General features: G+C 39.1%; 1 protein-coding gene across 1 annotated transcript; it reads right to left on the reverse strand.

Annotated features, from left to right (window-relative positions):
* Positions 1 to 19,001: 19,001 nt before the first annotated feature.
* On the reverse strand, positions 19,002 to 75,610 carry LOC126195365 (another transcription unit protein). The gene is made up of 10 exons (XM_049933944.1): positions 75,472 to 75,610; positions 74,109 to 75,305; positions 63,098 to 63,209; positions 46,741 to 46,910; positions 40,406 to 40,608; positions 28,235 to 28,437; positions 27,952 to 28,114; positions 27,453 to 27,668; positions 25,198 to 25,396; positions 19,002 to 19,497 (listed from the first exon to the last, which is right to left on the reverse strand). Exons 1-10 carry the CDS (start codon positions 75,515 to 75,517, stop codon positions 19,268 to 19,270), a joined length of 2,739 nt encoding a protein of 912 aa, XP_049789901.1. The 5' UTR covers positions 75,518 to 75,610; the 3' UTR covers positions 19,002 to 19,267.
* Positions 75,611 to 144,179: the final 68,569 nt, after the last annotated feature.

Genomic DNA, 144,179 nt, shown 5'->3' on the forward strand with positions numbered 1-144,179 from the left:
CACATAACTTGTTGATGAGGTTGGTAAATAATTGCCAAGGTGGTTGATACCTGTTGGGATGTCTTGCTACATATGCCATACAAGAATGAACTGCATTCTTCCTACACTCTCTATACACCATGAGCATGTTGGTTTTTTTCTGCACTGATAAATCCTGTTGTCCACTCAAAACCTATTGCTTGGACTGTCACACAGTAACTGACCAGCAAATCACAATACACTTAAAGAACACACACGTACATTGTCAGCAAACATAATGACTTCGTACCTAGCAAGTATGCAGGTTGAATGGCACAGACTGGTGTTGGTGTGGAAACTTTTCAAACTATGATATCTCACAAAAGACTCACACTAGTCTCCTCCAACGACCACCATTGACATTCAAATCTACCCTAGTTTTAATATGTTAATATCATTAGGCATTGCTTCATTTAAAAAAGTGTATGTTTGGACAAAAAATACACTCCCTAAGGATTATTGCAAACTGTTAATTGGCTAACAATATGAGCCCCTGACTACCAATCCATTTTGTGAAAACTGCACATCAATAGCACTTCCCATTTCCCCAATATTTGCTCAGTATATCTTGTTATTGTAAAGTAATGATGGTAGGGAGGAGTTAGCTTACTCCTTGGAAGATATGGTTATGTAATATAACATTCCTCACAAGAAGACCATCAAGCAGTTTCATAGTTAAAGATGATTAGAGTTTAACATCTCTCTGACGGCATCAGAGATGGAGCACTAACTCGAATTGGGGAAGGAAATTGGTCATGTTTTTTTCAAAGGAGCCATCTCAGCATTTACGTTAGTCTCTGGTACTCACAGTGAAACTAACTAAACATGTAAGACTATTTTTGAAATGTGTGTCCAATGGCTTATCACTGCACCATTTCTCAGGTAGTTTTTATGTATAATTTTCTATTGACAGTTTATGGTGAATCTATCTATGCAGGGATATGAAGTGGAGCAATCACATAGACTTAGTTGTAGATGAAACAAGCAGCAGATTTCAGTTCACTGGTAGAATAGTAAGGAAGTGCAATTAGTCTACAAAGGAGATTGCTTACAAAAAGCTCAAATGATCTATTGTAGAATACAGTTATTGTCAAAGAGATGATGAAAAACTTGAACTGAAGATAAATGCAAACTGCCCCATGAAATCCACTAAGCATTTTCAAGAATCAACTTTGACAAATCTAGGAATGAACAAACCCCCCCAAGTATTGCTCACATAGGAGCCACAAAGACAAGGTTAGACTAAGTATAGTAGGCACTAGTTACTAAAAGTGATTACAGTTGCAGCAAAGACAACTTCAATGTTGTCTGCAAAGCAACAGAATGTTTATTGTAAAAGAAAATATAATACCTGACTATTAGCAAAATATTGATGCATGATAATGGACATAACTCTCAGCCATCATTATGAATGTATTGCATTGTTCACTACCACCACTACTGGTGGTTTAGGAATTTATTAACATATTATTAACACATTATTAATATATCTTGGCAAATTCTAAATTTTTTCTATATTTTTTTTGTCAGCATTCAACATGTGTTACCCATTATAAGAAAAATTTTCTCATTTATTAATTCATGTGAAATCTACTAGACTAAATCTACTAGACTATTTCGTGTGTATGTTTGCGTTTGTTTGTGTGTCTATCGACCTGCCAGCACTTTCGTTCGGTAAGTCACATCATCTTTGTTTTTAGATATATAGACTATTTCTTCTGATACACACATGGTGTCAACCACATTACCCAACTTTCATTACTGATCATCCATATGCTTGTATGTCACATTAGATAAAAGGGCTGAATGTGTTTGCATTTCAGTTGTGGTGAAGGAGGGGATGTAAGAGAGGGAGAGAATTAAGATACCCAAAGCTGTTTGGTTTAATTGATAAGACAAATGAATCAACATGTTCAGTGCTTTCAGCACCACAGAAAGTTAGACCAACAATATTTGTTTATTGGGAATTATATCCATACAGGACGAAAGGCTGAACAATAATGAATATAAAAAAAATAGCCGACAGCATTTCAATTATTTCTATTCCCTCACAGCAGAGCAGGAGAAAAAAAAGGAGGGGAGGGCAGGTTTGCTGAGATTCTTTATTATCTGTATTAAATGGAATACGAATTATGGTGAGAACTGAGAAATGTTCTCTAAAATTGTTGTTGTGATTTTATTGAGCAAGACAAATTTGGCAGACATTGACCACACAGAAAATAGTGCCAGAGTGTAAATAGGATTGTATAAGGCAGCACATCTTGAATTATCTTTATGCTGAACCAACTACAGTAGACAAGTTTTATTTTAATACAAGCTTGAATATTTCAGTAATATACAAATATGTGGTTAACTGTGATGAGGGCAATTGCAAGTCTACAGCTCTTGTAATATACAGGCAAATATCCTGTGAGTACAATTTTGGAATCCTTAGATTCGAAAAGATCAGTCATAAATGTTACGGATTTATTTTCTGACAGGAAGGAAGCTGCTGAGCAAGATCATCATGAGAAATATTTGCAGGGGTGATATATTGCTCAAAAGAAATGTAATGAAGGTAAAATGCAAGCGCATGGTGACTAAAGTCTTTAGAGTGTAAATTTTGATCTACAGGCTGTGTTGAACAGTTCACATAGAACTTACAGCCTATTCAACCCAACTGGCAGTGTACAATTGACACTGTACAATGTACAAAAACAAAATGTCACTTGTTACTTGTGGAATGGGAAGGAAAGTGAAACAGAGTCAATTGTAATAGTCTCATATGTCTACGATTGTGTGATAGCACTAGATTAATATTCAAGTCAGCAGTAGAACTGTGTGTTTATTTGTAACTTACCAAACGAAAGCGTTGGTATGTTGATAGACACACAAATAAACACACACAATTCAAGCTTTCGCAACCCACGGTTGCTTCATCAGGAAAGAGAGGAGGAGAGGGAAAGACGAAAGGATGTGGGTTTTCAGGGAGAGGGTAAGGAGTCATTCCAATCCCGGGAGCGGAAAGACTTACCTTAGGGGGAAAAAAGGACAGGTATACACTCGCGCACACACACACATATCCATCCACACATACAGACACAAGCAGACATATTTAAAGACTTGTGTCTGTATGTGTGGATGGATATGTGTGTGTGTGCGAGTGTATACCTGTCCTTTTTTCCCCCTAAGGTAAGTCTTTCCGCTCCCGGGATTGGAATGACTCCTTACCCTCTCCCTTAAAACCCACATCCTTTCGTCTTTCCCTCTTTCCTGATGAGGCAACAGTTTGTTGCGAAAGCTTGAATTTTGTGTGTATATTTGTGTTTGTTTGTTTGTGTGTCTATCGACCTGCCAGCGCTTTTGTTTGGTAAGTCTCATCATCTTTCTTTCTTTTTATATATATATATATATATATATATATATATATATATATATATATATATATATATATATATATGATGAGACTTACCAAACAAAAGTGCTGGCAGGTCGATAGACACACAAACACGTGCGCGCGCGAGAACCATCCTAACTTACAGTCTATTTATCACACTTTCCCCCCCCCCCCCCCCCCCTTCCAAAACAGCTCAGAAATGGGTAGTATGACTATTCATTCCGAGTTGTAGACTATGTGCCAATGTAACACAGTCAATAAAATCTCTTTAAGTTGCATGAGGAATCCTTGTTCATTCAGAGTCTGAATTGTGCTGCACAACATTTTCCTGAATTTTTACAGAGTCGAGGAGGATATCTACAAAATTTCAGTGCACAATGTTAGCAAACACCATCATGAAAAAAACAAACCTCTTTCAATGTACGCTAAATCAAAATTAAATCGAGTAGCCTTGAAAAGAAAGGGACGACCTTTAGCACATCTTACAGTTCCCAAGGCATCTTCCAATAGCAACAGCAAAACTTAACACCTGCTGACAAGGTGAGAGAAACAGATGATTTGAAGGAATACCACAAATATTATTGCTCTTTGTTGAGTGATAGAATTGTGTGTGATCCACTGACTGAACCAGCCATGGAACAATGCTCTGATGCATATAAAAGGGTTCTGTGATACAGACTGAATTTGTTCACCGACTGAATTTTTGGTCTCTCTCAATTTGTTGCAGTGTAAAAAGTGTTTTGAAGCAATAAAATTGAAAATGACTTCCAGTATGTCTCGATACTTGTAGTAGTATGTGAAAATCATCCTTTCTTCCTTTGTGTGAGTTTTCTACTTCATGGAGCATATCTCGCATCAAAGTTTTCAGCTCCTCCTATTTTGCCAGTCCTCTTCTTGCATGGCTCTGTCCCGCATCACACATCTCACTCCATCTTTCCAATGTAGCACAGTTCTCCTTTTTTTTTTTTCTCTCTACTCTATCCATACAAGAGGCTCTTGTTTTCGACTGTCTCTGCATTGTCCTCGGTAGCTCCCATGTGTTCTCGTAGCACTTCATTTCTTATTTGTTACTTCACCTCACCCCCCCATGAACCATGGACCTTGCCGTTGGTGGGGAGGCTTGCGTGCCTCAGCGATACAGATGGCCGTACCGTAGCTGCAACCACAACGGAGGGGTATCTGTTGAGAGGCCAGACAAACATGTGGTTCCTGAAGAGGGGCAGCAGCCTTTTCAGTAGTTGCAGGGGCAACAGTCTGGATGATTGACTGATCTGGCCTTGTAACATTAACCAAAATGGCCTTGCTGTGCTGGTACTGCGAACGGCTGAAAGCAAGGGGAAACTACAGCCGTAATTTTTCCCGAGGACATGCAGCTTTACTGTATGATTAAATGATGATGGCGTCCTCTTGGGTAAAATATTCCGGAGGTAAAATAGTCCCCCATTCGGATCTCCGGGCGGGGACTACTCAAGAGGACGTCGACAGGAGAAAGAAAACTGGCATTCTACGGATCGGAGCGTGGAATGTCAGATCCCTTAATCGGGCAGGTAGGTTAGAAAATTTGAAAAGGGAAATGGATAGGTTAAAGTTAGATATAGTGGGAATTAGTGAAGTTCGGTGGCAGGAGGAACAAGACTTTTGGTCAGGTGATTACAGGGTTATAAATACAAAATCAAATAGGGGTAATGCAGGAGTAGGTTTAACAATGAATAAAAAAAAATAGGAGTGCGGGTTAGCTAATACAAACAGCATATTGTGGCCAAGATAGACACAAAGCCCATGCCTACTACAGTAGTACAAGTTTATATGCCAACTAGCTCTGCAGATGATGAAGAAATAGATGAAATGTATGACGAGATAAAAGAAATTATTCAGGTAGTGAAGGGAGACGAAAATTTAATAGTCATGGGTGACTGGAATTCGTCAGTAGGAAAAGGGAGAGAAGGAAACATAGTAGGTGACTATGGATTGGGGAGAAGAAATGAAAGAGGAAGCCGCCTTGTAGAATTTTGCACAGAGCATAACTTAATCATAGCTAACACTTGGTTCAAGAATCATAAAAGAAGATTGTATACCTGGAAGAATCCTGGAGATACTAAAAGGTATCAGATAGATTATATAATGGTAAGACAGAGATTTAGGAACCAGGTTTTAAATTGTAAGACATTTCCAGGGGCAGATGTGGATTCTGACCACAATCTATTGGTTATGAACTGCAGATTGAAACTGAAGAAACTGCAAAAAGGTGGGGATTTAAGGAGATGGGACCTAGATAAACTGAAAGAACCAGAGGTTGTAGAGACTTTCAGGGAGAGCATAGGGGAACAATTGACAGGAATGGGGGAAAGAAATACAGTAGAAGAAGAATGGGTAGCTCTGAGGGATGAAGTAGTGAAGGCAGCAGAGGATCAAGTAGGTAAAAAGACGAGGGCTAATAGAAATCCTTGGGTAACAGAAGAAATATTGAATTTAATTGATGAAAGGAGAAAATATAAAAATGCAGTAAATGAAACAGGCAAAAAGGAATACAAACGTCTCAAATATGAGATCGACATGAAGTGCAAAATGGCTAAGCAGGGATGGCTAGAGGAAAAATGTAAGGATGTAGAGGCTTGTCTCACTAGGGGTAAGATAGATACTGCCTACAGGAAAATTAAAGAGACCTTTGGAGAGAAGAGAACCACTTGTATGAATGTCAAGAGCTCAGATGGCAACCCAGTTCTAAGCAAAGAAGGGAAGGCAGAAAGATGGAAGGAGTATATAGAGGGTTTATACAAGGGCGATGTACTTGAGGACAATATTATGGAAATGGAAGAGGATGTAGATGAAGATGAAATGGGAGATAAGATACTGCGTGAAGAGTTTGACAGAGCACTGAAAGACCTGAGTCGAAACAAGGCCCCGGGAGTAGACAACATTCCATTAGAACTACTGATGGCCTTGGGAGAGCCAGTCATGACAAAACTCTACCATCTGGTGAGCAAGATGTATGAGACAGGCGAAATACCCACAGACTTCAAGAAGAATATAATAATTCCAATCCCAAAGAAAGCAGGTGTTGACAGATGTGAAAATTACCGAACTATCAGTTTAATAAGTCACAGCGGCAAAATACTAACGCGAATTCTTTACAGACGAATGGAAAAACTGGTAGAAGTGGACATCGGGGAAGATCAGTTTGGATTCCGTAGAAATGTTGGAAAACGTGAGGCAATACTAACCTTACGACTTATCTTAGAAGAAAGATTAAGAAAAGGCAAACCTACGTTTCTAGCATTTGTAGACTTAGAGAAAGCTTTTGGCAACGTTAACTGGAATACTCTCTTTCAAATTCTGAAGCTGGCAGGGGTAAAATACAGGGAGCGAAAGGCTATTTACAATTTGTACAGAAACCAGATGGCAGTTATAAGAGTCGAGGGGTATGAAAGGGAAGCAGTGGTTGGGAAGGGAATAAGACAGGGTTGTAGCAGCTCCCCGATGTTATTCAATCTGTATATTGAGCAAGCAGTAAAGGAAACAAAAGAAAAATTCGGAGTCGGTATTAAAATCCATGGAGAAGAAATAAAAACTTTGAGGTTCGCCGATGACATTGTAATTCTGTCAGAGACAGCAAAGGACTTGGAAGAGCAGTTGAACGGAATGGACAGTGTCTTGATAGGAGGATATAAGATGAACATCAACAAAAGCAAAACGAGGATAATGGAATGTAGTCAGATTAAATCGGGTGATGCTGAGGGGATTAGATTAGGAAATGAGACACTTAAAGTAGTAAAGGAGTTTTGCTATTTAGGGAGCAAAATAACTGATGATGGTCAAAGTAGAGAGGATATAAAATGTAGACTGGCAATGGCAAGGAAATCGTTTCTGAAGAAGAGAAATTTGTTAACATCGAGTATAGATTTAAGTGTCAGGAAGTCTTTTCTGAAAGTATTTGTATGGAGTGTAGCCATGTATGGAAGTGAAACATGGACGATAACCAGTTTGGACAAGAAGAGAATAGAAGCTTTCGAAATGTGGTGCTACAGAAGAACGCTGAAGATAAGGTGGGTAGATCACGTAACTAATGAGGAGGTATTGAATAGGATTGGGGAGAAGAGAAGTTTGTGGCACAACTTGACTAGAAGAAGGGATCGGTTGGTAGGACATGTTTTGAGGCATCAAGGGATCATAAATTTAGCATTGGAGGGCAGCGTGGAGGGTAAAAATCGTAGAGGGAGACCAAGAGATGAATACACTAAGCAGATTCAGAAGGATGTAGGTTGCAGTAGGTACTGGGAGATGAAGAAGCTTGCACAGGATAGAGTAGCATGGAGAGCATCAAACCAGTCTCAGGACTGAAGACAACAACAACAACAACAACAACAACAACTTCACCTCACCTACAAAATCCATTTACATTGCCTTTAACTTCTTCTCGTTGACCCCACAGTTCAGCACCACACAAAGCAATGCTCTCAGCTATAGTTTTGTATACCCTCCTTTTCAAATTTTTGACGTTTTATATTCCAAATAATGGAGTGTAGCTGCACAACTGCTACCATTCCCTTTCCTGTTCTGTGCGTCATTTCCTCATGGCAACCACCCTTGTCCAAAATGTTTATGTGATCAATTACCTTTGCTACAGATCCATCACCCATAAAAAGATCTCTTCCTATACTTCCAACAACAAAACTATTCAGTCTTTGTAAAGCTTATTTTCATACTTCACTGCTCATATTCTCCCTTAAACTTTCTTAACATATGTGATATACATCCTCCCCCCTCCTCATCGAAAATGATCTGATTGTCATCACCTGTTTAAATTCCCACATTTTTGTACTTCCCTAATCAATTTTTCAGTGCTTTTTTTTTTCAAAAACACTCTACAGAGGGTAGGCATTAAGCGGTATTCTTGTCTCAGTCCTTTGCTAAATTTCTGTGATAGTAGCTTCCCTGCTTCGACAACAGTTTATTACCTAAATACCACTTTCTAATGGCTTGTACCTGACATTTATTTATGTTGTTTTCATTGCTTCCCACATCCAAGAATGTGGTACACTGCCACAGGCTATTTAAACCACATGTGTGTCTAAGTTGACAGAGGGAGGGAGAGGGGGGGGGAGGGAGGGAGGGAGGGAGGGAGGGAGGGAGGGAGGGAGAGAAAGTGAAGCTAGCAATGTTGTGAGTCTTGTTAATGTGTCATCAACCTGGTGCCTCAATTATTTAGTGAGTTCTTGCCTTTACTCCGCTTGCCAGGCACATGTCCAATGCTGCAGATAGGAAACCTGCCTGCCCAGAAGCCACTCAGTTCTTATACTTACTCATTTCTACTTTTAAGTATCTTACTACATAATTTGATATAGAATTGAGAACTGTGATGCCTTTATAATTTGTGCAATCATCCTTGCTTCCCTTAATATGTTTGTGATGAACACGTCTTCAATTTTGGCAGGTGTTCCCCTATACTAAGGCAGAGATAAAATAGCTTTGCAATATTGTTCAAATAATATGTTCTGTTCAGCCTTCAAAAACTCTATACAGACAGCTCCGGGTCCTTGTGCTTTGCTATTTTTCAATTGTTTAACTGCCTCTTGTACCTCTACTACTGTTAGCTCCTGGATTTTTGTGTAATGTTCATTGCCTATAAAGAAGCAAATGTTTTGAAATTCAAATCGATCTTCTTTTAAAAATTCTTAACAGTATGTCTCTCTATGCATATAAACTCTAAGGTTTTACTACATCCATCAATTGTTCACAGCTTTTTTATGACCTTCCATGCTTGTTTGTGAAAATCTAGTAAGACTTTTTAACTCCCGAACAACCAATGTGCAAAACTGTTAGGATATGAGATTCATAACATTTTCATGCACTGTAACAATAAAATAGACATAAAACAATTCCTTCAACTCTCATTGTAGATTTTCAAGGATAAGAATGTACTGTGAAATGATTTTAATTTAGCATGTTAAAAAAACCATGTCCCTGTGGACAAAGTGCCTACCATTCTTAAAAAATATTTCTGTAAATTGTCCAGCAGGAAATGCAAACAGGCATTTAATATTTGTCTGCCCCACATGCAAGCATGTGCCATCTAATTATATACTCAGCAAAAATTATGGACATAATCAATTTCCTACAGACTTCCAACAAAATGGCACGCTTTTCAGCACATCAAGAACTTCATTGATGAGCCAAATTCATAAATGTACTCTTTCTATTGAATATTTTGTTACCAAATCGTTTAGTTTGTATAAGTGTCATAATAAAATAAAATTTTACAGTTACTTTATTGAACAGATATGACATTGTCAGAATATGAGAAAGTGATTGTAAGAAATTAACCAAATATAAAATTTTATATTTGATTATTACTATGCTGGTCAACAGCTGACAATTTCATGACATTTCATCCTGCCTGGCAGTAAAGGAATGGAAATGCAGGGGAGGGGAGTAGGCAAATAACGGGTTATCAGTTAGTAAGCTACAAAATACTATGGTCAAAGAAGTTTCTGTTTGTACATTTTGACAACATCTTGGCTCTACATATCATCACAACAGAGAGACTTCATGGTGTGTCATGACTATGCGCTGACATTACATCGCTGAAACAGCAGGGTGGATGGCCTACCACTTGACCCCTGCAGCAGGCCAGTGGCTGTGCCAGATGGTCCCTTCGGCACAGAGGTCACGTGACGAGGCTTCATGCCACTCTACATTATACTTCCACAAACACATTGAGCTTCAATTGGATCCCTGTATGCATCTGCTGACAGTGTATTAGGGCCACGATTGCATCTCCACAAGCAGCTTCGAGTCAGCTTCCTGATGCTTGCCAACCATACACTTGATCACTGGCTGACATTGCATTGTCCACTCCTCAGCCCACTCCACCAGGGCACGATTTTGCTGGAAGTGTGGTATATCATCGGTGTTTAATTTTGGCCAAACTGACAGGCAGACTTGTCTCAGGCTGCCATGTGTACTTTAAGATTACAAGTGCACTTTAAGACAGACTTTAGTTTTCACCAGTGTAATTAAGATGTCTCATTATACACCAAAGAAGGCAATGCTTTGTTGAACAGACTTAACTTTTTCATTGGATGTCTTTACTAATAGACTACCCACTGGACAGTGATTCATATTCAAAGTACAGATCCAACAACTAATTCATTGCAATATTTTGAAGTGACTATTTTGTCAACTCCATTTTCAACTTGTTTGTTTTTGCTGCAGTGATAAACCTTGACTTGCCAATTTGTGCATCAAACAATCTGAACTGAAACTTATGAATATTGTTGGAGTGTCCCCACTGAGGGAAGTTCACTTTACATCAGCCGTAGATTTGTGTCTGGTGGTTTTCACATCAAAGATTGCCCAGCATTATGTTTATGATCTGTATCACCACTTCATGTTCCTAGTCCATCTTTATGCAACACCTAGTCCCAACTCCTTGCCACACAGGTCATACAACTGTGGAAGGCCCAAGTGCAAGATCTGTCCAATACAGCCACTCAGCACACCCTACTTCAGTGTTATCACAGACTGTACTACCCTACCTCATCAATGAAGACAGTCATGTCATATCAGCTTCAGTGAAATTTTGGCACAGCATATTATGTGAGCATGCTCAGCATCAGCTAAATTGTCGCTTAGTACAGAGCTGACCACCCATTGGTGGAACACGCTACCCAGCAGACCATTCTCCACTTGTACACCTGCTTCACAGTCTGTTCCATTTGGATCCTATTCTCCAACACCTGCTTTATTTAGAAGGAAACTACGTTTGCAACATGTCCTTCGACTCCATAATCCCCCTGGTCTCAATCTTCAATAGCCTATGTCCCACACTTACCTCCGTCCCATGAAACTAACTTTACTCATCCTACGCTCACACCCTCCTCTCTACTCTCTCCTCCCCTCCCCTTTCCAATCCACTTCTTCATTTCACTGTGCATTACACACAACTGCCTCTGCCCAGAGTCACAATGAGCTGCCGACTCTCCTTCCCAGCTGTCAGCCACCCTTCTCCAGCCCTCCCTCGCATCATCGACCTCCTTCCTCCACTCACACACTCCACCTAACATGACCACCTCACCATCCCATTTGAGCTGCAGTGATTGGCACTACGTGCCAGGAGAGGCAGAGGGGGAGGGAGAGAGGGGGGGAGGGAGAGAGGGGGGGAGGGAGAGAGGGGGGAGGGAGAGAGGGGGGGAGGGAGAGAGGGGGGGAGGGAGAGAGGGGGGGAGGGAGAGAGGGGGGAGGGAGGGAGGGGGGAGGGAGAGAGGGGGGAGGGAGAGAGGGGGGAGAGAGGGGAGAGAGAGAGAGTTAGAGAGAGAGGAAGTGAAGCTAGCAATGATCTGAGTCTTGTTAATGTGCCATCAACCCAGTGCCTCAATTACTTAGTGAGTTCTTACCTTTACTCCTTCAATTATTTATAATCAATGAATGACTTTCCTACTATATTTATATCATTACTTCAAGTGTTATATAATGACCAATCACCTGTCACACTGTTCCCACACTAAGAATCTGAAAGTCTTTAACAACAGATGCCACTGATCTTCCTAAAGAATCTACATAGCTCTAGTAGAGCTACAACAATTTTTTACAACTTTACACTTATACATATCTGAATGCTACATTCTTTTGCAGTTCCATTAACTATTTCCTAGGCCCTCCACTGTCAATTCATCAACAAAATATTTCACAATTACTTCCAGCATGATGAGTAGGAAGGTATGACATGTCACTGAAGTTAAACAACAAAATTACACAAAAAGTAGTGTAACGTAAATGGATAGATAAAAAATGTACTCATCAAGCAGCAGCAAGGGAACACACACACAAAAGAATTTAACTTTTACAAGCTTTTGGAGCCAGTGGCTCCTCTGGCTCCTTCTTCTGTCAGGGATACAGTTCAGAAAAGTCACCCAGAACCCCCGGTCATGAGAGACTTACCGGACAGGACGAGAAGGAAAGACTGATTGTTGGGGACTGCACTGGATGGGATTTGAAAATCTAAGAGCTTAAAGGTGGAAGACAGGGTAATATGCAAGACAGAGACTAATACTCAAACATCTTGCACCAGTTAATAAGAATGAAAAGCTAAGCGCATTATTTGTAACCGACAAGGGAGAGGTGACGGCAAAAAATAGACAAGTCAGTAAGTGAAAGATGTAAAAAACTAAAATGGAGTGAAGGAAAGAGTAGTTCTGTGAATAAATGATGAGATGGAAAGAATTAATGTAAATTAAGGCCAGGTGGGTGGTGCAACCAAGGATATGTTGTAGTGCTAGCTCCCACCTGCAGCAGACAGTTCTGAGAAACTGGTGTCGGGGGGAACAATGCAGATGGCGCATGTGGTGAAACAGACACCGAGGTCATGGCTGTCATGTTGTGTAGCATGCTCTGCAACACGATATTGTATATTGCCTGTATTCACCCTCTGCCTATGTCCATTCATCCTCACTGATAACTGGATGGTAGTCATGAACTTCCGTGTTCTGGCTGTAGAGAAGCACTATCACGCGCGCTTGTTTAGAGAAGCTGTAGAAATACAAAAACACGCAAACAGTTTCAACAAGAAAGAGGAAAGCCTTAAGGTAAACGGATCCTGGCTTCCCGTACTGCAGCGAACGACCGTCGCAGGTAGCAAGAGGAGAACCGCACCGGAAATGACCGCGGAGAAGCCCTCGGACGTTGGCGCGCCAGGTACATATAGTCTGCGGCCGCGAGCTCGGCTCCAGTTCACCATCGGCAATGGAGCGTGAAGCTTTGACAATGCCAGCCACTCGTGCTGGCGAAACATCAGAAAAATCATTAGGTGAACATTGGCCGAAGAACCCGAGACAGAAGCCAATACGCAGTTTGTCAACAAGTGGCCACGAAAGCCTTAACAATTTTGTAATCTAAATATTTTGAAAACTTATCTTTTACATATTGACCATAATATCCAACACATTTTCAGTATGTTTGTTTGTGCAAGTCAGAATTTCCCAAACAACAACTGCAAATGGCAGTTGATTTTGCCTTAATATGGCAATGGACTATAATGAACTAATAAACAGCCGATCAGTCACAATAGAGTATTTAAATACAGAGAATCAAGTTAAACGTCTTCAGTACAGTATGGCTAGGAATGCACATTACGCATAAAAAACAACAACAACAACAACAACAACAACAACAGAGCACTAGACTACAGTATTAGTCACCAAAAGATACAAACTACCTTATGCAGGATGGCAAGTACGATATGAAGCAAACATTTTTTACATATACAAAGTGCTAAAAATAATAAAAATATGGCTTGTAATAACAACTTAGTAGCAAGGAATTACTTATTACAGGAGAGGTCCAATATTGGTACATTTGCTTTATAGACCGTATGCACTGTTTCAAAGTAGTGCGCACCGCGCGCGCCCCCCCCCCCCCCCCCCCACACACACACACGGCTCTCGTATCACATTTTAAAAAATCTCCAGTAAGCTAATGCCTGAAACACCTTGTGATGATAAGCTTCATTTATTCATTCAGATGTATGAAACAAGAAATTCATGTCTCTAAACTCAATGGTTTTCCATGGAATACAATATCCTTCTTGGTCAGGTCTAGTGAGGTCGCATCATCAGATGAGTTCTGTGTTTGAGGATGACAAATTAAATACCTTTCAGCCATCAATTTTCAATCTTATTTTATGTGGCAACCACTTTCAGCGTTTTACTATCTTCAGGCCCCTGACCAACGTGTAGGAAAAATCTATCTTGTGTGTTCAAAACAGGGCCCAGCAATAATGGTATTAGTAGATATCTACTTGCTACAGTGGCCACTTGAACCATCACCTGCCGACTGATGAGTACAGGGATAGAGTTGGGCAGCTAGCAGAAACAGGTTTGCTCATTAGGAATGTGGGAGTGAGGAGTGGCAGGTGCATGGGCTACACATATGATGAACAGCTACTGGAGCTGGTGGGGTGTGGTGCACAGTGAAGGTGATATGGAGATGTGGATCAAGATAGGGTGACAGAAAGATGAGGGGGAAATTGTTGGATGGAGGGTGTGAAGACAGTGGGCTAATTAACACTGAGGCCAGGACGGTCAAGGAAGTGAAGGATGTGTTGGAACGGCAACTCTTAAGTGCAGAGCTCAGAAAAGCTGGCAGTAGATGGAAGGATCGAGATGGTCCTGTTTGTGAAGCAGCCACTGGCATCAAGAGTGTTGTACTCTGTTGCATGTTGTGCCACTGAGTGGTCAACTTTATTTTTGGTTGCAGTTTCATGGTGGCCATTTTTTCGGGTGGGCAGCTGGTCAATTGTTACACTGACACAAAAAGCTGTGTGCAGTGATTGCAGCAGAATTCTCCATATGACCTGACTGCTTTCACAGAGGTCCTGCCTCCGATGGTGTAGGATAACCTATGACAGGACTGGGGTAGGAAATACTGGGTGGGTGGATTGAACAGGTTTTACATTTGGGTCTTCCAGAGGGATATAAACCCTGTGGTCTGGTGTTGGGAGTGGGACTGACACAGGCATAATATCCCTGAGGAAGACCTAAGTTCAAGACCTATCCAATACACCCATCCAGCACTTTCCAGTCCTGTCACAGGCTTGTATTATCCCATCAGATGTGGGCCACCCGTGAAAGCATTCATGTCATATATCAACTTCGCTGCAATCACTGCGCAACTTTTTATATCAGTATAACAACCAACTGTCGACCAGAAAGAATGCCAGCCAATAACAAAGTTGACCACTCAGTGGCACAGAATGCAACAGAGCACAACATGCTCAAATTCAGTGGCTGCTTCCCAACCTGGGCCACCTGATTCGTTCCCTCCACCATGAGCTTTGCTGAGCTACGCAGATAGGAATTACCATTTCAACATATTCTTCACTCCTGGAACCCTCTTGGCATCAATCTCTGTTAACGCACTGTCCCCACACCCTCCACCAACAGTTCCGCCTTCCTCTGTCCTGTCTACCCCTCCCAATCTCTGTCTCCACACCACCTTCATAAAGCTTTACACCCCACCTGCTCTGGTTGAGTCCATGCAGAATACCCTGACCATTAGATGTGCAGCTGGTAGAGCTCACATGGGGAGAGCGGTAGTGGTGGGGGTTACGGGCAGACACTGTAGGGGAAATGCTGGGTGGAAGTATCATTCCAAACTGAACCCTACGCTCACATTTTTCGTAAATATTAAGTGGAGCCCCTCCACACCCACATTTACATGGTTACTATTCAAAATGATCTGTTACTTCTGCTTCGAGTAGTATCTAAAAAGAATTCCGCTGAAAATACAGGGATTTCTTTTCCCTTGGCTTGTTAACCATTTGTAACTTTCAGAGTTGTGTGATGAGCCGTGAATTTTGAGTAAAACCTACACATTTCTCTAGTTGCCATATTAAAATTTGCTTCTTTTGCCAAAACACAGTGGAGTTAGCAAGTCACCTCACTAACCTCCTGTGTAGACACAACTGTGACAGAATTCTGAAACACTGGTTTATTAAGCTTATTACGTGAGGAACTGAGGCAAAGTACAGTGAGTAGCTTATGAAAAAGCACATCCTCAGTACAAAATAAATGTCTAATGTCTTCAATTATATTGTTCCTGAACCCATAGCATTTATCATTTCACCAACTAAATCCTTCCATTAAAAAAGTCTGTAGTTAGTGGAATAACATGGTAGATAATGAAGTTTTGCATAATAAACATATGGCAAAATAGTCTTCTCTTTGTATGCTACCAATTGCGAAAATCTCTTTTTAATCTCAAATCATTTATCTAATATGAGGAATGCTGTAGATATTTCACTCTGATTTTATCACTGGTGTGGCGCAATTGCAAATGAGTGTCCTATATCAGATAAATTTTCTCGAGACAGGCCAAGACCTCCACTCAAATCTATAGAAAAATTCAATATGTTAGTTAAAGTTCACATGCAGCAACGTATCATGTAATGTGCACCACATACAAAATCATAGCAACCCCTATTTTTCATTTCCAACTTTTTTGAATTTCATGCAGTATGTTATTCTCATGAAAATATCATAATAATTATGACCATTAACAAAATGATGGGCACATCATCATGAACCTGACATATAAAGCTACAAGTAATGCAAAAATGATTTTTTTTTTTACCAAACACATTCTGTTAAATCCTTTAAGAAAGATTGCGTCTTGTGTGTCTCGATTCTAACATTGACAACCGGCCGAAAGGGAGCAAACACTATTGGCCTCTTCAAACAAACGAATGAACTTGTCCAGTGCTTTGGATAAAAACTGGTCACTGTGCATCAGGCATCGTATCCTGTGCAGACTCTACCCTTCGTCACATGCCTAGGCTGCCTGCCTGCTACCCCTCCCTTCCACATTTCTAGCCTGCAAACTTGCTGCCTCCCTCCAAGTCACTAGCCACCCAACCTCAACCCCTTTTCTCGCCTACCGCTTCTCTCTCCTTCCACCCCACCTGACAACAATGCAATCCCAGCATTGTATCCAGCTGGCATGGTGGAGAGCGCGTGCTTTTTTTTGTGTGTGTGTGTGTGTGTGTGTGTGTGTGTGTGTTCATGCTCTAGCTCAGGCTCATCCAAGAATTGCGCTCGGTGGGCTCAGCCGCACCCCGCGGGCACAAGGCAGTGTAGTTCAGCGCCCTGTATGTGACCACGTGTCGTTAGCGTCGGTATAGGAGCGAGAGAGACAGCCACGGAGCGAGTGAGACCGCACAGCACTGCTCTGCGCTGGACTGTGCCGAAGTCACATCCAATGTAAACACAAAAACGGAGGAAGGTAACAATTACTGTTTGTGTGGCAGAATTACTATGCAAAGCTTCAGAAAACAATATCCAAAATAAGAACTGAAGAACAACTTAATAGTTTTCTGATCCTCTGGTTGATTCTATTAGAACCGCACATGCACACTCGTCATGTGTACAGTAGGCATCTTCTGAAAGATAAATCAATTTCTTATAAGAACTAGTGTCATAAATATTTTATTTTAGAGATAATTTTGGGTAAGGGATATAGAGTCTCATTCTTACTGTTAGTAATTACAAGTAAATATTTTTTGTTGTAGGGCTACTTTGTGCTGCAGATTTTTGTATCCCTTTTCAGAGTTTAGACATTGCATCCCTTGTTTGCTGTTTTGTGCACAATAATTTTAACTGACCAAATTTGAAAACTTATTAAAAATAGAATTAAGGTTATAAAGACCTTTAATCCTTACAGTCAACATTGTTAAAGAAGACCATTAACATTTTACACATTTTTCTTTTGCGAGGAAAAGACTTTGTCCAGGTTTGGTACAGTATTCCGGGAGATTGCTAACCTCCAAGAATTAGTCAAATTTTAATCACTAAGTAGTGAACGATTCTTAGTTTTAACAAGCTTTAAAAGGGAGAAAAAGTGCTCCCAAATATATGTGGAACCAAACATTGAGAGAACTTTGACTGCGTGCAATGTGCAATACTTCTCTCATGGAAAACAACTGTAAAAAACATCCAAAATTTTATACGTAAGAAAGCGGTCCTTCAGGCAGGTATCATACTATAGGTCAATCAGCTCTAGTTGAAACACTTGTGAGACGTTCTCTGCCCGAAGGGAAAACGGGCGAACAAATATATCTAAGGCCAGCTGAAGCTCACTTATCTCCAAAAATCTGTTTTCAAACTCTTCTGGTAATACGCGATGCGATTTAATGCAACCCAAATATATAAAATTAACCAAAAAGAAGTTTTCCTTGTCGCTGACAATCTGATATTCGATAACTGGCACATTGCTAAATGGCACATCAGATTATAAAATATAGTATTATTTATCATCCTTATAAATAATAAAGAGTCATACGATAGGAAATACATCCTTCTCTGCAATGCTGCTTGAAACTTTCTTTCCGTTCTTCAAGCCTTGACTGGTGTTCCTCTTATGGCAAATTTTCGAACTGATCTTTGTGACAGGTATTAAAGTGCCATTTCATAGAGTACTTTTTTTAAATACATGATATTTCAATGGCGTATTAAACAGTTGGCATGATTTTGGACAGCAGTACAAAAGAAATTAACTTCTCACTCGGGTTTAAATAGTGCGGACGTGCTGCTCCTCCATTTTTGTCTGCTGCTGCTGACCATCCATCTCGATCCACTGTAGCCTTACGACTGTTGACTGATGGCTTTGGGTAGTATAAATGCTTTTGACCTCTGCTGGCGCGGCGGTCTGTCTTCCGTACGAAGCGCGCGTACAGTGGCATGGCGGGCAGTCCACACTGTCAGCTAAGCGACATGACTCGGCCACTGCAACAACATACGAATTTGCCCCGGGGTGCTGGCCTCAGGCGATCGCGGGCATTAGAGCCCCAGGGGCACAGTTTGGACGAGCCTGCTCTAGCTTAATAAAGGATTATCATCTTTTCACAAGCTCTACAGTGGGATAAAATATTCTGAATGAAAACAATCAAGTATGGTATGACATTTAGAAACCAATGCAAATCATCAACGGAGACACATAATATGCTTATACAAATTTAGTAAATAAATAAGAACAATAATTATCACATTCCTAGCAATTCAGATTTTACCATAATGTCATTTGTGGACTTTCAGCAAGATACATTCAGATAACTTGGAAATTAAAATACCACAGTCAAAAGTTTATCAAATATAACTTAAGCACTGATCACAGTAATACAGTGTGAAACAACACAAGCACTAAGGTCAAAACGGTTATTAGCATATACCTCACACAAAGGTACCAATCAATAATTCTTATTCTGTGTCTTTTAAAGTCAATGTATTTCACATGGTCCTTTGGCACGTATCTGCTGCCCATCTCAAGTTCACCCTCACTTAAAATTATATACAAAGAGGAGTTTGCACTTGCTTCACTGTTACAGAGTTAATCATCATCAGCGGCACTTCCACCAGACTGGTCTTCATCCTTATTGTTTTGCTGTTCTTCACCTCCAGATCCGGAACTAGATCCAGAGGCTTGTTCAGATCCTGATGCCGACTGCTCCGATTCCTCATCTGAATCTTTAAGTGCTTTAGCCTTATCCAACTTCTTTGCTCGCCTGGCTTCAAAATCTGATCCTTCTTCATCAGATGAATATATTGGTGGTTTATCGGCTGAGAAAAAAGTTTAAGTTATTAGATTTTTTTTTAGAATATCACTCAAGTACATACAGGGTGACAACTATTGAATTACATAAAAAAAAGTAAGTTAGTTACAATCTATGGTATGCACACACTTTATTCGACATGTAAACATCACTACAGATATTCGGATTTAGGTTATCACATGTTCGATAAGCCTGCCATCATTGGTGGTGATGTGGCGCAGCCGAATAGTGAAATTCTGTATGACCTGCTAAAGTATCAGAACATCGATGCTGTGGATGACCTCCTGAAAAGCTGTTTTCAACTTAGCAATGGTTTTGAGGTTATTGCTGTAAACCATGTCTTTAAAATAACCCCGCAAAAAGAGTTACACAAGTTCATATCCACAGAATATGGCAGCCAATCAAGGTCCGTGCCAGTGGCTTCTGGGTACCCCATAGCGAGAATGCGGTCCTCAAAGTGCTCCTCCAGGACATGAAACTCTCTCCTGCTTTGATGGGGTTGCACTCCATCTTGCATGAACCACATCTTGTCGAAATCAGATCACTTTGGACAATGTAGATGAAATCATCTTCCAAAACCTCCACGCTCTTTGGAAAGAAGATCATGTGAAATGCTTTTGTTGCACCCAAGAGTTTAGTTCATTGTTCACGCATGCGGCATGGCCACATGGTGAAGATGGACAACAAGTGATGAACATGTTGCTTCGGAAGAAGACATTATAGTTGATGACAATGACAGTAACTGTGTAGGGTTAAAATGACAATGCAATTCGGAAGGGTGGAAACAAAATATTACTAAGAAGCTTCAAAATTCTGGCAATATGTATAAATCTGTACACACAAGAAAGAAAATATCAGCCAAGTAGTTCAAGCCAGTTGAATCATGTTTGTTGATTTTTCTTTGCCATATCTTCAAGTGGACAAAGTTTAGTATTATACAGTTCTGCTTATTTTTATATCATAGTCTATATTTGTTACAACCTATTCTAGGTGCTGTCAGAGTTTACAAATCGATCAACAGAAGCAACTGTTTGTTGCATTTTGGGATAGTAGTGACACAGTACTTCAGGATGTGATCTTTATGGGATACATATCAAAACAGGAAAATCAAACTACATCTCTCAATCCTGAAGCACAAAAAGGAACTATTATTGGACGTATACAGTAAAACATAATGGATTAGTAAAAACAGTTTGCCATTAATTTTTATGATCCGTGCTGCAGATTTCTGAAATGAGGCCAAGATCAGTACAAAATACAATAAAGATAGGTTGTTGTTGTTGTTGTGGTCTTCAGTCCTCAGACTGGTTTGATGCAGCTCTCCATGCTACTCTATCCTGCGCAAGCTTCGTCATCTCCCAGTACCTACTGCAACCTACATCCTTCTGAATCTGCTTAGTGTATTCATCTCTTGGTCTCCCTCTACGATTTTTATCCTCCACGCTGCCCTGTAATACTAAATTGGTGATCCCTTGATGCCTCAGAACATGTCCTACCAACCGATCCCTTCTTCTGGTCAAGTTGTGCCACAAACTTCTCTTCTCCCCAATCCTATTCAATACTTCCTCATTAGTTATGTGATCTACCCATCTAATCTTCAGCATTCTTCTGTAGCACCACATTCCGAAAGCTTCTATTCTCTTCTTGTCCAAACTGGTTATCGTCCATGTTTCACTTCCATACATGGCTACACTCCATACAAATACTTTCAGAAATGACTTCCTGACACTTAAATCTATACTCGATGTTAACAAATTTCTCTTCTTCAGAAACGCTTTCCTTGCCATTGCCAGTCTACATTTTATATCCTCTCTACTTCGACCATCATCAGTTATTTTGCTCCCCAAATAGCAAAACTCCTTTACTACTTTAAGTGTCTCATTTCCTAATCTAATTCCCTCAGCAACACCCGACTTAATTCGACTACATTCCATTATCCTCGTTTTGCTTTTGTTGATGTTCATCTTAGATCCTCCTTTCAAGACACTGTCCATTCCATTCAACTGCTCTTCTAAGTCCTTTGCTGTCTCTGAGAGAATTAAAATGTCATCGGCGAACCTCAAAGTTTTTATTTCTGCTCCATGGATTTTAATACCTACTCCGAATTTTTCTTTTGTTTCCCTTACTGCTTGCTCAATATACAGATTGAATAACATTGGGGAGATGCTACAACCCTGTCTTACTCCCTTCCCAACCACTGCTTCCCTTTCGTGTCCCTCGACTCTTATAACTGCCATCTGGTTTCTGTACAAATTGTAAATAGCCTTTCGCTCCCTGTATTTTACCCCTGCCACCTTTAGAATTTGAAAGAGAGTATTCCAGTCAACATTGTCAAAAGCTTTCTCTAAGTCTACAAATGCCAGAAACGTAGGTTTGCCTTTCCTTAATCTTTCTTCTAAGATAAGTCGTAAGGTCAGTATTGCCTCACGTGTTCCAGTGTTTCTACGGAATCCAAACTGATCTTCCCCGATGTCCACTTCTACCAGTTTTTCCATTCGTCTGTAAAGAATTCGTGTTAGTATTTTGCAGCTGTGGCTTATTAAACTGATTGTTCGGTAATTTTCACATCTGTCAACACCTGCTTTCTTTGGGATTGGAATTATAATATTCTTCTTGAAGTCTGTGGGTATTTCGCCTGTCTCATACATCTTGCTCACCAGATGGTAGAGTTTTGTCATGACTGGCTCTCCCAAGGCCATCAGTAGTTCTAATGGAATGTTGTCTACTCCTGGGGCCCTGTTTCAACTCAGATCTTTCAGTGCTCTGTCAAACTCTTCACGCAGTATCGTATCTCCCATTTCATCTTCATCTACATCCTCTTCCATTTCCATAATATTGTCCTCAAGTACATTGCCCTTGAATAGACCCTCTATATACTCCTTCCACCTTTCTGCTTTTCCTTCTTTGCTTAGAACTGGGTTTCCATCTGAGCTCTTGATGTTCATACAAGTGGTTCTCTTCTCTCCAAAGGTCTCTTTAATTTTTCTGTAGGCAGTATCTATCTTACCCCTAGTGAGATAAGCCTCTACATCCTTACATTTGTCCTCTAGCCATCCCTGCTTAGCCATTTTGCACTTCCTGTCGATCTTATTTTTGAGACGTTTGTATTCCTTTTTGCCTGTTTCATTTACTGCATTTTTATATTTTCTCCTTTCATCAATTAAATTCAATATTTCTTCTGTTACCCAAGGGTTTCTACTAGCCCTCGTCTTTTTACCTACTTGATCCTCTGCTGCCTTCACTACTACTGCATCTCTCAAAGCTGCCCATTCTTCTTCTACTGTATTTCTTTCCCCCATTCTTGTCAATTGTTCCCTTATGCTCTCCCTGAAACTCTGTACAACCTCTGGTTCTTTCAGTTTATCCAGGTCCCATCTCCTTAAATTCCCACCTTTTTGCAGTTTCTTCAGTTTTAATCTACAGGTCATAACCAATAGATTGTGGTCAGAGTCCACATCTGCCCCTGGAAATGTCTTACAATTTAAAACCTGGTTCCTAAATCTCTGTCTTACCATTATATAATCTATCTGATACCTTTTAGTATCTCCAGGGTTCTTCCATGTATACAATCTTCTCTCATGATTCTTAAACCAAGTGTTAGCTATGATTATGTTGTGCTCTGTGCAAAATTCTACCAGGCGGCTTCCTCTTTCATTTTTTAGCCCCAATCCATATTCACCTACTACGTTTCCTTCTCTCCCTTTTCCTACACTCGAATTCCAGTCACCCATGACTATTAAATTTTCGTCTCCCTTTACTATCTGAATAATTTCTTTTATTTCATCATACATTTCTTCAATTTCTTCGTCATCTGCAGAGCTAAAGATAGGTATATTATGTTAACACTGACTTATCCATGTCACAAATATTGTTTTAAGGTCTGTAATATTTTCTTCAATAATCTGATACAATAAAAATTATTTGGGGTGGTTCTGTTATGTCCCAGGTGCTATTCCTGAAGACAAAAGGGCTAAATACCGTAATTGGCCCAATAAGATAGAAAAAAAAATGTTGGCATCTTGTTGAAGAACATTGGTCCCAGTTCCCTCATAAGGAGTCCCACTACAGCAGTGCCAGAACCAAAAGGATGTATTTTGATAATCCTGAATTAACTGTTCATAAACTTTATATGTGCTTTAGGCAACATTTTTATGAGTTAGAGGGGAAACCACTCAAAATGAAGTACAGCACTTACCACAGGTATTGGAGGGAACACAGTCAATATTCTTTTAGGCAACTGAGGTCAGATGGTGTGATTTTTGTGCTGAGTGTGACGTGATTTTAGCAAAAAATCCTGATGACCAATGTAAGTCATGTGCCAAAGTATATCAATCTTTGAAGGCAGATTTAATGGAAGAAATTAAATCTGTCTCTGACGATATTATTTTTTTTTCTAGAATTTGATTATGCCCAGAACTTGCCTATACCTAAATTAAATGTAACATCCCAGTTTCATATACAACTTCTTTGGTTGTATAATTTTAATATTCATTGCCATAATGATGGTACTAATATTTCTTGGAAATAGAAGAAAGAAAAAACCCACAGTCTGTGTGTCCATGTTAGTGTGATTTTATTCAGAAAATGTTGGCCATATATGTGAACGTGAAGAAAATTGTGTTTTTTTCCAATTGATGTTGTGGACAGAACAAGAATATTACTGTCGTTATGTTTTCATCATGGTTGGACAAACATTTTAAGATTGAAATTGAACATATCTTCCTTGTTAGGAGTCACTCCTACAACCATTGCAACCGAAATTTTGGAAAATGTGGTACGCTGGTAAAGAGGGTTGAAAATACAGAAGTTTCTACTGAATATGTGAAAATGATGGAAGAATGTAGAGTGTACCCCAAACCATTTAATGTAATTAATGCTGCTTCCCTGATAAAAGACTGGTCAAAGGCTCTTGCTCCAATGTTTTTTAAGACAACACGTGCCAACGGTTACAGATTTAGCATTCAGAAATAATGTCGTCTACACTACTCTCCAAGGGGTGTGGTATCAGGGTCACATATACTCCAGTATATCAACCATTTACTATTTTCAATCATAGTTCCCCTTTTGTAAGTTTCACTGACCTTAATTTGAGAAATGAGCCTATACCAGGAGAAAATATTGCTAAAAAAATAAGCTGTATTATCATTATGCAAATTTTTGAAACCACAAAATGCTGAGTGGCTTACTTGTGTCCTAAACACGGAATGTGTGATTAATGATGCCCCAAATAACATGGCAGATGTTGTATCATAATCTGAGGACTAAAGGTTGCGCAGTAACCCTAAAAATATTATAGCTAGAACATTTGTAAAACAAAGAGGCCGAATGATATGTATTCTATGCAATAACAGCATTAATTGAGTTTCTATAAATGTCAATATTTATATTTGTATCATTAAATACGACTGGATGTTTTGCCAAAACACTAGACATTTGCATATTCTTGTCAATAAATCTGTCTCTCAGTGTGTTGGTGTTTTATTAAATGATTCCTATACATTCAAAACTTTGAGGCTATTTATCTCAATACGGCATTTTTCCACTAACACTCTTGTTGCACCCAGGTACTCAACTGTCACCCTGTATATCACAAACATTCTTTGCAGCACTTCTGAATGAATTTTAAAACACTAGGCATTCCACAAATTTCTGTATAAAACAAAGGAATTCAAAGAAATCAGTCACGACTATTGTTGTGGATAGATACCTTTTGCTGATGCACCACCTTTCTTGTACTTGCTTTTAATGGCAGCAAGAGAAATGGCTCCTTCATCTTCAGAGCCTTCTTCTTCACGATTATCTGGCTCCAGGTAACTTGTGCTTAGACCACGAGTGGCTCCTCTTTCTCGTATCCTCTTCTGCTTACTCTCTCTACGCATTGAAGCGCGAAGGCGTTCCTCTTCTTTCTGTTAGAGAAAACAATAATAAAATTCATAATTAATACAAATGTAGAACTACTGTGGGATGCATGGTGCAACAGTATTTAAAAATAACTATAGAGCATAATTAACACAAAAGGAGAAATTTGCTCACTTTCACAAAGCTGGTATTATTATTGTCGTTTTCCCTTCTGCTCCTTTAACAAATAATAAACATCCCACAGAACCAACACAAACACAGAACATCACTATTAACTTATACCCTATCTTACTCACTATTTATTTACATTTTATGTTCTTCATAAAAAAGGTCTTTTCCATTTCCCATCGGGCCAGCCATTCTCCAGTCGCTCAGTTCTCAACTTTCTTTGTCTGACTCACCCTTCCCACTGATTGTCTGCTGATGTTGGTTTGTTTGTCTTTGACTTTCTCGATTTTTGTCTCTTTCATTTTTGAAAGTTTATAATTTATTGTTCACTCATGTTTTCCTTGATTTCTGTAAGTTATTTCTCTTGCTGTTCCATAATTCCTAACTCCTCTACACAAAAATTAAAGAAGCACCCCATTCAGAGTGCACGCTGTGTGTTATAGTGAACATGTCAGATCAGTGGGCTAATACATAACAACAAAAATCTCCACAGGACACTGTTGCAAAAGCAACGAAGAAAGCACACCAGATTTAAAAGAACACAAAACCTCAAAGAACGGCAATGTTTTACAGAAGCTCAAAATTTAGCGCAGACTTCAATACTAGATGTTTTTAATAGTTTCCACACTAAAACTCTGTCTCAAAACATGGCAGAAAATCAAAATGAGTCATATGCAAAGCATGCTGGTGGCAATACACAATCAATACCTCACTGTGCAACAGTAACAGAAATGTTGCTGATGATGGTGCCACTACAGCAGAGTTAATAAACACAGTTTTTGGAGTCTCAGTCTGGCATAAATTTTCAATGTTGTCATTCCATTCTACACTTGCCGATATTTGCAACTGTGAATAATTTCCTGTAACCTCACAAATTTCAAGGCTGTCAGCGCAATTAAACACACAGAGATTACAATTATGAACTTAAATTGCAGCAGTCACTTAGAAAATATTTTGGGATAGGTGAATCAAAGACTGTTTTTGATCAAAAGAACACTTAGAAGGTGCAACAACTCTACTAAAAAAAGCTTGAATGCACTAAGCTTGTCTGTCGTTGACTAGATTACTGCTGAATGATGTGGGATCTTACCAGATACGATTGACAGAGGACATCAAAGAAGCTAAAAAATGGGCACCATGTTTTATGTTGTTGTGAAATAGAGTGTGTCACAGGTACAAACAGCAAACTGGGTTTATAATCAATAAAATCTATCAATAAAATGTTGCGGAGAGATGTTTTCATGAAATTTCAATCGCCAGTGTTCTCCTCTGAATGAAAAAAATATTTTGCTTACTCCCACCTACATACAGAGAAATGAGCATTTTAATAAAATAAGAGAAATCAGATTTATGAAAAGGATAGTTGCTACTCGCCATATAGAGGAGATGATGAGTTGCAGCACCATTGCAATGAGCAATGGTGCTATGCACTTACTGCTGTCACATGGTTTCATTTTTCAATGTTTTCTGTTTGATTAAGCCAGTATTATGGCATGAAGTATCTTTTTTTGATTTTTGCACGTCAGCTACGGCATATTTTCTCATTAAATAGCGTGTATGACTAATGAAGTTATAACATTCTTTTTCCATTGTAAAGATGATCAATGATCGAACCCAGTTGTGAACAAATATATTGTAAGGCAGCACAGTGTTTACCACGAATTTCTCCAAATATATCGATGTTGTTGACAGAAGCCCGAAAAAATTTGTTACATCGGACAAATTAAATTTCATAAGAGATTGGAATTGGTAACCTGCATGGAATACCTAAAGAAGAGTAGTTGTATTTGGTTTTGATGTATAATTTATTGACAAGAAAGTAGACTTAAAGCTGGCTACAGAAAAAAAAAAAAAAAAAAACACAACTCTGTTATAAACAAGAAAATATATTTTTACACTTGGTGATAACTTACTAAAGTTTGCTAGTAACTTTACCTTTATGAGCTGCCCTTTGTTCTGCTCTGGATCCCAGCCTACTTGAGACAACACTTTAATTCCTGATGTCTTCTGTGACCGATCAGCTAGAGACAATGTCATCTTACGATGAGTGAATGACTCTGTTGAGTGAGGTCTAAATGTCAGTTTTGTTCTAAATACCGCCTGGCCCTGAAGACCTGTCCCTTGGCGGATAAAGAGATGATTGTGATCACCCTAAAAATGACACCAAACAAATTTACAACACCACTGAAACAAAAGGAAGAATAAACAAATACTTGCACATTAACGACTCAGCAATGGAATATATGTACAAGTATGTTTCTAATATTACAATGCATTTCTGTTCTTTGCAGAACCCATCTAAAGATATATTATTTGACCAGGTAATGTACGTATGAGTAAATAAAGACAAGCACATTTTTCCTTGCAAAACACAGTGGTCCTTTAAAAGATGGCCTTTTAAAAGGCTATATAAACATTTGTAAATTATTAATACCTGCAATGGTTGCTTGTATACATCAAATATTTCAGATCCCAGATGTAGTGACATACTGCCATCAGACCATCGAATGAATCTTGCATTACTTTCCTTAGTAAGATTACCTTCTTTATCGAAAGTTTGCCTCCAGCGAATGGTGTTCTCCACCTTAAGTTTTAATCTGGTGACAGTAATTACACATGTAGAATCAGTATTAAAGTTTAAAATAGCTTATGTTTTAATAATACTGTCATTTCACAGCCTTGAGCTATTACATGACATTACAATATCAATATCTGACCTTGCTCGCCCTTCTTCATCCAAAGTCTCTTCTTCATCAATTTCATCTTCATAAGTTTCCCTGTCAAATGGCCTAGTCTCTACAGACAAGAAGTTGGGTAATTTAACAAAATGAATTTCTCGGCCCAAGTCACATGAAATTTTTGGTATTTCAACATCTATTCTTGTTTCTGGTGGTGGTTCTTCTTCTTTTTCACCTTCATCCTGTGAACATATCAACTGCTGTTATAAAAAACATACATTAAATTTACAAAAAACAGAAATAATATTGCAGAATTCAGTAGAGAAAAAAGTATGGTATCAGTTTTGTTCCAGAAACAATATTGAAGTTTCAGGGGGAATTCACTGTTACTAATTTTGACTTACACTGAAAACGACATACACAATGGAAAAAAACTTCAGTTTTTCTGGAATGATTGATTAGTAAATCTTGTATCTTCTTTTTCAAATAAGGTAGGTGGTCATAGTTTAGGTGCATCCATTTAAATCTCCACATATTCTCAAGGGAGAAAATGATGTGGCATATCAGACTGAATAAATGTGGAGGGCAAGGTAAAAACGTCCTGTCATCAGGGCTCTTGAGACTAACCTGGTAACTGGAAACAACATTATTTAGGTTCTCGTGCACAAAATTATGCCAGAGAAGAGTTGCACTAACTAGTTGCCAAATTAAGTTCCCTGGTCCATCTTTCAGGCAATAAAGGAATAACAGTGGTAGCATGTCAAGATAAGCAGTTCCAGGCACACTTATTTCTGTAAAGAATAAACATGCCTTTGGGATGTTAGGGAAAAAAAGGGGAGTATCAAACTCACTGCAAAATGTCACCAAGATTTTCTGAAATCTACATGTGGCCATTAACCCTTATAGTAAAATGAAATGTTGTTTCATAAATTGTGATAATTTACTCAAGGAAGTCCTGCTTAAACAGCAATAGCTGATTTGCTACCTTGACATGTGAACTGTGGTCAGTGGATTTTAGAGCTGGTAATGATATGAACACTGTTGCTTATGTGTAACTGGTATCCACACCTGAACACAATCACGTGTGGAAAGAGTAAAGTGTCACAATAACATACATGACTAATGTACTGTGTTCAAAGATTTGGAGATTGATATGCCCATGCAACGTTACACATCCTGACACTATACCACTTGTACCATCGAAATGATCATGTCTGACAATGTTCTTGGGTGCATTACATACCCATATGAGGTGGCAAAACATAATGCAGTCAAGATCATGTTCCATAATTGGAACATGATCACTTTGGGAGTCCAGGTGTTATGGTGTGTGGAGCCAAAATGTTGCATGGGCATACCTACCTCCAAATATCCGAACACTGTTCACTCACCAGTCAGTATTATTGTGACACTGTATCTCTCCCCAAGTACAGCTTTCCAGGGGTGCATTCGGCCTTCATTTCATTCTTATGGATGACAATGTGTGACCGACCGCATTGAATTGCGCAGGGGAGAAACTACTGGAAAGAAAAGATATTTGGTGGATGGACAGTCCTGCCTGTTTCGCAGAATTAAATCATATCGAGCACTTGTGGAACGTGTTGGGAGACATTGTGCACTATGTCCACATGCACCAATGACTGTCCAGCATTTGTCAACCGCATTGATATGTTTGATATGTTGCAGAGGATGAATTCCATCCACGGTGATCCCTGTAAGAACCATGTCCTCCCTTTTGTAATATCCAGAGGACCATCACACATCATGGTCACTTCCTTTTACTCACTGTCTTTGAATAAGTGTAATTTCTGTTCATCTAATCACATATCTCTTTCAGACTGCAGCAGTTCTTTCTACGAATGGACCAAGTTTCATCCAGCTGTGTTATGTGGCAATGACACATCATGTGAAAATTACTTTCGACCTCAAGTTTTGCACACCATGCACACAAACTGCTAGCTTTTCTTTCCACCTACTGCTATACCATTCTTTTTAGAGGCGTAGGGATCATTAAAAATCCGACGATCTTCTTCTTCTTCTTTTCCTCTCATGTGACATATGTAACAAGTTAGAATTGCACGGTAGAGCGGGCACTCCAACATCGGTCTCTGTTTTCTTTTGTGGACAATGCACTATGTATTGCACTTTCCATGCACTCCTTACAAACTGACTCAAAGATTCATGCAATTATTGCCAGCAGTGAAAGTAGTGATTAAATAGAAAAAGTTCTAGGATCACTGGAGGATTGAATGCTGAACCTTTGGATCTGACAATCAGCCACTTAGTCATTAAGCCAAACAGTTGGAAGGTATGGAGGGAAAAGATATGACAAGTTTTCAGCTGGTACGTGAATCACACATCTAAAGAGCAATTGGCAACATACTGACCACAAAAGACTGCTGGATCAACACAGCATGCCTTGGGATTACAAAAAGGCACGGGGTTTTCCGGTCTATGTATAGAGTAAACAAGACTGATGTGCACAGCTCGCTTAATAATGGTCCTTGAAATTTGCCATTTCAGGTTTTTTAATATTTCTGTTTTGTTATCCCGCAAGTTAAACAAACCCACGAGCATTTGTGCTGCCCTTCTTTGCTCTTTTTCAACATGGTATGGGTTGCACAAAGTTGAACAACTATCTATGACAGGTAAAGAATGTTTTGTCAAGCAATTTCTTTATACTGTAATTCTTCATTATCCTACGAATGCACTGATTTCATATCCCTAAAAATTTTTACACTTAGATATTTGTATCAGTTGACTGACTGCAATTGTGAATTTTTGATAAAGAAGTCATAGGATACTACATTTATGGATTTTGGAAGTGCCTTATATTTCTGCACAGTTAAAGAAAGTTGCAAGCCTTTGCAATGGTTTGAAATCTTATCAAGATCTGACTGGATATTGTACTGAAAATTATCACTTTGGATTTGTCTAATTGAAACTGAATAAAATTAATTTGTCATGCCATATACATTTTGCCTTTATTATCCGAAAGGCGTCATCACTGGCATATTTCTTAGATGCTGCTCTAGATGTGTTCTTGTTCTGGTTTTAGAGCTCTTCTTCTTCTGCTTACTGCCATTCGAAATTTCATTCACACAGGACTACCGAGTGAATACTCATATACATTATATTATGTTCTGGATCTGAATGGATATTTTTGCATCTTTTTCACATGGTATTTTATTATAGATAACTGCGTAACATCGAAAAATCTAAGGTTACTATTAATATTGTCTGTCAGGCATAGAAAATACAACATGAATGGCAAGGACCTCAACACATTTTCCTGTGGCACTTCTGTAGTTATGTCTACATCTATGAATGACTCTCTGTCCAAGATAACCTGCTGTACCTTTTCTACCAAGAAATCCTCCATCTGGTTAAAAATTTTATTTGATACATATGATCATACTTTTGGTAGTAAATGTTACTGTGGCACTGAGTCAAATATTTTTCTAAATGCAACCCTCTGACTGCCTCGATTTATTAATTTCAAGATGTCATGTGAAAAAAGAAGAGTTGGGTTTCACACGACTTATGTTAAGGGAGTCCCTGCTGACTGGCATGGAGAAATCAATGTGTTTGAGATGCTCAGCAGTGTCTAAACTATTGATTTAGCTAACCTGAAGAGCATGTCAATAAAGAAGTTCATCCAAATACAACATTGTCAGAATCATCATTTCCTTCCATTAGTATATATTCACAGTAGTACATGCAACTATTTCAGTATCATTTACAACATGGGTGTCAGATCCATGGCACACAATACATATTTTTGTGCTCCAGCCATTGAATTGTTACACAATTTTGTTGTTGGTATACATCCAACGGTCTCAATGTACTGGATGATCAAAAAGTCAGTATAAATTTGAAAACTTAATAAACCAAGGAATAATGTAGATAGAGAGGTAAAAATTGACACACATGCTAGGAATGACATGGGGTTTTATTGGGGGGGGGGGGGTTCACAAAATGACCAACAGATGGTGCTGGACAGCAAAACATCAGTGACTGCGCATGACAATCATGTATAAAAGGAGCTGTAATGAGAGAGAGAATCAGATACGCCAGCAGTCGCAGCATGTTGACGTTACCTGAAAAGATGCTTTTAGTGCAGCTGTACTACCGAAAATCCTAGAACTGTTGTGGAAACTCCATTGCAAGACGAGAAAGTCACGGTATGGGTTAGATTTACCACCTCTACCGTTATCGGGACTTTTTCCTCGAGGAAATGCGTGATTCTGTTTTTGTAATTGCTACTGTGACGGGTGAGAGGTACGCCGATATGTTACAGAATTGCATCATCCCCAGCCAGGCTGATAAACACCTGCTGGAATGTACGATGTTTATGCAGGATGGCGCTCCACCCCATATTGCTAGACGTATGAAAGATCTCTTGCGCGTGTCGTTTGGTGATGATCTTGTGCTCACCGCCACTTTTGTCATGCTTGGCCTCCCAGGTCCCCAGACCTCAGTCCATGCGATTATTGGCTATGGGGTTACCTGAAGTCGCAAGTGTATTGTGATCGACAGACATCTCTAGGGATGCTGAAAGACAACATCCGACGCCAATGCCTCACCATAACTCCGGACATGCTTTACAGTGCTGTTCACAACATTATTCCTCGACTACAGCTATTGTTGAGGAATGATGGTGGAAATACTGAGCATTTCCTGTAAAGAACATCATCTTTGCTTTGTCTTACTTAGTTATGCTAATTATTGCTCTTCTGATCAGATGAAGTGCCATCTGTCAGACATTTTTTGACCTTTTGTATTGTTTTGGCTCTAATAAAACCCCATGTCATTCCAAGCATGTGTGTCAATTTGTACCTCTCTATCTACATTATTTCGTGATTTATTCAGTTTTCAAATTTATACTGACTTTTTGATCACCCGGTACTTTGAAGAACTGGCCCATCAGCATTTGTTGATTAACGAGTAGGTTTAACGAACACTTACTTTCAGCTTCTTCCATCACTGCTTTAGTACACAAAGCAGAAAAAGGCATACTGAAGCTTTCACTTCCAAGTTTATTGTCTGGCACAGCTAATGAACATACAAACAGCTGCCAGAAAACAGTATGTTGTATAAATTGATTTTTTTGATGTGCTTTAATAGAAAACATTTTGCTTTGTACAAACAAGAAAAGTTTCACTGTCTAGCAACCCTAGCAATAATGTGAGGAGCTGCAAAGAAACAACAGTACTTTATTTGAAGTGATATGTCTGATGTGCATTAACATGAAATATTTCACTTTCACTGAAAAACTGAATGAATTTGTTACACTTATTAGTTTGTTAAGTTACTTAGTGTGTGGTAAGTTATTGGAATAGTTTTTTTTTTCATTTAAAGATTCCATTGCTTTATTAGCATATTCCCTGCAGCTTTGCCTGCGTACAAGTTTGCCAAGTATATTGAACACATCTCCTCCTCACCCCTCTAACCCCTCTCATTATCCATTTCCTACACCCCTCTCTCTGGCCATATCCTCCGCCCAATCTCTCTTCCCATCTCCAACTCCGCTTCTTCCTCTTCCACCTGCCCACTACCCCTCTACACCTTCCACCTGGCTCATGCATCCCCCCCCCCCCCCCCCCATTTCCTCCTCTATCCATCTCAATCACCCCCAGCCATGTTTACGAGCACGTGCAGCTCCTACAATACAGTTCAATAAAACACATCGATACTACTACCACAGCACACATCATGCAGGACTGTGGGCTTGAAAATGATTAATCGACCCTGACATACAGGCCGCAATGTAAAGCAGGTTGATACTACTACAAAAACTCAACACACCTGTCATTCAGGGCAGCCTACACGTCGGGGCCCAGAAAAACCATTTCTTGCCACTGACATGTAGACTGTCCAGCAAAGCAGGTCGATTTGGCAAGCTGATACTGTAATGACACAACATGTCTGTCATGCAGGGCAGTACCAGGGTATGGAAAAACATGTTTTGGCCTGTATCTCTGCTCCTATTGGAGCTAGTAGGTTATAAACTCCACAGAGCTGATTGTTCGTAGGGCTGGTGTTTCTGTGTCAAATTTGGCTGATATCAGTTAAGGGGTTTAAGAGGAGATCCAGACATACACATGTACACACTGATTCATATATACAACAGGTGTTAAGTGACCATCTCTGTTTCAAAATACACTTGCAAAAAGAATGGCTAATCTGGCAGAAATTTTCCTATTTAAATCAAAGCAAAACTCATTTAATCTCAAAGCTATTCTGGTGACTGACAAGAGTACGAACATTTTGGGGATATGTAAATTAGCTGTGTTTCTTTCTGCTTGTAGCACAGATTTAAATACTTTTGAGTAATTATTGGAACTACTATCATTGTATAGCATTACTATAGCACAAGATATAATAAACTGTGCTTTTTGAACTTAAAAAAGTCAACCACTATCACAATTAACTTCTATACTTACAGAAGGCACTCCTTTGTATCATTACAGTAAAAGAAGCAAAGAGAAATTTACGATGGGTCAAGGATTCATGCACACTGCATTATACACCAAGAAGTATTACGCGCCAAACTAATAAACATGGAAAATTTTGCAAAAACGATTAATTTCAGCTCCCTGCTTGCTTAAGTGAATATTTCAGTTCGTTCAATTATACTGAGAGATATTGGCTACAATGATTCTTAAATAGCCCTGGAGGACCTCACAATAAATATTTAATTTCTTAATAACTAAAGGCCATGATACATGAACAATTTTTTGACGTGGCTTGGTTGCAAGTTATATTCTGCATGGGTGATGTTAACAGAACACTTACAAAATTTAAACCCAAAACTGTAAGGAAAGATCAGATAATTATTGACATGTGCAACCAAATTAATGCATTCAAGTATATTCTTTGAGAAGAGCAGTTTGAGTTCAACTGAAACTATATTGTATCCAATATGTGCAAAAATTGTAAACCTGAGAAATAAATCTGAACACAGTTTTCAGTTTTGGCACATGAATTTCTTTATCTTCTTCAAATTTTTCCAGTAAACATTGAATCGGTACCTAATAAAATGCCAACAGAGGTCGTTTAAATCCAGTACGATTTTCATTTGAAGGCAAGAGAGGGAATAAAGAACTTGTACTTTCTCCTAGCAATCATCGGTGCAATTAGAAAAAGCCAAGAAAGTACTCTCATAACTTATAACATAAAACATACATTTAGATATCTAAAAAAAGTTGAAAGTGAAGAACACATAACCTTAAGAATAAAGGTTAAATCACAGAATAAATATGCACATTTTAAAGTTTTCCTGGCAAATTGAATGTTTGAAGGAATGCTAGGCTTGCAGTGGATTGTCGTCAACTATACTCCATGATATTTCCACTGGCCACTTGCCACTCACCCGAAGATGATCCATCAAAAACTTACAAAGTCATCCTCTGCTTCGCAATATATAGGGTGAGTCACTAACTACTGCCACCTAGAATAACTCCGAAAGTATGATAGTAGCTGAAAAGTTTGTGGGACAAATGTTGCATGGGACAACAGGGGCCATAATATGACGTTGGTTTTTTGTTGCTAGGTGGGGTTGCTTCAGAGATATGAAGGTCAACTTTGCTTTTTAAATGGGATGCTCTAGTTTGGTACTTATTTTCTGATAGCGGCTATCAAGAGGAATCCAATGATGTGTAACAGTAAGGTCTTTGAAAGTCAACAAAGGTCACAAAGGTGGCATGAACATACATTTACGGAAGGTGTTCGAAGTGATTACCATCGGTAACAATGCGGTGCTACAATCTTCTTATCATGGACTGAGTGGTATTCCTTAGCACTTATCAAAGCGCATTCTCTGACAATTCTCTCTCGTATATCGTGCAAATAGTAAATATTAGCTGAATACCATTTATCCATCTAACGTGCCACTGATATGTAAAGACCATTCGACGGTTTTGCACTACAACACTAGTATCGTTGAATCAAGCAAATGTGAATGATTTATTCCTTCCAAGAATAAGTCGATATGCTTCTCGTTTACTGAAAATGCCAATGAAATTCAGTGAGAGCTAGAGACTTATACGCTGAAAAATATCCTCATCGTACTCACCCTACATGTCATACATTTAAATATGTGTATGATAAATTGACTGAAAATGCCAATGAAATTCAGTGAGAGCTAGAGACTTATACGCTGAAAAATATCCTCATCGTACTCACCCTACATGTCATACATTTAAATATATGTATCATAAATTGAGAACAACTGGATCTTTAATGCATTGGAAACATATCCGGCACATGAAAGTTAGTAATGAGGAAACAGAAACTGGTACTTTTCCCACTGTGGTTCGAGATCCTTGTGCTAGATCGCGTCAAATCGCAAGGGAATCTGGCATGAGCAAGAGTAGTGTTGTTCGCATTCTGCATTGCCATAAATATCATCCTTACCATACAAGTCTCCACCAAGAATTAACTGGTACGGATTGTATGCACAGCACTGAATTTTGCTGATGGGATTAACTTCAGATTCAGATGGATGACACGTTTATTAAATTGATTTCATTTACTAACGCGGCTACATTCATAAACCATGGCAGTGTTAATTTGCATAACATGCATTATTGGGCAACTGAAAATCCATGTTGGCTGCAGCAATGCAGCAAGTTGCACACCAAAAACCATGGGTGGTGAATGTATGGTGTGGGATTCTGGAGGACAGAATTATAGGCCCCTATTTCATCAAAGGAAATCTTAATGGTGTGAAAGACACCACATTCCTGCAAGAAACATTAAGTCTGTTATTGGAAGAAATACCTTTAGGAGAAAGAAACAGAATGTGGTATCAACACGGTGTGTGTCCAGCATATTTTTTGCTGATGGCTAGAAATGAGTTGCAGAGGAAATTCCCAAATCGTTGGACTGGACGTGGAGGAGATGTGTCCTGGCCAGCTCATTCACCAGTGACTCACCCTGTATATTGTGAGTATTCTGCGCACATGTCAAGATCATGGTGTCAGACTGAAAATTATGGAGGAATAAATGCTAGAGATTTTGCTGGCATGCTCAGCTCTTTATCCAATCCTTGTTTCTTGGTTTTAACCAATAGTGCTCTGTTAATCTGACAGGAAGAGCAAGCTCTTTAGGCAAAGTTTCTGCATCTGAAGTTGAAAGAGTTCTGTATACAAGTGTTTCAAGCTCACTCATTATTTGTGACAGTGGGTAACAATATGACAATTGTGGGTAAAAACTGGTGTGAGTGGGTTTATGATAAGCTGAATGCATCAGAGAGCCATCATTTTTCCATCCAACCAAACCATCCAGGCATCCAGGAAAGGCAGATAACCATCTTTCTCTACTTCCATAGTGAACCAGATGTTCTTATGAGTAGAGTTGACATGATGATAAAACCTCTATTAATTTATCTTCTACATGAGGCCACACTATGAAACTACCGTCCACATACCTCCAAAATACAGTTAGCTGAAGGGCTGCTGGTCCTTGCGCTCTCTCCTCAAAGGTTGGCAACCAGAGAAGAAGGACCCAGAGCACTGCCATCAGCTTGCTCAAAATATTCATGGCGGCACATAAAATAGTTTGCGGGTAGAGTACCAAAACAAACCAGTGATGTCACCTCTAGCAAAGAAGTACGATTTTTCACTATGTCATGTATGAGGCTCCTAATCTTGCTTACTATTGTCAATGAAGGTAGACCTTTATGAGTTTTGGGGTTGGGTTGGGTTGTTTTGGGGGAGGAGACCAGACAGCAAGGTCATCGGTCTCATCGGATTAGGGAAGGACGGGGAAGGAAGTCGGCCGTGCCCTTTCAAAGGAACCATCCCGGCATTTGCCTGGAGCAATTTAGGGAAATCACGGAAAACCTAAATCAGGATGGCTGGACGCGGGATTGAACCGTCATCCTCCCGAATGTGAGTCCAGTGTGCTAACCACTGCGCCACTTCGCTCGGTATATGAGTTTTGGGAAAGCCAAAGAGTCTTGGTGATATGCAACTACGTGGTCTTAATCTCTTGATGATCTCTTGAGGTAATGAGGAAGAATTCAGAAATTCAGAGGTCTTCTGTTGCGTGTGTCCTGTACAATCATAAGCAGAGTCACTTAGTAGACCATACAATTACCAACATACAAACTATGAGACAACAGTACTTTTGCACTACCTTTATTCATACTCAGTACCACCATGTTTTGATCCTCTCAGCGATTTTGTAGTGCAATGCTGCACTGAGGAAGAACTTTGGAAAGAGCACAAGTTTTTCTTCTTATTTTTTGTGCAACACCCAAAGGACAACTTGCTGTGCTCTCTTGAAAGCTACGTCTCAATGCAATAACTTAACCTATGTGTAAAAGGCTGCACTATTAATCACTGAGAGGATTCCGAAATTTTGGTGTTGGAAGTCAATAAAGGTAATACAACAGCACTGTTGTGTCATAGTTATTATGGTTATAAGATGTAGGGTCTACTAACGGATTCTGACTGTGGGAAGATTGATTACAATCCTACCGGATGTGTGCAGCAGGAGACTCCTCACTCCTGAATCAATTCTCATTACCTCAAGAGATTATAAAGGGGTTAAGAATACATGTCTGCATATCACCAAGAGTTTTTGGGCTTCCTAAAATATATAAAGAAGGTCTACCATTATGACCAACAGTAATTCCACATATGACTTAGCCAAACATCTTGCTTTGACACCATTGGTGGGCAAATGTTGACATTTTTTACGAACCTTGGCTGATTTTGTCAACATTCTGGGGGCGCTCTGTTTAGTAGTTTGGACCATTTAGTTAGCTTTGATGTCGTGTCTCTTTTTTACATATGTCCTCTCACAGATTCTTTGGCATTAGTTGGTAATCAGTTTCAGGTGGACATCATTGCTTTGTTTTGACAAAATCTTCCCTCAACATAGGTTTTGTTCACCATGAATCTTTTCAGCAGAGTGACGATGTTGTCATGGGTTGCCCTCTTGTCTCCCCTGGTGGCCAACCTTTTTACGGAGGACTTTGATGAGAGAGCACTTCCATCAGTGGCCCTTCAAACCAACTCTATTTTGGAGGTATGTGGGTGTGGTCCCAAGAAGAAGATACATTAATGAGGTTTTCACATCCATTCATAAGAATGTTCACTTCACTATGGAATTAGAGAAAGATGGTAGTTCAACTTTCCTGGGTGTTTTGGTTAGACGAAACAATGATAGCTCTCTGGGACACTTAGCTGCAACTATGAGCACACCAGAAGGACAGGTATACAGAGCTCATACAGTCTCAGATGTAGATAGTTTGCCTACACAGCTCACCCACCTAAATACAGGGTTCTGAGAAACTATACATTCTATATGTCAAATTAAGAGGGTACTACCAGTTAAAACGAAGAACCATGAAGTGGATCAAAAATAGAGCACCTAGAAAAATCTCTAGCTTTTCTTCCACTTGTTGGCAACATTTCCTTTAGAATAGCAAGAATTCTCTGCAATTTTTCAGGAGAAAATGGTTTTCCATCTCCATTGAAGACTGCCAATCTACCAGAATCAATGAAGGACAATTTTTTATTGCAGAAGACAGAAATTTATAGAATACCTTGTCAGTATTGTATGGCTTATATAGGCCAGACCTCTCACACTGTGGAAGAACACTGCACCGAGCATCAATGCTACAACTGTATTTTGGAACAAAGTTAGTCTACAGTTGCCAAACATTGTATCTCCACCAAACATTCAGTGAAATTTCATAAAACAATAATTTTGGACACAATAACATCTTTTTGGGACTCCATTATTAAAGAATCCATGGAAATACACATCACAAAAAATCAGATGCATTGTGACATTGAATACCAGTTGGACAATGCCTTGAAACCCTGTTATTTTCACAACTTGCTGTAACTGAAGGCAACATGCTACGCTTATGGCACACGGAGGATAATCGAGTTCCGCAGTTCCACCGGCGAGGGCACTGCAGCCAGGTAATGTGGTCAGTCTGCAACCATGATCTTGAAGAATGTGTGGATTACTGACAGTGTACTATATATTGCGGAATGGAGGACACCTACGTCAATCTTGGATAGCTCACATAAGGATGACAAGTAGGTGTGCAGTTGAAATATCGTGCAGTACAGTTAACGATGACCCCTGCAAGCCTAAAATTTCTTAAAACATATAGTATGCTTGTCAGCCCCAATGTTTAATCTGTAACTGCTGAATTATTAGACAAAAATGTGAAATAATTACATCTTCTATGACAGGTAAACCTCCTTCTTCAGCAGCTGCTTCATCATCATCATCTACTCTTCGTTCCTGGTCACTTCCTGCATCACGACTTCGTCTTTCTTCCTGCTCCTCTTCGTCCTCATCAGACTTCTTTGCTTTCTCAGCTGCAGCTTCTTCATCTGTGCTAATATCATCAGCATCTCCAAATAGTGCCTCAGCAGTGGCTGAAATACAATAGGACTAGAATTTAGATTTTAAAAGTTTTTCGCATCATATATGGGGGAAGGGGGGTGGGGGGTGGGGAGAAAAGTAGAGGGCGGAAGGGGTGGAGAGGGAGGGGGCAGTGGAGAGGGGTGAGGGGAGAGGGGGATGAGGATGGGGGAGGGGGGATGGACGAGGGGGGAGGGGGAGGGAGCGGGGAGGGGGGAGGGGGAGAGGGGAGGGGGAGAGGGGAGGGTGGGGAGGAGAGAGAGAGAGAGAGAGAGAGAGAGAGAGAGAGAGAGAAGAAGAAGAAGAAGAAGAAGAAGAAGGGATAGTGAGCAAACTCACCATGTAGTTGAGGCACCAAGCAGCCAACAGATACAAAGACAACAGTGAAAAAGTTGTTAGGCCTGTCTGAGACTTACATTACAAGCTACATTTTGTTCATAATATAAACTCTGATATGAACAACACTTAATATTAAGTAACTGCACTGATAGAGAAATCTGTCTTATTTGGGTTGGCTGAAGTAAACACTTCATATGAGCAATATATAAAGAGTGAGGTAACAGCCAAGTTGTGGCGCCCTGAAAATATTCTAAGTTCGGAGTTGGCGTGGCCGCGCTGGGGCCTCTCGGTGGGCCGCGGGTTATCGGCGGCCGCATGGTGCCGAACGTTAGCCGGTGTCCAGGGACCATGTGGCTGAGAATTCTGTGGTGACGCTGTGTCGATGAAGGCGACATGTCAGGAATACCAAAGATGGCGGACTTTGTTAAACCTTAATGGCAGCCATTTCACAGTTCGTATAGAAATTAATAGCAGCCAGATGAATCATGATACCTCAAAAAAGAACATGTACCTTACCATTATTTGCACGACGATTCTGATGGTGTAATCAGATTTTCAATATCCTTATTAGTTTAAATTTTAGTATGTGACAATAAATTATACAAGTAAGACCCGACAATGAATTTCCAAAATCTAAATGGTCTCTTTAGAAAGCTATTGGTATAAATTACAGGCATGTAACTTGAATAGTACAGGAGTTATTGGAGGTCAAAGTGGCCGATTACTATTGATTGCGTCAGGCCATAAGTACCCCATAGTTACACCAAAAAACGGTGGCAGCATGCTTATAAATATATTGATTCGTCTATGTCTTTGTTTATATCTGACATATCCTACTCATGAAGAAATTGGTTAAATATTTACTGTGTTTTAGAAAGCACAGAGACATTAGGCTACTGGCCTACCTTTTGTTTCTGTTCCTTTGATATATGCTTATTTGATTTGTTTATGTATTTAATAATATGTGTTAGAGCATGTTTATGGTCCAGCCACAGGAATATTTATTTAATTTCAATTTACTTACATGTAAATCCAGTATTTCGAATGTGTTTCATTATGTTTGTGAGTGTGCATTGGCTTGAAGACATGGCGGTAGTGCTCTAGCCAATCACAGCACTCGTTACTACAGCAGGCAACTACCGAAGTGGCGGAGGACTGAACAGTATGGGAGAGGACAGAGAGAGTCCTGGACAGAACGATGTGAGTAGGGCACAGGATATGGGAGGTGCTGGACGGAAAGTGCTGGACAACAGTTGCAGGCAAGAGTAGGGAGAGCGGATCAGTTTGCGTGTGGTCGCGGAAGTGCGAAATATTTCATAGTGCCGACTTGTTCAATTGTGAGATTTCTGTGGTTTCTGCAGTGAAGACACAGTATGCGTTTAGAAGTTAATATCTCATGAGCTAAGTTGTTGTTCATAACTAATTACACAAGTAGGAATCTACTGTTTCCCTGTTATTCAACTTATATTTTATTTTATTGCTGGACCATCGACACCAATAAATGTTTTACAGTAACAAAGGGCATTCTTAAAGGTACTTCTGCTGTCGAACTCATCATTTCAAGTCTTTAAAATAGTACCTGAAGAGTTTATGGAGCAATATACATTTTCTTTCAAATCTCACATGGAACTGAGTTTCAGTAAAACTGTGTCAACCTACATATTGAGTATAGCAAAATAAAGTTAATAAAGAAGCTGTGAAGAAATTGTTCTAAGGCATTTTTACTTAGCTCAAAGGTTCCACCTTTTTCTCATCAAAAAATGGGTCAAATGCTTAAAAAAAAGAAATTGTGTTTGTAACAATTCTGTTAAATGTAGTGAATAGGGACAGTCCCTCAGTGAAAGATGTGTAGATAGTGAAGCACTTAAAACTACATCTGTGTTAATCAATGTATAAGGGGCATTCAAAAAGAAATGAGCCGGAGGCATAATTACAGAAAACAGTAGCTGTATATTACAACTATTGACCCTGGCTCTTGAGACACAAAGACAACCAAGACAAGACACCACCTTGTGTCCCACTGTAACATAAGGCGGTGAATGAATGTCTCATAAAATTCCCGGGGCTGTGATAATGTTAACCAGTTCCACACACACAGTTGGACGACGACGTCCACACAAGTACAGGAAAGGATATGCTGACGTTCTTCTTTGACCAAGGTGACCCCTTCTGATTCACTTCCTGCAGCATGGGACAACATTACTCACAAACCTTGACCACCCTTCGCCAAACGATCAAAACAACACGACTACGCAATCTCACCTGTGGGCTCGTTCCGCTCCACAACAATGCAAAGCCTCATACGGCCAACACAGTCACAGCACTCCTGCAGAAACTCAACCTCGGACAACATCCAGCTGTAAGTGCGGAACTGGTTAACATCGCATCCACGGGTATTTTATGAGACAGCCATTCACCGCCTTGTGTCACAGTGGGACAAGTGTCTCAACAGCCAGGATCAATACTTCTAACACACAGGTACTGGTTTCTGTAATTATATCTCCGGCTCGTTTCTTTTTGAACGGCCCTTATAGTTTTCCTGAACCATTATTTCTGATGTAGCAAAATGAGAATTCGCAAGAGAAAACTGTCAAATTACATAGTGACAGGGTGGGTGGTCATTATTTACCTTCAGAAAACAAAATTCCAGTTCGGCTAATACATGCATCTGAAGTCTAATAATAATAATAATAATAATAATAATAATAATAACAACAACAACAACAACAGTAACAACAACCCCCTTTCCCCTTTATTCTAATTAACATTATTTTATTTTTCACTAACAGTACTTCAATTTCACTCTGGTTCTTTTTTATCTCCCATCTTCACCCCGCTTTGGTTTTATCCTTCCGTCTATTGCTTTACTTTCCCCTTAGTTCTTAACTGAACCATTCATTCCACTTTTCTTTTATCTTCTTTTTAATCCATATTTATTTCTCATTCTGTCCTATCATTTCTAGACTGGTTTTACGTGAGGAATCGAGGAATATTTCACAACACTAAAATGCTACCATAGCTATAAGACTGGGCTGATTATAGAGCACAATGAGATATTTAAGCACAACTGCACCATCTGTGAACAGAATGGGAAGCATCTCTATGTCATACAATGGAAAATATTTTCAGCCATACACTTCACAGTTATTTGCCGAGTATAGATGTAGATGTAGATCAAAGCTGGCACAGTACTGACAAAAGTACCATCGCTGACCGCCTTCTCTCTCTCTCTCTCTCTCTCTCTCCCCTGCTCCTCCTCCTCCTCCCCCGAGGTGGTCCCTCTCAACTTGGGGCCTGAGTGACCTAATCTTGCAAAACCTTTCTGTCCTTTCCTGCTTGAGGAAGGAACAGTTCTAAAAGCCAGCTGTAGGGTTCCTCACTTTGAAAGTCTCAGTACTGAATCTCACCTCCTATAGGTAAGAAATCGCCAGGCAGCGTCTCCTGCTAACTTGTGATTTATCATAAAGTGTGTGTAATTAACACATACTTACATACATACATACATACTCACTGTGCAAGGCACTGTATGCTGTATGGCACCAAGTTCACTATCACTCATTTGCTTCCCTATTCCACTTCCAACTGGAGTGAGGGAAAAATGAGTGTCTGCTAGTCATTGTGCTCCTTGCATGAAATGTATGTTGGCAGCAATAGAATCGTTCTGCAATCAGCTGCAAAAGCATCAACAGTGTTCCACGAGGAGAAAAAATTCATCCTCTTTGCCGGTATTCCCATTTCAGTTCATGAAGCATCTGCATACTAGTCTCGTATTGACCGAACCTACTGGTAGCAAATCTAGCAGCTGATTTAATGTCTTCCTTTAATCCAACCTGGTGGGGACCCAAACACTTGAGCAGAACTCAAAAATGGATCAAACAAGTGTTCTATACCAGTCTTCTTTCTACATGATCTACACTTTCCTAAAATTCTCTCAATAAACTTAAGTCGACTGTTCGAGTTTCCAAAACCATATTTAGCATTCGCTCCATTTCATATAGCTTTACTTCAACAGTTGGATCTGCCTTTTAATTTTTCAAAATGCTGTACAATTTTTCTTGTCAATCTGCCGGGACTAATTTGTTGGACATGCCCAAAGAATATGGGCACATTTTCCTAATTTCACCTGTAATTTTTCCTACATGGTTGTACACTTAAACTTTTCTACTGCTGCTGTATTTCTTTTGCAGTTCTTATAATGGGGGTGGTTATACTTATCTAACAATAGCATATTCATTAACTTCTAGGACACAATATATTGGAAGATCATGTAACATACCATATTCATTAACTTCTAGGACACAATATAATGGACGATCATGAACTTCTAGTTTCCAGCCTGCTATCAAACAAATAGTACTTGGCCTTACTGATCATCTCTACAAGGGCTACAATCACCTCCAGTAACAAGAAAAAATTATTTCAATGGCCTTTTGCACAGAACCATGGTGAAAGTTTTTTCTGCTTACAATCTAGTGACAGCTCCCTAGCATAACTTATCCTGCGCATGAAAGGTATATGACACTGGAAATGACATGGTTCACAGATGAGGCATAATTCATTTGTATTGTATGTCAGCTGCCACAACAGTGGCAATTATTTGGATGGGCAAAAGTCTGGAGAAAGTTGCTAAAGATATTTACTAATGAACTTTGAACAAACTCATCAATCAGTTGAAAGATTATGAACTTGAGGAGAATTACATCAAGCAACACGGGGGAATTAGTCAGCATGGTAAATACAGCATCTCTTCCTCAAATCAATTCCTAACCATAAAGTTAGTTTCCTCACTGCTACGTGATCTAACCATATTACTGGTACAACCAACTTCGGTTGCTCTTCTCAGATTTTTATTGGTAAATACTGACTGATATATTTCAATAAATGATGGCATTAGGAGGTGTTAATTTCAAAAATTTTACAAAGTATTATCTACACAGAAACTGAGATACAAGGGTGGAGCGCACATATGAAGAGGAGGTGAGACATGGAGTATTAAGTGGATGAGTACCATGCTTCAAGTTATTCAACACAACATTTAGCCTTGGTTATCTGCAAAGAAACATCTGAAGTGTACCTGGAATATTTATTTAAGGTTTTTATATTAGTGCAGGTTTGGTGAAAGCTATTTGGGTAACAGAAAGGAAACATGCTAAGTACTACAAAAACATGTGAGAAGCAGTGTTTCATATACAGAAATTTTTCAGGGTGGGACCAGAAACATAGGTTTAGCTACATGGAGAGTATTCCCAATATGTCTATTGTGATGGGAGAAAAGATGAACCTTGTCCTGTGGGTTTAAAAGAGTAATAGGGATAGGTAGTAAATTGGCAACATTCTTCAGTATTCCTTTTCTCTCTCTCTCTCTCTCTCTCTCTCTCTCTCTCTCTCTCTCTCACTACAGAACTAATCATGCGGCCATTCAAGCACTCTCATACACTCCACCTCAAACTTTTGAAAATGATATTTAGGTCACCTGAGCAAGAAGAATCTTAGAAGAACAATATTTTCATGCTAGGCATATTAATCAATGATCTCAATCTGTTCCCACACTGCAGTGCTTGGCACCTAGCAACTTGGTACCCCATGTTTCACCACAACAGTTAACACCCGGCCCCCTCCCCTCCATCAAAATATAGGAAGGTTTCTGTGACACTATTGAATGCAATGTCATCTGAGTCTTGTAAGTATGGTTTTGTAGCATTCAAACTACCATATTGATTGACACCATTAACAAGAAGAAGAAGAAGAAGGAAAGAAATCAAGTACAAACATGGCAAATATATTATTTCTGTCATCTTCAGTTATACCTCCTGGTTCTGCATCACTATCATCTCCTTCACTTGCTGCTTTTCTTCTTTCACCTTCTGCATCACTTGCATCACTCCCAGAGGCTACTGCTGCTATTTTCTTTCTTGGTTTTTTCTTTATTTCTGCATCAGAGCCACTTTCATCACTAATGACTGCCCGCTTTCGTTTCCTAGAAAAGAAGATTAACAAAAGACACACTGTTCACATAACATCTGTTTTACTAACATCTGGGTCTGATAATTATCTTTTAACACGAAATCTATGGCTTAAACAAACATGCAACCTCCCTTCCCTACTCCTCACACACACACACACACACACACACACACACACACACACACAAAACATGCAAACTGAATTAATGATCAGCTCCAAAATGGTAAGCCAACGAGGATGAGAACTTATCAAGAGTGTAGACGTTTTTGGCAGAGAGAGAGAGAGAGAGAGAGAGAGAGAGAGAGAGAGAGAGATTACAATATATTATTTTAATTATGAATTTATATTTATAGACTGGTGCGGTTTTCTATAATGCATAAAAATAATTTTCTAGGTGTCTGCTTTATACATACTGGACATTAAATAAAATAATAAAATTGTCTTTTGGTTTCTGTAGCTTCTGCTACATTTCCAAGCACAAAACATATCTTTCTCAGTTAGTACATAATGTAAAATTCTGGCTATATCACTGGATTATCTGTGTCAACATCCCCCCCCACCCCTGGGTAGCTCCTCTTCATCATAATGACTCTGAAGTATTCTGCTCACCACCTTTCTCTTTCCTTCTTATTCTGGGGAGATCACAATCATAGATTAGCACCTTTTTAGGTTCAGTTCCTTGAAATTACTTTCAATCTTTCCTATAACAGTATCTTTCCCCAAAAGTGGATACAACCTATGAATGGCTTTGAAGAATACTAAAACATTTGTTATGTATTGCTGCACTTACAAGCACACAGACCACATGATAATTGGCTGGAATAAGGCAACTGTGAATGTTCATCTCTGTTTTTCAAATCACACCTGAACATTTCTAGCAATCTTATGTGGTATCCTTCTATCTTGCTACATGGTGTATTCAAGAAACTACCAACTACACTTCAAGATGTACTTAGTCACCTCAAATATCTAAATCAATTCTGGACAGTATCTGTAGTTTGTGCAAACTATGATACCGGGTATTCATTTCTTGCAGATCATTCTGACTCATCACTGCATAAACGGCTAATTCAGGACTGATGGTAATTGTGTTACATTAACTTTAATTTATTTTTTAAATACTTTTTCAGTGAGTGGTTACCCTAGTTACTGAAGAGTAATTTTCTCTTGCTGCAATTCTCAACCAATGAGTTTGTGTAATGAGTCATCAAAATGGGCAGTGTTAAGCTCAATATACTAAACACTAGCAGTCTCAGATACATCTGTTCAGTTTCTTCCAAGTGTTAATTTGCAAAGGCAAAAAGATGGTCCACAACTACATGCTATGATTTTGTTGCACAGATATTGGGCATATAATAAACCATCTCATATCTTGTATGTGCAAATGATACAGCTTCAATCTACTTCTGGCCAGCCATCTGCTGGTATGGGGAAGGACTTCAAGCAGCATATGACTATGCTCTTGCAAAGTGTATTTTATACTCAACTTGGGATGGACACCAACTTGTGAAGGACAATTTTTTTCTACAGTCAGCACTCGTACCTGGACTCTGTCATTGTGGGGGTGGGAGATGGTAGGGTGCGGGAAGTCAGACATGTGAAGAATGGTCCAAATGGTCAATACAGTGGCTTTTTTTAAAGCAAGTTTACTCAGTGAACTCAAAGACTGGTGAAATTACTTGTGAATGGACATGGAAATATACAATTATTTATTAAAGCTTGTAACTCCTCACATAATATGGTGTAATACTAAAATGAGAAAAGCAATCTCACCTCATGAGAGGTTGACAATGATGTTATAATTCATGGCAACTGGAAAAAGTTGTAAGGATTTGGAATTTTCCATTGCACTGTCCAAAGCCAGTGATGATGATGATGATGATTGGTTTGTGGGGCGCTCAACTGTGCGGTCATCAGTGTCCGCACAAGGTCCCAATTTTTTACACAGTCCAATCTAGCCTCTCCAAAGCCAGTGCTGAATTAAATACTGATCACTTACAAAGTTACAGATTTAGCTACTTTGCTTAACTCTTTGTAGCAAACAGTCCAAAATGATTTTTTTTTTATATTACTGATGCCTGTTTGCTAAAGAGTCAACTGCTCTCTTTTTCTCTATTGAAGAACTGCCTTCTTACCCTGACAGCTATATTCCTTGCTCTTTACATACATGAACATGTGTGACTCCTTCATATGAAGCATGATCAGAAAATAAGTGTACTGTGACCATAACAGGATGCGTTTTTTTTGTTTTTTGAGTGTTAGCAATACTGAGAGCTAGCATTGCAGGAACACAATGGTATATAAACTCATGTTGTAGTGTCCAGATGCATGAAAGATGTTGGTAAGAAACCCTGCAAAGTGTGAGTTATGTGTTGTGATCAACTTCCTACTTGCAGAAGGAATAACACCTACAGAAATATTTTCTGAACCAAAATGAGTTATAGCATAGGTGTTATGAACAGAACACTTGTATTTAAGTAGTGTCGGGAGTTTAGAGGCAGCAGAACAAATATTAATGATGAACAGAGAAGTTGAAGAACTTCCATGTTGACTGATGAGTTGGTGCAAAACATTGATGAAGGTACTGTGAAGGCTGCTGATGAGTAGGTGCAAAAAACTGAGGAAACTGCTAGTGAAGACTGCTGACTGGCAGTGGATGAAAATTTCTACAACGTTTCCACAACTCTCCAGAACTCTCTTACATGACACACTCACAGAAACACTGGGGTGCTAGTGCAAGATGCATACCAAAACAGCTAACAGAGCAGCATGGGAAAAATAGGGTCAATAGCACCTGCACGTTCTTGAGCAACTTCAATTGGAAGATGAGGACTTTCTGAGCTCTACTGTGGCCGGAGATGAAATATTGGTGACTTATTACATGCCTGAGAAGAAAAGAATCATCACAGTGGTGTACAGCATTTTCCTGCTGGACAAAAAATTCAAAACCACAATTTTGGTTACAAAAATCATAATTTGGTTGAATTTCTGCCTCAGATGAACTATCAATGCTTAACTATATTTTGAGACTCTAAAAATATTCCTAAGGAGCATCCAAAGCAAAAGGAAGAGAATTCTGATGAGAGGGGTGTGCCTGTTATAAGACAACACTCGTCGTGATACAGCCTTGAGCCACTACAATGCTCTTGGACTCATTTGGTTGGGATGTTTTGAACCACCCCCTGTATTCTCCTGACTTGGTGCCTTCAGATTATCTTTCCACCTCCCTGGAGGCACATATGACTAATTCACTTTTCAACTGACAAGCAGGTGCAGAAAGAGGTTTTGAATTGGGGAAGGAGCTCTTGAAGGAGGGCATAAAGAAGCTTGTGCCATGGCTCATTATATGTGTTGAACAGGACGGCGATTATGTGGAAAAATAGTCAACACGTGTATCAAAAATATCCTGTATTTTGTTTTCAAATATACTTTTTCTAAAAAAAAAAGTAAAACTCTAGTACACTTACTTTCTGAATATGCCTTGTGTTTCTATAAATTCGATCAACTCCCTTGAGCAAAGACATGTATCAGCCTTTTAAGAATTAAATGTAGATAGAAAGATGATAAACATTAGATTGAACTAACATACACATTTTTAGGGCCAGATTTGTGGTGATTTCTGGTCCACAAGCTATAATCTGCCTGCACAGATCTGACCTATTCCCAAATATTTGAGCAATTGGTCAAAAATGCAACCCCCAACTTTGCAAACACCTCAGATCTGTGCAAATTTCTGATCCATTTGCTACGATTTGTCTGTGTAGATACAATATACGGAAACAAACTGTAGCTTGTGGACCATCTTGACCCTGCCTTTCTTTTACAATTTTTTAAACAATTTGGAAGGAAAGTGTCTTTCAGCTTAACCTCTTCACTTTCAAGGGCTTTTAATGTATCCTTTTTCTATGTGCCATCATTGAGGATATGTTTACACTGGAAAACAAATGTGACTATTAAGTAGCAAATTAAGACAGTAATTCATTATTTTCCAAGGACAATCAATCTCACCCCCCCCCCCCTCTTTAGATCCCATTTCATAATGGCGCTCTTAAAACAATGACTACTCATAATAGCTGTTACTACAATTTTGGCTTTTGAGAACTTATTATTTTGCATTCTGGTGGCCATACCAATTAAAACAATGACATACCTATATTCACATGGAAAGTTTCATTTCTTTGAGTAGTAGTAGCCAGCCAACTCCTCCTCCCTACCCCATATTACATCAACTGGCTGGCTTGCCACGGCCAATTCTTACATTAATGTACAGCAGAAACATTTACATCAATCTACATCTGTTGTTGTGATTTCCAGTCCATAGACTGGTTTGATGCAGCTCTCCATTCTACTCTAGCCTGTGCAAGCCTCTTCATCTCCAGATAACTACTGCAATCTACATCTTCTGAATCTGCTTACTGTATTTATCTCTTGCTCTCCCTCTACGATTTCTATCCTCCACGCTTCCCTCCAATACTAAATTGGTGATCCTTTGATGCCTCAGCACATGTCCTACCAACAGCTCTCTTCTTCTAGTCATATTGTGCCACGAATTCCTCTTCTCCCCAATTCTATACAGTACTTACTCATTAATTACATGATCTACCCATCTAATCTTCAGCATTCTTCTGTAGAACCACATTTTGAAAGCTTCTATTCTCTTCTCATCTACACTGTTTATCATTCATGTTTCACTTCCATACATTGCTACACTTCATACAAATACTTTTAGAAGAGACTTCCTGACACTTAAATCTATACTCGATGTTTACAAATTTCTCTTCTTCAGAAATTTTTTCCTGGACATAGCCAGTCTACATTTTATATCCTCTCTACTTCAACCATCATCAGTTATTTTGCTCCCCCCAAATAGCAAAACTCATCTACTACTTTAAGTGTCTCATTTCCTAATCAAATTCCCTCAGCTTCACCTGATTTAATTCGACTGCATTCCATTATACTTGTTTTACTCTTGTTCATGATCATCTTATAGCCTCCTTTCAAGACACTGTCCATTCCGTCCAGCTGCTTTGCTGTCTCTGACGGAATTACAGTGTTATCGAAAAAACCTCAAAGTTTTTATTTCTTCTCCATGGATTTTAATTTCTACTCCAAATTCTTCTTTTTTTCCCTTTACTGCTTGCTCAATATACATATTGAATAACATCAGGATAGGCTACAAACCTGTCTCACTCCCTCCTCAATCACTGCTTCCCTTTCATGCCCCTCGACTCTTGTAACTGCCTTCTGGTTTCTGTACAAATTGTAAATAGCCTTTTGCTCCCTGTATTAAACACCTGCCACCTTCAGAATTTGAAATAGAGTATTCCAGTCAACATGGTCAAAAGCTTTTTCTAAGTCTACAAATGCTAGAAACGTAGGTTTGCCTTTCCTTAAGTGAACAATAATCATTAGAAGTGATTGGAATGTGTAACATTACAACTGTGTGAGTTGGCATTGCAGGAAGTGTGTCACATAAAGTGATAAGTTTTGCATAGCGATAAATACATTTTGCATCACTGGAGTAAAAATATTCTGCTAGTGAAGAATAGTGGACGATTGTCAAGAAGAGATCATATCAGAAGAAAGAAGACAGTGATGTCCGACATGGCAAGGCAAGCTGCGTAATCAGAGGAAACAATGGGACGCACAATGAGGCAGCAGAATATTACTGCACCCAGTAAAATATACAATTTTCCAAGTAAGTTAAACTGACAGAACAGTGGTGTATGTAATTAGTGTTACTTAGAAGTGGCATGACAACTAAAAGTAAAATGAGCAAACCAAATATTACCGAGAATATGGCACAGGAGACCTCTGACTTGTCAGAGAAGCATTATGTATTTCCACTTGTAAAATCAAAAGAAGGCCCTGTAGTCAGGATGAATGATATTTTAAGTAACAAGGGGCAGGAAGTTCCATTGAACACTTTAGATACCACAGAAAATGCTGCAGACTCAGACACTCACACAGTGGCTAAGGAAAGAATGACGACTGAAAGTTTTTCAACTAGAGGAAAGTGCAAGGGGAAACTAAATAACAAAACTGAAAATGACTAACAACAAAATAGAAGAAACTTCTATAGTAACTAACAAGAAACTAGAAGAAAATAACCAAAAACTCGAAGCTACTAATAACGGAATATACAGGAAAGTGCTAGAGATGCTACAGAACAGTTGGTAAAAATTATGAAAGAAATTAGCAAGAACTCAGCTGATAGGTTGGATAATAGGAATACTAACCAACATTTCAAAGTGACAGATGAAAAAAAATAAATAAATAAAATGGAGAATGTTATGATGGAACAGTGGGCAGTTGCTCAAAATTTCGAAAAAGAGAGTCACCACTGGGGAAGTAGCCATAGTAAATCGCAGTAAATTTATTACAGAATTAAAACATAATGTTAAAATTTTATATCACAATTTTAGTAAGGACCTTGAAAAATTAAATGCGTCAATCTCCAATGTAAATAAAAAAGTAGATGAAACAGAAACAGCTTTATCTAATACAATATCTTCAGTAGAAACAAATATTAAAGATATATTCACAAATGTAGCTAATATCCAGAAAGAGGTCAGTGATTTTACTAACAGAGGCACTGATATCTTTGCTGGAAGGGTTGAAAAGAAATTAAATTCACAATTAAAAGACATTATTGCTGTAAATAATAATGGAAACAATACAAATGAAGACTACTACTTAAAAGTTCATACTTTACATAATTTTTCGCCAAAAGGGAAACTTCATCCTAAAGCTTTCGAGAAACCAGAAGACTGGGATGAGAGGAGGAAAATAGGATGTATTAAAAGTAGAATGGAAGGAGATGCATTTTTATGGGGAATGGGAGCTGGTGAATCACGTCAAATGTATAAAGAATTTATTTAAAAAATTCTTAAGACACACACTAAGCTAACAGAACTCTATGCAATGTTAGAAACTGCATCTTCCAGGGGAGAAATTTCTTAGGCATCGGGTATGATAGGTATAAAGATTATTTTCAAAACTTCTGCGAGAAGACCTTCTGTTTAAATAAGCCACTTAGTGAGAAGACTTTATTGCTGTAGTTTTGGTCAAACTACCGGTCAGTGTTCAGGAAAAATTAATAGGGATATCAAAAAAGATAACAAGATATTTTACAAACTTTAGACATCTTAGATGCACTTTCAGGGGAGAAAAGATCCAGTAATGGCTGGGGAGGAGTAAATTGGAGATTGAGAGAAAGTGGTAATTGGAGGGAACAAAACAGAAACCATAATGAGCATAGGGAACATAACAGAAATCATAATGGGAGAGACAATGAGAAGCATGGCAATGGCATTAACAGACATGGTAGAGGAGGGTGGAACCAATCACAGTAACAGGCAATAGCAAGAAAAAAATGAGACACAAAGACAACAGGGCACAAAGAAACTAAGAAAGGAGACTCCAGAAAAGGGAAAACTAGAGAGCAGTTTGTGAGAGGTCCGAACACAAGCTCATAAGTAATATGGCACTGACTATGAAGAGGTTCATCAGGGAAAGTTGGGGGTTGAGGTTGGGTTGTTTGGGGGAAGAGACCAAACAGCGAGGTCATCTGTCTCATCAGATTAGGGAAGGATGGGGAAGGAAATCGGGCATGCCCTTTCAAAGGAACCATCCCAGCATTTGCCTGGAGCGATTTAGGGAAATCTCGGAAAACCTAAATCAGGATGGCCGGACGCAGGATTGAACTGTTGTCCTCCTGAATGCGAGTCCAGTGTGCTACCACTGCGCCACCTCGCTCGGTAAGGGGAAAGTCTTGGGGGTAATAGATAAGTTCTTTTTGAAGAAGATGAAATACATAGGAAAGAGGAATACCAACCATTTGTAATCTGGAAATTAATGGAATTAATGCAATTGCTGTTACTGATACAGGAAGCGAATTATGTGCTGTAGCAGAGGGGCTTTACGACCAAATAAGAGGTAGAAGTGAGGTACCAGCATTGCCGTTACAATGAGTTATAGTTATAGGTGCAGGAGGAGGAGAATTTCAGAAAATAAAGAATCAAGTGTTATTAGAGATAAATGTTCAAGGAATTTTATTGGAGGTTAGTGCTATGGTGGTCTCAAATCTTTGTACCGAATCAATAATAGGGACAGATTTGTTGGTGGACCATGAAGCAATTATCAGTTTAGGAAATGGTAGTATGACCCTAATGGTAAACGGTTCTCAAAGGGAAATTAAATTTGACAAAATGGATAGTCTCAAAGGGAAAGTGCATGATAAGCACCACCTTAAAATAATGCACAAGTATTTTTGGTGGGAAGTAGATAAAGAGGAAGTATTTCCCTGAGAAAAGCGAATCAGAATCAGAGTGAGGTTGGTTCAGGGATAGTAGATGAAATAAAGAAATTTTATGAAATGTCTGAAAGACCATTGTAGGATGCCACACCCTAATGTAGTGGAAGTAGCACACCCAGAGTCCCACCATGTGATAAGAAGCATATACAATATAGTCGATGTTTAAGAGATTCTGTGATAACTGAACGGAAGCCTCCACACTCTGAAGTGTCTGAATATCTATTATAAGACAGAATATCTCTCTAGTAAGATAACAATGAATATACGCTGTGAAATACACAGACATGACCATGAAATACATTGTAAATAACAGTTCTATTAAATTGTTGAGAGAGAAAGTAGTTATAAGTATTTTGAAATAACGTATGTTCAGTTTATGTGTCTGTATAAAAAAGGCAGGGACTGACTGAACCTCGAGAGGATGTGGTGTGCTGGTGTATTGTGACGTCAGCAAGGACGTTAAAGGGATCGCATAGGTGGAGAGAGGCTACAATGTGTGCAGAGCACAGACAGATTATGAAACAGCCAAGCCAGATGATTATGTGATGTGGCTGACATGACGTAAACAGATACACGTCACAACTGCAACATTGGTAAACATAGTGACCCGATCCTTTATGAAGTATAGATAAACAAACACTGTAAACCTAAATAATTTAATACCAACAGTTAACAGCTGTTATTAAAGATTCAATTAAGTAAACAATATAGTAATTAAAAAGAGGATAATTCTTCAAGAATTAATCAAATTAATAGACTGTCACATAACTTTTGAATTGTTTATTACATAATAATTATTTGAAAAGAAGTCACTAATTCATAAGGGTGGTAGTAAAATAAATTTTTGAATTTTGGCCACATGGGCAGAACCAGTAGAGTTAATTAGAATAAACAATCTAGTGTTTGGGAAATGTAATTTACTATTATTATTATTATTATTATTATTATTATTATTATTATGTTGGCTCCCTGTGCCTTCATCTCATGTATTCATACTTGATGTCTTGATGATGAGAACATAGGAAATTCTGAGCACATCTCCCTAGATGAAGTGCATTGATAACCAAGCCTGATGACAAGTCAGCAACCAGAGACACTGTTGGCAAATTATGGCTGGAATCATCAAGCAATGCAAATATGTCACCTAGCAGCAACAATTTTGGCTCATGACTAACAGTGCTTCTCGCCAAGTAACTGTGTCGAGCTAATATAAATTTGCCTTTGTGATCATACTTGAAGTATTTTGTATAATATGTTTTGTTGATATACATTAATGTGATATTTTGAAAGATTTTGGTAGTTAAAATTTAGGAGAGCATGGTAGTCAAAACTCAAAGATTATGCAAATGCTAATAATCAGAAGCTAGGAAAACTGTTTCAGTAGGTGCAAATGTACTAAGATTTCATAAACCAGTAGATTTTGCATTGTAAAGATTTCTGTCAAACTACTAAAATCATATTTGAAGAGGCCAAGAATATGTAAAGTAACAGGCATAAAATAAAATGACCTATGGTGTAATGGCGGCTCCTAAGAACTGACATACCGTGTTTCTAATGTTTCCAAAATTCTGATTTTATCTGGAGAGAGAAAAAAAAAATCACAGTTTTGAAAAGTAGTTACCGAACGGGATGTGTAAGGTACCGCTTATTTGCAGGTAAGAGTGCATTTTGCTTTATTTCTAGTTTCGCCATTTACATACGTGAATTGAATGTATCAGCACTGGAGTACGTATGGAATAAGGAACAACTGGTAGGTTCCCATGTTGAGTAGCAGAGGCGGTTGGCCATCTGGAGCATTCAAAGCCAGTGGGATGAGTAGAGGATGTAAAAATCACTCACGCATGATGTCAGCAAGAAAATACGTAGGGGAAGTGCATTTATCTGGCACAAATCATTTAATTGTTATTAATAAATATTTGCTAACAAAAGTTGCCTTTTGCCACTCAGACATTAAGAGGGGTCCACAGGTCATAAATACTATCTTTCAGTAATTTTACAATGCAAAGAAACATTGATATTAATAAATAACTTTGGTATAACCAAAGATGTATGATCTTATATGAATTATATTGGATTGTCAAGTCACGGACTATGTGCCACAGTCGGCAGTTGTTGATAGGATGCCTTTTGGTCTAGTCATGCAGTAGACCACACTCTTGTTCCGTTAATAGTTAGCTTGTAATCTGTGCAAAGAAGTTCATTTTATGGTATTTCTTAAACAAACACACGTTAATAGCATCAAGTGTAAAAATTATTTACACAAAAATCTTCATTACGTAAAACACAAACAGTAGTATTGCACTTTCAGAATCTGATGGCATTGCTACAGCTGTGCAAGGGGACATAAAACTAAGAGCATCTCCACATAACACATAGAAAATATCTCTATGTGGCGGCTCACTGAGTGAGTTCAAGTTTGAACTGGCTTAATTATCACAAAACGTGGGTGGGAAAGCATGGCCAGTTATAATGTATGCGCCTTACACCACTATCTATGGACTCAACTGCTAAACTGAGACATTTCTGAAGGTTTAGTACAAGTGGGGGGGGGGGGGTTCTTGCAACTTTCCCATGGATCAAACAAATCTGTGACCATTCATGCTGCACTTCTCTGTATGTTCAATATCCCCTTTAGTCCTATTCAGTATAGGTCCCACACACTTGAGCAATATTCTAGAACCAGCTGTATGAGAAATTTGTAAGCAATCTCCATTGTAGACTGACTGCACTTCCCCAATATTCTGTCAATAACCCAAAATCTACCACATGCTTTACCCACAACTGAACTTACGTGACCATTCCATTTCATATCCCTACAAACTGTTACACCCTGGTATTTATACAAGTTGGCTGATCCCAACACTGACTCAATGATATTATTGTCATAGGATATTATGTTTTTTCGTTTTGTGACGAGCACAGTTTAACATTTTTGAACATTTAAAAGCAAGCTGCCAGCCTCTGGACCACTTAAAAATCTTATCAAGTTCTGACTGAATATTTATGCAGCTTCTTTCAGACAGTACTTCATTATATATAACTCCATCGTCTGCAGATAGTCTGAGGTTACTATTAATACTGTCTGCAAGGTCATTAATATGAATCATGAACAGCAAGTGTACCAACACATTCCCCTGCTGCACACCCAAAGTTATTTTTACAACTGATGACAACTCTCCATCCGAGATAACATGTTGCATCCTCCATACCAAAATGTCCTCAATCCAGTCACAAATTTCACTTCATATCCCATATGTTCACATTTTTTAAAGTAACTGTAGGTGTGGTACTGAGTCAAATGCTTTTCGGAAATTAAGAAATACTGCATCTACCCGTCTACCTCGATCCAAAACTTTCAATACTTCATGCGAGAAAAGTGCGAGTTGGGTCTTGCCTCAAGATGATTCAGCTCAGAAGGTGTTTTAAGATTTTACAACAAATCAATGTCTAGGATACTAGATGGTAGTTTTGTGGGTCACTTCTCCTACCGTTCCTGTGGACAGGTGTGACCTGTGCTTTTTTCCAAGAACTGAGCACAGTTTTTTGTTAGAGGGATCAATGACAGATTATAGTTAGAAGAGGGGATAACTCAGCCAAAAATTCAGTATAGACTAATAGGGATTCCATCAGGCCCTAGAGCTTTGTTCATTTCTAATGACTTCAGCTGTTTCTCGACACCACTGACACTAATAGTTATCTTGCTCATCTTTTCAGTGGTACGAGGATTAAATTGGGGCAGTTCTCCTGGATTTTCTTTGTAAAAAAAATATCTGAAAATGAAGTTGAGCATTTCAGCTTTTGCTTTGCTACCCTCAATTTCATTTCCTGTCTCATTCACTTGGGACTGGATACTAACGTAGGTGCCACTAACAACCATAACATACAAAAAATTTTTTTGGAACACTGTTCCAGGCAAACAGCTATCTATTAATATAACTTATTTAGTAAAAACAGACAAAGTCTCATTTAAGTTGTTAATTTTTATTTCTAGATGACCTGTTTTGCTCTTCTAAAGAGATCACATCAAATCTACATTCCTTGATGACAGAAAGAATTGCTGGCATCGAGCAGGCCTGTCCATACTGGCGTGGAAAATACTGCATAACTAAAACTTCAATGCGACTACGACTGTATTTACTAAATATGTAGCCTTTATGTATGACCAGAATTTCTGTGGGTTTTGTGAAATACAATTCAACAATGCTCCTCTATCGTATTCACTGAAGGCTACACTTATAATTCTCTTGACAGTCAAATGCGTTTCCTTCAGCATCTCTCTATCTATAGCCCTATACTTTGTTTTATACCTATTATGCAGTACTCTCTGTTTCTTTAGAAATTTGTTTACAGTGACTGTATACCATGGAGGGGTCTCTCCCACAACAAACTGTTCTACTGGGTACGTAGCTATTTAGTGCATGGTAATTAATCTTTTAAATTTGAGTCATAGTTCCTCTACATGCTCTTTCCCTATGCTAAAAGTTTGAAATTCCTCTGTGAGATATGACACTACCAATTCTTTATCTAGTTTACTGAACTTATATATCTTTCTACTTGTTTTAGTTATCTTTTGTACTTTGGTAATCAATGTTACCACAACTGCAACATGGTATGCAACTGCATACCATTTTAGATGGGGACATCCTCAAAGACGTCAGGTTTATTTGTTGCAATTAGATGCAATATATTTCCATAATGAGTGGGTTCTGAATTATCTGTTCTTGGTAGTTTTCAGAAAAGGCATTTAGTAATGTTTCACAAGATGTCTTATCACAACCACCACTACCAACACTGTAATTTTCTTGATGATTCAAGTCTCCACTGATGATTACAGTATGATTGGGGAACTTATGTACAAGTGAACTGAGGTTCTCTCTAAGGTTTCCTGTTACATCAGGAGATGAATCTGGTGGGTGATGGAAGGATCCAATTATCATTTTAAGCACATCCCTGATACTTTGTCTTGTCCAAACAATTTTACAAACAGCTTCAATTTCTGTCTTGGTGGATTTGAGATTCTTGTCTACTGTGACAAATACACCACCTCCATTTCCCACTTGCCTATCCTTTTGATATATACTTAAATTTTCCCCCAAAATCTCACTGCTATCAATTTCAGGTTTTTACCAGCTTCCTGTACCTAGAATTATGCAAGCTTCACTGCTTTTCAGGAGAGCTTCAAATTCTGGCACTTTGTTGCGAATGTTCGACAGTTAACCATTAGGATTTTAATACTCTCATCTGTGGGAGGTGTTTCTTTTGATGTTGCTTCTTCACAGCAAATAAAAGATTTAATTAAGCCAATAACACTGTTGGTTAGTGAAATATACAGGGTTTAACATTTCTCTTGACCACCCCAAATACACTACTGGCCATTAAAATTGCTCAACCACGAAAATGACGTGCTACAGACGCGAAATTTAACCGACAGGAAGAAGATGCTGTGATATGCAAATGATTAGCTTTTCAGAGCATTCACACAAGGTTGTCGCCAGTGGCGATACCTACAACATACTGACATGAGGGAAGTTTCCAACCGATTTCTCATACACAAACAGCAGCTGACCGGCGTTGCCTGGTGAAACATTGTTGTGATGCCTCGTGTAAGGAGGAGAAATGTGTACCATCACGTTTCTGACTCTGATAAAGGTCGGATTGCAGCCTATCGCAATTGCGGTTTATCGTATCGCGACATTGCTGCTCGCGTTGGTAGTGATCCAATGACTGTTAGCAGAATATGGAATTGGTGGGTTCAGGAGGATAATACGGAATGCCGTATTGAATCCCAATGGCCTCTTATCACTAGCAGTCGAGATGACAGGCATCTTAACCGCATGGCTGTAACGGATCGTGCACCCACGTCTCGATGCCTGAGTCAACAGATGGGGACGTTTGCAAGACAACAACCATCTGCACGAACAGTTCCACAATGTTTGCAGCAACATGGACTATCAGCTTGGAGACCGTGGCTGCGGTTACCCTTGACGCTGCATCACAGACAGGAGTGTCTGCGACGGTGTACTCAACGACGAACCTGGGTGCACGAATAGCAAAACATCATTTTTTCGGATGAATCTAGGTTCGATTTACAGTATCATGATGGTCGCATCTGTGTTTGGCGATATCGTTGTGGATGCACACTGGAAGCGTGTATTCATCATCGCCATATTGGCGTATCACCTGGCGTGATGGTATGGGGTGCCATTGGTTACATGTCTCGGTCATCTCTTGTTCGCATTGACGGCACTTTGAACTGCAGACGTTACATTTCAGATGTGTTTCGACCCGTGGCTCTACCCTTCATTCGATCCCTGCGAAACCCTACATTTCAGCAGGATAACGCACGACCGCATGTTGCAGGTCCTGTACGGGCCTTTCTGGATACAGAAAATGTTCGACTGCTGCCCTGGCCAGCAAATTCTCCAGATCTCTCATCAATTGAAAACGTCTGGTCAATGGTGGGCGAGCAACAGGAATGGTACAATACGCCAGTCACTACTCTTGATGAACTGTGGTATCATGTTGAAGCTGCATGGGCAGCTGTACCTGTACACGCCATCCATCCAAGCTCTGTTTGACTCAATGCCCAGGCATATCAAGGCCGTTATTACGGCCAGAAGTGGTTGTTCTGGGTACTAATTTCTCAGGATCTATGCACCCAAATTGCATGAAAATGTAATCACATGTCAGCTCTAGTATAATATATTTGTCCAATGAATACCTGTTTATCATCTGCATTTTTTCTTGGTGTAGGCAATTTTAATGGCCAGTAGTGTAATTTTTGTCCACAAGCAATATAAAAGACAAAGCCAGCAAAAGTTTGGTAGCTACTAGATAGGAATTAACAAACAACATTATTGAATAAAAAAATATAGGGTGCTATTTAAAAAAAGAAAAAAAAAACAATTCTGCTGGCTAATATCCCACTCGTAGTTAAACCCCTTTGTGCGATACAATTTTTATTTTGCTTCTGGATGAGAAGTTATTTCGGATGTCATGCTAAATGAGAGACCCTGTACATATGCAGTGTAATGTGTACTAGCTACTGACCAGATATGCAAAACAATTTAAAAATATCTTGCAAATCTATAATGTTGCCTTGGCCAATTAGTGATCTAAACTCATTCAGATCTGCATGCTGGAGACCTCGCAATAATGTCAAATACATTCCCTGAAGATATTTTTGAAAACCTGTGAGACACATATATAAAACTATGGAAATGTTAATTCATCGACATCTACGCTCCGCAAATCACTGTGAAGAGCATAGTAGCAGATATGTTCCACTGTATTAGTTATTAAGACTTTTTCTTGTTCCATTCAAGTTTGGAGCATAGGAAAAAATAACTGTTTGAATGCCTCTGTGCATGCTGTAATTAGTCTAACCTTATCCTCACAATCCCTATGGGAGTTGTATGTATGTGTTTGCAGCATATTCCTAGAGTTATCATTTAAAGCCGAATCTTTGAACACACACAACACATCAACTGTTCCACCTCTTTTGTTTAAACTCTGATAATCTTGAAAATGGTCCACTTTATCTGTCCCAATATTTAAGCTGTTCATTTAGGTATTCTTTAAAATTGGAATCACATACTTATTTTCAACATAAGTTACGTAAAATCCACATACGGAATCTCTCTGATCACTATCAATCAAAATTTATTTTACTAAGACATGGAATAAAAATTCAATAGAAAAAATAATTGTAAATATAACAATATAACTTGGTATTTTACGCAAATAGCAGACGGACATTTTATACAAAATATTAACCACAGGGGAAAATATCAACATTCTGAGCCATATTTACTTATAACTGAAAGGCCTTCATGAGGGCTCCTTAAAGTTTTGCTGCTAATGATTACAGTGATGGTTGTTACCTGTCTTTTTCCATAGTACTTTCATTCTCACTGTGTGATTTCCTTTCATCATCGCTGCTGTCATCTTTTCTTGATGCCCTTGCAGCATCTTCATCTTCACTTTTGTCTTTAACTGAAAATTATAAAAGAAAAGTAATTTATTTTTCTTTCTAGTAAAAATGTACCTATTATTAGAAAATACTGATACTAAATTGATATACCTCTATTGTACCTTTACACTATCCACACATCCCAGCACACATTTCGGATTTGATGTTTTAAGAACTAGTTGTGACAAATGACTTTACTTGCCAGCACATACTTCTGGACTTTTTTTTAAGTGTACATCTACATCTCCACATCATAGGGCATGTCACTGCATACTTCATACCAATACTAGTTGATTACCCAGCATTGCTCAGTTACTTGTTTTTATGTCTATCTTATATCAAATAGGAAGATGAATGAAATCTGCTTGTAGTGTAAAAACAAATAACTGTATCTCTTGCAAAATACTTTTCATGGATCTTGAGATGCCTACAATTATTTTTCAACACGTTTCTCCTTACCGGTTTTTGTTGCTGATGATAAAAATCAGCTTCAGCTGAATTATGATTTACATAGTCCACAATACAAGACACAAAAATAAATTTCATGTAGACTTCCCCTCCTTGACTAGTGTTCAGAAAGTAGTAATTTACTTGGGTGTAAAGATATTCAACACACTCCCACCTAACATAAAACGTTCAAGAAATAGGGAATCCCTAATAATTTCAAGGAAAATTAAAAACATACTACATTAGCCACTATTTCTACAAATTAGCTGAATGACTAGACCCAGGGATTTAAAAGTTCTGTTGGCTACAAGACAAATAGCAGCATTCATTGTAAAGTAGCTTTAAAAGTAGTCATTTAATGTACATGAGACTTGGTATTTGCAGATGTAGTTGCATCATTCCTTCGAAAAATATCACGGTAATCACGTAAACATCAAGCTAATAATAGCTCTATACTACAACAGAAGAGACAGCAACTTTATTCAAAGCTACAGCCTTCTTTATGTTGTAATGTGCTCATGTGTGAATGCATACACCTTCTTTTAATGTATAATATATATTTCTATATGACTATGCAGGCACAGAACTGTATACATTGATGTGTCATCAATGTTTCAATGAAATGATTGTTATAGCTTGTCATGTGACAATGAATGTTCTATTCTTGCTAATTTCCTCAAATACATTTAGATAGCATACACAAGAACAGCATTACACAGTACAGAGAGAATTTTTTGTTAGTACACTATAAAGATTAAGTTTCTAGGATCCCCCATCTTTAACTTGCACCTTGACTTGTTCCACATCCGTGAAAGATCTCCTTCTTGATGGTTTCTACTTAACATGATGAATGAATGAATAAACACAGTTTACTTACATCCTTTTTTTAGGGAATAATACTGTAAAACATTTTATAAAATCATAGTAATATTAATTTAACAAAACTTCATTCTATCCAATATTTTTTGGTTTCTCCTTCACTGTAAGAATAGTAAATTCTCAAATAAATGCAATTTTGAGCAGGATACATACAGTTGCCTGTTGGAGAAACAGTATTAAATTCACTCCACGGTACTCAACAGACTGCTCCTCTAATTTACTGATTGTAATCGAGAACATAAGTTACACTGGAAACTGCAAACTCTTAAAGCTAAAAGCAGGTATATCTGACTGTGTATACTTTTTGTATCTAATAGTGATTCATTTCCCCACCCAGCCCGAGTAGATAAAGACATTCAGTCAAAGATCCTTAGGCTTTGTAGCCATAGAGAGTCTGCACAGTTCTGTGAGTGCGCAGTAAGCTAGACGTGGCCACTGATGGAGTACTGCTGACAAATACAGCAGCCAGCTGCTTGTCAGTCATTCTCTCATTTATACTCTATCCAACCTTTGCCTATGCATCACACAATTATTCTGAGACTGACCTTGCCTGTTTACATTTATTGATCTGGAAAATCCCTGGATGGATTTATCACACTTTAGGCAACCTGTGCTGTCTTCTGGCTTTTCCTTCTGGTTAGTCATTCACTATAAAACTCTGTTGTTACTAAAAAAAATGGAACTGTCTGGTGTGTTCCAATGCACTTATATTCAGCAATTCCACCAGATAACATGGTAAGTATATGATTATTTATATCATGGACATGTTTATTTTTAAATGCAAGAATGGCCATCCCCTACAACAAGTTCTAATTGTGATGTTTTGGCTACAATGGATCTATTAAGGCATAACGGATGTCACTAGATAACAAAAATAGGGAAGTATTTTTTTTCTCCATAAGATGTGAATTTTAAATTATTTGCTCTGTACTGCTGTCAGTCACATTATGTCTTTTAGTTAAAACCATCGATCTGTACTAAATTAAAAAAAAAGGAAATCAATAATGCAACTGACTGCAGTAAAAAACAAATTGTCTTCATAGTAGTCATGGTACAGAAACTTGGCCACTATGACAACAATTAACTCTTATGATTTGCTTTAGTTATTTCCCATAAATGTCTCTGTGAAAATGAATGTTTAACACATGTATGAATCCAATCCACTTTGGGGTTATGGGTAGGCTATGACCCTACTGAAGAGTACCATAGCTCCTGCCATGAGGTAGTCATTTCCTTTCAGCTTTCTTGAGAGCTTTCACCAAACATCCAAAGAACACCAAAAACTATAAATTTGACAATAAGAATGGTCACTTTCATTAGTTTTACACGACAGCTGCTTTCTACCCACATTGCTGGTAGCACCAAGAGTGTCTCACCCCCAAAGTAAATTTTCCTATGCAGTAAGTTTGATTGCTGTTTCTCTAGGCACTCTCAAATTATTCTTTCATTTCACCCCTTCTGCTCCTCAAAACCAACCCCAATCATCCTATTCTAACCAACATTTGCCATCTACTTTAACATATTAGGTCCCACCAATTAAAAATCTTTGATCAAATTGTATATCTGCAAAGACATGTGTCATTGTGCATTCGGTTGTCAGTTGCCAATTTAGTCCAGTGCAGAACATCTTTTGGAAGCACAGGTAGATGGTTTTTATCTGTTTGTCTACATGTAATATTTATATGATAATGTGGAAAAAAGGGAGCTGTGTTTCATACAAATTGTTTTCACCAAACCCATTTTGCCCTATTGATAGAAGCAGGAAAGTCATAGCATTTGAGCTTACAATATTCCCTAGGATCTGCAAAAGAAGTGGAAAGGGGGTACTGGTCTTACATTCCCTGTAACTATACCTTCCCCTGTCACCTTCAGCCATACTGAAGGACAATGGTTGTGCATGGAGCAGGAATCCCTGAATGGCGATAGTCAACTGCTTCAGGCCTACAACCCTACTCATGGACAATGGCTGAGCATGGATGCTGCTTCAGGCCTACAACCCTACTCATGGACAATTGCTGAGCATGGATGGGGAACTGCTGAATGACAATAGTCATCTGCTTTTGGTTTGAGTAGTTAAAATTTCTTTTCAATACAGAGAGTGACTCTTTCAATGCTATCCATCTGAGAATTTGTGTGATGGTAATACAGTGATATTGTGGGAGGATCCTCATGTGTGAATGGAGAATTTAATGTTTTGGCTTACTGTCTGCTTTACTCAGGTATGTTAAACAGATCTACTGGATGAAGGTTTCTATCTGATCGTTGACTTTACATAGGAGCAGAACATCATAGGATTTTCTGAATGTTTTGAATCTTTTGCCAAGATTTTACTGTGAAATTTGTTGTAAGCTCCACACACAGTGCTTACTGAGGATTTATGACTACATGCCCTTACACACTCTTTCGCAGAGAGAGACTAATAATTTCTGTAACTGTAGCATTCTCTGAATGTTACCTTTAACACAATCTTTTATTACTGTATGTGCTTGTTTATCAGAAGTTTGACTGATGTTGTATTTAACTTTGACCAATGTAGTCTATCTGGGTGTATATGTTGACGAAAATTTGCGGTGGACATACCACGTTAATTTCGTATGCAGAAAAGTCAGTAGTGCCATATATCTCCTCAGACAGCTCGCAAAGATAGTTCCTAGCCAAGCACTGAAATTAGTATATTATGTAACACTTTACCCCTTTCTCAATTACGGAATTGAACTATGGGGCTGTGCAGCTGATGTACATTTAAAAAGAATACTACTACTACATAAAAGAGCAATAAGACTTATACATGGGATGGGACATAGAGATTCATGTCATGAAGTGTTTGTGCAGCACGAATATCTGATAATATATTCTCTGTAAATCTTCAAAATAGTTGTATTTTTTATAAGTCAACCAACAGAAGCTATCAAGGGCAGTGATGTACACAATCACAACACTAAAACAATGTGTAACTATTTCCGTAACAGAACAACATTAAAAATGACTGATAGAAGTCCATATATCAGTGGTTTGATTTGGTATAACAAGCTACCAAACTCTCTAAGAACATACAAGGGAAAAGTTTTTAAAGCAAAATTAAAATATTTTCTAGTAGAAAAATGTTTATATTCTTTCAATGAATTTTAAGATAGTGATTGTAACATGAGGCATTAGCATATCAGTTGTAATGTGATAAATGTAAAAAAAAAATAGACATAAGAAGCAACAGCTACAGAATATAGTGTATTTTATAAGTATAAATATAACCATAGTATTAAGTCTGATGTTTGCAAAAGCCATCATTATGATGGCTCCACGCAAAGAAACTGTAAGTAAATAAATAAATAGATTTAAATAAAATATTCCAATTCATCCCATACTTATTTGAAGTTACCTAAGTCGTTTAATCTTGTTGACATAAGTTTGCAGTCAGATTCATTTTACACCATGCTAAACCTAATATTTGCTTGTTGCTATAAATACTACATCTCATGGGCTGCTTGTCTTTCGATTACATGTTTCATGTGTTGTCGAAAATTTGTGTACTATCTAATTTGCTTTCATGCCAATGGTTAGTTTTTTTTATTTTATATGAAAGAGACTGATTTCATAAAGCAAGTTAAGTTCTGAGTCTCTGGTGTGAATGTTTTGCCTAGAACTCTCACTCTCCTTAGTTGATCTGATATCTGTTTTAGTACATAATAAATAGTTTTTGAGGTGGCTTTTCATCTGGATATATCACAGTTTTGCTTGAACGAGGGAGGGAGATGGGACTCATGTATTTCACAAGTATTCAGACAGTTTAGTGCTCTGGCAACTTTACTAGTCCCCATCCTGTAGTAACATCCTATGGTATATAGCAGCCTGAGAAATCTGCATCTGAACTACTCACAGTCAAGAAATCCTAAGGTTTAGATGCTACATTCCAGTTAATAAGAAGACTTTAATCAGTCTTCAGAAAAAGTGTTGCAAATTGATGGTCAGACATGAAAAGACATGTGAGTGAAGCTAAATGTCCTCCCCACTTTCTATAATCTACAGCAAAAACTGAAAATAATATCAGACCCCAGCCAACACATACTCTTACTACTGAATTAAGTGACAATCAGCAACTGTCTACTAACCATGCTTTTGACTGCTCCTAGTGTGGCAATCCACAATTGTAGGAAGCTTCCTCCTGAGATACAAGCTGTGTATGCGTTTGATTCTCTTCCCTCTTGTGATGCTATTTCCCAAAGAGAGGTGCACAAAAATTGTTCACATAGGTGTTACTGATACGGTAGCAGACATCAGGCAAACCATCAACTTTTTGATCAGTTCGGCAATGGACAACTGACTTTGCGCACGACAACTACCCAAAGTTTAATAAACTGTATCACTAGGTTTGAAATAAACATAGGCTTTCTGAATCTTCAGTCTCTTCTTACACGTTTCCACTATGAAATTATGAACAAGTGTCATACCTGCACATAATGGTGTTACTTCTCAAGATGTTTCTCTCCCATTATTTTGTTAATCTTATTTTTCTGAGTACAGGGAACACACAAAAATACGTAACTGCTTGGAACTTCTGTGAACCCTTGTATGGTGTATCGTAAAATCTCAGAATATTAGAGCTTCATCAATCTCACAAATGGAAAGTCAGTGTTAATTGAAAATGCACTCACACACAGCAGTATGTGTTAGCTGCATTGGATCTCAGCCCTAGGTTCGAAAATAGTGTACTGCAGAATGAAAGTCTCAAGTTTATAACAGCCAGATACACAGTTTTCAATAAATAAATCTCAAAATATTCTTGCTAGACTGCAATATACAGCCACAGTATGAGGACTTGCCGGAAATTCATCACATTGGGCAATAGAGATGTCCATCATCATGCTTCCTAGACAGCAAATTACAAATTCATGATGATACTGAAAAAGACAGGTATGTAGCAAAATACAGCAGCACATCTCACAATTGTATGTGTTGCAACTCCTTCCCAGAAAACTGATACTTTTTGACATTTGTGAATTGAATTAAATGAACTGAAATGAAATTAATGAATTGGTGGGGATGAAATAAGATGCAATAACATGAAATCGTTTAAGTGCAAACCAGTCAAAATTCTACACGTGAAATGTAATGTGTATGTTGGGATGATTTGAAAATTTGTGCCGAACTGGGACTTAAACCCAGATTTCCAGCTTTTTGCAAGCAGTTGCCTTAACCACTATGCTACATATCTGAGCACACCTTGATGCCTTCATAAATATTCACTGTCACTAATTTTTTCCCCATTTTCAATTATCAAAATACAGTTTAACATTTACACCACACCAAAGCCATCAGGTATGGAGCACAAGCTAAGATGAACTAAATCATGGTTTGAAGCGACACATTACTTTGTCATGGGGACCATACCGGGATTCACGTCAAGTGGTTTAGGGTAACCAAAATCTGGATGGCTGGACAGAATTTTGACCTCTGTTCTTTTTTAAACTCATCCAGCACTATGCACTGAAAATCTGTAACTTATGTACAATGTTTCAATGAACACAAATATACAATTCCAATTGCAATGCACGGTAATGTTTAGAAAAGTATGTGTACTAGTGAGTGAAATGAATATGTTGTTTCATATGCAAATTGTTTTCAGCTAGATAAAGTGAGTTGACTGACTGACTTTTGTTAAAGAATTCTTGTTCTGGAGATGTGTGCTCTATTTCCATACCACTGTTTTTTGACATCTTTGTTATAAAAAAATCTTACAAAGGCCTGCAAAAGGGTCTTAACTCCTGAAGATAACTTTGAAAGAAAAAACAATATTCTGACTGTTGCAAATAGAACAGACTAGTTTGGATGAGAGTTGGCAAAGCCTACAAATATTAATGTGAAATATAGGTTGTGGTGGGAGATTGATCTGTTGCATACCCCAATTTTTATATTTGTGACATTTTAATACACCTTTTGTAAAATCAGTTAAAACTGAATACAAATTTCTCAGGTTTCCAGCTACGTCAAGGGAATAAAATCACACAAACTTTTGGCCAAGCATTCCTTGGCCATTGTCAAATGATATGACTGCCAGTGGGTTGCTGGTATGACCCTAATATACACTAACTGCTGGCTGTGACATCACTGGTGCTCGTGGCATTGCCAAACATTGGTGTACGTTGACTTGGCATTTGATGTGCCTGCTTCAACAGCGCAATTGCTGGATGCCATGTCATGCTGAGTTGCAAGCCATCATCTCTACTTGGGGTGCTATTGGTGTTTTTTTTTTATTTCAATGGCTTTTTCATTTATGCTCACATATTACACAAAGGCTCTCAGTAACAACTGATACCACAGTTTTATTACTGTGGTGTCAATTGTCACTCAGTGCCTTTGTTTTCTATTGTTGAGATATCACTCCATTCATCCAAAGCAAATAAATGCCTTTAGCACTATAGAATTTCAATATTGCCATTAGAATTTTATGATCTACATAGTCAGTCTCAAAAATCATTTTGTACTACCATCAGGGATACTGAAGAATGTTCAATAAGAGCAGTTGGCTTTGATCAGAGACATACGAAGCATGCGACAAATGCTGTAAACAATATGGAATACTACGTTTGTTGGCTTCACCAACTCACAATCAAACTGTCATCTTCCAACCTAACCTATACCTTGGGCTAAGCTCCAGATCAATGTGTCACCACAAACAGTTTCTTTTCTTTTTGCTCCCACATTCGTTGACTTTGCCAACAAACAACAAAACTATGATTATATGCACCAAAAAGTGACATGGCATCAGCCATTAACATTTTGTCACTAGCTAAAGCTGTTGACTCTTATCTAACATTCCTCTTGACCCACTATTAGCTGCAATGAATTATTATTGGTACCAGTTTAAACTGTTATTAACCATCATCAGGCACAATAAGTTTTCAATTACACTATTTGTGTGGATACATATGTACATGACATTCCAGCTCATCTGCACAACACCAAATATATGATGTGGACAACAGGATTTAATATATGGAATATATTCACACAAAAAACTGGTAGCACCCGATGGGGGTACGCTACAACACGATTTCAACACATATTTGTACGATGTGGGGCTCTGACAGCGCTGTGCTTGTTCTTGAATCATTCCTGAAATGAATTACACTTAACACAGTATTCTTGAAAGGTGCTCACAACTGCTCTTCTGACATTCATTACGTCCAGGATATCTTGATAAATATAAAGGATGCTTAATCTTTTTCAGGGTGGTATGAGAGCTCTAAATGTATTTATATCATATAGACATGTCTTAATGGTAAAAATTGTCAGCTAGTATCTGTTCTGAAGCTCCTCTTCTGATAAACAAAAATGGAAAATCCAGGTAGGAATAATGATATTATGTAAATGGTATATTGCTAGTCAACACACAGTGCAGATATGTTGCAGACAGGCACAACAGAAAGACTGCTAAACAAGTAAGCTGTGCTTTATATTCTATCTGATCAGAAGCACCTTGCTGCCTTCTGACTCTTGAAGATAGAGATAACAGTCAAGATGTTTTGTTTTATTTCAGCTTTGAGCTAGCTAGAACATCATGATTATTTGTGTATGATGTTGGTTAAGAGACATTTTAAACATACTAAACAAACAAAACAGTTACGGCTCTACATAACTTCTCACAGCCAACAAATTTCTCCATTTTAAAGGTTACGTAAATGCATAGACTATATAGTAAAACCTGCAATAGTCACCACAATACATACTTCTCTTCATAAATGAAATGAACAGACATACCAGTACTATTAGCCTCTCCCATAAACTGCAGAATACGTCCTTAAGAGTAATAACTAAAACAAGTAATCAGGCTCACTGTACAGAATTATTTAACTAGCTTTCATCACTGCAACAAATGGGTACATCTACCAATCTGTTGTGTACATCAAGGAAAACATTTGTACTGAGTATTTCACTAACAGGCCTACACTTAGGCCTAGTCATGAAACAAGAGCAAGTTTGGATTTACATTTACCACGAAAAAACAAGCAACAACTCTAAAACAGCACTTTCTACTTCGGATCATACAATTTTATAATAAACTGTGTAAGAACTAATAGAGCTAGAGATTAATAACAAGAAGGAACAACCACAACACCCTGTCACATTACAATAATCTCACAGAAATGCTTTTACAACAAAATCATGTGCCATGATTAATACTGCATGATATTAATGCCATGTCATTCTTCTGATCTCTAAACATCTCATTCTTTGTGGGGGGATGCTGGCTCAGTTTTCCAGATACATGGAAGGGTGCATGTGGAGATGTGCATGGGGCATAGTAGCATGTTTGTGGCTCTGAAGTTAGTTCTCCTAACAGGCTGAAAACAGTGCAAGCGGCACAGCAATAGTTTAATGGTCCTGGGGTCACCAGCAGGTGTTCATAGCGTGTGTAGTGTTAGCATACAGAGATGCAAAGAACGAGTGTAAAAGCATTTTTTATGCTGTAAGTTGTGTTGTACTAACTGGATGCGATCAAAAGAATGTTGTAAATAGGGACCAAGTAAATAAAGCAGTGCAGTTGTTAAGACACTGACTTCATATTTGAAAGAATGGAGTTTGCTTTGTCTGCACATTCTGATGTATGATTTCTACGTGATTTTTCTACATCATTTCACATAAATGCTGTGATGGTTCCTTTAGCAAGGCTGTAACTGATCATCTGTCCCATTCTCATAAAAACACCTACATATATTCTACATGTAAGTACATCTGAACTAGATGTTTTCATTGTGCTTTGAATACAATTATATTATATTGTGATATGATCCTTACATGAACAAAACAAAAATGAACATAGAAGTGTGAGTGGCAAAAACAAAAATTTTTTTTAATGGTATTGGCCCTAGCTGAGGGCAAATTTGATGAACAGCAAAAAACTTTGCTTTGAAAATCTAACAACCAAGGAAATAATTTAAAGCTGCAGATACGATGTTAACTCCTTCAGTAGCAAAGAGCCACAACTTTTGCATTTAATAATATTTATAATAACACTTAGGCTGTCATCACAGGATACTCAAAATATCATACGCTTCGTCACTATCAGTATAATGTGAAACACTGAATCATAATATTGACCTCTCTGAGATGGGATTGCTTCAAGGTTTATACACTCATGTCAGGGTGTACTACTATGCAGAATATATAAAAATAACCTATCAACTGAAAGAACCTCTTCTGCACATGCCGAAAGCTCTAAGAAAGTCAAAAGAGAAGCAATTACATATCACATCCATAAAAATTTTAAAAAAAAGATTACAGCAGAAGAATATTCTCTGGCAAGTTTTCACTGCAGGCCTACGCTAACTGAATCTGCATTTTTAAATAAAACATAAAAAATGAAGATTAACACTGATAAACCTCCAGAACAGCACCTACTTCAAGCAGATGCACACACATGACAAAATACATCAATTTCTGATATTTCAGTAAATACTGAAGGATGGGATCACAGTCTACAAGCCTACTTTAGGTAAAAGAATAAATAAAACAGCAACATCATACAAGTCTTACACAAGAAGGGAAACAGGAATGACATATGCAGCACGCACTAACTATAAAGTAGCACAAAAAATTACCTGACTTTTCTTCATCTGAGGCAACAGCTCCGCTTCTCACTGATTCCTTGTCATTGTGGTCTACAGCACCTGAATGGTTGGATGCTGAATTGCTTTTCTCATCGTCACTTTTCTCACCATTTTCCACCACACTCTTTGGACGGCTTCTAGATCTGGATCTGTTACTTTGAACAGATTCTGCTTGTGACTTTCGTGAATGGCCACTTACATTTGAACGAGGAGATGCAGCAGGTGACCCACTTCGACTCCTTGAACTTTGGGTATGTTGTGACTGTGCACTTTGTGGTCTTGACTGTGGACTTTCAGAACGATTAGATTGAGCACTTTGTGATCTACGTGACTGAGGAGTCCGAGAACCTTGCGACTGTGGGCTATGGGATCTCTGCGACTGTGGACTTCGTGAGCGTCTTGCAGCAGGTGATCCCTGTGATTGAGGGCTGTGAGATCTCTGGGAAGCTGGACTTTGTGATCGCTGAGATTGAGGGCTTTGTGAGTGCTGAGATTGTGGGCTCTGAGATCGTTGTGACTGTGGGCTTGGAGATCGGTGAGACTGAGGGCTTGGAGAACGGTGAGACTGTGGGCTTGGAGAACGGTGAGACTGTGGGCTTGGAGAACGGTGGGACTGAGGGCTTCGTGACTTTCTGGACTGTGGACTCACTGATCTTCTTGACTCTGGGCTTTGTGATCGTTGTGAATGAGCACTCTGTGATCTCTGAGAACGTGGACTTTGAGACACAGCAGACTGTGGACTTTGTGAACGGCTGTGGTCGCTTGCATAGGGGGAATGCTGACTAGCATTGGAATGTGGAGATTGATTACTGGCATGGGACTGACGTGGAGACTGATTACTAACTGCTGAGCGCTGTGTACGCTGCGAATGTGTTGAGTGTTGGCTTACGGAACCTACAGATCTTCGACTGCTGGCATTCGATTGTGGGCTCTGGGAACCTTCATCAGACCGGGGAGAAGCATCACCTCCCGAAGCCACAGATCGCGGTGAATACTGTCCTGCAGTACCAGTCCTGGATGGTGAAGCAGCGTCAGTGCCCTTCTCACTTTCACTATCACTTCTACCTTCTGCACCTGAACTTCTGCCGGGTGTCGGTGCTGTTCCGTGCTGACTAGCAGGGCTACCACTTCTGCTACTGCTTCGGTTAGATCCTCCATCACTTTCGGAATCCGAACCAGAATCTCGAGCTGTCAACAGCAGAAAATTAAGTAAATGCAACGTCTTCAGTTCATAAATTCTTACTGAACTATATTTCTACAGAAATCTATACACTATCTACTCTTGCCTCCAATTAGAATAGTGAAAGTATGAATGACAAAAATTATTCAAAACGTGTTCAACAACACAGCGCACCTGATTCGGCGTCACTCGAATCATCATATGGAGTTTCTGTTGCCATTGCACTGCACACACAGATTAAGGATACATGCTTGTCGTACACAAACCAAAGACTATCATCAAATAATATACTCTACTACACAGTGAGTTCTACATCTCACAAACGATGCATGTCAAAGAGTTTGAGCACACAGAGAGCTTACTTCTTCATTCAGTCGATAGCGCGCAGTTATTATGCATAAAAAGTTGTACCACGGTCTGACGTATATACATTCACGGCCACAGTCCAACATAACAGTCGCGACACTTCGCCTCGATTTTGTTGCCCACCGCGCCAGCAGCGCCCCAAGCGGACGATAAGTTAAACTGTGAGGTAGGCGCGATCGTGAAAGCGAATAGTGGTTGTATATTTTGATTTATACAATGGTTTTTACCAAAGGGAACGTTTGTAGCACAATAAATTGCAGCAACAACAGGAAGAAGACACCACATCTCTCTTTTTTTAGGTTTCCTAAGGATCCTGAGAGGTATATACCATAATGTTACTAAACTGTATCGTCATGGTTCTCTTGCAAACTATATGTGTATAAATGATGAATATTTCGTTTTAGGAGCAGAAAATGGCTAGTTAATAGCAGACGAGAAGACCTGATGAAAAAAGACCCAGTTTACCTGTATAATAACATTAGGTTTTGTTCGCTACATTTCGAACAAAACCAGTTCATGAACGCAGACAATAACAAACTCGTGTGGAATGCAGTACCCACACTGTTTGACATTCCAAATAAGCCACCTCAGCTGTCGATGAAGAAGAAACTGCCACAAAGATTCGGCAGTCAATCTAAAGCTGTAAAATAGTCCTATGACACAGAGGCAGCCAGTTCAACTCTCCATGTATCAGTACCAGATTCGTGTGAATCATCAACACAGACCTGCTTTGACGATGAAGTGGTTAGATTAAGAGCAGCTATTCGTGTCTTGCAAAAGCGTGTGAAGTGTCAGAATGTGCACATCGCTAGACTTCGAGCAAAACTATTACGGGACAAGGAAAGTGCCTGCAGACAGCGACAGAAACTGTATCAGAAGGATCAAGTGAACAAGGACAAACGAATGTTGAAGATTGCAGGACCGCGATATTTAAAAAAAGATACCCTTGACTGTGTTGTAGCTTGCTGCTCAATTCATGGTTTTTGTCCATCTTGCGCTTATTTTAGAATCATTTTTAGAAACATATATGGCTTCTGATACTATACAAACCCTAGGAAGCAAGAAAATAACTCAAATAATTCGGAAATTACGTAGGAAATGGATGCAAACAAACATTATGCTTACGACGCGTCTGACGTTCACCTTACCCGCCGCTTGGAGCGCTAGTGTCGCTCCATCTGTCAAACGGCAACAACTTTTACAGCAGTGAGTGTCGCGACTGTTATATTACACTGTGGTCATGAAACTCCCAGTCATTTTTGTTAGAATCTGCGGCAACAGCGGTTCAAGCGATCAGCAAGTCATACTTCTGAATACGATATCAGACGAATGCGAAATTTATCGTCTATATTGATCTGTAACATAGTTTTTTGAATAGAGAGTGTATGTAGTGCCATAAAAAATCGACAATAACTAAAACTGACACCACAACTGTCTTCTTTAGTTTCCTAAGGATCCAGGGAGGTATAAAATGGTACACTACAGAACAGCTTATTTGGGATTCTATTGTAACCTACAGACGTTTATTGAAGGATTTCGTTTTCTTTTAAGATAAAATAAATGGCTAGTAAACAGCAGAAGACATGATCTTTGCAGAAAAATGTTGAATGCCTACTCAGGGACGTGAATTCTGCTCTCTACACTTCCAACCAAATCAGTGAACGTGGAACGCAGAAAACTTGTACCTATGGAATTGAATACTTACATTATTTCGTGTACAAAATAAGACACCACTACTGTAGACGAAGGGAAAACAACAGACAAAATAATAAAACGTCAGATGCAATAAAACTGTTTACCTGCACAAAAGAAACCAATTCCATTACTGTTGCTACATCTAAGCCATTGTACTGTACCAACAAAACTGTGGTACAGCCATAAAAATCTCCTAAGGAGATATGTAACATCAATATTATCAAAATAAGGTTGTGACGCACAAGTTTCCCTGCAGACCTTAATGGAACTGAATGACAGACTCTTCCACAGGTAGCAAACATCCAGAAGACAACAGACATCTTGATCATACGGTATTGGGATCTTCCAAATACATTCCACATCAAAATAAGGTGTGGGAAAACCTTCTAGAATTGAATGTCTCCATTCCAACAAAACAACCTCAGAATTAAGTATACAGTGTACCTATGAATGGTGGAAAACTCGAAATTTTTTATGACTTTATTAAATTCTATAGTCTTTCCTGATTACATTGATATATACATTATAGGGTTTCAAATGAAAAGCGACCTATATGTACCAAATTTTAGAGTTACTGTCATGTACGCAGCCACACCCTCTTTATTTCTGTTACAGAAACCAGTAATTTTTCGAAAAGAGCTGTGAACTTCATGTTTCCAGTGATTATACGTATGATACAGCGTATATGTTGGTAACAGCACAGGTTTCTATTGTCTAAGTGATTATCTTTGCTAGTATTTACTTTTGTTTCGCTGAAGCAGTTTGTTCACGTGCTACTGAATGTTTGTTGCCCAAGTGCTACATATATTTGTGGAAGCACATATCCTTTAGTGTGCAATAAATACGAACTATGCCACGCATCAAGAAAATCAATAAAAGGAAATTCCGTGGTAATCAGTTCACAAACAAAGCAAGTGTTGATAGTGACCTATGTATCAGTTCTTCAGGGAGAAAACTCCTATATGACAAACCCCCTGGTGATTCAAATTTTTGTGTTTACAATGGTGATGTTTGTAGTGGATTTGTTGTTGTTGTTGATGGAGGCACCTTACCTTCTTTGATAAAGGAAGTGGCGAAATGTAAACAATGTGATGGTGTAGGCTGTCTGAAAGTAACTCAACAACAAAGTATCAGGGAGGCTTTAGTGTCAAAATTAATTGTTCTATGTAGATCCTGCAGTAAATCTACCTCGAAAATGACTTCGAACATTGTACATAATTCATATAATGCGAGTTTGAAGTTAGTGTATGCAATGGGTGCAATAGGAAAAGGAAAAAAGGTTGCTCAATCGTTTTTTGGTTTGATCGACCTTCCTCCTCCTCCCAGTAGATTTAGCAAGTACATAAAAATACTTTTAGGTGCCTTGACGGTTGTGTCTAAGCATCTATGAAACGGGCTTTAGAAGAAACTGTAAATATTAGTGGAACCAGGGACATTCATGTTGCAGTTGATGGGACATGGCAACATCGAGGACATTGTTCCTTGAATGGTGTTGTAACTGCTACTTCTCTGGAGAATGGAAAAGTTGTTGATGTTGAGTGCTTATCTAAGTACTGGCACACCTGCAATGATAAACCTGAAGGACATCCTGAACATCAGTGTTCTAAGAATTATGTTGGTTACAGTGGAGGTATGGAGTGTGATAGAGCTCTAAAAATATTTCAGGGATCAGTGCCCGTTTATAACATTAGATACACGAAGTACCTTGGTGATAGGGACTCTAAAGCTTTCAGTAAAATTAATGATTTCAGTGTTTCTGGTGATACCTTGGTAACAAAACTGGAGTGCTTTGAACATGTGCAAAAGAAGATGGGTGCTAGATTGAGGAAGCTACGAAGAGAAATGAAAGGAAAGTTGCTATCTGATGGAAAATCTCTGTCTGGCAGAGGCAGATTGACAGAAACTGAAATAGATCTTCTTCAGAGTTATTATGGACTGGTCATTAGACGAACTGCACGTCTGAACGATATTACAGCAATGAGAAAAGCTGTATGTGCCACCTACTTTCATAAGTTGTCCACAGATGACCGCTCAGTTCATGGACTTTGCACTAAAGGAGCATATTTATGGTGTGGTTACCAAAAAGCAAAAGAAAGTGGTCAAATATACCATCATAAGCATTCTCTTCCCAAGCCTATTATGAATAAAATAAAACCAGTTTTTAGAGACCTGAGTGACCCTGTTTTACTTAGTAAATGTCTTCGTGGGGGCACTTAGAATACAAATGATAGCTTCAACCATTGCATATGGGAAAGATTATCCAAGAATATTTTTGTAGGACGAAATACATTAAATGTTGATGTACTAGATGCAGTGATATGTTTCAATGATGGAGTGATGGGAAGGTTGGAAGTTCTGAGGCATAGAATGTGACTCTAATACGGAAGATAAATTACTTGCATGTGGCAGACAACAGGTGCATGAAGCTCAAAGATTCGCTCTTCAAGTTACCAAAGAAGCAAAAAGTGCTAAAAGGAATGCCAAGAGGAAGCTTGAAGATGGTGAAATGCTGCAGGATGAAACTATGCTTCAGGAATGTGCTGAGGCACAGTTTAATTGGACTCATATCTTCATTCGGAATTTCCGACAAGTTGTATTTTTCAGAGTTCAGGTACAAATATTTCCTAAAGTTTATAAAGCATTGCTCTAATTTTTTTCTGTAAGTTGCGGTAGTCCATACATATGTAGAAGACGTAAGCTTTATTGCAGAATCAACTAAATTCTAGAAAAAATAACAATTTTATTAGGAAAAAAATCATAAAATTAAAATGTAAGATGTTATATTTTTTATCCTTGTAATATACGTAATAGGTGGAATTAAATAGGTCTGGTACCTCAGCCATCATGTCATACATAACTGGAAAATATCTGGTCTCCTTCAGACATATAACTTTGGAGTAAATGGTACCTTAATTTGAGGAAACATTTTGGAAAAAATCGCATCAACTTCTTTGAATTTTTTAAATATCTCTAAGCAGGTTTAAAAATCAAAGTACTTCTAATTTGTTCAGAAAGTGTGCTGCATTACCTGATATCAACAAAAAATCTGTATAACATGCACATTATAAACAGAGTCAGAAAGAAATAAGTGTTGGTTCTTACATAATATTGAGCCAGAAAAGTACCCTGTATCCTTAACTGTTTAATAGTGTGTTACCTACAATAAGCAGACATAAAACTGAAACTGAAATTACACACACACACACACACACACACACACACACACACATATATATACTTACTTACTTACTTATCGCGAATGGACCCAGAAGGATCACGCAAAGCTTTCTGACGTCGTTCCTTCCATACTTCTTTCATTCGTTCTCCATGTTTTCTTTTTCTTTCTTCTGTCCATTTTGTTCCTGGTCTCTTTAGTGCTTCCTTCTCCGACAATACATTCCACTTTTCCACCTTATTTCTAAAAGTTTTTCTATCTTTGACATCTTTAAGTTCAATATTTGCTTTTTGTAAATCTAATTTTACTTGGCTAATCCATGGTGTTGTTGATTTGACTTTTTCTATGTAAGTGAGAATTCTGTTGGTGAGTCGTGTTGGGGGAAGTCTAGTGACATGTCCATAAAATTTTAATCTTCGCCTTCTTATGTCTGCTGCCAGGTTTGATATAGTTTCTGTGGTTCTTCTTGATTGTATCCGGTATCCTTCTTCTGTTAATTTTGGACCTAAAATCTTTCTCATAATTTTTCGTTCTTCTTTTAGTATTTTTTCTAAATCACATTTTGTGTGGAGTGTGAGCATTTCACTAGCATGTAGTGCTGCTGGCTTAATTACTGCGCGGTAGTGTCTGATTTTTGTGTTCGAGGAGATGCATTTTTTATTGTATATTTCATGTGTCATACCATATGCTCTCTTCATTTTCTGTTGTCTGATCTTCTGTTCAACTTTCTCTCCTCCGGTTGGCTCCAAAATTTCACCTAGGTATTTAAAATGTTTTACTCTATTTATTTTTCCATATTTTGTGTTCAAACTGTGTATATAGAATTTTGTACAGAAAAATTCTGTCTTTTGAAACGAAATTTGTAAACCTACTTTATCCGTGCATTCCTTAAGGATCTCTATTTGTTTGGTGGCGATTTCTTCATCATCTGCAAGTATGGCCAAGTCGTCCGCGAATGCTAAACAAGATATCTCCACGTTGTCTTTGGTTCTACCAAGATGGATTGGTTTCCAGTAGGATTGATTTTTTAATTCTTTTTCCCATTCCTTAATGACTTTATCCAGGACTATATTAAACAAAAGTGGAGATAGCCCGTCACCTTGACGTACTCCAGTTTTTATGAGAAAAGGTTCAGAGATTTCTCCCCTGAATTTAACTTTAGATACAGTGTCTGTCAGTGATTCTTTGATAAGCCTTAGTGTTTTGGAGTCAAGTCCAAGTTCCTCTAAAACGTTAAACAAAGATTGCCGGTCAATTGAGTCATAGGCTTTCTTAAAATCTACAAATGTACAAATTATGGGGGCATTTCTAATTGCTTTGTGTTTTAATATTGTCTTTAAATTAAATATTTGTTCTATGCATGAGCGACCGGGGCAGAAGCCTGCTTGATAATCACCAATTTGGCATTCCAGCTGCTCTTGTGTTCTTTTCAGCAGACATGTTGAGAGAATTTTGTAGGTGACTTGTAAAAGTGAGATTCCCCTGTAGTTATTGACATTTGTTCTGTCTCCTTTTTTATGTAATGGGTGAATAAGGGCACATTTCCACTCCTCTGGTAATTTTTCTGTTTCCCATATTTTTGTTATTATTTTTGTGAGCTCTTGCAACATCTTTGGTCCTAGGTTTTTTAATAGCTCTGCAACAATGCCATCTTCGCCAGATGTTCTATTATTTTTTAAGTTTTTAATGTGACATTTGATTTCTTCCTGTGTTGGTGGTAATGAATCCAGTTGAGCGTTGGCACAGATTTCTTTGGGAAACCTTAAACTAGGTTCTGGGCAATTTAGTAAGTTAGAAAAATATTGAGCCAATACTTGACAGTTTTCCTGGCTTGTTAGGGCTAATTTACCATCTGGTTTTCTGAAACATAAATTTTGAGGGATATATCCTCATATTTTATCTGCGAAAGTTCTGTAGAAGTCTCTTGTATTATAGTTTTGGAAATTTTCTTCTATGGCATCCAGTTGTGCCTTTGTGTACTTCCTTTTTGCTTGCCTAATAGATTTTGAAACCTGTTTTCTAACCTCGTTAAATAAATGTAGACTTTCTTGTGATTTTTTACTGTTATATTCTTGAAATGCCTTTTTTCTCCTTTCCAATGCATTTTCACAGTCCGAATCCCACCAAGGGTGTTTGAATATCTTTTTCAAGGGAATAGTTTCCTTAGCTATTCGCGTGATTTTAGAATGAAATTCTTCCCATGTGTTTGCCTTTTCCTTCTCCCATTCTTCTTTTACTTTAGATTCTTTAATCTTCTTGGTGTCATATTTCTGTATTTCTGTTTTCTTCTGATGACTTCTTCGTGCTGTAAACTTGATTTTAATTCTAGTTAGGTAATGGTCTGAATCAATGTTTGCTCCTCTGCGTACTTGGACGTCGTAAATTTCTTTTTGTACTGGGTATAAAATCGCCACATGATCTATTTGAAACTCGCCAATTTGTTGTATAGGAGATCTCCATGTCTTTTGTTTTCTTGGACATTTTCTTAGAGATGTTGACATTATCTTCAGGTTATTCTGCTTACATAGTTCGACGAGCCTTGTACCATTTTTATTGGTAAATTTATGTGCAGGATATTTGCCTACGGTTTTTTGGTGGATTTTCTCTCTACCCATTTGGGCGTTAAAATCGCCGAGTAGAACTTTTGTATCATCTTTTGGAATCCTGGCCATTATATTCTCCAAATTTTCCCAGAACTTTTCTGTTTCTATGGGGTTTTTCTTGTTGTCTCCGTTTGTGGGAGCATGAACATTAACCATTGTGTATGTTTTGTTGGCACATTGTAAGCGCATCGTCATTACCCTATTATTTACGGGAGTAGCTTCCTTGATGGAGCTGAGCACGCTCTTGTGTATGATAAACGCCATCCTGATATGGGGGCTCCTCTTCCGATTCGTTTATCCGTCTTGCTCTTAAAGATGCGATAGTTGCCATAATCTGATGTTTCTTCATCTGTAAAACGTGTCTCCTGTAAAGCTAGTATTACTATCTTTTGCTTTTCAAGTTCTGTTGTAAGGTTTAGAAGTTTTCCTGGTTGGATTAATGTATTTATGTTAAAGGTTCCAATGTATGTAGGTGTTTTAAGTGGAAGTTTGCCAGAGAGCTCCGACTTTCTCTGATGTAGTCGTGTAAGTCCAGGTTCCCCAGAATCCGAATTCCTGGTTGCCATCTGTTGATGGGAGGATTGGTTACCACCTGGGGTAATGTTGTTATTACTTGCACGAGTCATACTTGCTTGTAATCAAGTTGGTCCAGTGTTTCCACTTGGTGTTTAGAACCAGGGATTGTTAGTTCCTGGAGCATTATGACCAGCCGCACATTGTGTGAACAGACGCTGACCAGGATGCCGATGGTTCCCACTTCAGACGCGTCCTGGATTTGGGTGTTGACGGTGCTTATTGTAATGGCGGCACTTACTCGCCATGACACAGCAACGTGTTCGGGTTCTGTGGTTTTTGAATGAGTGTGACCCTTGCCAAAAGTCACACTCCCACACCCTCGTGATGCTGCCGCCTCGGTCCGGGACTGCTTATTTGGGTTTCCCCTTATTCGCAGCTGTCCACCATATCTGATGGATCGTTCGCTATCCGCCACCTGCGACCCGCCCTGTACCTGAGGCTCGGATAGGGCACACACACACACACACACACACACACACACACACACACACATATATATATATATATATATATATATATATATATATATATATATATATATATATATATACACACATTACGTGCTACAGACACGAAATTTAACTGACAGGAAGAAGATGTGATATGCAAATGATTAGCTTATCAGAGCATTCACACAACATTGGCGCCAGTGGCGACACCTACAACGTGCTGACATGAGGAAAGTTTCCAACCTATTTCCCATACACAAACAGCAGTTGACCAGCATTGCAGGGTGAAATGTTGTTGTGATGCCTCATATAAGGAAGAGAAACGCGTACCATCACGTTTCCAACTTTGATAAAGGTCGGATTGTACCCTATAGCGATTGCACTTTATCGTATCGCGACATTGCTTCTCGCATTGGTCGAGATCCAATGACCGTTAGCAGAATATGGAATCGGTGGGTTCAAGAGGGTAATACGGAACGCCGTGCTGGATCCAAATGCCCTCGTATCACTAGCAGTCGAGATGACAGGCATCTTATCCGCATGGCTGTAACGGATCGTGCAGTCACGTCTCGATCCCTGAGTCAACAGATGGGGACGTATTCAAGACAACAACGATCTACACGAACAGTTCGACGACGTTTGCAGCAGCATGGACTATCAGATTGGAGACCATGGCTGCGGTTACCCTTGACGCTGCATCGCAGATGGGAGTGCCTGCGATTGTGTACTCAACGACGAACCTTGGTGCACGAATGGCAAAATGTCATTTTTTCGGATGAATCCAGGTTCTGTTTACAGAATCATGTTGGTCGCATCCGTCTTTGGCGACATCACAGTGAACGCACATTGGAAGTGTGTATTTGTCATCGCCATACTGGCGTATCACCCGGCGTGATGGTATGGGGTGCCATTGGTTACGCGTCTCGGTCACCTCTTGTTCGCATTGACGGCACTGTGAACAGTGGACGCTACATTTCAGATGTGTTAAGACCCGTGGCTCTATCCTTCATTTGATCCCTGCGAAACCCTACATTTCTGCAGGATAATGCACGACCGCATGTTGCACGTCCTGTACGAGCCTTTCTGGAAATAGAAAATGTTCGACTGCTGCCCTGGGCAGCACATTCTCCAGATCTCTCACCAATTGAAAATGTCTGGTCAATGGTGGCCGAGCAACTAGCTCATCACAATACGCCAGTCACTACTCTTGATGAACTGTGATATCGTGTTGAAGCTGCATTGGCAGCTGTACTTGTACACGCCATCCAAGCTCTGTTTGACTCAATGCCCAGGTGTATCAAGGCCGTTATTACGGCCAGAGGTGGTTTATCATCTGCATTTCTTCTTGATGTAGCAATTTTAATGTCCAATAGCATATATATATATATATATATATATATATATATATATATATATATAATTTGTCTTTTTAAAATTGGTCTGTACTCACTAACCTAAGCAGCTGTAATAGCTGTATTGTTTGCTGCTAAAGGGCAATAAATTTAATTAAAAACACCTGTTTAAAGTAGCCATATTTTTGGAGGCAAAGAAAATTTGTACATGCATCCCTTCCCTCACCATCTTCATCCAAGGCCACTAAGTGTTTCGACATGTGTGTCTGGCACAGTTTTCAAGATGGCATCAACTGGGGGAAGGGGTTAATATAGTTGTGCTTATTGTATTTCAAGAGCTTACAGAAAGATGAATGAAGAGAAAACAGATCACCCCCAATCAAAAGACACTTGATACGAGAGTAGAGCTGTTATAGTAATCATTCATTACTGTCAAACATGCTAATAGAAGTGCTTTTTGTCAGGGAACGAAATGGTGATTTGAAAACTTTTTCATATGTATAAAAACAATTTTGAATTTCTTTGGAGATGTATTCCTTCCTCCAGATGCACACATGGCGGCAGCAATACCAACCAATGTTGTGCTACAAACCAAACTAGCAACTTGATACACTCTTACTGGCAACTTTCTACACTTGCTTTATTCCTAAAAGCACAATTTCAAAGTTTTTATGAGAAATGATCGCTGCAATTTACACTTCGGCTCTTATCTCAACAGTTCCACTTTGTTTTAGTTCTTAGTCAGGATTCTGAGAGGTCACTGGTACTGTAAATATGAAATAACTGTTATTGTACAAAACTAGTCATCATGCAGTTATTATGCCAATAAGAACAGTATTGTGTCAGACTTGGAAGTCATTCCAGCCCAAAACTAACTTTACATCTTGGAAGGCACAAATAAATTTTCTGTTTCCACTTCACTGTAACATTTACATCCAGCAATCAAAGCAAAAATTTATTATCATTATACTGAAATCAAAATACCTTTACAGTAAGGACTGGTATTGTGATTTCTGTAGCAATATAAAGCTTTTGAAGCCTATATTTTTAATAATAATATTGTATTAACTAATGGAAACACTTTTAAGCATGTTTCACAATCTTTATTATTACTGTATGAGCTGACCGCCTCCTTAGCTGTGTGGTCTTCATGTCTGATAGCAATGCAGCGGGGTTGGTGCGATTCCTGACTGGGAAGGAGATTTTCTCCACTCAGGGATTTGGTTTTGTGTTGTCCTCATCATCGTTTCATTATCATTGACACTCAAGTTGGCCAGTGAGGCGCTAACTGAAAAGACTTGTCACTTGGCACCGAGCTTCCTTAGGTGTGGACTCCCAGCTATCAATGCCATACAACCATCACTGCACAACTTAAGTTTCAGCTTATAAGAACGTATTCTAGTTCACATACCACAATTGATCCCAAAGTTTGAAACCAAACAAAGAAAGCACATCAATTTCTTATCTACTCCATCGATTTTTGGCTTATACTATGAAAGTTATCTTTGTGGAAACTTTTGACACAGTTATGTATGTGTTTATCTACATTTATTAGACAGCATTTACAATAACTGTGAGTAAACCTACAATGGATTACAGCTACATGCACAGTAATGGAACTTTGTTTCATTACCTATTTATGAATGTAGACAACAAGATTCTTCTATAACGAGGTTGTAACATTGTTTTGAAAGTGTGGTGACTGAATTGCACATGCTCATTCAATAGTACATGTGGAGAAACACAAATCTCTTTATTTTCAAATATTTCTAACTGAGTGAGTCTTGCATCTTTTCTCTCTATCCATAGGACTTCGACATCTTGCAATATTATCTTTTACTTCCAGAAAATAAAAGTAACAGATATGAACTTCTCATACATAAAGGGTAATTTCCAAGAATGATTGCCTATTGAAATTGCGGTGTCCAAACGATACATATCGAATGTGCGTTCGTAAATCGTCATGCGACTCTGGTGGCGGGCGTTGTGATCAATTATTTGTGGTCGTCATTTTTATCTGTTTTCTGTCATTTCCTTAGTTGCTCTAAATTACTTACACCCGCAAATTATTTGTGAGTTGCTAGGGAATCCCAGACGATTTATGTCTTTAGTGAGTGGGATGTCTGGTGTTCTTGACATTTATTTGGCGTATTTTCTCGCATGGAAAGATCTAATTCCATGTTTATCCAGTGTAGAAAACTGTTCGACTTTTTGTCGCAAATATGGAGTACCACCGAACGAGGAAAGAAGGGACTATGTAGACTGTCGTGGTGCGAAGTGTGTAAAACTTCGTAAGAACAGTTTCGATGCTGAAATACCGTTTACAATATCATTGCATACAGTGCGGAAAACGAGCGAGTACCAGGAAGAATACATGATTCGACTCTACCAAATTATCCATCCAGACCACCGTAATGGACTTCCATATGATGACAACACCGACGATGAGTAAGGTAAGTCGTCTCATTTGCAATTACAAGTATTTTTGTAACGCTCTTCTTTTGTCGTTGCTGTAGCGACCACCATAAACATCCTCATAACGCCCGCCAAAGAGTCACATCATCGATTTACGATCGCACGTTCAATTTAAAGTGTGTAACTGCGTGTTATTTAGTATAAATAATTGAGATACCTTATTTCCGTGTTATTAATGAGACAAAAGTGTAGCCGGCCGGAGTGGCCAAGCGGTTCTAGGCGCTACAGCGTGGAACCGCGCGACCGCTACGGTCGCAGGTTCGAATCCTGCCTTGGGCATGGATGTGTGTGATGTCCTTAGGTTAGTTAGGTTTAAGTAGTTCTAAGTTCTAGGGGACTGATGAGCTCAGACGTTAAGTCCCATAGTGCTCAGAGCCATTTGAACAAAAGTGTAAATTAATATTTTTGCAGGAGGCTGACTTCAACAGGATTGCAACAGCATTGTTCAATCCCAAACGATTTGCGCTTCATGTTGGCTCAGTATTAATAATTTTCGCATTAGAAAAACATCTTTTTCAGAAACGAAGTCGAATTATAATAATTTTTACATTACACAATGTACGAATTTTGTTGCAGTTTTGTGGTCAAAAGTACTGAACAATTATAGGAGCCATCCACAACACATTGGCCTGAAAATCCACCGATTATGGAACAAAAGTAATGGGAACGGAAATATAAACCTTATTTTTAATCATGGTGTAATGACACTCAGAAAAGGTGAAAGAATGGTAAACATTTGCATCACTATAAAATTTGCTATCTTGATGCGATTAGGTATGCAAGTAATTTTTTAAATTGTTCACATCTCTTACATCGCTTAACTGGACGATTTCTCCTTATGTAATTTTCTCTAACAGAAAGGCACTTTGCAATCTATTAAGTATTTATCATTTTCATTTAACTAATGTGTGGCAGAGCATGAATCTGGCTTCTTTGCTCTCTAGCTTTTATGGTATTACCTGAGCCTTGTACAGACTGATCTCTCAGTCTGTTCAGCGTATTCTCCAAGCCTAGTACAGATTATACAAAGACAGTAACTAGTTCTCGAAAGAACAGTTACTGTTGATGACCGTGCAGCTTTTACCTGGAATAAATGATGCCCGGTCGGGGCACACATTTTCAGCTGTCCACATCGAGGTATAACAACAACACCTGTCGGCAGCTGAGGTTGTCAGTTAGTCATCATTTATTCCAGGAAACAGCTGCACGGTCATCAACAGTAACTGTTCTTTCGAGAACTAGTTACTGTCTTTGTATATATAGTTAAAGGCTACCCACCCATTGACCTTCGTCTGTGCGAATGCGCACAGGTTGCCCAAACCCTTATGGGAATCGCCAAAGCGTGCGCGAGTAACGATTGGGTGGGCAAATATCTATAAGGTACAATACATATGTAGAATTGTGGACAGTTGGGAATGTGAGTCTCACGGGAAGCGTGCAAGGGATAAGTCCCTGCAGTCGCACTATTCATCTGTGTCCTCGGTGGCTCAGATGGATAGAGCATCTGCCATGTAAGCAGGAGATCCCGGGTTCGAGTCCCGACCGGGGCACACATTTTCAGCTGTCCACATCGAGGTATAACAACAACACCTGTCAGCGGCTGAGGTTGTCAGTTAGTCATCATCTAGTACAGATTGATCTCCCAGTCTGTCAAGCGTAGCCAGACCAATGCTCTTGGTAGACGATTTTGTTAACCCTACTTTTCACGATGGCTGGTTGTTTATCTCTTGAACTGAAGGAGCATTTATCTAATGTCAGTGGGACTTAGAAACATACAGAGAAACCCTTTCTCTTTTAAATGTTGCTTATCCTTTTCGAAATTCTATGTATAAAGCTAAACTGCATAATTTCCTTTTCTGCTTATACACACTGTTCCTGGGTACAGAAGGGATCTGCTTCTTCAGTTTTTTACTGGGAAGTTTGTCAATACTTTTCAAATTCATTATTTTTGCCTGTTGGTTTATTGTATTCAGTTACTGGTCAGAGTATCATTTGGACATGGAGATAGAGAAGATACAATGGTTCATGTGGTGGATTGTAGAAAGTTTGTAGACTGTTTGATGTTAAGGGAACTTGCTCATGAGCATGACCAAAAATTAAAAAAAAATTTTCTTGGTCTATAGAAAAGAGCATTTCATATTGATTTCAAAAACGTATAGTTTATGGAATGAACATTTTGCGTTTGTTCTAAAAATGAGGTTGAACATAATGTTGCACAGGGGCCATGCCCATCTGTCAGTTGGAAGTGCATCAGAATACGTGATGCATTATTTTGTTCTCCAATTTTTTCCATTATTACTTACAGATCGTTAACACAGGTGTATTCTAGAAGGCAGTGACTCATGGAACCAAAGTACACGCATATCTAGAAGGCTATGGTTCGAATGTAAACAAAGATCTGAGAATATTTGATTTCAGAATTTCATAAAATGTGGTTTTGTAATTATTGTGTGTTGTTTTGTTTCTGTGTGTGTGTTTACTGTGCTACAAAAGCTAAGAGTAAAGAAATTTGGCCTCAACAAGTTCCGAACACAACGGAATATTACACATCAGTTGCTTCAAAAGTCGCCTGCAAAAACTGGGTCTACAGGCAGTGCTTATAGACATAAATTTTCGCTTTCTGAATAACATTCAATGATGTTGCAAATTCAAGGATCAATTGAACATCCAGACGGGAAGGAATATAGCTTCAGATCTAACTGCTATTGATAAGTGGCAGGTAACCGATGCAAAGACAGCTGCAGAAGCTGCTACCAAGGAGTCACGGATAAAGAAAGAATGAAGAGGAAGAGTGTGGAGGATAAGGAAACAGGAGGACAACTGGAGTATGCAGTTGGAATTTTATAAATGAGCATAGTGGTAAGTTAATAAATCTGTAAAATTTTCTTTTGTGATTTACCGCAAACTTGAATTTTCATCATTCAGGTACACTTTTCTCCTAAATGACTGAAGTTAAACTCACAAAAACTGGTACAGAAACTTAGAATGACCTCCTCTACCTCCCTTGCCTACTATTTCCTGCAAAATTTATGGCATGATGATGATGTTGGTGAAATTTGAGCTACATTCTTAAATATTTTAGTTGTAGTAAAATAAATTACTTGTCTTTTTCACAGATCAGCAGCAGGGTATTTGGAGGCATAAAACACTTGTGTACTGTACTGTACTGTACTGTACTGTACTCTGACTGTTTTTCCAAGCTGTGCAGTCAGTGGTTCCAAAAAAAATTGTACTGCAGTAAAGTAGTGTTCCGTTTTTTATAATATTATAAATATTGTTGTCAGTACCAAAATATAATAAATATCTCAATGATTTTTTGGGAACTGCTTTACTAATGACCCTAATTGTCTGTAAGAATTTTGAGCTATCTCACATTTATAGATCAGTTGTACTATGAAGGTGAAAGTAATGCAAAAAATACAGCCTGTTCAGGAATGTGTCCCCTTAAGAGTAAACTGAGATGAACAGCCTAAAAACATGGACCAACCAGTGTATTCCCATCCAAATTGCACTGCAACTGCCCTGCACAGAGGGCTTTGCCAGTTAGTGCAAGATGCCACCATTGTTGTTAGAACTGCGGCACAATGCCTTGCCAACATATCTGTGTCTAATTAAGTCGAAGATGGAGTATGGAACGATTTTAGTAGTGCAGGCATCAGCATTACACCACGTGGTGTGTGGTCCAGGGCTACTGCTGGATGTCTGGATAAACAAACATTAAACTCCCACTTAGCATGGTGGGAACAGAAAAGCCTTTGTTTGAGCCAGCAAGCAGGCTGCCACAGGGAGCCACTGCCTGACCACTGTATGCAGACAGTCTTAAACACAATATAATTTTATAGCTCTCATACTACCTACTAGGAAAATTCTCATGAGTAAGAGCATTACACCCACTTTGGTCACATACTGTAAGAGGACAAGGCTCTTGTTCAGTAACCTCTTACTCTTTTTGATGTATGATCGATCTCTGCCATAGTAGAAGTATGATATGTGATGTCAGCATCCTTTTATATTTAAGCACAGTCCTATATGGCAGTATGTGCCACATCATTTAGTGTTATGTTTACATGTTATTTAAATGTAATACATTTATAGCAGTCACCACACAAACTTAGATATTATAAGTTGCCTTTCACAGCATCATTCTCAAGTTTTTGCATGCACAGACGCATGCAGACATTTTTTCAGCTCTAACAATGATTCTTATTGTTTCCACCAGCTAAAACAGGTGGCAAGGTACCAAACTGAATCAGATATATAACAGACTTTGGGCCAGCTGTACAATCTCTGGATACATCCAGATAGAGCTAACTGAACAACACAGGTTGACTTGGCGTATGACATTTTGTTCCCCAGTTAGTTATTCCCACAACAGCATTCCCATCCAGTTACGTTGGCAACAGCTGAAGAGGACCCTAGATATTTTAGTACATTACATGTCACATTTATTTAGTCATTGTCCTCAGAAATAGTGTGTCTAACGTGAGAGATAAGCGTTCCAGATCTAAAGCTACTTGCTTGAGGCTACTTTCAGGCTGGTGGATACTGTATATGACTTCAAGAATATAGCACAAAATACAAAAACTGCTACAGTCTCATACAATGAAAAGATTTGTATAAAACATTTAACCGAACTTGTAAGGTACTTGTATGTATAATAACATAGAGATCTGTCTTGAAGTTGGTTGAAGGATCAGGTATTTGTTGTTTGTCTAGTAAGAAATCTTTGTAAATTTCTGGCTAAAGTAAGGGGAAAATATGCAAAAGTTTCCATTCACAAAAAGCTTCACATATATTGACAGAGCTGCTACAACACATGTACTGTTTGTTAGAGTTTAAAACACTTAAACAGATTCTGCAGTTGTATATTGTAGATTCCGGCCAGGTAATATCATGTTCTTTAACCAAGGTGAATGTAAAAGTTTCTCATAGTCGCCTGCCTGAACACATTACAAAATATGTGAGGTGGTTGCCAATAACAACACTTACACTTGGTTCTGTGACTGAACGTATAGAAATAAATTTAGTATATATTTTTACTCTACAGTTGGAGGCCACCCACGTTGAACAGTTAATCCCAACTGTCTCATCAATGTTCACAGTCGCATTTCTATTTCCCTGGCAGTCTTCTTCCATGCAGAAATCGTTGTTTGATATTAGGTGCATTAATCAAATTAAATTATTTGCTTCCGGAGACCTTTTCAAGTCTCAAACATCCATGATATGTGCATACAGACTGAAGCAACTAATTAAAATTGGTACCAAGGCTTGCTTTCGAAGCTGAGTCCACTGCTCACTTGGCAGATGCACTAACCACTACACCATCCTGGCACAGTGGCTTTGCACAACTGTACAGATTAACCTAGCACATCTCCTTCCTCAATCCAAATTCTCATTTATGCCTCAGCCTACTTGGCACTCCCCCTAAAGTTTAACAGCATTGCAGAGGCTCTCCAACTGTATTGGAATAGTAACTCGGCATCTAATAAAATGGGAGAGCCTGTGTGAAACCCAGACATGGTGCTTTAATCAGGTGTAACAGTATGGTTTCAGACCTTTCCAAGTCTCAAACGTCTATGACACTTGAAACGGTGTGTGGAACCATATAATTTCATTTTGTTAAAACATCTATGACTGGGTTTCATGCAGGATTTCCCGTTTCATTCAGTGCTGTGACACTATTCCAATACAACAATGCTGTTCCAGTTTAGGGTTAATTCAAGGGGACTGAGGCGTGATGGGAATTTTAATTGAGGAGGGAGGCATGCTATGATAGTCCATGCAGTTATGTGAAGCCACTGTGCTAGAGTGGCTTAATGGTTAGCACATCTGCGTACGAGGAGGAGCACCGGTTTGTATCCCTACTTTGGTACAAATTTTCATTCAACACTTCAGTCTGCATATATACATCACAGATATTTGAGATTTAAAAAGGTCTCTGGAAACATATAGTTTCATTTGATCAATGCACCAATGCCTTAGTTGTAGACAGGACCCCCCCCTTCCATTCGATGCTGAGACGCTATTCCAATACAGTTGGAGAGCCTCTGCAATGCTGTTCGAGTTTAGGGGGAATATCAAGCGGACTGATGCATGAGTGGGAATTTGGATCGACGAGGGAGGCGTGCTAGGGTAGTCGCGCAATTGGGCAAAGCCACTGTACCAAGGGGGTGTAGTGGTTAACACATTTGTTTAATGAGCAGGAAACCCAGATTCTAATTCTGGCCTTGGTACAAATTTTCATTTTCTCTCCAGTCTGCATATATAAGTCGTATGAAGTAGCCACACATTTCCATTTTATTAAAAAAATTGGCAAAAATCTTGCATTTTGTCCAAATACAAAAGATTATAGTCGTCCACACTAGCTGCTACAACGTTCCAGGTAGCTCTTTCATTAGAACGTCCCATTTAACGTCAGATAACTCCTCTTATATGGTATAGCCGCAGAATGTTTGTATTTCCGGTTTCCAGTGCTTCCTTTATGACTGTTTCCTGTATTCCTTTGCTGTCACACTGTCGTTCCTGTGTATGAGAAAATACAGTTTCGTCTTTACACTGACCCTCACAGTGACGAACTTGGGAAAGTTACTATGTAGATAATCGTTAAATGATCCACACATCTCCTTCTTTAACATTACCTAATTGCTCCTGACGGTCCGCTTGATCACAGATTTTAACAAGCATAATGCTATCGTGAAAGGTTCTGTAATGGTTGTAAGCACATTGAAATTCTTCCTGCTAAGATGCTTGTCATGTTTGGTGTAATTTAAAATGCTATATGCGTAACAAAACTGTCCAGGTTCTCCAGTAACAACTACAAACAAAAGCGTTTGTTGGTTGGTCTCGTCTTCCTCCATAATAGCTGAGCAATGTTTAACACATTCGAGCAAGACATATTGATACTTTCCTCTACCACAGAAGAGTGCTCGTTTATGACTGTCAAGCCTCCACTCTAAAGATCAAAGCTGGCAGTACTTCTGATCATGTGATTTTCTGCTCATTCCATCTAAATTTGCTTGTACTTGCAGTCTAATTGTAAACACTTAGCGCAGATGTCAGGTATCAGGCATCGGGTGCAAGGTGCCAGGTGCTAACCATCAGGAATTGGGTGTGGGGCATTAGGTGTCAGGCATCAGGCATTAGGCTTCTGGCAATCAGTGCATCAGTGCTTCTCTGTTCACTCTATGCCTATGTTGCTGCATGACTGAGTATAATGTGTTGTACCAGCATGCCAGGATGATATGTTCTCTTACTATCTACCACTAACAGAACATAGATTCGAATGGGTGTGCTGATTGTTTGATGCTTAACACCTGATGCCTGGCACCTGATGCCCCATACTGAATGCCTGACAGCTGACGCCTAATTCCTAACAGCTGACACCTGATGCCCTATGGTTGACCCCCAACACCTGATGTTCAACGCCTGATGCCTCATTCCTACGCCCAACATCTGAAAGCCCTGCAAGAAATTGACACATGCCCACACATGATAGTGCAGCTGAGCTAGGAGTTTACAATTAGACTGCAAGTACCAGAAAATTTAGAAGGAATGAGCAGAATATCACATGATCAGAAGTACCATCACCTTTGATCTTTAGAGTGTAAAAGGACGCTTGACAGTCGCAACTGAGTGCTCTTCTGTGTTAGTGGAAAGTATCAACATATCTTCTTCCAATGTGCTAAACATCCCTCAGCTATTAAGGAGGAAGATGAGACCAAACAGCGAACACTTCGCTTTTTTGTTATTACTAGAGGACTTGGACATATCTTGTTACTGATATTGCTAGTAGAAATTACGCTAAAATGGCATGCATTTAACAGCAAGAATTTAGGTGTACTTACACCCATTACAGAACAGTTTTGCTATAACATTGTGGTTGTTAAAACCTGTGATCAAGTGGACGGTCAGCAGCAGTTAGATAAGAGACAGTCTTTAACGTTAAAGAAGATGTGTGGGTCATTTAACGATTATCTACGTAGTCAATTCTCCAAGTTCATCATTGTGAGACACAGTATAAAGACGAAGCTACAATTTCCTCTACAGGGTAACGACAGGGTGATAGCAAGAGAAATACAGGAAAAAGTGGGACAGGAAGCGCTGGTAACCATTTTGGGAAAATATAAAAATCATGTGACTATACCACATAAAGTGGAATTATCTGACATTAAATTGGATGTTCTAATGAAAGAGGTATCTGAAGTATTGCAGCAGCGTTATGTGGACGACTATTAGGTTTTGGATTTGTACATAATGCAAGATTTTGGCGAAATTTCGGATAAAACGGAAATGTGCGACTACCTAATATCAAACCATGACTTCTGTGAGGAAGTAGACTGACAGAGAAACAACAATGTGATTGTGGATAACGATAAGACAGTTGGGACTGAACAGTTGCGATTGACTGTTTATCTGGCATGATCTCCTATTACAGACTGAAGATATATAATAAATTTATTTGTAAAATCACAAACCAAGGTGTGAGCAAAGTTATTTTTGGCTAAAGAACATGGTATTACGAGGCTGGAGGCTACAATATACAAGTACAGAATGGATCGTGTGTTTGACTCTGTGCAAGACTGTTTAATTACGTGTTTTGAACTGTAACAAACAGTGTTTCCAATGTGCTCTACTGTATTCTGTGTCAGTCTCGTCCATGTAGTGTGAATTAACGGATAACTTGCAGAGCAGTTACTGTGTGGTGTTCAGCAACGCTTTGCAGTTTGTCCACTGAGGTAAAATAGAGAATAGCTTATAAATTATGTTCACTCTGCATACAGTTTTAGTTATCTACCTGTAAACTACGAGGAGATTCTTAATAATGACTCCAGTTCTTTAGCCAAGGTGGACATAAAAGTAGCTTGTCTGCACACATTATAAAAGCCACAAAATAGTTACTGATAATTTTGTTTATACTTGGCATGTGAGTTGACATATATATTTATAACACATCTGTATTACATAGAAGTGCTACATTAAAGTGGAGGAACGTATTCCTTTCACACCAGAACATTGTACTCCAGGATACTGTCAGACATAGATATCACTGAATTGGGACTGATATGCACAAATAATGTTATCTCACAAATCCTAAGAACATGAGTGAATGTAACATACAGACTTAAATCATTCCCCATAAAAGAAAAAAAGCACCTTTAAGTACAGTTACTGTGGTGTGTGTACGAAATGAAAGCTGGAAGTGGAACACATTGAAGCCCAAAACCAAAACTGAAGTATACTGCAAAGACAATTGCCATAAATGAAGAAAATAAAGAATCAAAAAAGAAGAAAGCTATTGCAGATGTGCTGGCAAGGCTTACATTTTGCTTTAAACACAGTGTGTGACGAAATGTAGCTGTGACTGAGGAATAAAATATATTTGCAGTTACAGTTAATAGCACTGATAAGTGGCAATATGTTAGGGTCCAGGCCGAAAATAATGAACTGGAACATGTTTACTACATTAAAGGACACACGAAAAATATGTTTATAAAGATCCATTGCCACGTGGATCTGCTTACATAGTTTGTTTCCATTGTATCTAAATGTGATGGACTGGATGTTGTGAACCTAGCAGGAGAACAACGTTTGCAGAGCTTAAAACCAACGGAATAGCGACATCAAATGACCACCCATTTGTAAAAGTTGTAGACGTAAAGTTCTATACAGAAATTCCACATGAATGTGCAGAAGAGCTTGTAGCGTACCCCCAAGCGGATGTGGAGTGTTATGACAACAGTGTTATGGAGAAAATAAGAGGTAACATTAAAATCCCCAAATGCTCTCGACTAGAAGAATTGCTGGAAGGAAAAAGAGATATTTTACAGGAAAAAGTTAGATATATATTTGCAATTTTTGAACGTATTTTTTCTACCTGTCAGTTTACTGGCTGCAGAAAGATTTAGAAGAGTCTAATGTAGATTAAATTAGACTGGATGTTATTAAAACTAGACCAAATAGAAATAAAGAATGAGTTGTTTTCTGTTTGTGTATATACACACTAGAATTAATACAGTTTGAGAATATTTTATGCTTTCTTATTTGTTGCTCAGGAAAAATCCTAAAATGTCTCCTGTTTATGATGATCTATGTGTGTTGGATGTGGGCAGTTCCGAAAAGTAGCTGAATAGGTAGTTGAAAGTGTAGTGAGCTGCCATACGACTTTGAGGTCCTACATTTCCAGCTTTCTTTTGTTTCTTATGCGTAACACACATGATACCTAGGATTATAGGATACATTAAGTCAGTTGGGGTTCACAGTTTAATGTGGGTGACCTCCAATTGTACAGTGAAACCTATACAAGAAATGTAGTATCAAATCACAAGCCTAGAGGTGAGCGAAATTATTGGTAACCACCTTAAAGATTTTATAAAGAGTCCAGACACGCGATAACAGGAAACTTCTATGAATTCCTTGGCTAAAGAACATGGTATCATCAGTCTGCGGACCACTAAATGATGGACTATTAGTTTGATCCCTGTGCTAGAGTGTTTAGATATGTACATGATGCCTTACACCTTACTTTTAAACTACTCTACATCTACATACATACTCCACTAACCACCAGGCGGTGTGTGGCCCAGGTCACAATTCGCACCAAAGTCATATTCCCCCCCCCCTTCTGTTCCACTCATGCGAAGGAAAAACGACTGTCTGAACACCTCAGTACGAGTTCTATTTCCCTTATCTTTGAATGGTGATCGTTGCGCGATTTGAATGTTGGTGGTAATAATATACACTCCACATCATTGGCAAAGATCCGATTTCGGAATTTAGTGAGCAGTCCCTTCCACTTAGCGTGCCATCTATCTGCAAATGTGTCCCACTTCAAACTCTCTATGAGATTTGTAACTCTCTAGCGTTGGCTAAATGTACCAGTCACAAATCTTGCCGCTCTTCTTTGGAGATTCTCAATCTCGTGAATCAGACCCAACTGGTAAGGGTCCATTACAGACGAACAGTTCTCTAAGAGTGGACGAACTGAAGTATTGTAAGCTATTTCCTTTGTTGAAATACTGCATCACTTCAGGATTCTACCAATAAACAGCAATCATGACTGTGAATATAATTATTATCTCTATAGAACAACGAGAAAATTTATGAAAACAGTTATACAGACTCAAAGACACCCTAATTGTAAAGTAACATTAAGACTTTGAAATATAATTGTAAGTCAGTAAAAGGATGAAAGAAACTTCAAGAACTATTTGTCAGAATATTATTTCAATATTTTAAATGGTTACACTGAAGAGCAATTAACTAATGATATAATTTCTCTTCATAAAAATGACATTATATTCTTTTAATAACTTTTCTACACATTGGACAAGAAGAATGATCTACTAACCATTAATCAACACCTTTTTTATGAAAATATGTTTACAAATTGTTTTCACAAATCGATGACTTCTATTACTTAAACATATTGAACATTTGCAGCCTTTGGACTGTGTCAGTATGATGAAGTTTAAATACTTTTTTGAATGATTCAACAATTTTTGATATGTTAAAATATATTCCCAATTAACTTTATAAAATATTCTGATATTATGTGATCACTTGATATACCATCTCAATCTAATGTATACTGAAATTCTCTCATAAATTCAGGAAGACTGATATATAATTCCTGTTTAATATGTTTTGAAATTCTCTCACTGATTCTATTAGACTATTTAGCTGCCCTATTTATTAGAAATAATTCTTATTAGAGTTGTAAAAAATGAAGATCTGTAAAAAGCCAGATTGCAGTTGAGTGTATGATAATATAGGCTAAAAACACACAATCACAGACATCTTGTAGTATACAACCAAGAACATCTTTTATCAGCGAAATACAAGAGAAAAATGAAATAAAATAAAATATCTAACAGAAATTAGCTTTAATAAATGGCAGCTATTGCTAGTACATCTATTTCAGAATCATCTATATAGAATATTTTTAAATATATTCAGAAGAAGAATTATTAATATAATCATGGTTCTTGTTTTAAAGACATTTGGTTTCGTTTGTTTGAAGAGAAAAATGATATGATTACAAATGAAATTTTATGTTTTATACGTTTAATATCGAAATCAGATGTGTGGAGTAACACATCCGAAAATTCTAAACATGTCATATTGTGTTTTTAAATGATATTGCAGGGGAATGTAATTATAGTAATTAAAAATAAAAGTATAATAAAATTATTTTCTTTAAATGGAAACTATTGCAAATAAATGTGAATCAATGATGAATATTTTTCAGTTTATTCAGAAAAAGGAACATTAATTAAATCTAGAAAGTTGGTTTCAAGATGTTTGGATTCTTTTATTGGAAGAGAAAAGCATAATGACCAACAAGGACATTGATTACTTCATTTACAAAGGTTTCACCCCTTATGATAATGGTAACTATAAAACCAAATTAGAAGACTTTTCTAGAAAAAAGGAATAAAATCTGAAGTAGTAAAATATTATGCTACTATATTGGATGACTATCCCTTTCTTGAAGATGAATTATCAACCTATAACAAAAATAATTTAATTCAAAATGCTTGATGAAATTATCAGTTGAAAATTTTAACAAATTAATAATGGTGATGAATAACCAAAATAGTAAATCGGTTAGAAAATATTGTATGACTCTTGTAAAAATATTGTGTGATTATATTAAATATGGATCAGAACAAGAAAAGAATCTGCCTATAGAATATAAAAGTAAACTAAAAATAGAAAAAAACAAAAACAACAAATACAACAATAACTAGAAGAAGAAAAATCAAAAATATAAAATTAAGCAAGTTAAGTAGGAAAATGGAGAAAAGAATAACAACACATACAGGTTGTTAAAGTGTAAAACAAATACAGAAAGACCATTTCTATAAAGTTGGTGGTACATCGAAAAATAAAATTACATCATGCAGTCTGCCTCCAACACTGGTGAAGATACAGAAAATAATTTTGAATACAACTACATGAGAGAATATGATAATTATCATGCCACTGAAGAGTTATTATACTCAGATTTTAAAAAATAGAAAAGAAGATGGTTAAGAACTGCACTACATATACTGTGATAACATAAAACATAGCTTAGGTATTTTTATTGGTAAGTGCAGTGACTTACTGTTGAATAATTTAAAATTAATGATGCTGAAGTTAGGGGTAAAATATTCAGTAACATACTGCTACCTTCTCAAGAAATACAACAATATATCTCAAGACCCTTAAAATTAAGTAAACAAAGTAATCGATAAAACTGTATTTGATAAATTTGGTAGAGAAGAACTAATTCCAATTATTTCTAAAATCTTTGAGGAATATCCTGATTAACTGAATATTGTTAGACAAACTTCAGAAGATTTTCTTGAATTTAAAGGATATACAGTTATTGGAAATACAAAGAGGGGAATATGGGATGACTCTATGGCTTTTCAAAGAGAAGCTAGTTCAAACTCAAAACTAAGCTTTAAATATCCACAATATGTTTTTAAAGTATTTGTAACGAATAAAAATTTCTTCACCATTCAGGTCATATAAATAATACCCATTTCATCAGGAAAACATACAGATAGGAAAAATGTAATTGCTGATTTTCTCGTTTGTTACATTTATAAATGAAACTGTTATTTAATATTTAAAAATTACAAGGGTTAACTTTTACAAGATAATTTTATGGTATCCGTTCAACTGTTGTGTGAATTATCAGATCCCAACAATTTAACGTGTAGTTTATCTCCTTTCTTTTTCAAAACTTTCACAACAAAGTAAATGTCTGGGTATTTAGTTTTCTGTAATTCATACTCATAATAATTTCCTTTCACTTCTTCACCATTCCATGTTACAATTTGGGCATGATTGCATTAGAATGAATAACAAATTCAATTTCAAAAATTTCCATTGACCAATTGGATGTGTATCTTTTTTGAAAAATACCTTTAAGTTTAGTGATTCTAACTTTATCTCCATTTAAAATGTACACTTTTTTATTAGGTCCAATAAGTGCCAGTTTATTAATTTTTAATTACAGTTTCAGTTGTATTGTTATTTGTCTTGTGTTATTATACTTCAGAACTAGCTGGGAACCAAAAGTCTTTGTTATAGAGTTATTTACCATTATCAGTTTGTTAATTTTTTGGTGATATATTTTTTAAAATATTGTTTCAAAAGCACCACTTACATTCTTTCTTTTTTATCTTTAAGTGGAACAGCTCAAGCAAATTTTGAAAAAATGTAAACAGCAGTTAATAAATTTTTATTTCTTCTTTTTTTAGTCATCTGCGTATTTTATTCATTATTATTTCTTTATGAATATATGGCTGTAGAGCTTCACCTAAAAAAATTTTTAATGAGCTTAATTTTTTTACTTTTACTTATTGTACGAAGACCTTCCATTTTTAGTTGGTACTCTCTGAGGATTATGTGTTTCAGTAAATTTTTTACACTTTAAACAGTGGTTATAGTTTTCCATTTATATAAATATAATTTTAATATTATTTAAATAATTGTTCCACACTTTCTTTGATTCTAAAATAAGTTCTCTAGACACGAGTAAATCACCTGAAACTGGTACAGTTTTAACAGACTCACGTAGAATTATAAATTTATTATCTTTCATTTTGATTTTGTAGTGGGATATTGAGTTGAATACAAAATTTCCAATTTATCAAAATTATATCTTTTCATCTCTGTTATAAAATCAGTAGGTGACAAATCACCATCTATGTTGGATGCAAATAAAATATTCTCTTGAATTTTCTGTTTCTGGATCAATTATTACTTTCAATTGATTTCTTATGTCTTCTAATTTTGTTTTTCCAGTTTTTGTACCACCTTAGGCTGATGTAGTTTATTTCCAAGAATGTCCTTTTATTAAATGTAATATAGCATTAATGTTATAATTACCTGACAACAGTTACAAAACAAACATAAATGGCGATATAATTACTTTATAAAAATTTTGAGTTTGTTGTCAAAATAATACAAATCCCTTGAACCAAGTTATTTAACCAGTTCTGCAGGAATATATGAATCAAATACAAGTTATTTAATTTTTTTACATTAAAAAACCAGTGAGTAGCCAACATGACCAGATTTATCTAAATTTACTATTCCATATTCTATATAATTTGGTTTATCATTTATATTGTCAATCATGAATACTCCGCAAATGGATTTAATTTTTAATTCTTTTAGCAAATATTTCTATATCAAAACTACTAAATGGATTTGAATAGAAATCGATTATGTTTTGCATTTTCTTTCTTTTTTCATTCCTGCACAGGCTTCCTATTTCATTGCCAATTATGTCTTTTTTGTTCTTATATTTCTTTATCAGTTTTCTTTTTGTTTACTATTGCATTTGCAATGGCTTCAGAACAACCCACTAGAGAATCATTGCTTGCTAAATTTGGTAATGCGGCCAGTATAACGCTAAAAACCGATTACGTGTTTTGTTAGACCAGAACCTTCTTTCTTTTTCAACAGATATTCTATTATCTGTTTTACAACAAGTATATATATTTTTATTAAGTTAAAACCTGTTTCCACGTCTGTCTTTCGTTTTTGGAGGCTTATTCAAAAAATTATCGATACTTAATTGTCCATTATATAATTTAATTTCAATTGATTTTGGCTTAGTCTTGGCACTAGGTAGCAATCTGTAATCACAGATAAAGTTATTCATTTATACAGTTAACAATTTTTATAATGGTTAATAATTTTAGGTGGTCCCATTTTGGTGCTACTGAAATTTTTTATGTTTCTGTTCTATATAACTCCATAAAAGATTCACTTAATAGATTTTATTGACTGTGTTTTATTTGCTTTTACAGTTTATTTTCTATTGATCTAATTTTCACACCATTCTGGATCTTGCACATATATGTTATGATAATCTCTTCTAGTTTTGCGTTTTTTCACTTGGTTTCTTCTCTTTTCACAAGTGAAAGAATATGCTAAAAGTACATTCAGTAAAACAATTTTATGTTTCATTCTGCTCTTCTGTTCTAAGTTCTTTCCTTGATGAAACTACAACAGATCTTATAGGTTCAATTGTAAAATTTTCAATTCATGTATTTTTCATATGGATAGAGACAGATTTTGTATTTCCTTTTCAAAAATCATCTCGATGATCTGTCATTCTTAAACATAATTTAGTTGTTGTACCATCAATATATATTCTATTGATAATGCAGTTTGTGAACTTGTATATTGTGCTATGTATTACATCCTTTTAAATACAACAAATATACTTATAAAAATATTAATTTCATACCCATCCATTTTCATCAACACCAATGCCCATACCTAATTTTTTTCTATACATTATTTCTCTAAGTGCTGTTACTGCTGATTTTTCACCAAAGGAAGCATCTTTAGCATACATTCTCTCATTTGTGGCAAAATGAAGTTCTTGTTTGCTTGATGTCTAGTTTTTAAATCTTCTGTTATTTCGATATATAATATAATGTTGTTTGCGTGCTTCATCTTGCGGATTAATTCCTTTACCATGTGTCAATTTATCTCCTAGCTTAGTAAAAGTTTGCAGTATGAATATCCTCATAGATGCATCTCAGACATTGGTTAATTATTTAAAGCCCAATTTGCTTATCCTTTTCCATGCTTTTCACTTTCCTAAAATGTGTGAGAAGATTATTCAAAAATGTAATTAAGTATGAAATTCTTTATGGATTGTCGGTGATGAAATTACTAAATTTATTTGAGTTATTCCGATTTTTTTGTTATGAAAGTTTTCATTTCTAGCCAGTTTTTCACCATAAATTACTGTTATTCTATCGATTAAATCGCTGACATAATTCATTTTAATATATTTGACTAGTATTCCATTATATTTCCTTTTATGACTTGGACCTGTTTTTGATCTGAACTTGAATCTGTATCTATTATATTTCCCCTTCATAAGTTTGGGAAATAGTAATCAACTATTTGTTTTATCAAACATTTATACTTTTACCTATATTTGAGTTCCTTTTATTTTTATTTTTATCAGAATATAATGCCTCTGATTTGTATAAAGTATCTGCATAGTTAGATAAATTAACACCATCAAATTATTCACCCATATCGTCCCTAGTAAATAGTTTTTATTTAAAAACTTTACTAATCCATCTTTATCTTCACATTGACCAATAGTTATTTTATCATAACTGAATTTAATAGTAAACTGCCAACATACTTAAACTAATCAATTGGTCTGAATCCAAAAGTTTTATTTTTAAAATTGTTGAAATCCTTTGTTATACCTTCACTTACATTTATTCTTTGAGAATAAGCATCATCCTTTATTTTTTTAACATCACTCTCCTTTATATTATTAACTGTACTCTGTGTTTGGGCCCCCTTTTTTCTTTCTTCTTCATATTTTGCAATACATCTTGTATTTCTGATTCACTTAATTTATACTCATACTCACCAATATCATCTTCAGACCAGTCATGTAGGTGTCTAATTGAAATACCCTCTTCAGGCAAATTGCATAGTTGTCTAATTGGTGTTGAATCTCCAAAATGTTCTGTGTGATGACGAAAGGGAATCATATGAGTCCCAACTTCTCAATTTTCTTCAGTTGCTTTCAGAACATTATCACGTAAACCTTAGATTCCATTTTTTTGCTTGTTTGATGGTGTCAGTAACAAGTTGATCTTCTTTTCATTTTTTCATATTCTGTTCTTGGTTGTTTTTTACATAGTTTAACATCTTCTTTTAATTGTTCTGTTGCTCTTCTATTTCATCTGGACTTTTAACAACCTCTCAGTTGTAATTCAGAATATTATTAAAGATAAAAAACATTAATCATTTTTTAAATGTTTAATGTTCTTGTACCAGCTAGAGCTAGCTTTAGACAGGGTCTTGCTTAACATTTATGTTTTGTTTAACCTTCTTAGTGTTTATATTATTAGAGAATCAAGATTAACGATTCACTACCATTGTGTTGTAATGAAGTTCTGTATTTTATTTCTGAACTTGCTTTCATTTGGTTTCCTAGTCATAACTAAATATTTCTTTAAACTTCTTTATATTTCATCAACCAACTTATGTAAATATGGTTAAATTCATGTCATCTTGTTTGAAAATATTAAAAAGAATTGAAATTATCCTTGATTAATTGTCTTGGTATTTTCGAATTAGTTTGAACTAGGTAAAAACAATTTATTTCTTTTTGTTTACCTCCAATAAAATGTTTTTTAACTATATCGTGATTTTTCAAGAATGATGTCATAAAAGTTACAACTGAATTATTTTGACATTGATTTAATGGAATAATTTCGTCACTATTTTCAATAAGTGTTGCATTTTGTTTTTATGCTTATTTTCACTTTTTTCACATCTTTATATAAATTATTGACATTTTTGATGATCTAAACTTTTAGACTAAACGTACAAATGATTAATTTTATCCCAATTTAACTATCCTGGTGCTAGAATATAATTATCAATCATTAACATCGTTTTTCCACAACGACTTGGTCCTATGATTGCACATTGAATAGAATTTGGTAAAGGTGGACCTTGATAATATTTTGACTTCTTCTCAGGGATTCTTACTATAGCTAAAAAACAATAAATTTTCATTAAATTAAATAAATATTAATAAGCGAATCATCTATTTCAGTTGAGTGATACATCATCTGTTGTCAAAATAATTAGCTGAACCTATATAAGAATCTTATAATAATGTGGCACTTGTTAGTTTTTGTACAGCTTTGTTACCTCAAATATTACATCAAAAAATAATAAACTGTATTGTGATGGAGAAACGATCGAAATTTCAGTCAGTCACTATTGTTTAAAAAACCTAGAAAAATGTATTCATTCGAAAAAGTATAGTATAAACATTAAATGAAGAACAGTGACATAAAATTGTATATGGATATGAAGTATAGTATTCGAACTCTGCTTGGATTTCATGGACAATCAGTTGAACCAATAAAAAGACCACTGGTAACAATTTCCTAAAAATCTTCCATTTGAGTTAATTAATATAAATTTTAATCATACTGATTAAATGTTCCTGGAAAATACTGATCATTTTCATCAAGAAACTAGCATTATTTCTTAATTCAAGCCTAATGTTGAATTTGGTGATCCAATAATTTATGAAACAAATTTTCCTGTAAATATTCGAATTTTTGAACCTATTTGAGATTTTGAAATTACTATAACAAATGAAAATAACAATTTGATTGATTTTAATGGTGCTTATTTAACAGCTGTTTTAGGAATGTCTTATTCCTTAGTCACAGAGTAAAGTCAGCTCTTTGCTGATGCAGAAGTCCGCTTTTTACTGATGATTAATAAAATGTTTCCTTAAGATATCATAAAAAAATCAAGTTATCAGCTTTACTCATCCCCTGTGAATGAGAAAAGTAAAAATAATTTAAATGTACCCAATAAGGATACAGAAATTACAATAGATGTTGGTGATGGATGGCTATAGCCTAACAATGCACAATTATGCATGAGCTTCAGTACTACTGGAGTACAGATTATCCAACATAGAATGGAAAAGTTACATGGCAAACCTGTCTGATTTTATAACCATAAAAAAGGAAAATGTTTGTATCTATAACTGAACATCCTTTTGTTCATTCAACTGTTATATTGAATTTGACTTCTTTTGTTACTGACTAGATAAGTATGGAAGGTCATGTTCTTAACAACGGAAAATAAACGGTAAGAAAGATGAATGCACTTGGAATACTTGGTGGATTTATTAAATATTATAAGGAAATTATGTATGAAAGCAATTTGACTGTAACTTTTACTTGGAGTTCAAGTGTGTGATACACTATTTTACGTTGTTTTCAACCAAGCTGGAGCTGAAATAAAAGAAGCTCTTTGAAAAGAAGTTAAAATTGTTTTGGAATCTGTAGAAATTCGTGTACCAGTTGTTAAATATGAATCAAATGATGAACTTCAACAACGAGAAAACGTACTGAAAAATTCGGAAGTTTCAATATCTTTTTATGAACTTCAAACTGTAGAAATTGTGGGACTAAGTTGTAGTAAGATTTTGGAGTGAGATTCTACAAATTGCAACAACTCTACAGAATTTGATATGCCACAATTTGTATTTTTTACATTTCAGACAAATTGTAAAAATAATCAGTTACTTCACTCTTCATTATTGAATCATGTTACGTCACAGAATATACACCTAAAAATGGGAGAAACGACATTTTCCAGAGGAAATAAGAAAAATTAGTCCTCCAAACAATTTTCCAAAAGTTTATAATGTATTTCTAGATTTTAAAACAGTTACATTACTCAAAGCAGACACTGACATGACTCCATATAACTTCATACCGAGCTATCCTACCTATGTGATTAGCATGAATCGGAGAAAAAATATTGTTACAAGTCAGAAGAGAACCATGAAACTTTATGCAACTTTTAATGATAAAGTTTCGAATGACACACTTGTGTATATGAAAACGTATGGTAAAAAAAATTTGACATTCAATGCACAGCACAGAATTTTAACTGACAATTTGTAATAGATTATGAAAACATTTTGAATTTTTAAAATAACTTTAAAAATAAGCAAAAATCGATGTCTTAAACTGCCTGCAAGCAAGAGCTGTTGTGTAACTCCTGTCTGCATGAAAGCTCATGGCTGACTGACTTAGATAAAACTCAATGCTCGCAGGTGGAGCTGTCTGCTCCTTACCGAACCACTGTTTTCTGTTTTCTCCATCTCTCCCACATGATTACAAACATACCTCTCTCTCATGTGGCATTTCTTTACCAAATAACAGATGGCTCTCATGTAAGTTCATTTGACTTTAATATGGGAACATATATCATTTCAAACGTAAATTATTCTTTTGCGATAATAATTTATGTGTTGTCATTGACATTTATGTGTAGTCTACAATTCATCTCTTCAAATAAATTTAATACTGTGTAGAAAATAATTTATTTTACAGGTGAAGTAAATAGATGAACATGAGTAAATTAACATCAACTCTGTTTCTCAAATACCAACTATATATACAAAACTCTGCACATGTACATCGACTGAAGGACTATGGTCATAGATCTGATGAAGTCATAAGTGTGTTCAGTATGGGGAGAGCTAGCCATTAGAGAAAGTGTTTTATGTCCTCAGTTGTGTACTTAATGATGACATGAAAAAATGAAACAGCTCAGTTAACTGTGCACTTAGTCTTTGTGAAGCATCGTGTAAACTGGGTCAGTGGCCTGAAACTGGGAAACGAGTAGAGAAAGTTGGATTGGAAACGTTTTGCCGTTTTTAATTTCTTCTAACATTCATCTTTTTTACAAAAAAGATAATTTTTGAAATAAGTGACAATAATAAGAAAAATATTCATTCCTCTTTATATTTTATGTTTTTTATAATAAAGTATACATTCTTTAAATGGAAATAAGCTAGTTACACATGAAGTATTGGTGATATTAGAGATATAGTCTGCTGGTTCTGGGTAAACTTTTTAAAGAGGTCGAGTGAGCGAGTGTCACTCGCTGACTTGTTTGCTTTTAAGAAATTGATCTAGCATCTGCTGTGGTATGTAATTTAAAAAATACTGATACGTCAATTTGGCATAGATAACTATACTTTTTTTTTGCTAACTCTGCCATAGAATTTGTGACTGTACTCTAATGAAACGTAAACTATGCAGCATATCGAAAATGTCTACATGTCTTCCATGTCTGTCATGTAAAAAGTAATAGGCAAACTAATGTATATTGCTATATGTCACTGCAGTACAGAATTTTATTAACCAAATATTGCATGGGGGCTTAATTATTATTCAATATTTTTAGTAGCTGTGTGTCCGGTTATGAAGTCTCGTAACCGGTTGGCCCTGACTAGTATTAGTACGCAATCTGACTGCATAAAATAACAATAAAGAATGAAAGGAAATTTCCCTTAACAAAATTGATTAATTAAGCCCCCTGCAACTAGAAAAGCTATGAAACAACCAAGCACAAGTGTAACTGTTCTGTGTGTGGAAGTGTGATTCAACGTACATGCATCTGGCACGGTTCTTCCTCAATACGACAAGATATTTTAAACACCATTTACAATGAACTAACTGAAAAACCTGAAATATTATAATTGCACATAGAAAGCAGAATTACAAGTCTAATACATGAACACAAGCCAGATGCTTTGTTGATTGAACCTGTGACCAAGAGGCATTGTCATTAAGGAAATGTGAAATAAATTTTTTTTGTTACCTCCATATATATTGACGAAAAATACACTGTGATCATTGCAACATCTTCCATCTATACATTACACCAACCGAACAGCATCTACTGTCTCGCCCAACAGAACAACAACTGCACACGACATCCTCTGAACAAGTACTGCTCTCGACATCCTCTCAACAAGCACTGCCCACGGCAACCTCTGAACTACTACTGCTCCAGTGGAGGCGGCTGAATAATAATCTTTAGCGGACTCTCTGGCGCTGTGACTCAATGTAGCCACCTTTCAATATTTAAACGATGTAACAGATTTACTAAAAGGAACCCGATGCACTATGACTGCCAGTAACTCAGAGCATTCAGGATTTTATTGCTGCTTTTTATTCCCAACGTTTTTTAAATGTGAACTGGGAATGGAGCTTTATAAACAGAGTCCGCAGCTCGTGGTCGTGCGGTAGCGTTCTCGCTTCCCGCGCCCTGGTTCCTGGGTTCGATTCCCGGCGGGGTCAGGGATTTTCTCTGCCTTGTGATGACTGGGTGTTGTGTGATGTCCTTAGGTTAGTTAGGTTTAAGTAGTTCTAAGTTCTAGGGGACTGATGACCATAGATGTTAAGTCCCATAGTGCTCAGAGCCATTTGAACAATTTTTTTTTATAAACAGATTTTTGTTGCATATCCCCTAATGCAGTAAAAACCCATGAACCCATCATTTTTGGCAACTACACCAACGTGTGACCAGCCTGGATTAATGTTTACAGTGCATGTAGATACCTTGTATTCCCCATTCATATACAGATTTCTTCCATATGCTGTGTTTATAGTAATCTGTAGGTCCTGGACATTGGCAGTGACATATTGTTTTTCGAGCAGTAGTTCATAATTTTCCTCCAAGGTGATTGTTTCTGCCAAATACTCCGGTTTATGTCGTTTGCCCTCAGTGTCTTCTCTTTGTGGTTTTCCACATTTACATTTAAAGGAGTAGTATCTTTAACAGGGACTGGTTTAAATCTGTTTGATATGTTGCCTCTGTTTCTTAAGACCCATGGAAAACAATATTTGTGTTACCAGTAGCAGTTTATGTAGGATTACCATATATGTGGTATTAGTCCAGTTTTTTTCTTCTTTTTTAGTGCTGTCTGGGGTAATGTTGAGGGTTGCAAAAATGTCAAGTTTTTGAGAATTTTATGACTCACAAGAACTTTTTCAAAAAATTTTAGACCAATACATTCGACAGCGCAGTTTTAAAGTCTCTTATAGCTGTGCCTCTGTCAGCCGACCTTGGAGGAAGTGCTAATGTCGATGTGCAGGTGTGGCTACCAGTTTCGCCACAACTTTCCACTTACAGTTAATCATTTGGCAACTCAATGGGAGCAATGGGTTTATGTTATATTAACGTGTTAAGTAACTCTTCTACACGTTTTTGATCATTTTATCTCTGTTCGTTTTTGTGTTCATCGTTAAGCAATGGGCAATGGAAACTATATGTTTAATGTTAAGCTGCAACAGGAACACAGCCTTTTGAAATTGTGTAATGACAGTAACAATGAACTTGTTTATTGCTCACTATGTATGGGAGAATTTCCTGTTACACATAAAGGAAAGGGTGATTTGAAACATCATGTCCAAACAGCTAAACGAGGGAGTGCCATTGATGCTACTGCTTTACCAAAGATGGAAATTATGATCTGGGGTGTGCTGCCTCGTTCCCAGGCAGACTGGTTACCAAACTCAGCACTCGCTGACTCTGCTTCACTTTCTCCTTGGCCTAAGATAACCAGCCAAACAGCACTCGTAGCGAGTGTTCTCTGACATCGACAGGTAGAGACATTGTAAGCTGTCTCTGTAATTTATCTATACTTGAGATAATGAATATTCTTTACTCAGAAACTTTCTCTTTGTGTAACGTGTGCTTTAGATATTCTACTCAACTGCTGACTATAATGACCGTTGGTTGGTCCTCTGTTGCGCATGTGAACAGTGTCGTGAAACAAAACTTTATTCTCAGTGAAATGATGAATTTGAAATAATGAAAATGAATCTGATTAAACCACAAAGTAAGCTACACTGAAGAGCCAAAGAAACTGTTACACGTGCCTAATATCGTGTAGGACCCCAAGAGCACACAGAAGTGTCGCAACATGACGTAGCATGGACTCGACTGATGTCTGAAGTAGTGCTGGAGGGAATTGACACCATGAATTATGCAGGGCTGTCCATAAATCCGTAAGAGTACTAGAGGGTGGAGATCACTTCTGAACAGCACATCGCAAGGCATCAAAGATATGCTCAATAATTTTCATGTCTTCGGAATTTGGTGGCCAGCGGTAGTGTTTTAACACAGAAGAGTATTCCCAGAGCCACTCTGTAGCAAATCTGGACGTGTGGAATTGCCAAGTCCATCGGAACGCACAATGGACACGAATGGTGTCAGGTGATCAGACAGGATGCTTACGTACATGCCACCTGTCACGAGTCGTATCCAGACGTATCAGGGGTCCCATATCACTCCAACTGCTACGCCCCACACCATTATTGAGCCTCCACCAGCTTGAACAGTCTCATGAAGACATACGTTGTCCATGGATTCATAAGGTCGTCTCACGGAAACGAGACTCGTCCGACCACACAACATGTTTCCAGTCATCAACAGTTCAGTGTTATTGAAGCAGGCCCAGGCAAGGCGTAAAGCTTTGTTCGTGCAGTCATCAATGGTACACAAGTGGGGCTTCGGCTCCGAAAACCCATATCGATGATGCTTCATTGAACAGTTCGCACCCTGACACTTGTTGATGGCCCAGCACTGAAATCTGCACCAGTTTACTGAAGGTTTGCACTTCTGTTACGTTGGACGATTCTCTCCAGTCGTCGTTGGTCCCATTTTGCAGGATTTTTTTTCGGCCTCAGCGATGTCGGAGAATTGATGTTTTACCGGATACCTGATATTCATGGTACACTCGTGAAATGGTCGATTGGGAAAATCCCCAAATCCCCAATTCATCACTACCTCGGAGATGCTGTGTCCCACCACATTGAAACTCACTTAAATCTTGATAACCTGCCATTGTAGGAGCAGCCCCAGACACTTGTTGTCTTACGGAGGGATTGCCGACCGCAGCCCCATGTTCTGCCTGTTTACATTCCCCTGTACTTGAATACGCACGCCTATACCAGTTTCTTTGGCGCTTCAGTGTAAATCATACCGTTGACATGGGACTTCCAATACCGGTTTCCGTAAATCAATTTCCCAATACCGCTTTTGGGTGGTCATGTAAACGCTTCAAAAACAGTTCTGGAAATCCGCTTCTGCTTACCGGTTTTCCTATTCCGCAATCGGTTTTCACTCTCATGTAAATGCAGCTGGTTTTGAAATGTGCTCGGGCTGTCAGGTTTCGTATGTTTTTAAAAATTTTCTGCTAATATGGACGGAATGGTTTTTTATACAGTGAAGGATAAGTATAAATATTAAACTGAAGCTGTTTACACCTCGACTAATTGAAGAAAAATAGCGATTGTGCTGACTAAATCATAAACTGCAACAGCTGTTTTCCAAGCACCATATTTAACTGGGTTAGCAAATCCGCTTCAGGCCTTAACATGTAAACGCGACAGCGAAAAACGGGTTCCGAAATTTCGCTTTTCGTCTTCCGGAAGATGTGTCGCATGTAAACATAGTGACTGTGTACTTACTGAAAAATATTTAACTGAACCTCAGTACCGAAGTACGCTAAGAAAGGCACTTAACATGAAGTCTAATGTTTGACGTGAATTGTTCGCAAAATAAAATACTGCGCATCGCGGTACAAAATAACGGTTTAAGATAACTTACACTATTCACTGAAAATTAATCTGTTTACGTAGCATAACACCTGGAAATTCTGAATACGTATTGTTTACTCACAAAAATGCAAAGTGACACTGCCATGAAATAAGTAACGTACTTCATGCTCAGTATACTGTTTTGTGTCTGATGTTCTGGAAAGCAAATTGAAATCAGCAAATGTAGAAAAATAATTTGCTCTAAGTTTTCTTTGCTTGTCAGAAACAATCTGTGTAAGTGTGTGACGTAAAGTCCAATGCACACACGACAAAATATTCAAAATTTTACTAGGAGTGATGGAGGAGGGTTTTATTTTAAAAAACCATTCTTGAAATAAACTCTGATCACTGGCAAAAATGACTATACAACATAAGAAGAGTCTAATAATTACGATATTATCTCACTAAAAAAATTACAGACATTTCAACCAAGTGCGTAATTTGTGACATAATGAGAGCCAAAAGATTAAATTAACACAAATCACGAATGTTGTTAGTTTTCCAAGGGACAAAGATTTCCTTCTGTTAATAGTTCTGACAAACAAACATTTCATTATTGGGCGTGCATGGGTTACTTTAATACAATGCTCCAAAAACCTTTTCCATCAATACAATCAATAAAATAGCTTTATAAACAAGTTTTAATCTCCATAATAAAGTATTAGAGATAATTTCTCCCAAATATCAGATCTCCTTCTCTGAAACTTAAGTGCTCGGTACTATGTCTGTGATAAGAATGACCCAATGCTGCACAACTGGCGTGCGTCAAAGCGCTCCACAGAGTACATTGAAGACTGAGTCACGGATCTTATCCAATAGCCGTGCAACGCGCTCGTGCATCTGTAAAAGTGAATTATTTACAATGAAAAAAAAACTTATGAAAAACCTTACAACGTGAAGAACTGAACTGAGAAAAATGGAAAGGAAACAGGAAGGGAAAGAGGTAGGAGAGAAAAAAATGACTTCCACCTGCACAGGGCACTGTGACAATACAACGGCGAGATTAGTAAATTTGTGCTGGATCGGGACTCGAACCCAGACACTCCACTTCTCTAGACCTTTTTTTTATCCCCTCTGCAGCAATAAAGAACGAAATAAAGACATAAATGGTTTGAAATGAAATTTTAATAGATCCTCAGAGTCTATATGCCACGACGAAAGTTCCTTGTGGTGAACTGACTCTTCGTGATATATAGCAAAACAGAAAGTCTGTTTTATCATGAGTCAACTTTTATAAACGACTATCTTGACGTACTTCTTGAAACCAAGCGAGAACTAAGGACAAAACACAATTGGCAGCAGATGAACGAACTGACAGTCCGTCATTACATCACAACTGGCAGCGCTGGTCATGTGAATGTACTGTCGCAAGAAGACAGGGCTCTGGATGACCACGTTGCACTACCGAGAGGGAAAACCATCGGGTTCGGCGTATGGTTCTGGCGCATCGTACTGCATGTGCATAAGCAATTTCACCAGCAGTTGGCATCACAGCGAGACAGTGAACTGTTACAAATCGGTTACTTCAGAAACAGCTCCGAACCGTGTGGCGCATTCCACTGACCCCAAACCGCCACCATTTGCACTTCAGAGGTGACAAGCGAGAGCTCATTGGAAGGCAGGGTGGTGGTCTGTTGTGTTTTCTGATGAAAGCTGGTTCTCCATTGATGCCAGTGATGACCGTGTGTAGGTTAGAAGGAGGGTAGTCGAAAGCCTGCTAGACACATTAGACTTGCACCCGGCGTTACGGTATAGGGTACCACTTTGGATGGCAGCAGGTCCACTCTCGTGGTTGTCCCACACACCTTGACTGCAATACAGTACGTCAGTCTGGTGGTTCAACCTGTTGTGCTGCTGTTCATCAACAGTATTCCAGGGGGTGACTTGCAATAGGGTTGCGCTCCCTGACATACCGCTATTGTAACGCAATATGATATACACTGTGTGATCAAAAGTAATCGGACACCTGGCTGAAAACGACAGTGGCACCCTCCATCGGTACTGCTGGAATACAATATGGTGTTGGCCCAACCTTAGCCTCGATGACAGCTTCCACTCTCGCAGACATACTTTCAGTCAGGCGTTGGAAGGTTTCTTGGGGAATGCAACCCATTCTTCATGGAGTGCTGCACTGAGGAGAGGTATCGATGTCGCTCGGTGAGGCCTGGGACGAAGTCGGCGTTCCAAAACATCCCAAAGGTGTTCTATAGGATTCAGGTCAGGTATCTGTGCAGGGTACTCCATTAAAGGGATGTTACTGTCGTGTAACCACTCCGCCACATGCCCTGCATCATGAACAGGTCCTCGAATGTGTTGAAAGAGGCAGTCGCCATCCCCGAATTGCTCTTCAAAAGTGGGAAGCAAGAAGATGCTTCAAACATCAATGTAGGCCTGTGGTACGATAATGCCACGCAAAATAACAAAGGATGCAAGCCCCCTGCATGAGAGACACGACCACACCATGACACCACCGCCTCCGAATCTTACTGTTGGCACTACACACGCTGACAGATGACGTTCACCGGGCATTCGCCACACCCACACCCTGCTATCGGATCGCCACATTGTGTAGCGTGATTCGTCACTCTACACAGCGTTTTCCCACTGTTCAATCGACGAATGTTTACTACGCTCATTACACCAATCGATGTGTCGTTTGGTATTTACCGGCGTGATGTGTGGCTTACGAGCAGCCGCTCGACCATGAAATCTCACCTCCCGCCTAACTGTCATAGTACTTGCAATGGCTCCTGATGCAGTTTGGAATTCCTGTGTGATGGTCTGGATAGATGTATGCCTATTACACATTACGACCCTCTTCAACTGTCGCCGGTCTCTGTCAGTCAACAGACGACGTCGGCCTTTACGCTTTTGTGCTGTACGTGTCCCTTCACTTATTGGAAGGCGGCGCGTGGGTAGGAGCAGGAGCGGGAAAAATAAGTCGGTTCTGCCGTGAGTAAAAGTGGTTTACTGGGGCAAGAAGAATACATAACTTTGTACAGATTCGAAGTCTTAGACCCGTCGTGTGTAGAGTAAAGCTGTAGCGAAGTTTTCCGGCTGTCTGCACCTGAAGAAATGGGCTGAAGCAGTCGCGGAGCTCGTAGACCTCGACAGCGCCGACTAGAGGGTGCTGTCGTCGGTGTCTCTCGTAAAATGGTTCAAATGGCTCTGAGCATTATGGGACTTAACATCTGAGGTCATCAGTCCCCTAGAACTTAAAACTACTTAAACCTAACTAACCTAAGGACATCACAAACATCCATACCCGAGGCAGGATTCGAACCTGCGACCGTAGCAGCAGCGTGGTTCCCGATTGAAGGGCCTAGAACCGCTCGGCCACCGCGGCAGTCTGTCTCTCGTAGTGCCAATCTAGCAGAGCGGAACTACGTTGTGGCATCGTTGCTATCGATACCACATCCACGTTTACACTTCACTATCACACCGGAAACAGTGGACATAGGGATGTTTAGAAGTGTAGAAATCTCGCGTACAGACGATAACACAAGTGACACCTAATCACCTGACCACGTTCGTAGTCCGTAAGTTCTGTGGAGCGCCCCATTCTGCTCTCTCACGATGTCTAATGACTACTGAGGTCGCTGACATGAAGCATCTGGCAGTATTTGGCAGCACAATACATCTAATATGAAAAACGTGTGTTTTTGGGGGTATCCGGATGCTTCTGATCACATGTTGCCTTGGCCTCCTCGATCATCAAATCTGTCTCCAGTCGATCACATATGGTACGTCATCTGACGGTAGCTCCAGTGTCATTAACAACCAGCATTAATCGTCCCTGTATTGGCCGACCAAGTGCAAAAGGCATGGAACTCCATCCATAAACTCACACCTGGCAGCTGTACAACACAACCCATGGCAGTCTGGACGCTAGCATTCAACATTATGACGGTTACACGGGTTATTATTATACCAGCATTTCACATTTGCAGTGGGTTATCTCGTCCTTACATTAGCCTGTGATCTTGCAATGTTGACCACTGAGATATGTTACCTAGACAAAATGTATTCTCGATATCTCATTACTCTACATTAATTATTTTTGGGTTTTGCGATTTTTTTCATCATTGTAGTGATAAATACACTCCTGGAAATGGAAAAAAGAACGCATTGACACCGGTGTGTCAGACCCACCATACTTGCTCCGGACACTGCGAGAGGGCTGTACAAGCAAAGATCACACGCACGGCACAGCGGACACACCAGGAACCGCGGTGTTGGCCGTCGAATGGCGCTAGCTGCGCAGCATTTGTGCACCGCCGCCGTCAGTGTCAGCCAGTTTGCCGTGGCATACGGAGCTCCATCGCAGTCTTTAACACTGGTAGCATGCCGCGACAGCGTGGACGTGAACCGTATGTGCAGTTGACGGACTTCGAGCGAGGGCGTATAGTGGGCATGCGGGAGGCCGGGTGGACGTACCGCCGAATTGCTCAACACGTGGGGCGTGAGGTCTCCACAGTACATCGATGTTGTCGCCAGTGGTCGGCGGAAGGTGCACGTGCCCGTCGACCTGGGACCGGACCGCAGCGACGCACGGATGCACGCCAAGACCGTAGGATCCTACGCAGTGCCGTAGGGGACCGCACCGCCACTTCCCAGCAAATTAGGGACACTGTTGCTCCTGGGGTATCGGCGAGGACCATTCGCAACCGTCTCCATGAAGCTGGGCTACGGTCCCGCACACCGTTAGGCCGTCTTCCGCTCACGCCCCAACATCGTGCAGCCCGCCTCCAGTGGTGTCGCGACAGGCGTGAATGGAGGGACGAATGGAGACGTGTCGTCTTCAGCGATGAGAGTCGCTTCTGCCTTGGTGCCAATGATGGTCGTATGCGTGTTTGGCGCCGTGCAGGTGAGCGCCACAATCAGGACTGCATACGACCGAGGCACACAGGGCCAACACCCGGCATCATGGTGTGGGGAGCGATCTCCTACACTGGCCGTACACCACTGGTGATTGTCGAGGGGACACTGAATAGTGCACGGTACATCCAAACCGTCATCGAACCCATCGTTCTACCATTCCTAGACCGGCAAGGGAACTTGCTGTTCCAACAGGACAATGCACGTCCGCATGTATCCCGTGCTACCCAACGTGCTCTAGAAGGTGTAAGTCAACTACCCTGGCCAGCAAGATCTCCGGATCTGTCCCCCATTGAGCATGTTTGGGACTGGATGAAGCGTCGTCTCACGCGGTCTGCACGTCCAGCACGAACGCTGGTCCAACTGAGGCGCCAGGTGGAAATGGCATGGCAAGCCGTTCCACAGGACTACATCCAGCATCTCTACGATCGTCTCCATGGGAGAATAGCAGCCTGCATTGCTGCGAAAGGTGGATATACACTTTACTAGTGCCGACATTGTGCATGCTCTGTTGCCTGTGTCTATGTGCCTGTGGTTCTGTCAGTGTGATCATGTGATGTATCTGACCCCAGGAATGTGTCAATAAAGTTTCCCCTTCCTGGGACAATGAATTCACGGTGTTCTTATTTCAATTTCCAGGAGTGTATATCAAATCCTGTGCCATGCGTCCGCGTTATTTTCGAGTAATTTCTGTGGATTTGGAATCCCTCTGGCCGCAAGAACGCATGGAGCGTTACTGTCGCCGGTAGGGGGCAGGTCGTAAGAGAAGGTGGTTAAGGGCTGCGGCGACCTGGAGATGGGGAGAGATTGACACGGGCGGCGAGGAGCGCAAGTGAGGCGGCGTGTTGTGGCGAAGCGTCTGCCGTGGCCCGTTGGCAAGAGTTTGGGGCCTTTGCTCACTGCGGGTTTGGCGGGGCCGAGTGTTGCGGTCAGTAGTGAACATTGCTCGTTAAAACTACTTCGGCAGGGCGCACAGTATTCGGCGTGTTCTCTGTTATTGAACTTGCAAGCAGTTTGTGTCCATTGTGGTGCCGGGTTGGAGTCCGATCTGACCTTTGTAAGTACTGGACACCTCGACTTCTGCTGGATGATACCCTTGGGTTTCCGACTGTGAGCAATCCTCGTTACATCCTTCTCTAGGCGCTCTCTAAGCTAGCGTTTGTCAATAGCCGCTGGATTTTACGAGAAGTCACGGTGAGCATCCGATTAGGGTGCAGGTCACTTAGTGTCGCGTGGTGACTATTTTGACTCCGTATCCTGGTTGCCCGTTGTTACACTACTGGCCACTAAAATTGCTACATCACGAAAATGACGTGCTACAGACGCGAAATTTAACCGACAGGAAGAAGATGCTGTGATATGCAAATGATTAGCTTTTCAGAGCATTCACACAAGGTTGGCGCCAGTGGCGACACCTACAACGTGCTGACATGAGGAAAGTTTCCATCCGATTTCTCATACACAAACAGCAGTTGACCGGCGTTGCCTGGTGAAACGTTGTTGTGATGCCTCGTGTAAGGAGGAGAAATGCGTACCGTCACGTTTCCGGCTCTGATAAAGGACGGATTGTAGCCTGTCGCGATTGCGGTTTATCGTATCGCGACATTGCTGCTGGCGTTGGTCGGGACCCAATGACTGTTAGCAGAATATGGAATAAGGTGGGTAGTACGAAACGCCGTGCTGGATCCCAACTGCCTCGTATCACTAGCAGTCGAGATGACAGGCATCTTATCCGCATGGCCGTAACGGATCGTGCAGCCACTTCTCGATCCCTGAGTCAACAGATGGGGACGTTTGCAAGATAACAATCATCTGCACGAACAGTTCGACGACGTTTGCAGCAGCATGGACTATCAGCTCGGAGACCATGGCTGCGGTTACCCTTGACGTTGCATGACTGTTAGCAGAATATGGAATGAGGTGGGTAATACGAAACGCCGTGCTGGATCCCAACTGCCTCGTATCACTAGCAGTCGAGATGACAGGCATCTTATCCGCATGGCTGTAACGGATCGTGCAGCCACTTCTCGATCCCTGAGTCAACAGATGGGACGTTTGCAAGATAACAATCATCTGCACGAACAGTTCGACGACGTTTGCAGCAGCATGGACTATCAGCTCGGAGACCATGGCTGCGGTTACCCTTAACGTTGCATTACAGACGGGAGCGCCTGCATTGGTGTACTCAACGACGAACCTGGGTGCACGAATGGCAAAACGTCATTTTTTCGGATGAATCCAGGTTCTGTTTACAGCATCATGATCGTCACATCCGTGTTTGGCGACATCGCGGTGGACGTTACACTGGACCCGTGTAGTCGTCACCGCCATACTGGCGTATCACCCGGCGTGATGGTATGGGGTGCCATTGGTTACACGTCTCGGTCACTTCTTGTTCGCATTGACGGCACTTTGAGTAGTGGACGTTACATTTCAGATGTGTTACGACCCGTGGCTCTATCCTTCACTCGATCCCTACGAAACCCTACATTTCAGCAGGATAATGCACGACCGCATGTTGTATGTCCTGTACGGGCCTTTCTGGATACAGAAAATGTTCGACTGCTGCCCTGGCCAGCACATTCTCCAGATCTCTCACCAATTGAAAACGTGTGGTCAATGGTGGCCGAGCAACTGGCTCGTCACAATACGCAAGTCACTACTCTTGATGAACTGTGGTATTGTGTTGAAGCAGCATGGGCAGCTGTACCAGTACACGCCATCCAAGCTCTGTTTGACTCAATGCCCAGGCGTATCATGGCCGTTATTACAGCCAGAGGTGGTTGTTCTGGGTACTGATTTCTCTGGATGTATGCACCCAAATTGCGTGAAAATGTAATCACATGTCAGTTCTAGTACAATATACACTCCTGGAAATTGAAATAAGAACACCGTGAATTCATTGTCCCAGGAAGGGGAAACTTTATTGACACATTCCTGGGGTCAGATACATCACATGATCACACTGACAGAACCACAGGCACATAGACACAGGCAACAGAGCATGCACAATGTCGGCACTAGTACAGTGTATATCCACCTTTCGCAGCAATGCAGGCTGCTATTCTCCCATGGAGACGATCGTAGAGATGCTGGATGTAGTCCTGTGGAACGGCTTGCCATGCCATTTCCACCTGGCGCCTCAGTTGGACCAGCGTTCGTGCTGGACGTGCAGACCGCGTGAGACGACGCTTCATCCAGTCCCAAACATGCTCAATGGGGGACAGATCCGGAGATCTTGCTGGCCAGGGTAGTTGACTTACACCTTCTAGAGCACGTTGGGTGGCACGGAATACATGCGGACGTGCATTGTCCTGTTGGAACAGCAAGTTCCCTTGCCGGTCTAGGAATGGTAGAACGATGGGTTCGATGACGGTTTGGATGTACCGTGCACTATTCAGTGTCCCCTCGACGATCACCAGTGGTGTACGGCCAGTGTAGGAGATCGCTCCCCACACCATGATGCCGGGTGTTGGCCCTGTGTGCCTCGGTCGTATGCAGTCCTGATTGTGGCGCTCACCTGCACGGCGCCAAACACGCATACGACCATCATTGGCACCAAGGCAGAAGCGACTCTCATCGCTGAAGACGACACGTCTCCATTCGTCCCTCCATTCACGCCTGTCGCGACACCACTGGAGGCGGGCTGCCGATGTTGGGGCGTGAGCGGAAGACGGCCTAACGGTGTGCGGGACCGTAGCCCAGCTTCATGGAGACGGTTGAGAATGGTCCTCGCCGATACCCCAGGAGCAACAGTGTCCCTAATTTGCTGGGAAGTGGCGGTGCGGTCCCCTACGGCACTGCGTAGGATCCTACGGTCTTGGCGTGCATCCGTGCGTCGCTGCGGTCCGGTCCCAGGTCGACGGGCACGTGCACCTTCCGCCGACCACTGGCGACAACATCGATGTACTGTGGAGACCTCACGCCCCACGTGTTGAGCAATTCGGCGGTACGTCCACCCGGCCTCCCGCATGCCCACTATACGCCCTCGCTCAAAGTCCGTCAACTGCACATACGGTTCACGTCCACGCTGTCGCGGCATGCTACCAGTGTTAAAGACTGCGATGGAGCTCCGTATGCCACGGCAAACTGGCTGACACTGACGGCGGCGGTGCACAAATGCTGCGCAGCTAGCGCCATTCGACGACCAACACCGCGGTTCCTGGTGTGTCCGCTGTGCCGTGCGTGTGATCATTGCTTGTACAGCCCTCTCGCAGTGTCCGGAGCAAGTATGGTGGGTCTGACACACCGGTGTCAATGTGTTCTTTTTTCCATTTCCAGGAGTGTATTTGTCCAATGAATACCAGTTTATCATCTGCATTTCTTCTTGGTGTAGCATTTTTTATGGCCAGTATTATATACCCACATCCTTTCGTCTTTCCCTCTCCTTCCCTCTTTCCTGATGAGGCAACAGTTTGTTGCGAAAGCTTGAATTTTGTGTGTATGTTTGTGTTCGTTTGTGTGTCTATCGACGTGCCAGCGCTTTCGTTTGGTAAGTCACATCATCTTTGTTGGAGGAGGAGGAGATTAGTGTTTAACGTCCCGTCGACAACGAGGTCATTAGAGACGGAGCGCAAGCTCGGGTGAGGGAAGGATGGGGAAGGAAATCGGCCGTGCCCTTTCAAAGGAACCATCCCGGCATTTGCCTGAAGCGATTTAGGGAAATCACGGAAAACCTAAATCAGGATGGCCGGAGACGGGATTGAACCGTCGTCCTCCCGAATGCGAGTCCAGTGTGCTAACCACTGCGCCACCTCGCTCGGTTCACATCATCTTTGTATATATATATATATATATATATATATATATATATATATATATATATATATATATATATATATATATATATTATTGATGAGGGTTTTGCCTGGCACTACTTGAGTTCATTTCTGTCAATGTGTGTGGGGTTGTGGGCCGGTATTGTATATTTATGAGGGTTTTGCCTAGTACTACTTGAGTTCAGTTCTGTCAATGTGTGTGGGCTTGTGGCTTAGTATTCCAAACTGAATCGAAGGGTATAGAATGCAGACGTAATTCTTCTGATTTACGAATTACGTACTTTATAGTCAGCGAAAATTGTGTAATCCAGCTACCTTATTTCTGAGGCATGTCTATAGTTACCTGTTGGCTGGTATCACGGAGCTCGAGCTGTTTACTAAATTGTTTGCATCTACTTAAAAAAAAAACTAATGAAAAATTTTATGCCTCAGTAGTCAAGTCAAAATTTCTTGCATAACATTTGTAGTATGTTTGATTTTTACTAAATAGTTAACGAGTAATCCTTGTGTTACGGGATAGGTGATTGTAGCACTCGTTAAATGTGGTCTAGTTAAATATGCCTGTGTACCATGACTGAAATTTTTAATGAAGGTTTCCTGTACTGTGGTAGCGGCAACCGTCGTCCTACGTTAGTAGAGAAGGAGGAATTACTGCTAACGGCGTTGCCTCTGCCACCGCCTCTGTCATCATAATTTTGAACCACATTTCTCACTCATTCTGGCTACTTCGACGGCAATGGCGTTTTGATAATTACTGACAATAGCCGATGGTTGATATTTGTGACACAGCATTTGATCATATGTTTTGCTGTTTGTAATGAAAATGTATTTTAACTTCATTTAATATTCTTTAATAAAAGGAAGTGATTTTATGTTATTGTCGTTTTGAGGTGTTTTCTATCAGTTGTGTTATTGAAATTTTGTCATTTCGTTTCTGGAGGCTATTTGTTAATGTTATTCTTGGATTTTTTTGCTTTTTAAAATTAAATTCATTATTGTTTTTAGAAACGTTAATAAATTCATTATGGCTCAGTATCTTTCCACTCTACACCATCTCCCTACCGCATTTCACGTTCCCATCGTCACCTGAAATAGAGGATAAATTGGCTAGATAACTGGTCGCTGCTCTCATGTGTTGCTATAAAACGTTTTGTTTTAAAACAAGGCGTACAGATGTACATATGCCTACAACAATCACTGCATACTACTGGATCTTTTACACATGGGAGGACTCAGTGTATTATAGGACAGCCCCCAAGTAAGAGGCGAGCTAAGATCACACAATGGACCGCAGGAGAAAAACCATGGCCGAAGCGCTACCTTAACCGCAGTTTGTTCCTTACGACACCACACTTGCTCTAACTCATACTATGCATCAGCAATGAGATGACCACTTGTAGGGGAGCAGTAATAGTTTCGAGGTAGAGGGTGGGTGTCAGGATGGTATTAATGTCCCTGCTGCCAGCCTAATCCCTTCGACCTGAACGGTATTGACGAGTTTCATACATGATAGCCTGGCTAAGTCCTAAACTGTGCATTCAGTGTCGTCTCGGGGGACTCAGAAAAGTCAAGGGAGCTGCAGGAGACACGTACAGTTAGCATTATATACCCTGTGATTAAAACACCACTAGAGCTTTTAGCCCTTTAGCCTTTGCATTCTTTTATTAGGTGTCGCAGCTGTAAAAACCTATAATCGAAAGTGACATTCAATTGCTCTGCAAGTTTATTAAATTTAGAACAATGCGTCTCGTGCGCATGTCGCAGTGTGGATAGGTTACCAAGGCTGTAGAAATGATTACAATCGGTACATACACGTTTCTACTGCTAAAATTTATAAGGTGTCCTACCTGACAACATCTTATATTCGTTGATCCTCAGTTGTAACTTGTACGCAGTTACTGCACTGCTAGGGGAAGAGCGGAATATTGCGAAGCCGTCCGCAAACAAGAACACTGCCGGCCGCTGGTGGCCGAGCGGTTCTGGCGCTACAGTCTGGAACCGCGCGACCGCTACGGTCGCAGGTTTGAATCCTGCCTCGGGCGTGGATGTGTGTGTTGTCCTTAGGTTAGTTAGGTTTAAGTAGTTCTAAGTTCTAGGGGACTTATGACCTCAGCAGTTGAGTCCCATAGTGCTCAGAGCCAAACAAGAACACTGGGCGGGGTTCTTTAACTACGGACCTTACACTGTTGATTGTTCTAGCAAATTTGTAAAAAAAAAAAAAAAAAAAATGGCTCTGAGCACTATGGGACTTAACTACTGAGGTCATCAGTCTCCCAGAACTTAGAACTACTTAAACCTAACTAATCTAACGACATCACACACATCCATTCCCGAGGCAGGATTCGAACCTGCGACCGTAGTGGTCACGCGGTTCCAGGCTGTAGCGCCTAGAACCGCTCGGCCAGCAAATTTGTTATTTACGCCTAAGGGATATCATGCTCTTTTTCATATCCCTCTGATGAAGCATTACTAACAATACACTGAGGTGACAAAAATCACGGGATAGCAATATGCACAGGTACAGATGGCGGTGGTGTCGCGTACACAAGGTGTAAAAGGGCGGTACCTTGGCAGAGTTGTCATTTGTAGTCAGGTGACTAATGTGAAAAGGTTTCCGACGTGATTATGGCCACACGATGGGAATTAACAGACTTGGAACACGGACTGGTAGTTGGAGATAGATGCATGGGACATTATAGACGTATTTCGGAAATCTTTAGGGTATTCAGCGTCAAGAGTGCGTCGAGAATACCACATTCCAGGCATTACCTCTCACGAAGGGCAACATAGTGGCCATCAGCCTTCACTCAGCGACCGACAGCAGCGGCGTTGACGTAGAGTTGCCAGCGCTAGCAGACAAGCAAAACTGCATGAAATAACCGCAGAAATCAATGCGGGGCGTTCGACGAACGTATCCATTAGGAGAGTGCTGCGAAATATGGCGTTAATGGGCTATGGCAGCAGACGACCGACGCGAGCGCCTTTGCTAATAGCACGATATCGCCTGCTGCGCCTCTCCCGGGCTCGTGCCATTTGAGTTGAATCCTAGACGACTGAGTCCCAATTTCAGTTGGTGGCAGCTGATGATAGAGTTCAGGTGGGGCGCAGAGCGCACGAAGTCATTGACCCGAGTTGTGAACAAGGCACTGTGCAAGCTGTTGGTGAATCCATAATGGTGTCAACTGTGTTTACATGGAACTGACTGGATCTTCTGGTCTAAATGAACCGGTCATTGACCTGAAGTGTTTAAGTTCTATTACCTGGAGGTCATATGCAGCCGTTAATGGATTTCATGTGCATTTTCAACTTCTCGCGGCGTAATGAATAGTCCATTAAATTACGGGCATGCAGCCGCGCAAATAAAATTTCCTCCACTGATATTTCGGCCGCGTATCGTCCGGCCATCCTCAGAGTGAGTCACAAGACTGACGACAAGGTGCCAAGCGCGGCCGTCTGTGCTCCACCGCGGCAGTACTGCCCATGCGGGTCACAGATGCTGGGCGGCGGCGAAGAAATACGCTCACACATGCGCCGCCTGTGGCGAAGGCGTACTGATATTCGATTCGCTTATCGATATATGATCGGCGGCGGTGACACCATGACCACTTCTCTGCAGTGGAGCATATAAGGCCGCGCTTGGTATCTTGTCGTCAGTCTTGTGACTCACTCTGAGAATGGCCGGACGATAGAGGGCCGAAATATCAGTGGAGGAAATTTTATTTGCGCTGCTGCATGCCCGAAATTTAATGGAGTAATGGATTTCATGTTTGCAGGCATATCACTGGGCCACAGTTGTTGGCGATTAGTTTGAAGAATGTGGACAATTCGAACGAATGATTTGGCCACTCAGATCGCCCGACATCAATACCTTCGACCATTTATGGGATATAATCGTGAAGTCTGTTCGTACACAGCGTCCTACCCCGTCAACACTTTTGCAATTATGGACGGCTACAGAAACAGTATGGCTCAATATTTCTGCAGAGGACTTCCAACGACTTGTTCAGTCCATGCCACGTCGAGTTGCTGCACTGCGCCGCGCAAAAGGAGGTTCGACAAGATATTAGGAGGTACCTCGTTACTTTGGTCACCTCATTGTATGTGAAACAGCAATGAGCGAGATGTTGCAGAGCTTGACACTGCACTCGTAGCGAGACGATTCTTCACGCCCTACAGATTAAGATTCTCTTTGGTTTCACTAAGTCTTTTAAGGCGAATGCCTTGATGATTCCTTTGAAAAGAATAAGGCGAATTTATTACGCTCCACTGTTCGACCGGGCTTGTGCTCTCTCTCTCTAATGATCTAATCCCCGGCGGTACTTCAAACCCTAAAAATTAATGTATGAAAAGGTCGCTGGATAGGCAGGACAATATCAATGTGGCGATGCTTAGGAAGATAAAGAAAATATGTCAATTCACCTGCTCATGTAGGTGTTTCGGAAGTGAAAGCCCAATTTGTAGAGCTTTTCAATGATAAATGCCTCGAATTGGTGTCGTAGGTCCTGTCAATGAAGAAGAAGAAGAAGAATGTGTGTAAGAAATATTGTCTGCACAGGAAACATTGCTGTATTGTCACCTTCACCGAGTCGACGTTTTGTAAGTTATACAGTACTTCCTGAACCCGTACTGAGTGCGTTTCTTTTGATTCTAGGACACATGTCACATATTTTCTTCTCTATTATTATTTCATCCTCCGTGTCCTGTATAGGCGGCATGTGTGTGGGCTGACGGCAGTACAATACCCCGCTCTTTAGTGGAAAACTTTTACTATACAACGACTTAACTAATACGTAGGAAACCTCTTGGGAACCGATAGAGGACTAAAAAAGAAGCAAAAGAGCTCGTATCTACGTATATACGGTCTGTTTTTTTGTTTCTTAGTTACAGACACATTTTTCCTGTCACACGTTTGCTTCGTTTCTGATTTTTTACTCCAGATTTCCTCTTTGGTTCCGCAGGTATTTTTTTCTTTCCAAATGTTGCTTGTTTGGGAAGTACGAAATTAAAGCCTTCTTATGTACGTCTTACTTGTCGTGGTACTAGTAAATAAACAAATCCTTTTAGCATTGAGAACGCAATTAGTAATGCAAGCTTAGTCTACAGTATTTTTGGACTAGTAGTTAGTGTGCCATGAGGAATCGAATCTACTAGTTCTGAGAGGGGCGTCGCCGAACGAGTGTATGTTAGCGGTCTCAGATGGAGAGCGACGTCTTGTGCCTGACTTTCAGTCACGGGCATGACGCCTGCTTTGCCCTGTTCTTATTGGACGGTGTGTAATGTACATTTATTGCTAAAATGTATTCCAGTTCAGTACATCGCGGAGGTTCACGTGATATATGGACTTGCAATTCGTCTGAAACCCGGCTTTTTTACGCTAAAAGACTTCCTAATAGACATTTACCGAACAATAAGACCTTTTAAAGAATACATGAACGTTCTGTGGAGACAAACTCTTTTGGGAAAAGGTCTTTTCAATGTAGAAAACCAAAGAGTGTCATAACACCTAATTTAGAAGGTCGAGTACTTTATCATATTGAAAACAATAGTGGCAACAGTACCAGAGGACTAGCAGAAACTGAGAACATGAGTCATTTGTCAGTGTGGGATGTGTTGCATGGGGGCTTAATTAAAATAAAATGCAAATAATATTTTAAAATTTTTTGCTTTAGTAGCTGTATGTCCGATTACGCAGTGTCGTAAACGGTTGGCCCTGACTAGTATTATTACGCAATCTGACTGCATAGAACAACAACAAAGACTGAAATGAAAATTTTCGTTAACACAATTAATTAATTAAGTCCCCAGCAACTATAAAACCTACGAAACCAAAGCACAAGTATAACTGTTCTGTGTGTGGAAGTATGACTCAACGTACGCATCTGGCACGGTTCTTCTTCAATAACACAAGAATTTTTAAATATCATTTATACTGAATTAATTAAAGAAAATAGAAATACCATAATTACTCAAGAAAACCAGAATTACACTCTAATACAAGAACACAAGCCAGATGCTTTGTTGACTGAACCTGTAATGACGCGTTATTTAAGACACTGAATATAATGAAATAAAAAAAACACGGAATATTTTACCTTCATATATATTGACGAAAAGCACTCTGATCACTACAATAATTCCATTCGAACAACATCTGCTGTCTAGCCCATCAAACAACTGCATAAAACATGGAACAACATCTCGACAAACACTGCCCACTAGCACATCTCAACACACACTGACTACTACGAGTCCTCGACAAGCACTGTCCACTACGACATCTCAATAATCACTGCCAGTGGAGGCGGCGGAACAATACTCTCTAGCGCGATCTCTGGCGCTGTGGCTCAGTGTAGCCACCTTTCATATGCCCTTCCTCCACGGGCTAGAATTTGATGTGGTGAAAATACCACCAAATTCGTCAAAAAAATACAGACAAAAATAAAAGATAATATTAATGCGTAAATATCATATAACTAGATAAAATTTTGGCTTTGCACTGACCTTTCAATGGCCTAATATATAAAATACAGTAAGCAATACAAATTCTTTCATACATGTGACTTTACATAATAGTTTACACAAGTATTATGTGGTTAAACAGTTCAATCAATAGCGTCAGCAATGACGAATATGTGCAGGTAAGAGTCTCATAACTTTTCACAACAGTAATACACAAAAAATCAGTTTATACAAATGTTCACATAAAATGCTTTTAATTATTCAAAAAAAAGTAGTTGATAGTTCCAGCAGTAGCACCCAGCAATGGTCAACAGGTGCAAATACCAACAAGTGACATCATTTTAGTAGAATCAGTTCCATCAGTGGCACCCAGCAATGTTGAACAAGTGCAGACATCAACAGGTGACATCATCTCAGTAGAAGCAGTCCATCAGTGGCACCCAGCAATGTTGAGCAGGTGCAGACAGCAACAAGTGACGTTATTTCAATAGATGCAGTCCATCAGTGGCACCCAGTAATGTTGAACAGGTGCAGACACCAACAAGTGACATTATCTCAGTAGAAGCAGTTCATCAGTGGCACCCAGTAATGTTAAACAGGTGCAGACAGCAACAAGTGACATCGTTTCAGTAGAAGCAGTCTATCACTGGCACCCAGCAATGTTGAACAGGTGCAGACAGCAACAAGTGACACCATTTCAGTAGAAGCAGTTCATCAGTGGCACCCAGCAATGTTGAATAGGTGCAAACAGCAACAAGTGACATCATTTCAATAAAGGCAGTTCCATCAGTGGCACCCAGCAATGTTGAGCAAGTGCAGACATCAACAGGTGACATCTTTTCAGTAGAAGCAGTCCATCAGTGGCACCCAGCAATGTTGAGCAGGTGCAGGTAACAGTCCATAATATTCACTATCACTAATTAAACAGTTCATCATACAAATAATAATAAACACACAAATGATATCAGATAATTGTCATATTAACTATTACAATACACAAATAGCAGTAAACCTATAATATTTATGGGTGTCAGTGCAAGCCACAACAAACAAGTAAAATAATATTTAGGAGATAGGTTGGGATCACTTCTCTGGGATTATAAAAGGAAAACACACAAAACACACTCACTCATCTTTCATCCACATTTAGTGCTACTGTGTAGTTGAATAGTGTTAACTGTGTAAATGCAATTCTGTCAAAATTTTATGTTCATCATGTGTATCAAGTAGTAGTGGCAGCAATGTATAACAGTCAATAATAGTTAGTCAACGTCATAGTCATCATGTCAAGACCAATGTTTGCGAAGCCAGATCAAAATGTACGGTTGCTGAACAACTGTCAGTGTGCCAAGATATGCAAATACTTCCTCTCTCCAAAAAAAAAGTATATACTGCTTATTGTTTTAACAAAGTGTGTGTGTAGACAATATTCCTTCTACTTGAGTGTTCTAGTCTGCTATCTTCATCCTCCTTGTTCCATATAGACCAACAACAAACAAAATATGCTCCTCACTTACTTTACCTCTTATCCACTAAAACTCCAATAATCATCAGCATCACATAATCTCAATACTTCAATAATACCTCTTTCGTCGATACATATAAACCTTATCATCAATATCATTTACCTTACCTCTTGTCCACTAAAACTCCAATAATCATCACTTAATCTTAATACTTCAATAATACCTCTTACGTCGATACATATAAACCTTATCATCGGGACCGATGACCGTAGCAGTCTGGTCCCTTTGATCCCCCAAACCAACCAACCAAACCTTATCATCAATAATACCTCTTCAATACGTCGATACATATAAACCTTATCATCAATATCATGTCACTTCCATAAGAACTCTTTCCTCTAGTCAGTCACCTCGAACAAGTACAGATAAAATCCTAGTATAAACTTCAGTTCGGCATCCCATACAATCTGAAGACACAGTGTCCACACACAACCTCTGTATAATCCATCTGACCCAAATCTTCTACTCATTATAAACTATAAGATACATTTTGGTTCCTTGTCCATCATTAAATAAAAGAAATGCATACATGACCTCTAACAGACTTAGTTCGAATAACTCTCAGTAATTAAGTACAATTACGAAGTGTTAATGATCGTGATATTTCAGTGTGTACACCACTTCAAAAATTATGGCAAACAGAAGCAAACATGTGGAGTATTTCTTGTGTCAAGTGTCACTTCCTATTTCAACTGCTCACGAAGAATGCAGTGTATTACCTGAATTGTCTAACCTAGTGTTGGTATGTCATGTCGTTAGCTTCCTTCCTATTAGCATAAATTTATACAGCTTCCATAAAACCTCCAGCTCATGTGACTTCTATGCAGTTTCTTGTACCAATGTCGTTCGTAGAATTATAGCAGTTCATTTTCTTATCTTAAAAATATAAGGCACTGAGCGTAAGCAAAACATGCAATAGCGAGTAAATATACCAGTAGAGAACAGAATGTCAACAAGTGGATGCAACACAATTCCTACAACAAGGCTCTGCCAAGCGAACAATCTATGATTAATACCATAGTGTGACCTAAACTTTATGTTCGTACACTGTACATCAGCATTGCTATATTCTAAATTGAAGAGTAGTTATGACAACAAAACAGTAATGTGTAAATATGCAATCCATACGCAAAGCAGCAAATATGTATCTTACATAATAAACAGGTCATTATCATCATATCAGCATAAGCAAATAAATGTTCATATGTAACCTTAATAAGTAAACATGAAGGCGCAAGCAGATAAATCACAAAGTATAACTTACATACATAACCACAGTCAGCACAATTAATCAGTTGACAATTACAATTTAAATAAATAAGCACAGCAGGCACATAATAAAAAAATATGACATCAGTGAAAAGGCATAGCAGCCAAGCGATGCATAATATACATAAGTAACAACACTGTTCATTAATCAATAATTGTCAAAATCAGCAAATGTACACAAGCACGTCGCTTCACAAGTAAATTCATAGAACATGAAATTAGCACAAAGTATGAATCACGTAATCGCGAGCAGCAAATTACATCTAAAATACGTACCTAAGTGGAATTATGTTACCTGAAAAATAAACTCAATTAATAGTTACCCTTTTTAATTTATTACTTTTTTTTCGAAATTACATTCTTCCTGAAATTTTCTCCATAGCAAGTCGTCTTAACGTCGGACACGCACAGAATTTACCTGAAGGTCTTAAATATTTTACACAACCGTATCCTGAAAAATACTGAACGTTAATAACATAATTTATAAAGTCACCATAGCTTTATACAGAATTTAGTCGGAGAAATTAGACTGTGTATTTGTTTACGTCTGTCAGTGCATTCGCACTGAGCGCTCGATCAGCTGTAGACGCATGACGTAGGAAGTAATTGTTTGCGCGCAGACTGACTGTTGCTTTGAGTATGTGCCGCCGCCAAAACAGCGCGGTATCCTTGTATTCTCTGCATGTTTACATGTAGCTGTTAGTTTCACTAAAGTATGTCATTCCACAAAAATTTTAACGTTTGATATATGATGTATTCCTTTAGAGCGTCGAGATTTAGGAGTTTCTATTTCAACAGTGTTATCATGAATAATTTTGCGAACTCTATACGGACGAGATAAACGATGGGACTTAATTAACACCTTCTGACCAACTGAAAAAGTTTTTAAGCGACCAGGACGTTTAGCTGATTTCTCTCTTCTAGCAGCCGCAGACGCAATATTTTGTAGAGCCAAGTTGACAACTTCAGAATGCCGCAGTCTTCGTGAAGGCGGAAAAGGAACTATTTCAGAAATGCGATTTGACGGTGCTTTATTTTTTAATATCAGTATAGGCGGTAAAGAAGTTGAATCATTAGGAAGTTCATTCAGAATGTTTTGAAAAATATGAAGATACTGATCCCACATTCTGTGATTCTGATGACAATAAAGACGGCACAATTTATTGATTTCCTTCATCCATCTCTCTGAAGCGTTAGATTGAGGGTGAAAAAGTGAAATGAAAATTGGTTTAATCTTACGACGCCGTAGAGTACGAAGCCAAATTTTAGAGCGAAACTGTGATCCATTATCTGATATAACCTTATCAACATGACCAACTTCTTTAAGAAAATGTTTGATGAAAGCATTAGATACTGAACGAGCTGTTGCTTTGCGTAAAGGTGTAAAACACACATATTTTGATGTCAATTCCACTGCTACGAAAATGTACGCAAAACCATTAGTAGAACGAACCACTGGACCGAACAAATCGACTGCAGCCATGTCCTTTAATTTCGCTGGAATGATAGGAAACAACGGTGCTCTGTGAGAAACAGTTGGCGGCTTAGCCTTTTGACATAATTTGCATTTGGCAAGAACAGTTCGAATACGTTTTTCCATATTACTGAAGTAGCAATTTTCTCGTAATTTATGAAAGCATTTTCTGGGACCAAAGTGCGCATAACTGTAATGTGTAAACGAGGTGTGGCCAAATCATCCAATCTAACAAAGCGTCTAAGAAAATTACAGACATCAAGGAAACTACGAACATCACGTTTTGTGGTAGGAACAGCATAATTACGAATAGCGTCTAATTTTTCTGGATCAGGAAGAATACCTTCTGTAGAAATAATGTGACCGGGAAATTTCATCTGTGAACGACCAAATTCAGATTTTTCCAAGTTCACTGTAATGCCAACTCTTGAAAAATACTTAATAATGAATTCAAAATTTTGTTGTGCTCACTCCAAGAATGTTTAGCAATAAGAATATCGTCAACATATGAAGTAATATTGTCACGAAGATAAACAGGTAAAATTTCGTTTAAACTACGAATGAATGCTGCAGAAAATATAGTAAGTCCAAACGGTAATTTCCAAAGTCACTTTTGGGTAAAACAGTCAAATCCGGTTATTCTTTACCTACTGTCTAGATAGATTGATAGTAGAAGAGTTGTTTTTTATAGATGCAAAGAATAGTGAAAGAGTAGGCAGCGGTGCAGAAAACTAAAAGGGAAATAGCACCACTACAGCTCGGGGCCCTGTGAGCGCTACGGCACATATTCACTTAGTGTAGTGAATCCCCTGAGGACTTTAATAGCTGCACATAAATTTCAGTTTGTGACTTTGTGGCACATCTGGCGGAAGTGCGTACGTAAATTGATCTAACCATGAACATGGATGTATCTCATTCTTAGAATTACGAAAGATCTTAAATTTCCGAACAGTCAAAAAGTGTTTATAGTCAAAGTTTTCGCCTCGTGGCGTCAAAGACCTACCACGTCTGTCCCAGTCCCAATGTTGATTATTGTCAAGTTCGCGCGCCTGGCGCTCTCTTGTTGCATCCCGTAAATGAAACAAATGACTTTCTTCAAATCCCTCTGCTATCTGTGATTCTAAATTTCTTTTACTGTCCCTTCCTACGATTTCGCCTTCAATATGTTTGACTTGCTTTCGTAATGCCTCAAATTCCTTTTTAACGCGTTCATTAGATTTTGCCGGATTTTCAACATGATTATTTATGTTCTGGTACTCTTCAGTTTCCGCAAATGGCAATGGTGCTGTATCATCTGAATCTCTGTCCCCATTTAAACTAAGACTTGTCAGTTTATCTGAAATCTCCTCAACTCTTTCCGATGAGTCACCTAATTGTTCTTTCTGATTATTTACGTCTTCCGTAAGTGTCGCGACTCGGTTTTCGGTATTGTCACATTTAGTAGTTAACTGTTCACACTGTTGCGTTAAGTTATTTATTCTGTCATTTGGTACGGATTCCGCGATTTTCTCAAATATTTCTTCCTTATCGTGTGCGCGTTGTAAATTTAACTCTGAAAATTTTTGTACTATCACGCGATCTTTTTCTTCTCGTTCTCTGTCCTGTTCCTCTTGTCTAATCCCTGTTGAAATTAAACTATTATTGTGAGCATTCAAAATCGGTTGTACTTCTTCTCTAATTTCTTTCTTTGATTCATCTTTCATGTTTTTGAAACGTGTCCCTGTTCGTGAATCTAACCGTGTTTCCATTGTTTCCATTTCGGTTTTAATTGTTCCTATTTGTGAGCCTAACCGTATTGTCAAAGTTTCCATCTTCGTGTTAATCCTTCCTATTTGTGATCCCACTGTTTTTAATTCAGATCCCAAATTTAATATTGCACTCATCAACTGCTCCATATTAACTGGTTCAAAATTCTTTTCGCTCCTAACATTCCCCGTAAAACCAGCTTCCTTCGTCATCGCTGTAAAGCTATCTGTGTTCGATACTATTCCAGAATCTTCTATCGTTAATCTCGTATTCTGTGAATTTTCTAATTGAGAAAAATTTTGAAATGGTTCCGGACTATTTTCCCGACTTATTAAATCGTTTTCCACTTCATTATTCATGATACTGTTTTCCTCTGTTGGCGAGTTCGCCATGTCAACAATTTCGTTATTCTGACTATTCATCATTTTTGCCTTTTTCATCGATCGCTTAATCATTTACAAAACATACAAAACTCGTCACAATGACTCTTTACCTCCAACAATACCATTCACACGAAATGTTTCCCTCAAACACGATAAACGAACAATTGAAATAATTGCACTAAATTGTCAAACGCGTATGCAAGACAACAAAATTAAATTTAAAAAAAAATACCATTAGAAGAATGACAATTACCAAATCTACACATGCAAAATACACTACAATTACTAAACTACAAATTACTACAACAATCCTACTGTCTACTATTTCTACAATCAGAAGAATTCCAAGGGACGATCCTGGCAGGGTCGCCACGTGCATGGGGGCTTAATTAAAATAAAATGCAAATAATATTTTAAATTTTTTTGCTTTAGTAGCTGTATGTCCGATTACGCAGTGTCGTAAACGGTTGGCCCTGACTAGTATTATTACGCAATCTGACTGCATAGAACAACAACAAAGACTGAAATGAAAATTTTCGTTAACACAATTAATTAATTAAGTCCCCAGCAACTATAAAACCTACGAAACCAAAGCACAAGTATAACTGTTCTGTGTGTGGAAATATGACTCAACGTACGCATCTGGCACGGTTCTTCTTCAATAACACAAGAATTTTTAAATATCATTTATACTGAATTAATTAAAGAAAATAGAAATACCATAATTACTCAAGAAAACCAGAATTACACTCTAATACAAGAACACAAGCCAGATGCTTTGTTGACTGAACCTGTAATGACGCATTATTTAAGACACTGAATATAATGAAAAAAAAAACACGGAATATTTTACCTTCATATATATTGACGAAAAGCACTCTGATCACTACAATAATTCCATTCGAACAACATCTGCTGTCTAGCCCATCAAACAACTGCATAAAACATGGAACAACATCTCGACAAACACTGCCCACTAGCACATCTCAACACACACTGACTACTACGAGTCCTCGACAAGCACTGCCCACTACGACATCTCAATAATCACTGCCAGTGGAGGCGGCGGAACAATACTCTCTAGCGCGATCTCTGGCGCTGTGGCTCAGTGTAGCCACCTTTCAGTGTCACGAGAGCAAGTCATTTATCCATACCATCTTCAGAGTGTCCAAGGTCTTACTGAAACAGATTTTCAATCCAGAAAACCTTTTTGTACTTGGTTGCTGAGGATCTGTGCTCATCACCAACACTTGCTGTCTACTGTACCCAATGACGAAGCAGAATTTACCAGGAATGGAGTGCAACATTTTCACAACACTCATGTATGGGCGAATGATAATCCTTTTTCAGTACTGGAAACAAGACATCATCAATAGTTTAGCATTAATGTATGTACTTACATAACTGGCGACAGATTAATTGGAGCTTCCATTTTTCTTCGAACACTGACTGGAGCGTCATACAGTGAATTTTTCATGGAACATTTAAATGTTATGGTGGAAGCGGATCCACTACACTTACTTCAGAATATGCGGTTCATGCGCGAAGAGGCAGCACCTCATTTCGCTCTGCAAGCTATAACAACATAAGGAAATCTGATATATATTTTTTAAAATTTTGTCCGTCTCAGTTGCACGAATGTACATTTTTTTCTGCAGTGGTTACCGGTTTCGGACTGACAGATCATTCTCAAATCACACACCTTTTTGGAGGAGGAGAATATTAGTGTTTAACGTCCCGTCGACAACGAGGCCATCAGAAACAGAGCAAAAGCGCGGATTAGGGAAGGATGGGGAAGGAAATCGGCGGTGTCCTCCCAAAGGAAAATCACGGAAAACACAAAGCAGGATGACCGGACGCGGGTTCGAATCGTCGTCCCCCGAATGCGAGTATGGTGTGCCAACCACTGCCACACACCTTTTTATTGACCGGAACTAGTTAAACAATATAGGGCCAAAAGGCACGAATATCTTCTGTAAAGAAAGTCAAACTTGGGACAAGTACTCTCATTGAAAAGTGTGTACTGTTGCGCCAGATTGATTGTTGTCATTCAGGTATTCTCATTGAAAAGTTAGCCTATGTGTCTACTGTTGCTCGGTTTGGTTGTGTCATTCAGGTGCAACAGTAGATATATAGGCTAATTTTTCAATGAGAGTATTTGTTGACCACAGTTTGACTTTCTTTACAGAAGATAACCGTACCTTTTGGCATCATGCTGCATGACTATTTGCGGGAAATAACAAGGTGAGTGGTTGGAGAATGAGCGTTTAAGAACGAAATCTGCAACCAATGCAGCCAAAACTGTATATTCATGCGACTGAGACGGACAAAAAGAATTATCATATTTCGTGAGTACTGAATAGTTGCGGACCTGCCATCCCGAGGCAGCGTGCCTCGAATCAGCAAGAAAAATATAAATCAGCATTTTTTATATAAACCGGTAAGTCGTGTGGCAGCAATATATGGGCCTGCTCGATCATCTGACGTCAGTTCACTGCATTTTTACGTTTGGGGTCATAGTGGATTTAACACTTATTGCCAATGTTGACATTCTTCACAACTTGTGCAAGAAGGATTTCAGCAGCCACCTGGAATATGGTAGCGAATGACAATCCATGACGTAAGGTTCAGAAGCTTGTGTTACAGGGAAAGGAATATACTCTGAGCATTTCATTTAGCCATCAGAAGACAACATTTGAAAAAAAGTACCTTTAGGACCAACCTGGAAATTTGAAAACAGAAAGTCAGAAACATATAAGAATGTAACAACGAAAAGTTTTCTGTAACTAAGAAAATAAAATGGCTGACCGTATGTATATATAAATTTTTTTGATTTTTTAAAGCCCGCTACCCATTCCCCTTAGGTTTCTCACATATTATTTAACATCCTGTATAATTCCGATAGTGCTCAGAGCCATTTGAACCATTTTAATGTCGCGTTCTCGCTTCCCGAGCACGGGGTCCCGGGTTCGATTTCCGGCGGGGTTAGGGATTTTCACCTGCCTCGAGATGACTGGGTGTTTGTGTTGTCCTCATCATTTCATCACCGTTCATGAAAGTGGCGAGTTAGAGTGCCGGCACGGCAGCTCAGCGTGTTCGGTCAGAGGGTTAGCTGCCCTCTGTAATAAAAAAAACTGAGTGAATGGATCAATAACGAACTTCAACGGGCGTCAGGAGACGTCCGCCACGAACACTTGCAACGAACTATAACGAACAATACGAGATAAAAAAAAAGCATGGGGTCCCGGGTTCGATTCCCGGAGGGGTCAGGGATTTTCATGTGCCCCGAGATGCTGGGTGTCGTCTTCAGCGTCATCAATTATCCCCATTACGGTCAGAGGAAGGCAACGGCAAACCACCTCCATTAGAACTTTGCCTAGTACGGCGGTGCGGGTCTCCCGCATCGTTCCCCTACGCTTTGTCAAGAAGCATGGGACTTCATTTCCATTTTCCACAAATAAATATATTATGTGATATAACGATACGAGTTTAAAAACGTTTTTAAAATCTATGAAAAGGTGATTTTCTGACGCTATTTACATAAAATTCATTGCTGTTTTCCTTCATTATTTTTTTTCAAATTAAAAAAGACTGAAAGACAAAAGAAAAATTAGCTATTTGAAACAAGTTGAAAGGACGGCGACATTCATGAAATAGGAGCACTGCACTTTCTGTAAAAAGCTGAAGGACATGCATTAGGGAAGAATAGTTTGGGGAGAGGAAAACGTTGCGTTTTCTGAAGAGGCGAAGGAAGTGGATGTAAATATGTAGGTAGTTGTGTGGTGTCTATGGAAGCAGAGGTAGGTGTTAGGGAGAACAGCGACAAGACGCAAAGGGAGGCTGAGTTTGATGGCAAGGCAGGGACTTGGTATTCAAGATGGAAAGGGATGGGCAGAAAGACAGAGATGAGGAAGGGGGAGGGGAGATATGAAGTGGGATAGGAGGCAAGTCATATACTGGGTGCCTTTCCTAAAAAGCTAGTGAGAGATACTCTGCTGTAACTCTTGGGTAATATGTTACGATTGGACCTTCCACAAGGCGCCCATAAACACCTCTGGAAGGTAACCATAAACTCGCCGTCCACCAGCGGAATTATAATTCTCCCCTCGATATACGCCGTGTTCTGTGCCATGGTCTGTTGCATTATCAGCGGCGTCAGCTGTCCTTAAAGCTGCGTTTAGTGAGAACAAATATCAGGGCACCAGACCCTGTGTAATGCCACGAAATACTCCCCAAATCTTTCATGAGACCAGAGTAGCCATGCCTGGTGTGACGTTATGTCATTGCTAGCCTGGCCAGAGGCACACATGATCTGAATCCTACGGCAAGCAGGTGGTTCCCAATGGTTCTGAGCCGTGGTAAAATTTGCTGTTTTGAAGAGCGCGCCGCAGCGCGTAGTGTAAAGCAGTCGCCCTCTGTTTCTGGCGGTGGTGCCGCTGTGGCAGTCGCAGCTTTGGTGTCTCCCTCTGGTGTGAAACGGGGAAAGGTAACCTGTTCCCGTGCATTTAAGGGACGCTATGAGCTCGCTAGGGGCGAGTCTAGTTAGTTGGTCAGTCGGAGTGAGTCTGGGTCAGTCACTCGTCACCAGTTGCTGGTCTGTCTCTCGTTCGCATTTGTGCGGTAGTTAGTGTCTGTCTGTCGTCTGGAGTGCTAGTATGTGTTAGGCCGCCAGTCTGCTCGAGTCTGTTCAGGCAATGGTCGTTGGCGGTTGGATCGATCGGTTGGTCGGTCGCGCACTGGGACACAAGATGACTTGTCCGTCTTGAGCGTCGGCGCATGTGAGGTCGCCACTTGAGTCCAGTGGGCCGCGCCGTATAGCGAGGGGTAGTGGCTTCGCGGCCGACACGAGAGCAACAGGAGTCAACCCACGACACCGGTATGGCCGGTGCAAGCTGCGACGCCGTGAGACGGGAGATCGGCGCGCCTTCCTGCGTCCGTTGAAGCGGCTGGCAGCGGACGGTCCGGGAGAGCGTTTTCGGAATGCTGCACCAGATCTTCGCCAGAAATCGCAGTTATTAGAAGTTAAGTGCCTCGAGATACGTTGTTTCATTTACTTGTTAAATTCTACTTGTTTTCTTGGTCAGTCTCTCGTCCCCAGCTTGCTCGTCTGTCTCTCGTCCGTATTTGTTAGGCAGTTACTGTCTGTCTGTCGGTCTGCCGTACGTTAATAGCTGCCTCTGTCATGTTTGAACGGATTCGGTGTTAACGAATTTATTGCATGAAGTGTAACGGCCGAATTCCTGAAATATGTTTTTATCTTGCCTATCATCTTGAGAGGCGGTATATGTGTAGTGTAGAGCATGTTTGTATATTTTATATAAGACTGTATTTCATGGGTTTTTATTTAAATGGTTATTTTAGTATATAAAGTTGCCACCATTCCACCGTAAGATTTTTTTTTTAAAATCAAGTTGCACCTTCGGTGGCAAGTTAATTTTTTTAATGCTAGTGTTTTGTACCATTTCCATCTCTCCTACGGAGTGCATAGTTTATGTGCTTGTGTGAGTTGTTAAAATGTTTAGTTTAAAGTAATCTGGTGTGTTGGAGATTTGAACCCGTGTAGTCTTTCAGAGGTTGTTGTGAGCGGTCGTGACTACGGCCGTGTCAAAAGGGAGCGGCAATGTTCTCAGCCCGAAAGCTCATACAGTCAAAATTTGTTCTTTCTGCCTCTGAATAAATTGTAACTTTGATATTTAGAGGGTACTTTCTGATTATAATTTTAAATCTGTTTAAAAAAAGGGCTTTTAGGAATAAAATTTCCATTTGTTGAAAGAAATATAATTTGTTTTCATCATTTACCCACTGGCAACTACTTCCACGCTCACATAGTGTGATTAAATGTGTTAATGTTCTTGATGAATCACTAGTAAATAAAGTAAATTCTTAAGAAAAGGTTTTGAAAGTAAATTCACGGTTCGGGTTTCTGATGGGACATCAGGTGCAAGATGTGCCTGAATTTCGTCCCTGGAACACCGCTGCTCGCACAATGCGAGCTCTTGACGTGCGTCTCTACCACGCGGTCGTCCAAAACCTGGTTTAGGGTGTGGGAATGTTCCACAGACCGCTTTTGAAAACGGCAACACACCACCCATCCACTGCCCTCTACGGGGCAATAATCCATCGATACCTCCATCCAGCTTCCGGCGGGCATACAATGCGACTGCGTTCAAATGGCTGAACCTGTTCAACAGGAGTTCATAATTGTTGGAGTTGTATACTAAATGCTTGTTGCATACACTGCTCACTTCTAAATTCTGCACAGTCACCATCTGCACAGTCAAAACCGACGTTGAACAGACAGGTCACTTGAGCGGCATTTGATCGCAAATGCCATTAACACTACAACCGTCCAGTATGCCTATATTATGGCCTGCTGCCACTGAATGTAGTCCTTGAGTGTGACGCATTTTTTCCAGGAGACTAAGTGCAAGGTCAGCTCAAAAGTTAAACCAAAATTAGTTAACACACTACTTATGTCATGAATGAGTAAAAGAAATTTTTAAGACACACAGATTGTGGAGTTGACAGTCAAGTCTAAAAGACACGATACAATTATTCTAACTTTTGCAAAAGCTGCATACAAACAAAAGTACACCAGAGCAATTGTGTACAACGTAAAACAGAGGATTGGACTGCACATCGTGATGTTGCAGTCAGATATATGTACTATGTGATCAAAAGTATCCGGACACTTGGCTGAAAATGACTTACAAGTTCGTGGCGACCTCCATCGGTAATGCTGGAATTCAGTATGGTGTTGGCCCACCCTTAGGCTTCATTACAGCTTCCACACTCGCAGGCATGCGTTCAGTCAGGTGCTGGAAGGTTTCTTGGGGAACTGCAGCCCATTCTTCACGGAGTGCTGCATGAGGAGAGGTATCGATGACGGTCGGTGAGGCCTGGCACGAAGTCGGAGTTACAATGCGAGGTGCCGGAGTGGAGAAGAGTTGGTACATCCTTAATTTTGACGAATCTTGCATGAGAACGAGACATGCACTCGAGCCCCTCCTTATCTACCAGCTAATTAATTATGCACATAATGGTAACGGAAGGAAATGATGGTAGACCCTGCTAGTTGGTAAAATAAGGAGTGCACACTCACAAAATTTAATAAAAATCGTAACCTACTCAAAAAAAGAGAACTTTATCATAATAAACAACAGGAAATGGGATTCTGCCTATATCTACGATATGAGATGCGGATTAGATATCACAATGAGATTTATTATTTATCAGAACATAAATGTACATGACTGTCGACACACACAGTAGGTTAAAGGATAGGGTATACTGAAATATTATGAGAATAAGAGTTGGCTCGAGAACAAGGGGCTCCTACTCTCTGTGATGCAATAGATTGACGAAAATGACTGGAGGTCCTACTGAATCAAATATTAATCTCCCGACTATATAGCAGTATCGCAATTAGGAGTGAGAGCGAGCGTGCTGCTGAGGATTCAGTATAAAATTGATAAGGTCCTACAATGCCGGAGCCGCAAAATACTGTACCAGTATTGAAATCTGCAGCACGTCGTCGGTAGGCAGCGTCCTGATGACGTAGGCGCCGACTTCTGCCGTGCAGCAACTCTGTGTCAACCCCTAGCCTCGAAGGCTGTCCGAGAATTCTAAGTTCTTCCGAAAAAGAGTAATTAAGTCGCAATACCGTCCGACTCCGAGGAAG

Source organism: Schistocerca nitens, chromosome 1, assembly GCF_023898315.1.
Source record: "Schistocerca nitens isolate TAMUIC-IGC-003100 chromosome 1, iqSchNite1.1, whole genome shotgun sequence".
NCBI lineage: Eukaryota > Metazoa > Arthropoda > Insecta > Orthoptera > Acrididae > Schistocerca > Schistocerca nitens.

Bases quoted from the DNA above. Each gene is read 5' to 3' on its own strand.
- LOC126195365 (XM_049933944.1), bottom strand. From the start codon at position 75,517: ATGGCAACAGAAACTCCATATGATGATTCGAGTGACGCCGAATCAG. The intron at 75,306-75,471 runs GTGCGCTGTGTT...TGCTGTTGACAG, and splicing joins TTCGAGTGACGCCGAATCAG to CTCGAGATTCTGGTTCGGAT. The intron at 25,397-27,452 runs GTAAAGTTACTA...TTTCTCTAACAG, and splicing joins ACAAAGGGCAGCTCATAAAG to AAAGAAGAGGAACGCCTTCG.